We start from the raw sequence: 144,179 nt of genomic DNA on the forward strand, positions 1-144,179 counted from the left end.
AATATTTGGAGGATCGAGAACTTTTAAATCCCCAGTGTAGAGGTATGTGGTCCATGTTACTTAAAAACGAATATAACTTTTTATAATAACATAATGGATAGGATCAAACTTCACACTATTAAAAAAAGATATGTAGTGAAAAGTAAATCACCCTGCCACTTTCTCTCAATTCCCAAGCCAGGAGCTACCACTGTTACCATTTTCCTCCCCTTTAGCATTTTAGTTTCCTTTGTATATGCAAACGTATATACGTACATGCATACAAAATATACACCTATTTTTAAAGAGCTACAAATGGCACATATTTTGAATTGTATTTTTTAAAATAATTTCCCATGCTAGATCATAAGACAAGTCTCATTCTTTTTAATATGAGGCATATTGGGTACTTGTATCCTATTTTATTTTTCCATATTCTCTTTATACCTTTAGGTTGTTTCCACTAATCTTTATAAGAAGCATTTGTAATAAACATCATTTAGTATACATATATATATTTGTAGGATGGGTTCTTAGGAAATAAATTTTAGGTCAAACTGTATGATACATATTGCCTAAATGTCTTTTTAGAGGTTGCTCCAATTTACACTCCCATCAGGAGAGAAACATAGATACACATACCTATATTTACATACATGGCACTATTGATGTTTTAATTAGCCCCCAAAGGCTAAGGACCTAACTTGTGGATTTGAGCATTCATTTCTCTAGAACCTCACCCTAATTCTCCTCCTGAACTGGGGTCTACAGGCAATGGGTGGGCCTGGTTACATTTCCTACCACCCTTCCTTCAGATTTAAAGCTACTGCTAATTTAATCACAAAATGAATGAGGTGTTTTAAAACTATGGCATGCCCAGACATTGAGTGGAATCAGAAATAAGAGACTGTGGTCATCCTGAAAAGTTGGCTGAGGAACGTACATCTGGTTTCTCCTGCTAGATCTAGTGTCCTTTGGGCCCAGGCTCTGGTTTTTGCTTCATTTAAACATATTTGATACATAGAGGCCTGGGGTCTGGGAGGAAATTCCCAGGGTATGTTTTGCCTGAGCTCTGTGTACATCTTCCCTCTCCATGCCCTGTCTGTCAGGCCACTTTGCTTAATTATTAGTAGCATTTTGTTTCCTAGCAACGGTATGTAGGATGAGCACGGAGAATCTTGCTTTCATTTTCTGCATACTTCATAAGGGGGTAGTGGAGACCCAACTGCTATGACCGGACTTTCATATCTTCCTATCACTTATGGGTGATAGGACCTGGGTCAAATTCATTTTTCCTGTTTCAGACTCCTAATCTCAAAATCATTAGGTTTTTGCAACCTAATGAGATCACTCAATACAACCAGCACAGAATGACAAGGTACACAGAAAGCTTCTCCTTAATAACCACCAATTCCTGACCCCTGCAGGCCCAGCACTGTGATAAAATTTACAACAGTCCTGCAAGATCGGTGTCTTTGGACCTCTTTCCTCATTTATGAAATCAGTGGAGAGAGGCGAAGACATTACAGTCAATCACAAAACAGGTACATTCTGAGTCTTGATGCCAAGGTCTGTCTCTGAATTTAAGGCTCTTTACAGTTCCACGAGTGTTTCTCAAACCATATAGGGTCCCTAGGCATTTCCTGAGGTATCTTCAGATTCTTGATCTATTCCAACTTTTGCTTTTAATTTCAATTATATACACAAATTCAGTTACTTTTGCAGAGGTAATTTACAATGAAAAGATAATTTTGAAGGCTAAAATTTTGGGGACTTAATTCTCTTAGACTGGGGTTGAAAGAGACTTCTCTTCAACCTTCCATGAGAACATTTTACATTTAAAGAAACTACCCCTTTTTGGCATTCAAATTTGAGAAATCTCCTGTCTCCTCTTTCTCTCCTTCCCTCCATTATGAACCCCAACACCCCACGAGTAAATGTGTATTTCTTACTCTTAATAAATGTACCTGGATCAAGGGGTTGAAGTGACCATCCTTTAAAAATGTCATGTATCTTTGAATTCACAGGTCTGTTTTTCCCCGCAAGGTTCTTCACATCAGCTTTTTTATCTTCAGAGCCGGGTACTTTCATGCAGTAATCCAGGAAACCATTGGATCTCATGATCTCTGTATAACCCTTCTCACAGCCACAGACTCCACCCTACAGCATCCAAAATAGTTTTATGGTTACACGGTGATGACAAAGAACAAGGTAAAAGTTGGAATCACTTAATACCTGTGTGATGTGTGTTATGGCGATTGGGAGTTTTTCAGCAATAGAGTTGCCCAAGAGATGAAAAACTGAGCAGTTCCTTTTTGTGAATTCCAAAGTCAACTCTTAAATACATCATCAGACTTTTCTACAGGTTGACAATTCTCATGCCTTCCAGGTATTCTTTATCTTTTCTCTCTTACAGAGATTTTAAGTCATTTAATCAAATTATCCTACACTCTCCCCCCAGTCGTGATGCCAAGGTCTGTCTTTACAGTTCCACGAGTGTTTCTCAAACCATATAGGGTCCCTAGGCATTTCAAATTCCTGCCCGCTCACTCGAACCTACTGACCTTGATGCTGAGAAGTAAAGCAACAGGGATTATGTACCAGCGCCTTTGGGCTTTGTGCTCTTTGATGTTGGTTTCCGAGCCAGCTGCTGAATGTGGCTTACCACCTTCGACCATTGATCACTAACTAGTCTGAACTACCTCTCTGCTTGCAGGCTTGGTTCTGCCCTCAAGGAGGGCAGCCTAAGTGGAGAAAAAAAAAAAAAGACTTCACCAAAGGCACATGTCCCACATTCTTCCTTGGAGTACCCTGAGTGTCACACTACAACACATTTCTAGTTGGCATTGTGACAATGTGTTCTTCATGTTTCTCTGTGAATTCCTGGTCATTTTCATGTACGATAAACCTCTCCAAGGTGCTGGCTAGGGTGAGATATAACAAACAAGGATTTCCTTCTGTCTCTAGCAGTGAAACTGAAAATAATTGTTCTTCCGTCCTCCAGGAAACAAAGACAACAGAGAAGAATAGAATAGAACAAGTTAAGCATAAAATTATGAATCTGAAGGGCTTTGCTGTAGGGGTGCCTTACCTGAAAATATATGGAATTTTTGAAACAGACCCCAGTCTCACACAGCCACTCAAGTCTGTATGATTCATCAGGATCAATATATTTGGGTCATCGATTATTAACACATCAATTTTAAGGAGCAATAGATACTAAAACTAAGGGGGGCACCTCAATCTTCTACAAAAGGAAAAGGCCAGAAAAGTAGGGTAAAATTAATAATTGCCCATTGTTTAGTAAAAGGCAGCATTCCTATAATGACATCACAGTATTTCATTTCAAGATATTACAGGGTGTTCAATAGAGAGCTAATTAATTAAGATCACCTCCAGTCTAAGTGAAAAAGCTGTAACTGATCACATGTGCCAAAAGTTCAAGGCAAAAGGTATTTGTTTTATTAAAGAGGGTATCCAGACAGTTGGTGGAAAGCTACACCTTCTACTTTGCAAACCTGATTAGCCTCTGAAGTTGTTGCTGACCTCTTTTCTCCTCTGTAAGCTTAGGTACTAGCTTTTCTGCAGTATAGAATTAGCCCACCTTGAAGTGAAAGAACCATAAAATAGGACTGAGTGCTTGAATTATTTTTAACCAGATCATTTTTGGAAAGAGCACATAATAATAAGAAACGTGTTTCTTTAAGGAACATGACATAATTTTATATATGCACTGCTCATTATGAGTGCCACTGATTAGAATACATTGCACATTCTGCATTAATTCCAGAGCAGTGGTAAATGGGAGTCAAGGGAGAAGAACGGAAGAAAGAGTTCTGCTTTAAAAAAATGCGTGCACATACGTAATTTTTCCTCATCAGCAAATATTTAACTTATTTTAAATGAACTGAAAATTTACTCATACTAGCGTAATCAATTTACTAAAGAATTAGCAAATATGAACATTGATAAGATCTTTCCAAATAGTTTGGGTAGATGAAAGGCTAATAAAGAATAAATCAACTGAGGACGTTTATTGATAAGCAGAGCTAATATGAATTAGCTATCTGAAAGACAGATTTGGCTATAGCCTTAAGACGTGGCCCTATTAAAAAAAAAAAAAAAATCCTTACTAGCTGTGATTATTCCTGCAAATTCCTCTAGATGGTACCGTGAGCACACGAAACTGCTGCTGTGGTCTACTGGAAAACACCCAACAGCATATGCAGAAGACAGCAGGTAAAGGTCTAGAAGTCTCCAGCACTAGGACTCACCTGTGTACAGTAGGAGAAAGGTTTTCTGCAGGCTGGATTGCACTGCCGGATAGCAGCAGGACGTGCCTGAGGGGAGCAGCCTCCTACAAAAAAAACAAAACAAACAAAATAACACAAAAACCCACCATCATTTGTGGACTTTTCTGTGCTAAACATTAAAAAAGAATTGTTTTCCTCTCTTGCCACTGTGTAACAGTATTCTTTTTTATATGCATTTGCTGACACAGAGGCCAGCTGTATTTTGTTGATTAGCAAGAACTGTTCAAGATGGGAGGCTCTGCTAACAAGATGGTGGCAGTAGTTTTTATACCTACTCATTGGCAATGTCATTCTAGCATATGGCTCTGCTTGAGGGCCACATCTGTGTGCCGGGCCAGGAAAAGAATGGATGAAATTTCAACTGAAGTTCAGGAGCAGAAAATATATCTGCTCAAAGACTCATTCTATGTATATTTTTCTCCAGTGCCTGAATACCTCAACTAGGCAATAAGCCAGTTGGCAACAACCAATGCTAAAAGGATGCCATGGATAGATTTATGGACCACAGTAGCAAACTCCTTGGTAAAACTTTAAAATGTGTCTTAACCAGAATGCGTCTACACACACACACACACAGTCATATATGGAGCTTGACACATTTTTAAAAGCAAATGTATAAGCTCCAGGAGAGGTGGTCATACATCTGATACCATACTTGCTGCTATTAAATATTTTTGAGTAAATGGATGGAATAATGTCTATACTCTGCAGTAATTTACATAGTAGCCATGCCTTTCAGGATTCGGGGACTAGTCTAAGAACTTGATGTGTTTGAGGGCAGTATTTAAATTGTATTTATGTAATACTGGTTTCACTTATAGATTCCAGCTTTTGCCTTACTATATAATTGTCACCCAATTATAGTTTATGATTTGGTAGCTAGCAAAAAGCTTTGAGCCTAAGATGGTGTAGGGAACAGATTTTTGTTTTCCCTGTGAATGAAGCAGCTAAATTCCTAGTGTAACTAAAAGTATAAAAATCCCCACAGGGGAAAAACAACAACAAAAAACCCTAAAATCCAGAATTATACCTACGTGTGAAATGGATAATTTGGACATGGTGTTGTTGCTACCCATACTGCTGGGGGCGCTGTTTCCACTCTTTTAACCAGTGATCTCCCAAGAGCAGTGTCTGCGCCCCTGGGGACAGAATCTCTAGGGAATCGGCTAGAAATACTAGAATTTGTGTAGTTCATATAATATTTTGTTTAAATTTAAGAAAGAAGCTGTAATACTTAGCAGCTGGTCGTGCTAACCTGAGCTCATCAGTGGATGGCCCAGTACTGTAGACTGGTGCAACAAGTACACTGAGGAGACTTGGATAGTGTAACCCTCATTTGCCAACTCTCAGCATGCTGCAGAGGATGCTGCTTGTGTGTTCTTGGTCAAACAGATTTGCAACGTATTTAGTTTCAACAATAACTTACAGAACGGGCAAGCAGCTTAAAATAAATTACCTTATGGATAAACTACAGATTAAAGGGAATACTAAAATGCAAATATAGGCAAATAATACCAAGAAGGAGCTGACAATTCTTCAATTCCTACAGAAGAATAGAAATTCTCTCACTGATATGATAAGCTCTGTCAGCTGCAGTAGCAGTAAAAACAATGACAATTTTCTCTGAGAAGGCATTAAAAAACGTTAAAATTGAGATCATTTGTACAATCAGATTGTATCCACTGTCAAGCAATAATGACTAGCAAAATATCCAAAACCAAGCTTCCAGTGCATGATACAAATCTTTATAACTTACAGCAAAAGTTTTTTTTGTGCCATTAAGAAATATAGTTTATTAATCTTTACCCACCCTTTTATTTTCAACTTTTGTATGTGTTTTATAATATGATATGGTAGCATCATAGAATTAGAATGTTGAGGTGTCATCAAAAACTTTTTACTGAGAAGGTACAGGATTTAAAACGTTAGAGACTATTGTTTTAAACTCCCATGTGTCTTCTTCAGCCTTTGTCTCAGAACATGATATTTAAGGAAATTTTATTGTGTAAGTCATTGGGTGTATTATGGGTCTTCAGATAGAATGGTTTGCTTTCTAAGAAGCAAAGGTCTATTGCTCAGCCGTAAGAATGAAGTCTTGCCATTTGCAACAACATGCATGGGCCTGGAGGGTATTATGCTAAGTGAAATAAGCAAGACAGAAAAAGACAAATACCATATGATTTCACTCATACATAGAATCCAAAAAAAAAAAAAAACCTCAGAACAAACAACAACAAAAAAGAACGCACCAGACTTATAAATACAGAAGATAAACTGGTGGTTGCCAAAGGTGGGGGAGCGGGTGTGTTGGGTGAAATGAGTGAGGAGGATTAAAAGGTACAAATTTCTAGTTATAAGTCACAGGGAAGAAAAATGCAGCATTGGGAATATAGTCAATAATGCTGTAATACAGTTCTCTTGGTGGGCATCTTGTATATAATTATTGGATCACTCTGTTGTACACCTAAATCTAATTTATTGTTAAATGCCAAGTACACTTCGATTAAAAATTTAAAACAAAATAAGGTCTAATGACAATTTGCTATGAAGATCATCTAAGGCCACCTGCCCAGTCTTCTTGTGCTTATAATTTGTAAGCTAATTCTTCTCACAAACAGCAACACTCAGAGATCTTTTTGAAGTGCCCACACAAATCTTAGGCAGGAATACCTGTGACATTAATGCCATCTGAACGTTGGCACCATACAGTTCGTTCATTATTGTTCCAAAGACTTGCTTTCCATGTGTAGTGATAACATTTGCCTCCTGCAAGTAAATATGATAACAGCGGTTCTATTACACCTCACGTAAAAATAGAATAAGCATTGATCAATCAAGGCTGAGAACTGAAAAGTGCTCTTGGTACCTGCACAAGGGCGTGTTTCTAGAACCTGCTGAGGGCAGCTGTCTTGGTTCTCAAAAGACTGGACTATAAATGTCCTTGACCTAGATTGGCGGCCCATTGTCTCGAAGCTTCTTCCATTGACGCAGGTTAATTCACATGTGCTCCATTCTGACCATTCCGTTGAGTGGCAGTCTCCTGGATGATTGTGCAGGACAGAGCAAGGAAAATAACATGAAAACTGGCACTTGAAACGTTTACACGGACAGGGTTGGTTCACAGTGAGATTTGTGGTGATGGTACAGTGATATGGGTGGGTTGTACACACTATACATTCGACCTTGACCAATTTTCCACTTAGAATACTAAGAATGATAATTTATGGTTTAATCTAGTCTAGCAAGAAAGTATCAAAAACCAGATTGCCATTACTTCACTTCAAATCATGGTGGTCTTATCTAGCGGACACCATCTGTCTTCTAGTAATAATAAACTTTTCAAAACAGTAACTCAGTTTTCAAAGAGGCACATAATGTCACAAAATAGACATTCATAGAAACCATATAAAGGGGAAAAGTCTCTGAAGTGAAATATCTGAGTATAAAGAATGTTTAAACATACATAATTATGTGTGTATACATATACATATATACACACATGCATACGTATGTATGTGTTTACACATGTGGATTTATTCAGCCACCTTAAACTTAGGCCATACAAGCCAGGTTGGTTATTGGGATTAAAATCAACTCATACATTTTATGTAACTAATGACCTTCACAATTACAGAATGCTTTCATGAACCCACAGCCTTACTTGCTTCTACCACACCATCTTTCCGGGGTTCCTCAACTCAAGGATCCAGTCAGCATTTTTTGAGTGCTGGTCGGTGTGCTAGATACTGTCAGGTTAGGCATTATTAACACATTTCCTAGATAGAGCAGCCATCGGTCCAAGGCACTAAATTCTACGTCCCTGATAAAACACCAGTGATGTGACAAAATTCCAACTTCATTCTTAAATTTCCAAGTCCAGTGCTTTTTTGCCTCTTACCTACTTTGCCTCAACTGAAGCTGTGGGGATCTTCCAAAGTCATAACTTTATTAATTGTGGTTAATTCAAAACTTCAATTTCGATGAGAGCTTCTCCAGGAAAAAAAAATAGAAAATGAATTTGAAAAGCACCAGGGAAGTCCCTCCCAATCACTTAAAACCGCATACCTGGGCAAGGCACAGAACATGGCTGTTTCAGGATGCTGTCTTGAAAAGGCATTTCTCCACACAGGGCATCATCTACACTTATAGCCGAGTGAGAGATTGAACCATTGTGGACCACGCAGGACAGGCTGCGGATCTGGACTCCTTCCCCACAGTCTCCACCCTGTTAAAGGAAAGGATACTGTCAGAATTACCCAGACAATTAGCATATCCCAGTTTTTTGGCTCTTGCCACCTCCTGGCCAAGAAAATCAGCAGCTTCCTCCTCTTGGGAGTTTTCAAGTGTTGACAATAAAGCATACTGAGCAATTCTCCTAGAGCTGATAGAGAAGTTGAAGTAGAAATGCAAATTTATTCCGTGGAACTTATGTACTCAGAATATGACGATTCGTTTTGGAACTCAGGATTGACTGAAAAAGAACAAACAAGATGAAATTTGTCTAGGTGTATGTATTAAAATGGCCTAATCCATAATCACTCCCCAAGAGAGCATGTATAGCTACAGGGCATACATTTCTCTTTTACTTTGCTCGTTTTTCTTTGGTAGGGAATTCAGTCCTTTCTCATATGGATTAGGTTGGGGTTTCCAATAAAACACTAGTTTTCTCTCTTGCCACAAGAAGTTGTTTTTCCCAGCATGCCTTCTGTGTTGAATAATGTTTTCTTGAAGATACTTAATACAAATCCCACTCAGATTTTTCTGGGCAATTAGAAAAAAAATTGTGCAGTGTCTCACAGAAACAGAAACTTAGAACTGGAAAGCTCTTAGTGGTTATCTGACCTAACCATCTGCCTGATGAAAGGTTTCCTACTCTAACATTTTTGGCGGATACTCATGAGTATTTTCTCCTCAGTTTTTGTCAGGGGTTCATACTTCAAAAAGAAGTCCACTGGATATTTGGATAGCTTTAGATAGTAGCTCTGTTTTTCCATAAGTACCTTAGAAAACAGAGCTGAAGCTAAGGAAGTAAAATCCCAAGAGTGAGGGTAAAGAACTATAGCAGGAATGGAGGGGAAAGCAAATACGAGGTCGTGTGTTACCAAGCTGGCCTCAACTTTGCAAGGAAGCCCAGCTGGTTTCTTGGACACCCCTATCTTCCAGACAGGCCATGTGGTAACAGCATGCCTCAGGAGCATCCAAGACGGGGGAGGGAGGCAATCCCAGGCACTATTAACTCCCCTAAACTTGTGAGGTGTGTTACTCAGTTCCCACTAATGCCAGGAGTCAGTGGGAAGAGCTAGAGTTTTCATGACTACTGCTCATATGGTGGCCAAGGGGGAGAGAGAAAGAGCTAGAGCGAGCTCCCACCTCTGTACCTGTGCGGCGGCAGTCAGCGATGCCACGTGCTTTAATCCAGTAACTCATTATTCGGTGGCAGTCTGGTAACTGTGCCCCGCACTGGGAAACCAGGTTTCATGTTCTTTTTATGCCCTCCTCAGTTTTATGCTGCAGGAGCCAGAAACTGGCTCTCCAAGGCTTTGGAGCTGCTGTGGCCTTTGGAGAGGCAAGACCAAAGGAGGAGGAGGTGATTGACTAATGCAGTCAGGATAGCGGGCCAGGGCATGGAGCAGGTCTGGGGGCTGCTGGGCCTGCCGAGCCCCGACCAGGGCCAGGCACTGTGGCAGCAACTGCCAAGTGCCAAAGGCAGGTTGTGAACAGACTGCTGGACGCAAAGGCTGCTACGGAGTGGCTGCTGAGAAAAATTCTTTACATAACAAGGAAGTTAGGTTCAAAGACCTACTGGCAAGGAAGAAAAGGTGCGACTTAGAGGAGGTCCAAGTTGTAGCAACTTAAAGCTTGAAAATCTGAATAGGCACATAAATTGAGGCTATCATTTTTGCTTCTAGAGAGGTTTTAATAAGAATTATCATTTGTTTATCTAAGATGGCAATTCCCACACCTGACTTATCAATCCTTCATACCTGCTCTAAAATCATTTCTCTGGTGATTGTGAAACTGCCAAAGGAAATGCACCCTAATTTTGAACATAAGTGTAGTTTTAGGGAGATGAATAGAGGTTCTGATTTAATTCACAGTAGATTCATTTAGCTCTAGTAAATGTTTACTCTCTAAAGTCGAAAATAGTTGTAAGTTGAATTTCTTTCTTTTTTAGGGAAGGGGGTCTCTCTTAGAAGTCATTATTCTGGATGATGGGTCCATTGCAGAATTGTCTGAGGTGTATGTTTTGCTATAGAGTGCTTGGAGAGAAGAGTCTGAAGCCACGGCAGCAGGCATGAAATTTGCTGTCTGGAACCTCGGGTAACAGAAGATGCAGCTGATTAGAGTTTTCTTTGAAAATGACCAGAAACAAGTCTCCATCAGGGATTCCTTTCAAAACCAAGACAAATAATAATATGCTCCTAGTAGGTATCCAGAGTCAACTTTCCTTGACAACAGCAGCCAAAAATGAAGAGAAATCAGCATCCGAATGATAATCTCATTCAAAAGGCAAGCATTCACTCTCATTCATGAAGCTTTACACACTAGAGACTGAAAACAGACCCAGGCTTCTTTGAGCAAGACTGTCAATAAGTGAGGATTCTTTCACCGACTCTCCGCTATCCGTATCATTAATGGATGTTTCGTATGCTCTGAACTGGCATCTCCACCAGATGTGGAGAGGCAGATGGTGATAATAATCATCATAGTTTTAATCAAAATTATAATAGCAACTACAATTTATTGAGCTCTTAATTTATGTCAGGTACCATGGTAAGTACTGTATTAAAACTGTGTAATCCCTACCAAAAGTTCCCAGAAAAACTGGTACTATTGCTACTCTCCTGATAGAGATTAAACAAACAAACAAAAAAACAGACCTGGAGAACTTACAGCCTTGGCAAAATTTGCAGAGCTAGCTAGGAACTGACAGAACCTTGACCAAAATGAAGCCTGCTAGACTTAGAAGTCTGAGCTCCTAACACAGATTCATCAATATATGTGTGGATACATATGTTATCAACTGAGGACTCTGGAAAGAAAAAACACTAAAACAAGTGAAGCCTGACAATGAACCCTTCCTTGTGCTAATCTCTTTCCATGTAAGATTGTGGCCGAACTGGCACGTCCGCTGAGCCCTGTGTTAGCGCCTCTGGTGGTCTGATCCACTGGATGGCAGAGGGCCACTTGGACATTCCCACCACCCTCAGGGGATGAGTGCCCAACGTGTATTTGGCAGGCAAGGACAGCCAGGACAAGGAGAAGCAGGAGTGCAGCTGTGAGACAGGGGATCTTCCCTTGTGTGTAGAGGCCTACATGCATTTTGGTCAGTAATTCCAAACTCTGTTGACATATACATTGAAGAAAAAGCCACCTGCTAAAAAGATACTGGGTTATCTGTCTCACAAAGAGTTCACAGATAGGCTTCAAGAAAAGCAGAAATGCAGCTTGAACTCAGGCATTCATCATGCTTCCCTTTCTCTTTTGCCTCCTCTTTTTTCTGTGTCACCCTCTTTGTTTCTTCTTCTGAGCTACCTATCTACAAGGCAGGAAAATGTGGCAGGTAAGAGTCCTGAATACACTGTCTTTGAACAGCTTCAGTTCCATTCCAAATTCTTAGGGAAGAAGGCTGACTGGCCCTGTTTGGGTAAGGTGCTCACCCTGGAACAATTAACTGCAGATGTGTTTTTCAAGAGCTTTGCCTGGATTAAATGAACTGCAGAGTTTCCTCCTGGCTGGAGGTGCCAGTGAACAAGAAGAAGCTCATCTAGAAATCGGAAGCAGCTCTGAAATTTCTGGATGCACTTGCTGCTAGGGTCTCCGAGCCTGGGTATCTCCAATGGATGCCACGACCCCCAGCCCCCACTGGCAATTCTAAAGAAAATGTTCACAACCCACCACTCTTGCTCGCATGGTTCTGGCAAAAGCGCAGTATGTGACAGCAACATGAAACACTATATTTGGCATTTCCCTATAATGTTCCCATGGGACAAGTGGGCAGATTTGTGTGTTAAAAAAAAAAAGGCTCCTGACACCCGAGAAGATTAAAAAGGGAAGATATGAAAGAACAAGGAAGGTAGAGTAGTGGTTGTATGCCTGGCGAGACTTGGAGCTGGGGGTTTATCAGGCCCCCACCCTTCCCTCCCTCCCCGCTAACTTTTTTCTCCCTTCCCCTGCAATGGGTCCCTGAATTCTTTGAGTTTATTTTCTCTACTCTGTCAACAGTTATCACCGTGCTACGGAAGAACATTTCTTCCATTTCCTTACTGGGATTCCAAGCAGGATTTACAAATTGCTCAAGATTTAGGAAAGAAGATTTTCAACTAGTGGACAAAGTATTCATACTTAAAGCCATTAGGTTACTATTGAATTAATGAGCATGGTTATCTTATTTTCTGTATAAAGGAGACTGAACAAATGTACCACACATTTTTGTTCCTCTGGAACTTATTAAAATACATGGGCATTTAACTCTGCAAGATAGTAATGCTGCATGACAATGTCATCCTGACAAGAACACTAAACATCTCTATGAGAATACTCTGCAGATTTCTTAATGCATAATCACAATTATTGTTATCTAATTAAAATGTGCTTTGGAATATGAACTGAAGGATAAACTAGTAAAATAAGAAAATAAAAAAAGTCAATGTGCTTTTTCTTACACAAGAAACCACAGAGAAAATGCAGTAGAGGATCTTTGCTGATCCAGCAAAAGCTCTGGGTATGTGATATATGATGATGTTGCTAGGCATTTATATTTCATGTCAATAAAAAAGTAATCATTGAGGAAAATGTAGTAACCTTGGTTCGTGTAATAATGTTAAAATATAACTTTCCTACACTTTTGGTTTTCTGCCCATATGCAAGATTTTGGCTAAGCCTAAAAGTGCCTCTTTAAGAAATAGAGTCCACGGCAAGCTGTGCATTTCCATCGCATCAGGGTTTTGCCTAATTAAATAATACTTTGATATTTTCACCAAGCCAAGAACATAACCTTGTATTCCGGAGAATGCCTAAGAGAATGAAAGTCCCATGACCCTGTTAGAATCAGTGCCTAATGAATTGCTATTTTCCTAGCAACACCACTTGGCATGAGGTTAAGTCATTTGGTTGTAGTTTTTTTTTTTTTTTTTAAAGATTTTATTTATTTATTTGACAGAGACACAGCGAGATCAGGAATACAAGCAGGGGGAGCGGGAGAGGGAGAAGCAGGCTTCTCGCCGAGCAGGAAGCCCGATGCGGGGCTCGATCCCAGGACTCTGGGATCATGACCTGAGCCGAAGGCAGATGCTTAACAACTGAGCCACCCAGGCACCCCTGGTTGTAGTTTTGCGTGTGCTCTATTGCATAAAAATACATTGTGCCAGACCCCTGATGCTGTGAAATTTATTCCATCAGCACATAGGTTGACCAGACAAATGCTTTAGACATACTAAGAAGCATTTCCTTAAGTATTATCACGTGACCTACCTCCAATTTACATGAGGACCAGTTGCTGAGGACCCAGCTGTAACAGGGTGTCACTGGGCAGGTTTTCTGCTGGGTCAGCTCTGTGGGGCATGGTCGTCCTTCTCCTTGGGTTGGCATAATGATAAATCGAGTCCGGCTCATTCGACCTAAAATGATAAGGAAGGTGTTGGCTTTTTGTTTACAGGCTGGCTTAGTAAGGGAATTAAAAACCAGAATGTTGCTTTACATACATAAGTCTTCATTAAAATATGCTGAACTTTGTCACGTCTTGCTCTCAGCTTTTCTGCCATTTTAAGTTAGGTTTCTATGGGCATGCAGGTTATATAAGGTCTGCATAATGCTTAAGGTTTTGGAATTCTGTCTGCCTTCTACTTCTTTAGTCTTCCTAACTCCAAATTCTGTATTGTTGCCCAAATAGACTGATACTGTAAACATTGGGGGAATGCTAATTAAGTCAACAAATATTAAGCTCCAAGATGATCTAGGCATCTTGCCATGTGCTAGGGATACAGGGATGAAATTTCCAGATGCAGCTTCTGCCCTCACAGACCTTGTATTTTAGGCCAAAATTAAAAATATTCAAAATAGAGTTGCATCTTTCTTGTGAGGTTCTAAATTAGCAAGGAGGGTAAAAATTGTACAAAACCCAAATTACCCTAGAAAATTCCTTAGGAAGGTGCCACCACAAGGTCTCCAGACTCTCTTTCAATTAATTCAATATGGACAATGGTCCTACAGTTTAGGGCCAAATTCCTTTTTCACTGAACACAAGATGAAGTTGTTGGCTTGTGTGAAGGAACCCGGATGTTTGAAAAAAGCATGTTCAAATATTGGTATTCCAATTCATAAAAAAAAAAAAAAAGGCAGTTGGCTAATAGGAATAGCAAAGGAAAGAGCAGGGTTCCCATGTCATTTTATGCCCACTCATAGGCAGCAGGTCATAAACCTATTAAAGGGGAATAGTGGACAGAATTTTAATGTCTGTGTTTCTCTCTTGCTCTCTCCCCCACTCACTCCTGTCTTAATCTTTCTTTATTGATGAGATTCTATGTGCAAGTAGTTTCATTACTATTGTCTATGAATATGATGTCCTTCCATTGTTGTTATAAAGTTAACTATGTAATTGTATTTGTGATAAAAAAGAAAAAGAGGGTTCCATGAAAGCATGTTATGGGGACATAGGCCAGTCTGGGAGGCCATCAGAACATTTCTGTCAGCAGCTGACCTTTGAGCAGAAATCTGAAAAAGTCAGCCAGACAGGATATACAGAAAGTGAAGAAAGGGCATGCGAAGAAGTCCTGAGATGCAAAGGAGCAAGCCACATTTGAGGAACTGACAGGAGGGCAACGTGGCCCAAACAGAGCTACAGGAAGATTAGGTTGAGGTAGTGCTATGAAAGCTATTAAAGTACGGTCCTTTAGTTGATGTCAAAATTCTAGATTTATATGTTAAGAAAAATGGAAAGCTAGGGAGGACCTCGACACAGAATTCACTTGGAAGCCCTGGGTTGGAATAATTCTCAGATGCCCTCAAGTTCAGGGACAAGTAAGAGTGACTCACCTTTCAGTGGACTAGACCTCTTACTGGCTACCAGAAGATTATAGATTTTGTGGTAAACTAATTCCCTCTGAGAAAACCTTTGAGGAAAAAGTTTTTTGTTTTTTGTTTTTTAATTAGGCTCCAGGCCCAGTGTGAAACACAACATGGGGCTTGAACTTACCACCCTGTGATTGAGACCTGAGCCAATATCAAGAGTCGAAAACTTAACCGACTAAGCCACCCAGGAGCCCCTAGGAGGTTCCAATCACTGCAGTCTTCATCCTTGAGATTTAGGCTTCTGTCCCTAACATGGTGCTTCACATATATTAAACACTAACTGAATATCTGTTTAATTCATATTTTCATACATTGTCTACATGATATCTGGTATCTGAAAATGTGTGATGATAAAGCAATATAATTACTGAGCAGGTACCAAATACTAAGGTAATATTCTAAATACTTAAATGCCGAAGAATAACAACAACCCTAAAGGAAAATTCTTCACATACTATGGATAAGGAAAATGAGGGAGACTTTAACTCACTTGTCTATGGTCAAAAAAATTAGTAAGTTCCAAACAGGATTCAACCTCAGTTCTTCTCCAGAGGCTGCTGTGTTAGCCCTGAGTTGAGAGAGCAAGGATAGCTACTTACCACGTTCTTTTATGGGAAGGTAAAATTTGAGTCAAAAATGACACATGCTTGGTTAACAACATAATTGACCCATTCTTCTTGGGTGAGAGTTCCTATGAAGACCATGTGTTTTTGATGTTCTACCCAGCATCACTCAAATCATATCAGTTGGACATCATTCATATGAAATGTTGTCCCTGTTTGAATACATTTAGTTTAAGATTTTACATTAATTCTTGCTTAAATACTCATCAGTTTTATAATAATCTTTATGTTTATTCTCTTAACCTAAATAGCTATTACCCTAAATGTCATTATAATTGCATTTCATTATTTTTCATTATATTCATTATAACCAAATAATTTCAAGTTTGTTCTTGAATTGATGGCATGCAGGTGGCTATTACTTTAGAACTATTTTAGTTATTTCTATTAAAGTGACAGATACCTTTGGCTGGACATAGAGGTGGGGGGAACCTAATGTATTCAACAGGAAAAAAATGATGCTATTACTTTTTGAAATAATGAAAGTCTTAAAATCATTCATTGAAAGCACAGCCATATGATTTCTCTGCCTTTTGCTATCCTAACACAAAAATAAGGTTTTCAAACAATGACGATTACTACTGCCTTTTGCTATCCTAACACAAAAAATAAGGTTTTCAAACAATGCTGATCACTACCAAGAACACATATTTAAAACCAAGGAACTTATAATAATCCTACATTTTGAAGCATATTGCCATGTTTAAGTGGCTAATATTAAAGTTCAATGACAAAAATTTTGCTAATGAAGGCATGAGTATGTAAAAGGTTTCTGTGGGGGTACTTGATATCTTTTGAGTTTCTTTTTTAATTTTATTTATTTGTCAGAGAGAGAGAGAGAGAGCACAGGCAGGGGGAGTGGCAGGCAGAGGGAGATGCAGGCTGCCTGCTGAGCAGGGAGGCAGACCTCTATTTCAGGACCCCAAGATCATGACCTGAGCTGGTCAGCCACTTAACCGAGCCACCTAGGCACTCCTCTTTTTTCTAAGTCAGGGATAATTGGGCTGTATTAAATAATCAGAGAAAGCACCCCCCAAATTAAACACTCTTTCACAAATCCTGCAGTTGTAAATATTACATCTAGCTACATGGAATACAGATGGTATCAATAAGGAGGCCCACCATCTCCAATGGTAGTAGTCTAAAATTGCCTGGGATTCCAAACATAAGACAGGATGGAAAATCCAACCAAGCAATCTCTCTCAACACTGATTATTCTAAAAGGAATCCTTAAAATCGGGAGCCTAAAGAAATTGTTTTGGTGATAGTGAATTTTCATTTGGGGGGAAAGCAGTGGAAAATGTGGCCAAATTAAAGATATTTAAAGTTACAATGTGATATAGAACATAAGAGAAAGAGAATTTAAAAAAAATAGCTGATGTATGGTGAAAAGAAACCTGGACTTGGCATCAAAATTCTCTAGTTGGAAACAGTTCTCTCAATTTGACAGCTCGTAAATGATGTGACTACATGGAAGTATTTTAACTCCTCTGAACATGAATTTCCTCTTCTGTAAAATAAAGTAGAAAGTTCTTACTGAGAATAATTCATGCTGGGGAAAATGCCACGTAACAATCCATCTGTTGCAATGGGAATTAAATTATTTTTAATAAAGTCTAAATGGGACTTTTTCTGGAACTAAAAAGTATGCAAGTGAGTTTACTTGATCTAATATCAACTACCATGTAGATGATAGCTGCAACAATGTAATCATTAGGACAAATAATAAATTAGCTATTAATATTTCTTATGTAATTTTATGATTACCCTATAAAAGATCCATTGTTTCATGACTGGCTTTTGCAGTTTGATCATCAGAGTCTTTGGCCTTCGACTCACTTTTCATCAAGTTTCCCAAGAGCTCCCTTTAATCTTTGGTGTACAAATCGTTCCCTTTTGTATCCATTTGTTTTGGGTACATACTCTATTTGCAGCTAGAGACTGACCAGCAAATACTCTGATGAAATGACAGAACATGTGTCAGTGGAGAAAGCTTGTTGGTTGGGGGATGGTTTCATAAATGGTCATTTCATCAGTGAATATTTTGGTATTATAAAGGCTTTGGCTTCCTTCAGAACTCACAGTTATGCTGACTCAGGTGAAAAGTACTAAAATGATGAGGATTCCTTAGAGTCATCTCACATTGGTTATATAAATAAAAAAAATACCATATATAAACCACCTTAACAGTATATCTAAAATATAACAGGTGGTTGTTAAAACTTCTATTTTTCGCCATTTATTTTAACAACTGCTATTTCGTATCTATTTCTAGAACTGGCGTTGACTATTTCTATCGGTATTTTACTAGGCTTATGATATGAAATGCATACAACTATGAAATCCCTAATGATTCTGCCTTGTCCCAACCCACCAAACCTCTTACAGTACAGCTTGGATTCCTTCTGCCCTCAGAGTAAGAGTGAAGATTGCTACCATGCATATCCCGATGCTTCCAATCTGAAAATGGGGGCATTTTCTTGGACACTCTGTCTGGATTCCTCGTTTGGGTTTATCTTTTTCAGTAAAAGAGGACTAGGACTCTATTTGGAAACTGAATTCAATAGTAGCTATAGATAAGATGTTTAACAAGCAATACCAAAGAGATGTAAAAACAGAAATCGACTGTGTTCATCTACTCTCCAGGCTATAAAGGATAGAAAAGCACTCCCTTACAAAATATGTTTCCGATTTAATAAAGACCCGAATTATAGTAGGGTAGCTTTGCTAGCAATTCTCGGAGCCTTTTCCTCTCCTCCCTTGAGGAATATTGGGAACTCATTATGAGCAACAGTGATATTGGGTCTACTGTTACATTAGCAATAATTACTTGCAATGAAGAAAAAAGAACTGCATGGTAAGAATGCCAAAAAAACCCAACAACAGTGAGGTACATGAATGGTAACACAAACACACACCCCACACACACCCAAAGTGAGCCCTATATGGTACCTGCGTATAGATTTAAAGCATTTTGGACCAGATCACACTCCCATTGAAGTATTCAGACTTCACTCTGGGGCCCCACTGACAAAGGGGATGTGGAAAAGGTAAGCAGTAAAAAAACCTCACAAAGCAGTTTAAATTTTGTCAATTTATAAATTTATAAAAGGAAATGGAATCAATGCAGTGGTTCTCTGACCAGACTTTCAGATCCAAGGAGCCAGCCATCATATACCTTTATAGTGGCGCGTTTTAAACAATAGTTCTTCTGCGGCCCTGACATATGGTCATTGGCTTAAAAATTATGGTTTTGATAGCTCTGGACAGTTTGAATATGACCAAACAATGCAAAGTATATATATAGGGGAAAGTGGAAAAGGAAATACAAGAATAATGAGCAATAAAGAACATACCTATTTAACCTTAAATAGTTCATTAACTAAAATATCTGAGCAATTTAGATGAACATACCCATAAACCTCAATGCACTGCAGACATGTAACTATAACAACAGTAGTATAAAGAAGTCACTTTGAGCTTATAGCATGTCATTTGAATATTATGACTGGTTTGCTTTCTACCTAGGCATTATTTCTTTTGAATAGGAATTGAATTTTCAAGGCATATGCATAATGGTCTTCCAGAGCTGACATCTACAAGGGATTGGCCAACTTACACCAGAAAGGGTGGGGCTCAATGTCACTAACCTCAAGTTGATGGTAGTCCTTTCTGATGTGCACCCAACGACTAGGTTACTTAATACAGTGTTTCCACTTTTAAGTTTTTCCTCCTATGGATTTATTCTTTTTTTTTTTTTTTAAGATTTTTATTTATTTATTTGAGACAGAGAGAATGAGAGACAGAGAGCATGAGAGGGAGGAGGGTCAGAGGGAGAGGCAGACTCCCTGCCGAGCAGGGAGCCCGATGCGGGACTCGATCCTGGGACTCCAGGATCATGACCTGAGCCGAAGGCAGTCGCTTAACCAACTGAGCCACCCAGGCGCACATCCTATGGATTTATTCTTAAGCTTTTGGTGCCTGCTACTTAATATTAGTAACAAATACTAGCAGATGGCAAAATAAATGAAAAAGAAACCAGCGGATACCAACAAAAACCTCATTAATAGCTGGTCATGTCAATCTATTAATCAATTTTTATCACATGTGTCTCTGGTTAAGACAACTTATTGTATAATACCTTTTGTCATTATAAAAGTATTCCTTGTTATGGAGGGGAGAGACTAAATTACTTAAGTGAATACAACGTGCTATGATACAGAGGTGATATAGCAATATTCTTAGTTTTGCTTAGTTCTTTTCCCTTCCTTATCCTGCCTGCTTGGCTCTCCCTTCCCCCGAGAGCACCTGTTCTCCCTACTACCCTCAAATAAATCACTTCCACAAGAATCCCAATCTCAGACTCTGCTTAACACACATTTATTAATATTCTCACTTCGTAAACTGAAGCTCAGAGAAGTTAAAACATTTCTTTTGCAAAATCACACAACTAGCAAGATTGGAATAAAGATCTATCTTACTCTAAAAGCATGTGCTTCTCAAAGGTTTTCATCTGGTCCAAGTCAGGTATCCGATGCTATGCTGTAATTGTTAGTACACTTGGACAAGTCTGAAATGTGTACTTAGGTCTACCCTGTGCAACAAATGTGTTGCCTGTTTTCATATATTTCAAATTTTCCTTTGGTAAAATATAATTAAAATTATAGTACTAACATCATCTTCCACTCTGAAAGCTCTTTATTTGTTTTGGGGTACTTGTCAGTAAATTTCTGAAAGCAGTGGAAAGTTACATCGTCTAAAATGTTCAGTTAATTTCATGGGCTCTTTATACTGGAATCTCCTGTTTAATTCTCTTAACAAATATCACTTATAGGCACCAGGCTGGCTCAGTTGGTAGAACATGTGACCTTTGATTTCAGGGTTGTGAGTTTGAGCCCCATGTGTGTGTGGAGTTTACTTAAAAAAAAAAAAAAAAAAAAACTTAAAAAAATACTGACTAGATGTTTTATCCAAGTTTAAGTGTAAACATTGTTTTAAATATACACTCTGGTGGTCATGGATTTGGGATCAATGTTATTTTCTTTTTCTATTTTATTATGTTATGTTATCAATGTTATTTCCTAATGTAACAGAGTGGGGAAAACTTTTGGCTCTGATTGGCAACCTGAAGACTGATCTTTGGCCTGTGGTTGGCATTGTTAGAGATGGAAGATATGGTAACAGTTCTGCATTCAGAGCTACGGTCCAAGGGCTTCCCCTACAGAGGGATTCCTTGGCCTATCTGAAAATTGCTGCAGGCATCCAGATACCGGTCATCCGAGAGAACACTCAAGTTAGGCAAGATAAAGATTCCATGTGTCCATCAGAGTTACACCTTTCCTAGGTAATGTTGGCTCCCTGCAGCTACGTTCCAATTGATAGGCTAGATAATGCGTGACATGACTGATTAGGAAACAAGTATACATTTAGGAGGCTTAAAATTCCGGGGGACTTCTTAAAACCCTTACTACTCTTTGTGTTCCAATCTGAGATCCATTTCCTCTGCTTATTTTTAAATCTCTATAAATTATGAGAATTTTTATAAAGTGATACACAGGACCATGGACATAACATGAACATGTACAAGTACAGTGTCAGATGCAAAGGGGCAAAATAGAACAAATAGAGCTTTGGAGACACTTGAACATGGCTTTGAATCTTTCCTCCATAACTGACAAGCTACATGACCTTGAGCAGCTTACTTATCACCTCACTTGTAAAGTTATGCCTATGCCTATATTTTGTGGTATTGTAAAAAGTTACTAAAACACTTCGGGCTCCAATAATTGTGCCTTTGACCAAGAGATGTTAAAAAGTAATTATTCTAACATTTCATCAGCTTACAGATAAAAAGTAGTGCGAGTTCTGCAAAGACTAGTTCAAAGACCTACAACTTGCCATTGGAAAAGCCAGCTCGAAAACTCAGATCTCCTGGTTTCTTGTTCAGTCTTTTGTTTTCCCCATTCTACCATTCTATAATTTAGCTTCTTATTCTCTTGTCATAGGGACTAATTGCTTGATATAACAAATAAGTTTGAATTGTTTAACTATTGGACTGTGCCTAATCAAGGATACCACAGTGATCACATTTTATACAGACACTAAAACTGAAGGTTACCAGCTTACCTTTGCTTAAAAAGAAAAAAAAAAAAAAGCCAGAAAAATAAAAAAGTTGGGGTACTTTGGAGTTAATACAAAATTATTTTTGCATTATAGGCCAGAGTTGACAAAAATTATATGTCATCTGGGAAACACAGAATCGGGCTGGATTTCATAATGTAGGAAACATAAACTCATATACAGTGAATTAAAAAATACAAAATAGGAAAAAAATCAGTTTGGGATTAATAAAATTCTTAGAGTGTTATCAGTTAAATAATAATTATGAATAATTCATGATATGCTAAATTTAGGGAGTTCTACATTCCACTGAACTGATGAAAATTCAACAAAGAACATGACTAATCTAAATATTAAGCTCTTCTATTACAAGCTTTGATCTTTGAAATCTATCTAAAAAGATCCCTTAGTGGAAGCTTAGAATCAGTCTCCCTCTGACGTGAAATAAATTGGATTCAAACTGTTCTAACCTTGAAATCTTTAACACAATTAGAAAGTATATGCCAAGCATCAGGTGTACATTAAAGAGGCAATCCAGACACTTGGAAAATAAAGAAAGAGCTCATTTCAGAATCTCTCCCCAGATCAATGTAGTTCTGTGGATTTGATAGTGAAGTGTGGCTCGTGGGGGGAGCATCTGGGACATCTAGCACACCAGCATTTGCCTGACAGCCAGCGAATTCATAAACTGAGACAACTGTGTGAACTTTTTTGCCTTTGATAAAGAAGTCAGCGGAGAGCCACAGGTGCTGGAGTCAGACTCCCAGGCAACTTGCTTGCCCACTTTAATGTGACTAAATAAACTATCTCCTCTCATGGTTTCTGCCCCATTGCCATCAACAGTTGGAAAAATGAAAGTGGCTCATACAAAAGACAGCTGCTGGCACACTGTCTCAGAAGGGACAAGGTACAGATGCTTTTCGACGATAGCTTCCAACCCTTTCAACTCCAGAGTTTGGTCTCTTTTAAGAAACACATTCATCTGTGCCATACATTTTTGCTTTTGATGATCGCTGTTTGCTTATTGCTTTTAGGTTGTGCTGCATGAGGATTAAGGCATGATCTAAATACATAATTCTCTCATTTTGGAAACATTACTATCTGCCTGTGTGGGGGTGGTTGATGATCAGGGAAGAGTGGTGCTCTAAGACTGGGGCTGGAACTGGAGGAGTTTGGGGGCTGTGGGGTGTAATGTAATGTAACCACAAAGGCTCTCTCTGCAATATCCTGAGGGTGGGTGCTTAGAAATTCTAAGGCCATGTGTCCTGTTCTTCTTTGTACTGTTCAGTGTATTTGTTAAAATTGAAACTGGGGACAAATGTAATTAGAAAAATACTTATTTTTAGGTTTTTGTCTGTAGGACCTGACAGAGGCTTCAATATAACAGGTAGTCAAAAAATGCCTGTGAGGTTGAGTAAGAGCAGCCTTCTAAAGAAAACACCAGTTATAGGAGCGGTGGCACCTTGTCATTCAATGTTGACCTAAATATCACCTCGTCAGGGGCCTTTCTTCCCCCATCCCTCACTCCCTTGCAAAATACTTGTTCTCCTTATTCTCCATCACATGATCTGTTTTGGTTTCATCATGGACATCAGTTATTTTTGTGTTTATATCCTCATTTATTTGCTATCTGTCTTGTCATCACCATCCAGTTTTCCACCAGAACATTCATTGTATGATGTCGGGGGGCTCTGTTTGCCTGGGAGCCTTTCTGTCCCCTATGGTGTGGCCTCAGCTGTTAGGAGAATGCCTGACACTCAGAAAGCATCCAATGAATATTTGTAAAATATATGAATATACTTCTACAGTCCTGCCTTCAAGAACAGATGTCTAAATAGCATGGTCACCATATAATTTATTTTTCACATTGCCACTTTGGATAATGAAAGAAGACACTGTTAGGTGCCAGGATAATAGTTAATAAACTTTATAAATCTTTGTTGAATGAATAAAGGAACACGGAATACACACACATTTAGATCACTGGAGGGTCTGACAGATATCAGGATTGTGGAATATATTTTTAAAGGTATAATTACATATGACAATTCAGGAGATCAAGACATCTAAAGATCAAGAAGAGTCCCAAGAAGATATCCTAATAGACCCTTAGAAACTAGCTAGAGATGATTTATAACTAGTGCTATATTGAATGCCCATGAATACTATTTAGATGACTTTCAAGTCCTTTATGCAACTTGATTTCTCCAAGTACTTAACATTCCTTCCCCTGTACCACTGGTACCTGAGTTCACACAATGACTTCCTTAGGAAATCTTTGATTGTTTCTCTTTGTTTATTATTCTAAGGCTTAGAAAAGGTGAATTTAAGTTCACATTCTAATTACCTAGAATTCTCCAATAGTGGGATTCAGATTTGGAAAGGTTTTTCTTTTGTTTGTTTTTGTCTTTCTAATAAACACACAAGGGCTGCTTAGTCTACAGCACTAATAGAACTGCTTGAAAACTTAAATACTTGAATACTAAACTTAAAATTAAGGGTCTTATTTTTAAAGGCAGTGTATTAGCATAACATGGAGATCTGTCATGTTTCACTGACTTGGTACAGTGGCAGAATTAGGACTTCCAGGCAAAAATAATAATAAACAGATCTGTCTCCTTTGCATTGAACACATTCTTGGGTAAGGGGACCTAAGACATATGCATTTAGTTAGAGGGTGAGGAAAACATCCACTGGCAGGGTTTGGCTGCCTTTGGGCTTGTGATCCAGTATGCAGGCTCTTCCCCTATGATGCAGAACAACATGGGCAATGACAGATACTAACTGAAATTCCTCCAATGTGTCAGGTACTGTGCTCATGGGAACTGGGGGGATTTACCCATGAAGAACCCAAACAGGGTCTTTGGCCCCTTAGACATATAGACATTACAACTGATTCAATTCTTGCATAAGAAGAATAGTAGGAGGCAGTAGTGGGGTGATGGTAAGATGCTCCACATAAGGAAACAGCACACACTGAAGGATGTGACTGAAATACACTGTATTAGAGCAAAGAGAGCCAAGGTATCAGTGGAGGGTGATGGGCAGAGAGAGGCAGGCATGGGTGAGATCCCACAGGTCCTGTGGACCATGCTTACAGTTCGGGACTTCATCCTTTCTCTACTTTTCCATGCTACCCTTTACCACTGTAAAAGAGACACCTCCCAGAAACCCATGAGGACAAGACTGTAGTGTTTGTAGCTGTGGAATAACCAGGGTGAGTCACTGCTGGAGAGGAGCAACCAGCTGTTCTGAAAAAAGACATCGCTAATGTGAAAAACACTTTTCATTTGTATGAGTCTGTAGTGAACTCACCAACATACAATATTACCTCTTTGCTTGTTTATTGTCTATTGTCCCTCAACTACACAGCAACTCCACGAGAAGAGGGCAAGTGTCTCCCACCCACTGCTGCCCTCCAACACATTGAACTAGAACTGACACATGGGTAGTTGTTTAATGGATAAATGGCTCTTAAGTAAGAAGACAAGTGTTCAAATTTGCATTTTAAAAATACCCTTAGGCTGTGATTATGATGTATGGATTTTAAGTGGGGTAAAAGGATGAGAAATGAGATTGGGAGACAGAGTGCCTAAGTCTATAGAATAATCCTTGAAAGATCCTAGGGAGTTTCCAATGACCCTCTCTACTATTGGGAGCTAAGAAGATGGAGATGAAAATTAACATAAAATAAACACCCAGGATGTGTCAGTTACTGCACTAGGTGTTCATATACTTCATATTATTTAATTCTCAAACCAAAACACCTCCAGTGTGCCTGCATTCTATTTTATAGATAAAGCAGCTGAGAATCAGATTAAGTAATTTGCCTAAACAGCTGCAATTTGAACCTAGATTTACCCAACTTTAAAGTGGATGCTCAACTGGAAACTATATCATGCTGCCGATCAGAATATTTGAGGAACAGTCAGTCAATCATGGAAAACTTTTCATTTGGTTTCCTGAGGTTCTTTGAGAGCACAGGCTCTCAACTGTGCAGGAAATGGCATGTCATTATTGGACATTGTGACTCCCATATTTTCATTGTGAGTGATGCTCTTTGCAGAAGTAGTTTTCAATTTCCTTAGCCACATTTTCCTAATACAGATCCTGATTACTGTTCTCAGCTCTGTTACCAAAATCTGATAGCTGAGTTCACACATGAGCCCCTTTTCCATGATGCATCCTACCTCAGTTCCTTAGATAATGCCAACTGAGGCAGAGAATTATCTGCAACTCCAGCACACTCATTTGGGAGTAGCTTAGAAATGAACCTATGTCCTAGTGCCCGTGGTCCAGTCACTTCTAGAAACCTGTCCCAAATATTTTTGTTTGGCAATCAGATCCAGGTCTTGGTGTATCCTCCTCCCATTTTGATTCCATGACTCCTGCAACTTGCAATTCTTCCCTTCTCTTCTGCTTAGTGCCTAACCATACAACAAGATTTTTCCCTAGGGCCCTAATCCAAATATCTGACATCTACCTTGTGATAAAGTAGAACTCTTTATCAGAAACGCAGCCCTATCCTAGACCACAGGTCTGTGCTTTCCAATTATTTTCTTGTGTTCTTTTCCATGGACAGTGTCTTGGTCCCCACTTTAGTCTGGTGCTGAAGTGCTATCTATATATCCCTTTGCCTAGCTTCTGAGTATCAGTTGCCTTTCATTCCTTGCCACTGTATATCATTTGCCCACTGAAATCCTGGGAACTTGTGGTGATGGTTGCTATCTGTTCACTACAGATTTATACTCCTTTTCCTCCATAGTGAACACTATTGCTGAGAAGTGACTGACCATCTAGAAATTACATTTGCTGCCTGACCATCTTGCATTGAGCTGGGAACATGGGATGAAATTTTGTATAATATAGATGGGAAGGATGTATGTTACCTGCATAGAGCCAACGGGAAGGCACCCTCCAGAGAAAATTGGTTCTGTTAAAGTGGTAGATCCTCCATCAACCTGTGTTCTTGATTGACTTTTTAAAGTGCAAACAACCCCTCCTTTTATGTGAGTGAAAAATTAGTCTCTAGTCTGGGATATTAAGCCATTGTGATTTGGGGGTTTGTCTGACACAAGATTACTTATATAATACATACTTCTTCCAAAAACCATGGAGGCCAATATTTTGTTGAGCTTATGATTTTTTTTTTTTTTTTTTTTTAGAAGGGGGGTTGGCTGGAGGGAGAGGGAAAGAGAGAATCTTAAGCAGGCTCCACATCTCCAGCACAGAGCATTGAGATCATGACCTGAGCCGAACTCAAGATTTGGACGCTTAACTGACTGAGCCACCCAGGTACCCTGAGTTTATGACCTTTTGAAAAAATACTGTCTCACTGGGCTAGCAGTTCTTTTGGTGTCTGCCACTGTGGACAGGTCAGGTTTGCAACCTCTACCTCGACAGAAAGGACTGATACAAGGCAAGTTCTATCTCCCTTCCCCTCTGGGTCGGCCTCACATTGCCTCCACCAACTGGCCAACATGCCTTATGCCCGTTTGTCAAGTTATGGCATACAGAAAGGTATTTAAAAACCAAACTTGGGCGCCTGGGTGGCTCAGTTGGTTAAGCGACTGCCTTCGGCTCAAGTCATGATCCTGGAGTCCCTGGATCGAGTCCCACATCGGGCTCCCTGCTCGGTGGGGAGTCTGCTTCTCCCTCTGACCCTCCCCACTCTCATGTGATCTCTCTCATTCTCTCTCAAATAAATAAATAAAATCTTAAAAAAAAAAAAAAAGGAAAGAAATCCTATGTTCTTAAGCATCCTATGATATTTAAAAAAAACAAAAACAAAAACAAAAATAAAAACCAAACTGTTGGGGCACCTAGGTGGCTCAGTCAGTGAACCAACCGACTCTTGATCTCAGCTCGGATCTTGATCTCAGGGTTGTGAGGTTCAAGACGCACACTGGGCTCTGCACTGGGCATGGTGCCTACTTTAAAAAATTAAAATTAAAAAAAATTAATAAAAAAAATAAAAACCAAACTGTTTAGTGGGGAAAAACATAGGGAACCCAAATACCTCCATGGCCACAAGTCTTTGAACATTCTGTCCAAGCTGTCCACCCTGAGAGCTGACAGTTGACCACACATTCCACCAGGCAGTGAATGCTCATTCTCTGGGGCTTCTCCAAGTTATGCTGCAGATGAAAATAAAATATGATTTTATTGCAGAAATCCTATCACTGTCAAATCAAATCACTATCCTTTCATGGGAAAGACTTTATTCTATGATGATAATATTTCTACATCTTTGTATGCAAAAATATCTTTTCTTATAAAAATTGGTGGCAGTCCTAGAAAATGGTTGGCCTAACTTCACAGAATAGAAAGTTGTTGGCCCAAATTTCTTTTTTTTAAAGTCCTCAACTGTAGAATAGACCTGCAGTTAGGGTACTGGGAAAGCAGACAGTTATGTGAAACAGAAATCTGTCCTTGCTTAGAGTTAAATACAGGTACCTAGCACTTCTGGATGGGCCAATAGTACAAAGAGTTCAAAATTAACAGCTAGCCAGGCTAAAAAAATAAGAATAAAAACAGCATCAACCACCCAACTATGCTTATTAAAAAACACCTATTAGGTTGAAAACATAACCATATTCTAAATCATGAGAAAAATTGGTGATACGGTTTATTTTCCTCTTGTCCTCTCTTAAACCAGCATGGAGGCAAAAATCTATAGATTTTTCTAATGGCCAAACTAGAAGAGTTCTTTGTGAAAGAAATCATCTAAGAAACACAGAAAGAATAATGAAAAATCTTGCTACAGAAATCAGACTATTTGCTTATTTAGGAAAACTCTGACATTCAACACATGTTAAATGTTAGCAATGTCCACACCAAGCTAAAATGAATGATTATAGCATGATTATATGCTGCATAGGCAATAGAGAAATTACCACATAGGATCTTCAATCCATTTGAGATATATGGATACTCTAGATAGGTTAATAATTTGGGACTTCCTTAAACTAATATTCTTTAAATATTTGTTGAACATACGGTATTTGAAAAGCAGAGAAACTGATTTTTCTATTACTGAATAGTTTCCATCTTACTTTGTCTCAAAAGAAAAGATTTATTACATACACCAAATGTACGATTTTTAGTTTATTTAGAGTTGCTGTAGATTGGTGATTTATTTTTCCTAAAGCAGACAACTTCTGGAGAGACAGATTAAATGAAATGTTAAGATTAAGCACTGACACTGGGTGGACAGAACTCTGCCCTGTCTTGGCCAGTGTTAGAATTTCACCAAGGGGGATGTCCAATTTCAGATGGCTTTTTCTCAGGGTTATTGTCTCTGGCTGTCCTGTTGGTTTGGAATTATTTTTATAATTCTTAATAGGAGAATATTTAAGTCAGGATAGGTGAGAAAAATTTGGTTTTGATTTTAATTCCACTTGTGGACTCCATCGATGTCAGGAGAAATGGGACCAATTTTCATTTTGCCAATTTGTTTAGGAAGCTTCTATGGAAGCCTGAGTTAACTGATCCTGTATTTTCAATTTATTCCAAAGACTGTGTTGGTGATTCTTCCGGTGCAACAGCATGTGGTCATCCTTATTTCTATTAAACTGTCCCCACAGAGATTTTCACTCAGATGTTGGAAAGGAAATGCAACTTCTTTGGAACAGGCTTGACTACAGCTTTTGTCCAAGCTCTACATAGTTTATCACAGGAAAGAAAGGAACAATTGGAACTTGGCAGGGAGGCATTTTAACTTAGGTTGAGAAGAAAAATACAACTGTGCTATTTATCTAGCAATCATTTGCTAAGCAAATGAGCAGCATATTCTAATAGCAAGTGTCAGTGTTCATCTTATATGCAAGGCACAGTGTTCATATATGCAAATGAATTACCGGCCTAATACAGAGTCCTATCCAGATATTAAAGTCGCCTGATGTGAATAGTTTGTGGCAAGCAAGTACATCTACATAAGTTCTTGAAAGTAATACAAATAATTTTTTAATCAATCCATTTCCTCAGTGCAAAATGACCTTTCCCAGTCATTTTGACTACGTTCAAAGGAATGAGGTATAACTGTCCTGTACCAGTTACCTCTTACTCTAACTAAAGCTAATAAGTTTCAAGAAGCTTCAAGAAGGAATCAGTTTGACCTTTATATCAAGCATCAAGGGGCGCCTGGGTGGCTCAGTCGGTTAAGCGACTGCCTTCGGCTCAGGTCATGATCCTGGAGTCCCTGGATCGAGTCCCGCATCGGGCTCCCTGCTCGGCAGGGAGTCTGCTTCTCCCTCTGACCCTCCCCCCTCTCATGTGCTCTCTGTCTCTCTCATTCTCTCTCTCAAATAAATAAATAAAATCTTTAAAAAAAAAAATCTCATTGTATATCAAGCATCAAGGTTGTAGCCTAATATTAAGATTACAAATATTACTAATATTAGTAATTAATATTACTAATATTAAGAAACACAAAGCCTCGAGTGTCAGATACAAATATAGACAAATTACCTGCTCACACTGGTCCACACCAACCGGCTTGCCGTCACTGCGCACACAGCTCAGAAGGCGGGTCTTGATGCCTCGTCCGCAGGTGACATTTTCACTTAGCTGGCACGTGCTCCAATCTACAGGTACAGGATCACCACACCGAGTTTCAGAATTATGGTCATGTGAGCAAAATACAACAGACCTTTGATGATTTGCACTGGTGAGGAGGGGCAGTATATATACATAACCCTACAGTCATTTCCAGGTGACTTCAAAAAGCACCCTGCAATTCTTTTATTGCAAAACAAATAAGCAACCAAATAAAAGTGTGTCACCTTCCTACATTTGCTTTCTAAAAGTAAAAATCCAAACGGTTTGTTAGAGACCATGTCACTGTTGACTGAAGAGGAAGGGAAAGACACTCACCAGGATGGTAAAGGAAAACTAGTTTGGAATCCTGTTCGTGGGGGATAAGGAGACAAAAGGGACCCAGAAACAATGCTACTCTTTGATGTAACTTGAAAATATTTTCAAGGAATAAATCCGATTATCTAAACCATTTCATACATTCAGTACAGTGGAGCTAAGACAGGTGCCTCAGAAAGGAAAGAGAGGTACCTCAGAACTGTATGATTATTACAGAAAATCTATTTTTTTTTCAAATTATTCTCTCATGAGGGAAGGTTTTATAGATTTAGATAGCTGCATTACAAACTAGATAACTGGGAGTTTGAACGAATTACCCCATAATTAAACTGATTTTTTTTTTTTTAAGGTTTATTTATTTGTCAGAGAAAGAGAGAGAGCACACATGAAGGGTGAGTGGCAGGCAGAGGGAGAAGCAGGCTCCCTGCTGAGCAAGGAGCCCAGTGCAGGGCTTGATCCCAGGACCCTGGGATCAGGACCTGTGCCGAAGCAGATGCTTAACCAACTGAGCCACCCAGGCATCTCAATTAATCTGATTCTTAAAAAAAAACCCAAAAAACCAAAAAAACCTTACTTTTGGTGTAATTAGAAAGAATGCTCTTTGATGATAAACATTGAGAACCTCTTTAAAGACATTTTCAATGTTTGATAAGTGATCTATGAGTTTAACAGGAATAGTAAGCCCATATATAATAAAATCAGTATTTTATTTTTTATTTTATTTTATTTTAGAGAGAGAGAGGGAGAGAGAATGCACACTGGCGCAAGTGCTTGTGTGCAAACGGGGGAGGAGCAAAGGTAGAGGGAGAGAAGCAGTCTCCCTGCTGAGCCCAGAGCCCCACGCAGGGCTCCATCTCATGACCCCGAGATCACGACCTGAGTCGAAATCAAGAGCTGGTCGTTTAACCAAGTGAGCCACCCAGGCGCCCCATAAAATCAGTATTTTAAAGACATGATCTACCAGTATAACAAACTGTACTGCATTTCTGAAAAATTACTATAAAAATCAAGGATCTGAAGCACCTTTAACTAAAGAAAAAGGGCAAATACACTAGGTCATCTTTCACCAATAAAGACAATCAAATTGTCCCCCTAGAATTCACTATAAAGTTTTCTATGTGAGAAATCTCAGTCATGCCTATGTGACCTCAGTGGGGAACTGGTTTCAGAAGAGGCTACTGCTTTGCCTCTGCAGGCATGTTGATTGCTTGGTTGTCAGTACTGAATTCAATGCTGAGACTTAACATGGTTCCACATTTGGTGGCATTTTGTATATCTGCTCCTGCAGGTAATTACGGGTAGCAAATCAATGTAACTACACAGTCTGTGGTATTAGACACTGTGGTGCCCAGAAAAGTCCTGAGCAGTGGCTGAATAATGAGGTGGGTGGGATTCCCAGTGCCTCTAAAATATCCCTGTCCACTCAGGTCTACCATTTATCCTCATTAAGACCCATACAGCAAAGTACATCACAAGCTTGAATTTCTTGAAATAGTAAAGGCCATTAAAGAGCTAAATTCTATGACAGCATGACTACATTCCTCCCTAAATGGTAAATTATCCCCTGCTGCTTTTTTTTCTTCTTATTTTGGTTTATTATGGCTTAATTCAGCTCTATTCTGAAACTTTGCCAAGTCTTTTTAAGCATCTTGGAATTCAGAGATTCCAGGTGGCCTTGCTGAATCTACATGCCAAGAGTGGGCATTTCTTTTGTGAAGGGACTCTGGAAATGTCAAATCCTCAGCCTTTCATGCAATACACTCTCACATTCTACTGTCAGACCTTAATCCCAAGAATGAATGGAGACACACACACACACACACACACACACACACACACTCCCATTAGTGTTCCAGAGAAATGGCATGGCTGTGGATTTCAACTGTACCTGTTAGATTGTACTGGAACTGGAAGCAGTTTTCATTGAGGAGGCAAGGCCGCACCTGTGAGTCTTCAGCACATGTCCTTGAATTCAGTGAGGGTCTCAGCAGATGGCGGGTTCTTCTCTGCATTGAGTGGGGATCACATGACTGTGAAAATCAAAGAGCAGGCAGAGTTAGAATGGACCCAGAGTTAGTTGGCAAATTATATATGATTATCTGTGTAGGTGTAGGCACATGCATAACAGCTACAGGGAAGAGACAACTGAGGTGTTAAACATAGTATTTAGAAACTAAAACCATTTTGTGATTCACTATAAATTGTTTTTTGTTTTTCCCACCTGATAGCTCTTTCTTTTCCTATGTTATGGTGAAGGCTACATTTCTATCTTCCATGTAGAATTAGGCACATAGAAACTATTTTCATCAATTAAACACATTCTCTGCTCTCAAATATCCTGCCACATAGCAAGAGATAAATGCATTTTGAATGTTTAAAATGAATGAAAAAAGGAAGACAATGTCCCTGTGCCCTCAGATAGTCTAGCACAATAGAAATAACCACACAGAACATTTTTATTTTTATTTTTTTTTAAAGATTTTATTTATTTATTTGACAGAGAGAGACACAGCGAGAGGGGGAACACAAGAAGGGGGAGTGGGAGAGGGAGAAGCAGGCTTCCCGCGGAGCAGGGATCCCGATGCGGGACTTGATCCCAGGACCCTGGGATCACTCCCTGAGCCGAAGGCAGACGCTTAATGACTGAGCCACCCAGGCGCCCCCACACAGAACATTTTAATGAGAAAATCATTTTTAAAACCCCGGAACAGGTATATAAAGAGAATTAATAAAATCAATATTGCCAATATACCAGAACTTTCCTCTTATTTGGGAGGCCCTCTGATTCACAGGGGATGAGCCACTGCACGTCATACTGCCCTTTCAACAAATGTATAAATGTGAACTTCAAAGACCTCCTGTAAATATCACTTTGCCCAGGGGTCCTCTTATAGCCTCAATTCACATAATGCCCTTGAGCCAGGTAAACCTGTGTGCCACATTTCATCCAGACGCTCTACCCATGGTGAACCTTCAAGCTCCCCCTACTGGAATAATCTTTCAACTGTCCTAAATCCTACCCTCCCCCCCCCCCCCCCCCCCCCCCCCCTCCCAACCCTAATCAAGGCTTCATTGACCCTCTTTCTTTTTTTTTTTTTTTAAGTATTTTTTAAAAGATTTTATTTATTCATTTGAGACACAGAGATACAGAGAGAGAGAGAGCATGAGGAGGGGGAGAGGCAGAGGGAGAGGGAGAAGCACGTTCCCTGCTGTCAGGGAGCCCAACGTGGGGCTCGATCCCAGGACTCTGGGATCATGACCTGAGCCTAAGGCAGCCGCTTAACCATCTGGGCCACCCAGGCGCCCCAACCCTTCTTTCTTTTAATAAAGATACATTTTTCTCTTCCTTCCTGTGCAACTCTCTACTCATGCTCAGGAATTATTGTATAGGATTTGTTTCTGAACAGATATACATACCCATATACTTATACACTACACCTGTCCTTATAATATTGCCTTTCTTTATTACCCTGGCTCCTTCCTTTCTTTATAAACTCTTTGAGGGCATGATAGCATGCTTTCTACTTTCCACATCAGTCTCTAAAAATCTTGGTACGTATTTTACATGGTCACAACACCACAATTCCAGACCCCAAATCTAAAGAGGCACATAGATACTTAAACCACAGGAGAAATAAATTCCCTAAATTAAGGTCACCAAAATCATCATTTCTATATTGGGATGTTTTATTTATTTTTATGCCTTTTAGTTTTTCAGATATTGTAGCAAGAACACAATCTGTAAACTGAATCTTGGCTGTTAATCAAAATGATAATGTTGGATTGCACTGAAATATGCAGAAAAATGCCACAAAATTTTCTTCTAATTTTAAATGTTTGGAGTCACTGAAACACATTTTTTATCCATGTGACTTTATAGTTGGATAATCTGTCAATACTCATAAACTAATTTTATATTTTAATTGTATCAAATTGTCTCTAGATGATAAAGGGCCAATGAAACCAGGTAATTATACTTAATTATCTGCAAATGAATCCCATGCTAAATGCTTACCAATAATTTATTACTAATTCACCAATTAATTTGTTTGTTCTCATAAGAAGGAATAAGAACTTAAATGATTTGCCAATGAAAGAAAAATGAAGGTATCTAGGTAGATATCCCTGATTAGTGTTCTACTGATTTTCTACCTCATAAAAAAATCAATTGATGTTAGAACCAAGTGAATTAATGTTAGAATTTATATACCTGCTTAGTCTAAGCCATCAAATAAAGCAAAAAAGAAAACAACACATGCACACATCAAATTATTATGTCACCTTGAACAATTAACTTATATAGTAAATATATAGTACATACATAGTATATATATGTGTGTGTGTGTATATATATATATAGAACAATTTACTTATATTTTAGTCTATATCTTAGCTCCTCATCTAAACCTGAGAAAAGGTCATGGGTGTAATTTGATGAGATTTGGGAATTTCCTCCCTTAGACCTCAGTCTATCAGTTTCTAATTCTGCTGGATGTGGTTTTAAAATATTCAGTTGAGGGCGCCTGGGTAGTTGTCAGTTAAGCATCTGCCTTTGGCTCGGGTCATGATCCCAGGGTCCTGGGATCACGTCCTGCGTCAGGCTCCCTGCTCAGCGGGGAGTCTGCTTTTCCCTTTCCCCTCCACCCTGCTTGTGCTTGTGCTCTCTCTCTCTCTCAAATAAAATATTTAAGAAATATTCAGTTGAACATAATCCATCATTCATAATCATGTAGACCTCGGTAATTATTTTCTAGAAATGAATATATTGAAAACCAACACTGCAGCTAAGTCTCCTACTAACTCTCTATCCCATAGAAATAGACAGGGGAAAGTGTGGGTGACTGGAGTCAACAAACACAATCCAACCTAATCTTAGGCAATATTTTTATGTTCCACTTAAAAAAAAAAAAAATGCCCTAGCAACAGCTAACAAGTGATAGGTAGAGGTTAGTGTTTTCTCCTTATTTCTTTCTATTGGCTGTTTATAGGAAGTTCATAAAATAATGAATTGGTCACAAGGAAGAAGGGAGTGGAGCTAAATAAAAAAGAATGGTAAAGGATGCTAATGTCTGGATGATTTCTTTATTGGATCAAGACTCCTCAAATACAAACCTGGATCTCCTCTCCTCTAGAGTATTTATATAACAACATATTGTCAATTTCCTAAATGAAGTGAGAAAGTTATGTGTGGATAATTAACCCAAAGTCAACTTGGGACCAGTTTTATTGTAAAGATCAAGGTTATATAGCTAAAGTTTATTTGCTAGTGAAAGAGATGACCAATAAGAACCAGTTAGTCTTTGGTAAATAAGCCTCCTTTATGAGACTGGATTTTCTAACTTATTACCTTTGAAAACCAGCACTTATCTTAAAGTTCAGTCCTTCCTTATGACATTGTGCTTTCATACCTTTTGTTCTGTCTAGCAATAGGGCCTTTACCCTTGGACCTAACCTGAATATTTGTATTCAACTATCAAAATTAAATCAGATATCCCATCTGAGAACCTCCAATGACTCCCTTGCACCCATAAAAATGGAATATCATTTATTGCACATTTCCCATTGCACTTGTACATGTATCAATGTGTGTGCATTCTTTCCCGTGGGCTATTTGAAGAGAGTCCATGTCTTAATTTTCTTAGACACTGAGAAGCTTGTTCCATGTCTGGCATAAAGAATGTAAATAACAAATACTTGTTGTGTAGGATAATTTGGTTCTTCCTAGGCAATAAGACAATATTTGTAAGCTACCATTAGTAGACAAATGGTCAACCCTGGACTATGATCATATTGTCTAAAAGTAAGGATTCCCTATATGTCTGTATATCTGATAAAAAGAGAATGCAATCTTTTCTCTAATTCTCTTTCATTTTCTATAAATTCTAGATGACAATTCCCAAAATAATGGCATCTATCATTAACTTAATAAAACATATCAATAAATGAGTTTTGGTTTACCCAGATAAAGGATGAGAGTTAATTTAGATATTTTAAAGAAACCCAAATAAGAATGTGTAATTTGATATTTTTCTAACACTTAACTATTAACAAACACAATAAAACCTCACATAAACCCAGGTACTTGTGAACTTCAGTCACTCAGCATACTTTTTGTCTGGAAATGAGCATGATTCCAAGGCCTGGCCTTGTCAACTCCTACCAGATACAGAAAACGAACACTTTTGTTCTGTTACAGAATTTATCTGATCATTCTGAGATAGTCTCTCCTTCATTTCATTGATTAGTCCTATTGAAAGAAGCTCTGCTCTTTTTCTCCATATCTCTCATGAGGCAAATATGGATATATAATGCTATTGACTTTTCTTATTTGGAAAAATGGCATAAAAAGATTTGCAAAATACCATTGCAATGCTTTGTAAGGAAATTTTTAATAAAATTAAATCCTGATTCTCTTATCCCACATCCTTGCCAACACTTGTGTTTTTGACTTTAGCCATTCTGACAGGTGTGAAGTAATATTGTGTTGTGGTTTAGATTTGCATTTCCCTGATGACTAGTGATGCTGAGCTTCTTTTTATGTGTCTGTTGGCCATTTGTATGTCTTCTTTGGAAAAATGTCTATCTATGTCCTGTGTCCATTTTTTAATCGTATTATTTGTTGTTTTTTTTTTATGTGTGTGTGTGTGTGTGTTGAGTTGTCCTTTGTATATTTTGAATATTAACCCCTATCAGGTATATCATTCGCAAATATCTCCTCCCATTCAGTAGGTTCTCTTTTTATTTTACTGATGGTTTTAGTAAATGTGTAAAAGCTTTTTATTTTGGTGTAGTCCCAATAGTTCACTTTTGCTTTGTTTCTATGATGAGCACAGAGTAATGTGTAGAGTTGTTGAATCAGTATCTTGTACACTTGAAACTGATATAACACTCTATGTTTATACTGGAATTAAAATAAATATTTAAAAAAATGAAACCCTGATCCTCAAAGGTTGATAAGGGATGAACAGACCTCTATAGGAGAAAAATCTGGACCTGAAGAATGGTTACTCATGCCTCTTATGCTTAAAAATATTCTCAAGAATTCTAAGAAGATGGTTACAGAAGTGGAAAAAAAAGTTCTTTGGATATCACAATTCAGTAGGAAGAGCAAAGACAGAAGCATATGGATAATATGCTTAGTAAAATAAAGTGATGAGTTATCTCCATAAACAAACTATGAACGGGGGACCAATGACTGAAGGTGCAGCACCTGTGTGACATCTGTATCCAACAGGAGAAAGCAGAAAGTAAAAAAGAGGCATCTGACATACCCAAGAACACCAAAAATGGAAAATTAAATCTGAGCATAGGAGGTTTTGTATACTCTAAAAGCAGGTGACCATAAGGGCGTCCATGGAGAGGTTTTTGGTGTTGATGAAGTATGAGTTCAATGAATTCTTAACATTAACAAGACAAAAGTCCTTTCCAGGACAGTTTCCTGCACTGAAGAGAAATGGGTGGGAAGAATTTCCAAACTGAGCTAAACAGGGAAACTAGCAATGAAGGAAAAGGAAGGACCAGTAAATGAAGGAGGAAGGAAACAGGATCCAGTAAATCTCACAAAGTAAGCTGCTGTAGTTCTCAACACTAAAAACAAAACAAAAGAGGGAAAGAATGAACAAGCCCTGGACCATGAAAATGAAATTATAGGAAAAAACAATCTTCAACCACACCCCTTCCTAAAAGTTCACAAAATTTGATTTCACACACAAAAAAAACAGGGCACCTGGGTGGCTCAGTTGGTCAGGCAACCCACTCTTGAGTTCAGCTTAGGTCGTGACCTCAGGGTCAAGAGATTGAGCCCCACCTCCGGGGCTCTGCATTGGGTGTGGAGCCTGCTTAAGATTCTCCCTCTCCCTCTGCTCCTCCTCCTGTCTCCCTCTACCTCTCTCAAAAAAAAAATAAAAAAAGTTTTTAGAGCAAAGAAAAAATAAAAATCAAATTCCAAAACAACAGATTAAGAAAAAAAATAAAAAGGTCAAAATAGGATCCCCATAGATTAAAAAAAAAAAGTATAATAGAAAGACATGCATGAAAAACAGATGAAAACCACTATTTCAAAGTGAACAAATCAGGACTTAGAAAATAGCATAAGATATGAAAGAACATCATAAATAATAATTAGAAAAACACAGACTGGGGCGCCTGGGTGGCTCAGTCGTTAAGCATCTGCCTTCGGCTCAGGTCATGATTCCAGGTCCTGGGATCGAGCCCCGCGTCGGGCTCCCTGCTCAGCGGGAAGCCTGCTTCTCCCTCTCCCACTCCCCCTGCTTGTATTCCCTCTCTCGCTGTGTCTCTCTCTGTCAAATAAATAAATAAAATCTTTAAAAAAAAAAAAAAAAAAAGAAAAACACAGACTTTTAGTGATAGAACTCAGTAAATAGAAATAAAAGAAACATTTTCAGAAGTGAAGATAAAACTAGGAGAAATGCAAGAGCAAAAAATACAAATTGTTTTTGCTCAAGAAAAACAAAAAATGGAAAAAATGAAATAAAAAAACATTTAATGAGAGATAAAAGTGTTTGAGAAAAAACAAATAGAAAAGTCAAAACAGATGCCACATGCATATAAGATTTTATGAAAAAGAAAACCTAAACAAGAGAACAGACCTGAAAAAAGATTTTAAAAAACTTTCAAAAAAAAGTGAAGACTCAAAACTACTTATTGAAAGGGTACCTCAGAATCACTAATACTGAGACATATCCTAGTAAAAGAATGAAGCTTTAAAGAAAAAGAAGAAAAGATTCTGTGAGTATCTGGGAAAGAATACCAGATGATTTACCAAGGAAACAAAATCAGACTGGTCATCAGACTTTTGGACAGGAAACTTCATACCATAAAAAACTGCAGAGCTATTATAAAGATATACAAAGAAAACAAAGAAACAAATAAACATGATCCAAGGATTTTATGTCCAACAAAGCTGGCTTTCAATTAAAAGACCATGCATAAACTGTTGACAATATGCAAGAACTCAAGGAATGATGTTTCCAAGAGTCCTTTCTTAGGAATTTATTGGACACAGAGTTTTAGACATCCAAAAGGACTGGGGAGACATTAATGTAAAGACTTGTGGTGAGCTAAATTTACATGTAGAATTTATCTTTAAATTCAAATATAAAAAAAAAGTCTACGAAAAAAATACTGGCATTTTAAAGTACTCATGTTGGTGGTAGAAGTATTATTATTCTGAGGATGTTTTCTGTGTTACATGGAACAAAGCAAATGTATAATTATGTTATATTCTTTTTTTTTTTAATCTCCAGTGTCCTTAAAAAAGTGAATTCTTAGTATAGAAAAAAGGAGATATAGATTTAATGTAGAATTTAAACGAACTCCTATAGGGTCATCAGTATGAACCCCTCATGTTTTTCATTTTCAAAATAAATGAAGTGATAGCATATATTTCAAACCCTCTGTCTACTAAAGTGGCTTTGGGATACTTAGTGAGTTTAATGAGATTAATGAATGTAAGCATTTTGAATTCTTAGAGTTGTGGATTTTGCAAGTGCAGTGAACTCTTAATAATATATTTTGCACAGGTAAAGAATTGCATACAAAAAGGAATATTTACTATGGCATCATAGCAAACCTGATGAGAAATTAAATACCATAAATTAAAGTTATTGGTCAGTCAGAAGGGGCAGAGGTTGGATTCCTGGGCCCTACAGCGATGGGTTCTGTTTCTTCCCATACTTTATCCCAGATCTGAGGGGTCCAACAAGACATATAACCCTATGTATGGCAGAATAGTCTTATAGCTTCTGTTCGTCTTTTGAGGCATTAAAAGGATAACAACAGTGGAGACCGAAAACATATTCTGGATGCGGTCTTAAACCCTAAATAGAAATAGGTAACATTTTAGAGTATGAACACATGCCTAGTACTGTGGTGGACATTATGTGGGGATTATTACATAAAGTCCCTCAACCTCCTGTTGATCTAGATATACTTTTAATATCCTTGTTTTTACAGATGATGAAACTGAAGTTTGAAGAATGTAACAATTTGAATTCAAATTGAATTGGGGATGATCTGAATTGGGGAGGGCTAGTTTGTTCTTCAGTATCTTCAATTGTTCTACTTGAAAATTAGCGGTACTTGAGTATGTTGAGGTGGGGACAGTGGGAAAAACAATGCATCAGAGAGCTGTACTGTGACTGTGGTTATTGTGACTATTTATTTTAACCTGGGAAGCATTTAATCTGGACAATGGTAATTGTGGAGATGGAAAAGGAGAGAGAGAGAAAAGACACAAGAAACTATGGGGTATAAACTAACCGAAAAGCTAAAGGTTGAAGAATGGGAGAGTCAAGTTAGGGATAGGACATTGAATAAGCCTTGCTGCCTGCCTTCGAGGAGACCACAGTTCACAAAAGATGCTCAAAGCCTAGGGGCTGGTGCATTGTATTTAGAGAGTTAAGTGGAAAGAGGAGTGCCACATGTCTCAGTGTAATGAAACTGACAAGAGCAAGGGCAAAAGCTATCATATCATTAATATGAAATAATGTTCCTGGTAAAGCTTTGCTGGCCTATTGCTAGGAGGAAGTTAGGATCACACATAAATATTTGGAGATTTTTGCTCAGCTAAGATGTTTGAGTGAAGATTTTATAATAGTCAGCGACATCCCCACATAGTCCTTCTGGTTGGTATGTTATGACACTAAGGAGTAGTGTAGGTACAAATTTGTAATCCAATCAGATACCCTGGAACAAATGAACGATGTATGGCCTATCCAATCACCAGTTATGTATTACAAATGGTGTCACCTGTTTATATTTTTATGGAAGCTTGGGAATGAAGAAAGAAGAATAACCAAACACAGTCCAAAATAATGGCCTACATTCTTCAAAAAAGTCAATGTCATGAAAGAAAAAGACTGAAGAGACCAAAGGTATACAATCATTAAATGCAATATGGTCTGGATCCTGTAATCAAAGGACTGTAAATGTTAGAAAGGACATTACTGGGACCATTGAGAACTTGGGAATATGGTCCACAGATTAGCTGCAAGTATTGTTGATGATATATTTCCTGAATTTGTTAACTATGCTGTGATTATGTTAAAGAATATCCTGTACTTAGGAAATGCATACTGAATGGCCTATATATATATGTAAAAAATATATATGTGTGTATACACATACACATTCTCTAATATATCTATATCTATATATTATCTATATATATATATTAGGGAGAGAGAGAGAGAGAGATTGAGAGGCTCTGTCTCACAACCCTGAGATCATGACCTGAGCCGAAATCAAGAATCAGATGTTTAACTGACTAAGCCACCCAGGCAGCCCCTGAATGGTCAGTATTAAGGGATTAAAGGGCATGAGGCCTTCAACATCTGCAGGTGGCTCAGAAAAAAGAGTGTGTATACATACTCACACATATACCATTATTTTTTCATATATATGTGTGTGTGTGTGTGTGTGTCCATGTGGAGAGAGAAAGGTGTACATGTGTGTATGGGGCAGGGAGAGAAAGATAAAGTATATATGGCAAGCTCAAAAACTGATGGTGTGAATTTTCTATAAATTTGAAATTATTTTGAATTTTTTGTGTCAACAAGAGAATTGTAAGTGGCACTGGCACACCAATATTTAGGAGATGCTAATGAAAAAACAAATGAAGCATATAGTCATAACTAACCATATGCCACCTGGAGGATCCCTAGGTGACAACTGCTATTTGAATTGAGGGCACACAAACTCAATCTCAATGTCAATCTCTCTACCTGTCCTTTTTTTTTTCTCTCTCTCCTTTCCTTCTCTTATTTCCATGTGATGCTTACTTCTCTTTTTTCACTCTAAGCCCCATCCATCCAAGAACCAAATAAAAAATCAAACCAACATAAGCAGTGAACTGCAATGTGGTTCCTGCCGTGTGATGGGCCCCAGGATGCTGTCAGCAATGAGAACCTCAGGTTAGAGTGTCGTGTCTGCCAAGAGAATCAATTCTGTGATCTATGTTTTAATGTTTGTGTCCTCCCTCCATTCCCAGTCCCCACCATAAACCAAAGAAAAGGGGCTAAACACTGCACCTAGCATGTGTCTAGGATCTCACTCTCCATTTGTGCCTTTCCTCTCCCCCCAAAGATCCTTGGGCCCCTTTCCTCTCAGGAGAATCTGATAATTGGTTAGCCAAAACCACTTGATCGGCCAGAGGAAGAAGAGTGCTAATCAGTTCTATACATGGGGCTAACAACATAGAGGGTGCTGCATGGGAAGCTGATCTGGGCTCATTCTTTCCAGTCACCATTGCTCTAGGCTCTTGCTCACACCAAATCTTTTCTTTCCTCTTTTTTCCCTTCCTCCGTCATCTACTCTACTTTGCCTACCTAACCCTTATACATCTCAGAGGTTTCCATATGTATATTTCCATATGCCTGGAAAACTTCAGGAATCCTCCCAGCTGTTAGAAAATGTGCCAATATACACTGACATGACACCCTTTGCTTTTTCTCTTTTAATACTTGCTACTCTGTTGAAATTGATTAGAAATTTTCTGCATTCCTCATTCGACTGTAGGTTCCTTGAGGACAAGGGCTCTTCATCATTATATCCCAAGGTCTAACGTAGCATTCATCACATAGGAGGTACTTAATATTGGATCTAATACATAATATTTGCAATTTATTTCTGTACTTATGTGCTAAACACTGTGCTAAATGATTTACGTATATTAACCCTTACTATAACTTCCAAGTTGTGCATGATTATTTTAATTTTCCTGATTTATTCAGGTTAAATAACTTTCTCAAAGTGCCAATGCTAAAAAGAGAGATAGGAAGGAAAGAGAATACAAAGGTATTTAGGCTGTTTCTAAATCTCAAACTTATTTTCTGCAAATGTTTACTCAACACAGCTGTGTACCTAACATTTGACTTTCAACATGGAATTTGCCATCTAGAAAATAATACATGCAACCAAATTGAGAAGGTCCATTTTATCTGAGAGTCTTCTGAACCAGGGAAAAAACAAACAAACAAACAAAACACCTGGGGGGTGGGAATTTGGTCTCTATAAAATCTGCAATTAAAACTAATTAGAAGGTAAAAACACCCATACTATTTATATCTGCCCTTTCAGAATTACCATTTTTTTCTCTTATTACCATAATAAGTATACTATTTTAAAACTTCAAAAATCCTACAGATAAATATGAAGAACTAAGGAATACTAGTGAAATAGGATAAATCTAATCTAGCCAAACACATTATATCCTTTAAGAAAAATAGTTCACTTATTATTCATACTTTTTTAAAGATTTTTATTTATTTGAGAGAGCAAGAGAGAGAGTGAGAGAAAGAGAGAGAGAGAGCACAGAGGGAGAGGGAAAAGCAGACTCCCCGCTGAGCAGGGAGCCTGACAGGGCTCAATCCCAAGACCCTGAGATCATGACCTGAGCTGAAGGCAGCTGCTTAACTGACTGAGAACACCCAGGTGTCCCCACAGATACTTTTCAAGGAGATATGAATATTGTCACCAAAATGCAAAGGACATTAAGATTTGGAGAACATCACATAAATTTTAAAAATCTGAGGTGTGTACAAAAATCCCCAAGAGACTATCCGTTATAGCTGATCAGACATGCCATTTTATGGAGAGTTTCCCTGGCAATCGATGCTGTACTGCACCATAGGTGTAAATATATTTTCACATTCTTTTTCCATTTTACCAACCTGGGGGATTGAAATGATACAAAGAAGGATTTGTAGGGTAACCTTCACATACTGTAAACATATGTTTAAAATTCAAAGTGAAAACCTGGTCTATTCTACTTGGATATGAAACCTACATTTGGGAAGAAATCGAAATCATAAGTGAAATGGAATATAGATCAAAAACCTGAGTTCAAAACCATTAATACACAGTAGTTTGATACTAATGTTTTAATAGCCATCATAATAATGAAATATCATTGACAGTAAAGAAAGTTCTCACAGAGATCAAAGAGAGCAATTGAGTCATTTCAAAAAATTAAATTTTGTATTTCACTATTTTAAAAAGTTGAAATAGCTACTCTTCTCATAATTCTTAGAGAAAACTGCACTTACGTGCAGAAAGCTGTGAGCAATTGGAAATATTACAAGTAAATCTGGGCTCCAACTCTGTTTTAAAATTTTCAATATTACTAATTTTTGATGTACTTGTAATCCCAATAAAAATCATATTTGATATTCTAAAGAGTAATTATATCCTCACTTGATAGATTAGTAAATTGGGCTTCAGATAGTGTCAACAACCTGTCATAGTCACATTGTATAATATAAAGAACAGAAACCAGAATCTTGATATCCCCTTTTGTTATTTTCTTGGATATCAATAAGTGCTTCAAGTGGTATCTTTATATGCCTACTTTATAAATGTTTTACCAATATTAATTCAATAGCAAGAAGAATTATAATAGTAGCTAATTAGTCTTCATGCCCCATTCTACATTATATGGGTGGTTGAAATCTTCCAAGTGCACTATTTAATAAGCTGGATATTGCTATGTCAAAACTATCCTATATAGAAAGTTAGAGATTTTGAGAACCTATTTTAGCACATGGTGGTTACAAAAGGGGCATCGATAGAAGCTGCTTCCTTAACAAAGTAAAGCCATTGCTTCTGGAAATAGAAGTCATTTCTCCATGTCTGTTTCTTCACTCATAGATTTACCCTATATAATTCACAATGAAGACAATAAAATAAGTTTGAGAGTACTCTGAAGAACAAAAAGCATTTTACAAACATACAGGGCACTCGGTGAGGGGAGGGGTTCATGCTGGACTATGCTACAAGGCAGCAGTTGATTCAGCAAAGCATCATCTAAATGAAAACTAAGAGCCATCAAGCTCGAGCTCATCACCAATTACCCAAAGGTTAGAGCCACTCAATCAAGTGTCACCAGAAACAAACTGAAAATTGGCAGAGCACAAAATAGATGAGACTCTGAAATGTGAGTCAGTGAGCATGAGGAGGGCTAATGACTGCTGAAGCAGAGTCTTTGGGGCTGGTAGGTGCACAGGAGTGGCATAAACAGAACTCCCCATTGCAAGGTTTCTCTACTCCCTATTGACATAAACGCAGATGTACAAAGGATAATTTGGAGGTTATTCCAAGAAGTATAGTGTTCTCCTAGGTTAGAAGTCCAATGCAACAAGAAAGAGGCAAAAGAAAGCAACTTAGGTAAATGTCGGGGTAGGGGAGGGACAGGCTACTGTAAGTTTGGAAACTCAAACACAGTTCAGAGGGAAAATTTCAGAGCATTATATTCAATAGACATGACCAGTTTTCATAAGATAAGACTCACTTGCCAGAGTTATGGAGAAAGGTCAAGCTGAAAGAATACAGATGCTGGCTTTTTTTTTTTAATTTTTTATTGTTATGTTAATCCCCATACATTATATCATTAGTTTTAGATGTAGTGTTCCACGATTCATTGTTTGTGAATAACACCCAGTGCTCCATGCAGAATGTGCCCTCCTCAACACCCATCACCAGGCTAACCCATCCTCCCACCACCCTCCCCTCTCGAACCCTCAGTTTGTTTTTCAGAGTCCATCGTCTCTCATGGTTCATCTACCCCTCCGATTTCCCCCTTCATTCTTCCCCTCCTGCTATCTTCTTTTTTTTCTTTTTCTTTTTTTTTTATTCTTATGTTAATCCCCATACATTACATCATTAGTTTTAGATGAAGTGTTCCATGATTCATTGTTTGTGCATAACACCCAGTGCTCCATGCAGAATGTGCCCTCCTCAATACCCACCACCAGGCTAACCCATCCTCCCACCCCCTCCCCTCTAGAACCCTGTTTTTCAGAGTCCATCGTCTCTCATGGTTCGTCTACCCCTCCGATTTCCCCCGCTTCATTCTTCCCCTCCCGCTACCTCTTTCTTTTTTTTTTTTTTTAAGATTTTATTTATTTATTTGACAGAGAGAGAGATAGCGAGAGAGGGAACACAAACAGGGGGAGTGGGAGAGAGAGAAGCAGGCTTCCCGCTGAGCAGGGAGCCCGATGTGGGACTCGATCCCAGGACCCTGGGATCATGACCTGAGCTGAAGGCAGACGCTTAACGACTGAGCCACCCAGGCGCCCTTCTTTTTTTTTTTTTTCTTAACATATATTGCATTATTTGTTTCAGAGGTACAGATCTGAGATTCAACAGTCTTGCACAATTCACCGCGCTGATGCTGGCTTTTGAATTAGGCTCAATTTCAAATCTGGACCCTGCAACCTCAGATGTTATAAGTCTTCTAAACCTTTCACTTTCCTCACTAATAAATAGGGGCTAATCATGTTACTCTATAAGCATAAAATGATGTAATATATACAAAATGCCTAGCACAGAGAAACACTGGGTTGGTTTGTTTTTGCTTGTTTTGTTGTTTTGTTTTGAATTTGCTTTTACTTAGAAGAGTGATTCCAAGGATACACTGAAACCAATGGTCTATATCGTTTCCAAAGCTGAATGCCCATTTTGCTTCTGATGTATCCTAAGTTATAAAATTGACAGAGACAGGAGTAGACAAAAATGTGTCTGCTTGGTTCCTACACGATTGTTGGTATGTGTGTAAAAGTGGGGAGAAGCAGGAGGAGGAGGGGGGGAGGAGAGTGGAGAAGGAAGCTGGGAGAAAGCAGAGCACAAAGGAAGCCTAAAGGCATTGGAAAATGGTCACTCCCTGTGGCCTCAAGCCTGCAGAGAATTCCCGAGTCTTCCAGAAAGGAAGGCTTGGTAAGGAAAGGGCAAAAGAATACATGAGTAAAGACCCACCTATGAGGAACAAGAGTCACTCCATAGGTTTCTGGTTGGTTCTTCTTGTTATTCATTAAATTCTCTAGCTTCTATTAAAAGTAAAGCTTTATAAAAGCATTCAAAATGAGTACCTTTGAGGTAGATGTTTGTTGCTATCATATGAGAGGAGAGAGAAAAAAAAAAGAGAAAAATCTCTAAGGTTTTCTTTAGTGGGTTGCAAATCATTGAATTATGAGTTACACAGATATTTACAAGCTTGGCCTAGATAGAGTAATCTATAAATGCTGCTCAAGTGATTTATGGCACAACTGTTCTAACACATTACCAATAGCAGGAAATGTATTTAATTTATTCTCAGGGATACACATTTACATTATTCACAACAAGCCATTTATAGGGAAATGTGCAACCCCTAAAGTGAATGCATCTCTAGTGGGTTTTGAGCAGTCATAACTGTCTAATAAATGCTCATATCCTAACTTACTGTACAAGCCAATGTAAATGTTCACTAGCTATCCTGTAAACACTTTATTCTGTGAATTAGTGAATAGTTCTGGAACACATGGCAAAACATGTAGACTAACAAAGTAGTTTGGGTCCTGAATGATAAAGAACCTACTGTCCTTGCTGAAATTTTGCTAATGCATGAAAGAGAAACTCATCTTTTATTCCTGAACCCATATTCTAGATTTGTCAGATGTATCAGAGTGATATATTTCCAAGTTCTGAGGATCTCTTAGCATATCTGGCTACTGACCAGAGAATGTACCATCTGGCAGACTACTAGGTCATTGGTCTAATTTGCAATTTACCTGTATCAAGACAAAAATAATATTCTCAGCCTTTCTGGCTTCTGGCATCTATAAAAATAGGCATACATACAGGTTGGAGACTGAGGTAAAGAAGAAAAGGAAAAGAAGAAAGACGAGGGAGAGAGAAGATAGAAATAGAGATAAGAGGGAGTGAGGGATGTAGGAAGAGGGAGCCCCATGCTAAATCACCAGGGGTTTTCAAATGTTTTAGTATTTATTTTCTTTATCATTTATTTCCCATTTATCATTTATTTCTTATTTATTTCATCATTTTATCATTTATTTCATATGTTTTATCATTTATTTCCCAAGGTATAGTTATCTAAATAACAATGTTTTATATACATATATATACACATATATACCTCTAGATACATGGTGTTTATAATTCCAATAATTCAATCTCTTACCAGTCAACAGTGTAGCCCCAATTTAAAGTAATTAAGCTGGAACTGCCACAACCATGTAGGTCTAATTCAGAAAACTCCATGAACAGAATATTGCTCTTTTATAAATTTTCACAACTATAAAATAGAATTATGTATTTTTTTTTAAGATTTTATTTATTTATTTGACAGAGAGAGACATAGCGAGAGCAGGGGGAGTGGGAGAGGGAGTGGGAGGGGGAGAAGCAGGGGGAGTGGGAGAGGGAGAAGCAGGCTTCCCACGGAGCAGGGAGCCCGATGTGGGGCTCGATCCCAGGACCCTGGGATCATGACCTGAGCCAAAGGCAGACGCTTAATGACTGAGCCACCCAGGCGCCCTAGAATTATGTATTTGAAACATAACATTTCATTGACTTTGTGTCTTTTGTTCTTGATGATGCCTCAGTTTCTCTAATTGTATTCTTCTCTTGGCCATTGGTTGAGTCATTCCTTGTCATTAAGCAAATACTTAACTAGAAACCAACTCTTCCAAGGTCTAGATTCCTAGATAAGTTCTGTTTAGTGATAAGGTATGTACAGAAAACCACCGCCACCGCATTTTTAAAAACAGTTTCCCCCACTCTTTTGCACTGGACTTTCATGAATTAGTAAATGACTTTGACAGCTAGCTTGTATAGCTGATGAAAAAATGAAGGGGGGGAAATCCGAGGGGGAGACGAACCATGAGAGACTATGGACTCTGAGAAACAAACTGAGGGTTCTAGAGGGGAGGGGGGTGGGGGGATGGGTTAGCCTGGTGATGGGTATTAAAGAGGGTACAGACTGAATGGAGCACTGGGTGTTATACGCAAACAATCATGGAACACTACATCAAAAACTAATAAACAAACAAACACAAAGAAACTTGTTTCCAAACACTGAAAGACCATGCCTTGAGGTCTGATGGACTTTGGAGAGTTCCAAGGTCTAAGACTGTTTTAAAGTCAGGGAATCATAACTCAATTTTATAGGTGTTTGATAATACAGGCAGAATTCCATTATTCCAAATGCCATTATGACAAAGATTGTATACAACAATCTATTTCCATGTATCATGCAATGTCCATGGCAACAGTAATTTGTTGTAATTTGTTGAGCAGTCATAACTGTCTAATAAATTACAACGATGCACTATTGCAAAAAGTTGCCCAACAAAAATTTCAGCTTATTTCTTTCAAACTAAGGGTCATTATCAGTGAGAATAAAGAATGTATTATATTAACAGTCATTCCCATTGCAATTTCTCTGGAAAAGTAAAAGTCTAAGTAGGGAAGAGCAGAGAAAAGAGGGCAAAGAGCTTTCTTTATTAATGAAAATGAAAGAGCTAAATTGTACTTTAAAAATCTACCTCAAAGTTTTTCACAAACGCTTAATAGAAGAAAGAACTGAAAAAGTTTTTGTAACTGACTAGGATAATTACTAGCTATTGTGCTCTGGAAATAACTACTTAGCCTTGTGTCCTCATCTACAATAGAGACATGATCCTATCTATCCCAAAACTCTCATAATATGCTTGTAAGATCAGATATGTGCAGGTGTGGAATTACAATAATATTTCTTTTACTTTGGATTTCTTCAGCAGTCATCAACACATTCTGAAGAACCTAGTTTTATTGTCTTAAATATTTTCTCTGGTGACTGTGTGCACACGCATGTAGAATAATCAGAGGGAAAGTACATATAAATCATTGTGTCATAAATTTTACCTTGTTTTTACAGCTCCCACTATATCTAACTTTTCCAAAGTTGTGCTGAGATTTCCTCTTAAATTACCCCCTAATGCTGGCTACTTCCAACATACTAATGTTTCAAAACCACATAACACATTCCCTCATACCCATGGATTTTGAACCCTAGGCTACCAGAAATACTAGTTTCAAAATATTCTTTTTTTGTGAAATACCACAGAGTAGCTTACTATTTATGAAACTAGTGAATATTAAATATTATACCCTTCTATTCTTTTGTTTCTATGGCAATGCACATTCTCTAGCATCTCTGAAATTTATACTAATCATCTTGTTTTATTAACTTAGTTCAAACCTTTAAAAATAATGTAAAATATATAGTAACAGAGAAGTAAATGTACTGACCTATCTACTGTTACTGGACCATAGAAAATGCTACATATTACTACCAATTTTGAAAAGAGAGAAAGAAGGAGGAAGAAGAATAATAGAAGAGGAGGTCAGGGAAGAGAAGGGGAAGGAGAAAGGGAGGGAGAGGAGAAGAGCCAGGAGAGAGAGAAGGAAGAAGGAAATAAACTATACATCTTAGGGACTCATAGGACAACTCTCACATGAACTCAGTTTGTATGCACTTTGATGAATCTGATTGAAGTCAGTTCATTTTATTTCAATGTAAGATAAATAAAAATTGAGATACAGCTAGCAGTGTCTGATACTTGATCAGAGTATGTTTAACTAATATATAAGATTTTGGTTTCAGAAGCTCTATTTGCTTGTATGAGCAACCAGATAATGTTTGAACACACAGCTAAATGAAGTATAATTAAAGGAATATCTATAATGGAAGTTTTTAGGAAGTATGCAGTTATCAAAATGCATACTAATTCTATATGCTGCGAATTCAAAAGTAATTCATTAATTCACCATTTAAACTTTCGTTCTCGGTTCCCATTTAACTGAATCCCTTGAGTTTTTTAACAGCTACACTGTACTCTAGGTAAGACAGCTTCAGCCCTGTCTTTAGAGGATGCTATATCAACCAGTATGTACTCATGCTTTTTGCCTGTGTTTAGGGACTTTGTATGTGTTCATCAGGCCTGCAAGATATATGACTTCTACCAGGAGTCTTTCTCACCCTCTTGGGATTACAGTAGTCTCATCCTCTTATGATTCCACATTAAGATTTAAAGGCTGACATATATCTGACTATTTTGTATTATTCTCTCCTTTTGCCATTCATATAACTTTTTTTTCTCTTCACTGAGATTCTTTTAAAGATTAGAACAGTGTAATATAGATCTGCAAAAGCACCAGCAATGTATAGCTCCCTAGAGCTTACACTCAATACTTAAAAATATTAAGTAGGCATCTAATATAAACTTCACTTAAAGGAGTTTGTAATAAACGACATTGTTGTAAAAAGCTGTATGTGACTGATAAGTCATTCATGATGGATCTATATGTATATCTGTATCTATCTTCATTGACATGCATAGAAATGTGTGTATGTGGGCGCCTGGGTGGCTCAGATGGTTAAGCGTCTGCCTTCGGCTCAGGTCATGATCTCAGGGTCCTGGGATCGAGTCCCGCATCGGGCTCCCTGCTCCTTGGGAGCCTGCTTCTCCCTCTGCCTTTCTCTCTCGCTCTGTCTCTCATGAATAAAAAAAAAAAAAAAAATCTTAAAAAAAAAGAAAAAAAGAAATGTGTGTATGTGTATACATATATAAACACACAGACACACACACAAATATATTTTTTAAAGTCAGAATCCTCCTAAAGGTTGATCAGCAAAAAGGGATATTAACCTATATATAAAAGACAATTCATTCTGTTTTAAAGTGAAAGTTGAGTACCTCCAAACCAAACCAACACAGTAACTCATTAAATTGCTCTGGATTAATATCTGAATACATTTTAAGTTAAACAAATTGATTTGAAATTATACAAATAAGACAACAAAAGTATTAGGAATCAAGAAACGTTTTTTCTATATTATACCATTCTCACCCCTTTGAGAAAGTGTTTATCTCCTGGTTGTTAGGATGTGTCTGCTTTAGGGATGCTAAGTTGGCCAGATTGCTATAAATATGATGGAAAGCATGCCAAGACTTATGAAACCCACCATACCAATCTTCTTATACTACTTCTTATGAAAAATAAATAGAAAGGAGAAACTGGATAGACTGACAAAAGGGGCAGGTGTGGCATTTTTATATCTTCTTATAATTATATAATTTTGGAATAAAGTATAGAAAATGGAACAAAGAGGAGTACAGGATTTTGGAGGCCATGATACAGTGATGAAATATCATAAGTAAAGGGGAGTCATGAAGTCTGGAAAAAGTTCTTTTTTTTTTTTCCCCCTAAAGAAAGAGGCTTGTTTTTTTTTTTTTTTTAAGATTTATTTATTTGAGAGAGAGAGAGAGAGAGAGAGTGGGAGCATGAGTGGGGGGGAGGGGCAGAAGGAGAGAATCTTCAAGTGGACTCTGCACTGAGCACAGAGCCCAATATGGGGCTCAATACCAGGACCCATGAGATCACAACCTGAGCTGAAATCAAGAGTCAGAGGCTCAACCGAGCCACCCAGGTGCCCCTCTACAGAAAGAGTTTTTAGCAGTACTGAATTTAGCATAGTAATTTCATATAAATTTAATATTTAAAAATTAATGAGTATCTGTACATTAGCAGTCCTCCCTGAGCAGGGAGGCTGACAGTGGGGAAAGGAGAGCCCAAGTTTACAGAATGCTTTCCCATTGTTACAGAATGCTTCTCAGAAGGCCAATTTAGGTTTTGCCTCATGAGAATCATGGTGGGGAATCAGCAGACTACACCACTGTGGATTATCTAGAGATGGAGAAGAGGGCAGGGCTCAGAACAATAAGCACATCGATCTTGGCAACTTATGTTTCTGCTGGCAATGGTGTCAAGGCAGAAATGCCAGCCAGTGGCTCTGCCTATACATATTGCTGAGCTGGTGGTCCCCTCTAGCCAGGGAGCTTTGTGAGTAGTTCTTTCTTTCTTTCTTTTTTTTTTTTTTTTTTATTTATTTGAGAGAGAGAATGAGATAGAGAGAGCATGAGAGGGGGGAGGGTCAGAGGGAGAAGCAGACTCCCCGCTGAGCAGGGAGCCCGATGTGGGACTCAATCCCAGGACCCTGGGATCATGACCTGAGCTGAAGGCAGTCGCTTAACCAACTGAGCCACCCAGGCGCCCGTGAGTAGTTCTTTCTGGTTGTGTCCCCAGCCAATGGCTTATTCTGGACATGGAGCCCATTTTATGGTCCTGCCTGGATAATAAAGCAAGTCAGCAGTCCTGCCAACTGATGAGCATAGCCTCTAGCCCCACCTATTCAGGAAGCCTTGCTAGAGACCTTGATTAGCCATGAGGCTCATCCAATGGTTAGCCTGGTAAGAGACCAAGCTATCAGCCATGCACAATGGTTGAGAAGGGCCTCCAGTCCTGCCTGAGCAGGGGTGCTGACAGTGACCATAGACAGCCTCAGAGCCCAGCCTACAGTAGCGCCTCACTGTGGAGCTCAGCATACAGCCTCATCTGGCAAAAGAATACATACTACAGTCCAGTCTGATTGCTGAGCACAGCTATGCTCTCATTTAGGGAAGGAGCCCAGCTAGCAATGCTGCCCAGTTGTGGAGTCCAACAAATAGCACTGCCTTGTCATGGAACATAGTCTATGACCCTATACAACCAGAGGAGATTGCAGAACTCAGGTAGTGGCTCCACCTAATGGAGCTCAACCATCAGGTGTGCTTCATCAGTGAGCCCAGTGAGTGGTTCCACTTGAATGTGGAGCCCAGCAGCACTCCCCCAACTCCAGAGCATGGGCAACAGCCCCACACAACTAAAGACCACAACAGCAAGTGTCACCTTCCACAGACATTACCAGCTAACCCATTCAGAACAATAAACTGAGCAGAAAGGAAAAGGTCTGTTGCTGCTGAAGAGAAACTATAAAGGCTGGATAAGAAGGCAGCTTCCTCAATTGTAGTTACCAATTCAAGGATACAAAGATCATAAAGAATAATCAGATAAACCTGAGACCACCAAAGGAAACTAACAAAGATCCAATAACTAATTCTAAAGAAATGAAGATCAATGAACAGTCTACAAAGAATTCAGAATAATCATCTTAAGAAGTTCAGTGAATGCAGGGTGCCTGGGTGGCTCAGTCGGTTAAGCATCTACCTTCAGCTCAGGTTGCAATCTCAGGGTCCTGGGATCGAGCCACACATCAGGGTCCTAGGATCGAGCCACACATCAGCCTCCTGCTCAGCAGAGAATCTGCTTCTCCCTCTCTCTGACCCTCCTCCCCACTTGTTCTCTCCCTCTCTCTCTCCCTCAAAAAAAAAAAAAAAAAAAGAGTTCAATGAATGCACAAACAACTAAACAAATTTTGGCAAACAATGAACAAAATGAGAAATTTAATAAAGGACGAGAAACCACCACCACACACACACACACACACACACACACCACACCACACAAAAATCCTAAAGCTGAAGAATACAGTGACTGAACTGAAAAATTCAATAGTTTCAACAGGAGACTTGACAAAACAGACAGAAGAATCAGTGAACTTGAAGACAAATCACTTGAAATTAACCAATCAGAGGAACAAAAAGAAGTAAGAAGAGTGAAGAAAGCCTATGGTCCTTATCGGGCAATACCAAAAGATTCAATATATGTATTATGGGAATCCCAGAAAAAGAGGGAGAGAAAGGGACAGAAAGTCTATTTTTAAAATAATGGGTGAAAACATCCCAAATTTGAGGGGGAAAAAACCAAGAACACACTGAGATAATAACTACATCTGAATAAGTAACTCTGAAAGTGACCCAAAGACTGGCAGAACAGACCTTCCACAATTAAAAATAGAGAGGACACATTAGAAAGGGTAGGAGGGGCAGAGATGTGCTTGAGGACCAAACCCCCTTGAGACTAACCACAAATAGGAGGGACACCGCAAGCCCAGAAAAGGGAGCGGATCACCCCCACACTAGGAAGGGACTTCTGCCACAAGAGCCTCCTGCTCTTGGGAGAAGGAGAGATAACCCCACACACCAGTGCATCTGCAGTTCCAGCAACCAAGCCTTTTAGTTGACTGTGCAGGTAGAAAGCCCTGGCATTGGATGCACGTGCAACTGAGGCAGAGAGACTGACTGCAGACACCTAGTCTGACTGCTGGCCCTGCCCACCAATAAAAGCCTCAGTGGGCCTTGCAGAGAGGCTAACTGCAGATAGCTAACCTGATTGCTGCCTCTCTCCACCTATGAGCCCACCTGAGCCAGAGACAAGCTCCTCAATAGCTCGGGAACAAAACAGCCCAGCATGCTCACAGCAGGCATCGTGTCATTGCAGCTAACTGGGCTGAAAACAGAAGTAGGGCACACACCACCCACATAAGATACACCCTTGAAGTACCTGGTCCTAGTGGCTAGGGGGCATTGCACTACAGGGCACCACAGTATCTCTTAGAGACAAGGACACTACTTTTAAGACAAGGAGACATAGCTGACCTCCCTAACACATAAAAACAAACACAGAGAGACAAAGTGAGGAGAAAGAAGATTTACCAAATGAAAAAATAGGACAAAATCACAGCAAAAAAAGCTAAGTGAAACAGATTAACATTATGTCTGATGAATAATTTAAAGTAATGGTCATAAAGATAGTCAGTGAACTTGAGAACAAAGTGGATGAATTGAGTGAGAGCTTCAAAAGCAACAAAATAGAAAATATAAACCAAAAGCAGTAAGAGATGAATTCAGTAACTGAACAAAAATCAGACTAGAGGGAATAAACAGCGGATTATGGGAGGCAGAAGGATAAATCAATCTGGAAGACAGGGTAATGGAAAGCAACCAAGGACAACAGCAAAAAGAAAAGAGAATAATAAAAAACTGAGACTAACTCAAGGGAACACAGTGACATTATCAAGTGTAATAACATCCACATTATAGGGATCCGGGGGTGGGGGGGCAGAATTATTTGAAGAAATAATAGCTAAAAAACCCTAATCTGGAGCAGGAAACAGACATCCAGTCCAGGAAATACAGAGACCTCCTAACAAGATGAACCCAAGAAAATCTACACCAAGACAGATAATAAAGTGGCAAAAATTAATGATAAAGAGAATTTTAAAGGTATCAAGAGAAAAGAAAATAGTTACACACACAGGAAAATTCCTAAGTCTATATGTTGACTTTTCAGTTGAAACTTTGTAGGCCAGAAGGGAGTGGTAGGATATTTAAAGTGCTGAAAGGAAACAAGAACAACTGAAATTAAGAATACTCTCTCTAGCAAGGTAACATTCAGAATAGAAGGAGAGATAAAGACTTTCCCAAACAAACAAAAAATTAAAGGTGTTCATCACTACTAAGCCAGTCTTACAAGAAATGCTAAAGGGAATTCTTTGAGTGAAAAGGCCATAACTAAAAGTAAGAAAATTATGAAAAAAAATTCACAGGTAAAAACAGACATATAAGAAAGGTAGTATCACTTATAAAGACAGTATAGAGGTTAAAACACAAAAGTAATAAAATCGATTTTATCTATAAAAATCAGGCAAGAGATACACAAAATAGAAAGATACATAATACAACATCATATACATAAGATGTGAAGAGAGTAAATTTAATGCTTTCAAATGTTTTTGAACTTAAGCAACCAGAAGTTAATATAGACTGCTACACACATAAAATGTTGTATATGAAACTAATGGTAACCACAGATCAAAAACCTGTAACAGATATACAAAAAATAAATACAAAGGAATCTAAGCATAACACTAAAGAAAACCATCAAACCACAAGGGAATAGAGCAAGAGAAGAAAGAAACAGGGAAGAACTACAGAAACAACTGGAAATAAATTAATAAAATGGTATAAGTATATACCTAGTATTCATTATTTTAGAGGTAAATGGACTAAATGTTCTAATCAAAGCACAGGATGACTGAATGGATGAAAAACTGGAGACTCTTCTATAGTGTCCTACAAGAGATTCACTTCAGATGTAAAGACATGTGCAGACTGAAAGTGAAGGGCTAGAAAAAATATACCATGCAAATGTAAGAAAAAAAAAAAAAAGCTGGGGTAACAGTTCTTAGACAAAATAAACTTTAATAAAAACAAAGACTGAAGCAAGAAAATATAATAATTGTAAATATCTATGTGCCCAACATAGGATCATGAAAATACATAAAGCAAATATTAACAGACATAAAGTAGGGGACTAATAGTAGGGGACCTTAACACCTTACTTAAATCAATAAATAGCTCATCCAGACAGAAAATCAACAAGGATACAGTGGCTTTGAATTACACTGGATAGCCTAACAGATATATACAGAATATTACATCCCAAAACATCAGAAAACTCATTCTTTTCTTTTTTTTTTTTTTTTTTTTTAAGATTTATTTATTTAGTTGAGAGAGAGAGAGTGCATATGAGCTAGAGGAGGGACAGAGGAAGAGAGAATCCTCAAGCAGACTTCCCATTGAGCACAGAGCTTAATGCAGAGCTTGATCCCAGAGCCCTGAGATCATGACCTGAGCCAAAATCAAGTGTCAGCTGCTTAACCAGCTGAGTCACTTAGACAACTCAAAATACACATTGTTTTCAAGTGCCCTTGGAACATTCTCCAAGAAAGATCACATGTTAGGCTACAAAACAAGTCTCAGTAAATTTAAGAAGATTGAAATCATATTAAGCATTTTTTCTGATCACAGTGGTATGAAAATAGAAATCAATTCAAAAAAAAAAATCTGGAAAGGACACAAATACATGGAGGCTAAACAATATGCTACAAAGCAATAAATGGGTCAACCAAGAAATCAAAGAGGAAATCAAAAAATGTATGGAGACAAATGAAAATGAAAACACAATGGTCCAAAATCTTTGGTATGCAATAAAAGCTGTTCTTAGAGGAAATTTATAGCAATACAGACCTACCTCAAGAAAGAAGAGAAATCTCAAACAAACAACCTAACACACACCTGAAAAATCTATAAAAGAACAAAAGCCAAACCTAGCAGAAGGAAAAATTAAAGTGGAAATTAAATAAAGCCTAAAAAAAGGGAAAGATCAGTGAAACCAAAAGCTGATTCTTTAAGAAGATCAATAGAATTGATAAAACTTTATCCAGACTCATAAAGAAAAGAGAGGACCCAAATAAATAAAATCAGAAATGAAGGAGAAATAACAACTGACACCACAGAAATGCAAAGGATTACAAGAGAATATTAATTATATGCTAACAAATTGGAAAACCTAGGGAAAATGGGTCAATTCCTAAAAACAGAATATTTGAAAAACTAATTACTAGTAATGGAATTGAATCAATTAAAAAAACAAAACAAAACTCCCAACAAACAATAGCCCAGGACCTGATGGCTTTCCAGGTGAATTCTACCAAACATTTAAGAAGAGTTAACACCTATTTTTAAACTACTCTAAAAAATAGAAAAGGAAGGAAAACTTTCAAATTCATTCTATCAGGCCAGTATCACCCTAATGCTAAAATCAAATACATTACAAAAAAAGAAAACCACAGGCCAATATCTCTGATAAACATAGATGCAAAAATCCTCAACAAAATCCTCAACACACTGAGTTCAATAATATGCTGAAGACATCATTTATCAAAGTCAAGTAAGATTCATTCCACAGATGCAAGGAATGTTCAATATTCACATGTCAATCAATATGATACATCATATTAACAAGGGAAAAAATGAAAACCATAGGATCATCTCAATAGAGAAAAAAACATTGACAAAATATAACATCCATTCATGATAAAACTCTTAACAAAGTGGGTTTAGAGGGAACATATCTCAACATAATAAAGGCCAAATAGGAAATTGCACAGCTTAACATCATACTCAATAGTGAAATAGTGAGAGCTTTTTCTCTAAGAGTAGGAATAAGACAAGGGTGTCCATTCTCACCACTTCTATTTAACACAGTACTGGAAGTCCTAGTTGCAGGAAACAAACAAGGAAAAGAAATAAAAGGCATCCAAATTGGTAAGGAAGAAATTAAACTATCATTATTTGCAGAATAAATAATGCTATACATAGGAAACCCTTAAGACTCCAAACAACTATTAGAAGTAATAAATCAATTCACTAAAGTTGCAGGATACACAATTTATAAACTAAACTCAGTTGTGAAATTTCAAAAATTTCAAAAAATCCCATTTACAATTACATCAAAAAGAATAAAATATGTATAAATTTAACCAAGGAGGTGAAAGACCCATACTCTGAAAAATATAAAACACTTTTGAAAGAGAATGAAAATAACACACAAACCAATGGAAAGATATTCCATGCTCACAGATTGAAAGAATATTGCTAATATGTCCCTACTACCAAAAGCAATTCACAGATTCAATGTAATTTCTATCAAAACACCAATAGCATTTTTTCAAGGAACTACAATTTGTAGGGAACCACAAAAGACCCTAAATAGCCAAAGCAATCTTGAGAAAGAAGTACAAAGCTATATGGAAGAAATTCAAGTGTCCATTGAAAGATGAATAGATTAAAAAATGTGGTATATATGTATAATGGAGTATTAGCCATAAAAAATGTGATCTTGTCTTTTGTGACAACATGAATGGACATAGAGTGTGTTATTATAAATGAAGTAAGTCAGACAGAATAAGACAAATACCACATGATTTCACTTATATGTGGAATCTAAAATAACAAAACAAATGGGAAAAAAACAAGCCAAAAAACAGATTTTTAAATAAAGGGAACAAACTGGTGGTTTCCAGAAGGGAGGTAGGGGAAGGAATGGGTAAAATAGATGAAGGAGATTAAGAGGTACAAACTCCCAGTTATAAAATAAAGAAGTCAGAGATGAGAAGTTCAACATTGAGAGTATAGTCAATAATACTGTAATACTGTTGTATGGGACAGATGGTTACTATATTTATTATTGTGAGCACAGATAATGTGTAGAATTTAATTAATTTGTTGTTTACCTGAAATTAACAGAATGTAATATAATTATACTTCAGTAAAAAGAAAAAAACAAAAGAAATAAAAGTGGGTACACAACATTTGAAAATCTATGGAATTTGGGATGCCTGGGTGGCTCAGATGGTTAAGCATCTGCCTTCAGCTCAGGTCATGATCCCAGGGTCCTGGGATCGAGCCCGACATCGGGCTCTGTGCTCAGCAGGGAGCCTGCTTCTCCCTCTCCCTCTGCTTGCCTGTCTGCCTACTTGTGATCTCTCTCTCTCTCTGTCAAATAAATAAATAAAATCTTTAAAAAAAAAAAAAAAGAAAGAAAATCTATGGGATTCAACAGAAGCATATCTGAGACTTAATTTTTTAGCTATAAAAGTCTTCATTAAGAAAAATAAAGATCTCAAATAAATGATCCAACATTACACCTCAAGGAACTACATAAAGAATAGACTAAGCAAAAATTAGAAGAAACAGTAATTATTATAGCAGAAATAAATGAACTAGTTTATGAAAATAGAAAATATCAACAAAATAAGGCTCTATTATTTGAAAAGATAAAAAAATGTATAAACCTTTAGCTACATTCTCCAAGGAAAAAAGAGAACTAAAAGAAATGAAATAATAATTAAGAGAATACACTTGATCTTTGAACAATGTGGGGATTAGAGGCACCGACCCCTCATGCTGTCAAAAATCCATCTACAACTTTTAACTCCCCCCAAACTTAACTATTAATGGCCTACTGTTTACCGGAAGAATTACTGGTGACATAAACAGTCAGTTAACACATTTTTCTTATATGTATTATTTACTGTATTCTTATAATAAAGTAGAGAAAGAAAATATTAAGAAAATCATAAGGAAAATATATTTACAGTATTCTATTTATTTTTTAAAAATCACATATAAGTGTACCCACACAGTCCAAACCTGTGTTTTTCAAGGGTAAACTGTACATTACAACTGATATGACAAAGGATCATAAATGACTACTATGAACAAGTACAGACCAACAAATTGGACAACTTGAAGAAATGAATAAATTCCCAGAAACATATTATCTACCAAGACTGAATCATTAATAGAAAATTTGAACAAAACAATAGTGAGTAAGGAGATGTGGTCAATAATCAGAAACTTGTCAACCCAGAAAACACCAAAACCAGATTGTTTCAGTGGCAATTCCTACCAAACATTTAATGAAGAATTAACCCCAATCCTTCTCAAACTCTTTCAAAAAAAAGAAGATGATGGAATACTTCCAAACTCATTGTACAAGCCATCATTACTCTGATACTAAAACACAGCACAACAAAAGAAACAGTCAACAAAATAAAAGGCAAACTATGGAGTGGAAAAAAAATATTTTTATGCATACATCAGATAAGGAGTTTCCACCCAGAATATATAATGAACTCACAACCAATAGCAAAAACAAAATAATCCAATTTAAAAATTGGCAAAAGACCTAAAGAGACATTTTTTTTCAAAGAAGAAACATAAATGACCAACAGATACATAAAAAGATGCTCAACATCTCAAATCATCAGGGGAATTTAAATCAAAACCACAATGAGATATTTCACACCTGTTAGAATGGCTATCATTAAAAGGAAAAGAGATTACAAGTATTAGCGAGGATGAGGAGAAAACCATGTGTAGTGTTGGTGGGATTATAAATTGGTACAGACATAATACAAAATGGTAGAAGTACATCAGAAAAATAAAAATAGTACTACCATAACATTCCAAAACATGGAAATAGCTTATGTGCCAGTTCGCAGAAAAATGGATAAGGAAAATGTGGTACATATACAATGGAATATTATTCAGCCAAAAAAAAAAAAAAAAAGAGAATCCTGCTGTCTGTGACATGGATGAACCTCAAGGACATTAAGCTAAGTGAAGTAAGTCAGACAGAGAAAGACAAATACTGTATGATCTCACCTATATGTAGAGTCTAAAAATGTCAAATTCATTAAAACAGAGTAGAATAGTGGTGCCGTGGGCTGGGGGTGGGGAAAATGGAGAAAAACTGGTCAAAGGTACAAACATTCAATTATAAGAAAATACATTTTCAGTGTCTAATGTATAGCATGACAGCTATAGTTAACGATACTATACTGTATTCTTGAAACTTGCTAAGAGAGAAGAAGAGTTAATAGCTATTCTTCTCAAGCTATTCCAAAAAAAAAAAAAAAAAAGATAAACTTCCAAGTTCATTCTATGAGGTCAGCATTATCCTGATACCAAAACCAGATGAAGACTCCACTAAAAAAGAACTATAGGCCAATATCCCTGATGAACATAGATGCAAACATTCTCAATAAAATACTAGCAAACTGAATTCAACAATACATTAAAAAAAGCATTCACCACAATCAAGTGGGATTTATTCCAGGGTAGTTCAGTATTTGCAAATAAATCAACATGATACACCACATCAATAAGAGAGGATAAGAACGATATGATCATTTCAATAGATGAAAAAAAAAGGATCTGACAAAGTAGAACATCCATTCATGATAGGGACCCACTACAAAGTATGTTTAGAGAGTACATACCTCAAAATATTAAAGGTCATCTATGAAAAACCCACAACTAATATTTTCCTCAATGAAAAAAAAAGTGAGAACTTTTCCTCTACATACAGTCAGGAACAAGACAGGGATGTCCATTCTTACCACTGTTATTTAACATAGTACTGGAAGTCCTAGCCACAGCAATCAGATAACAAAAAGAAATAAAAGGCATCCAAATGAGCAAGGGAGAAGTAAAACCTTCACTATTTGCAGATGACATGATACTATGTATAGAAAACCCTAAAGACTCCACCAAAAACTGCTAGGACTGATAAATGAATTCAGTAAAGTTGCAGGATACAAAATCAATGTACAGAAATCTGTTGCATTTCTACCCAGCCAAAATAAAACTGCAGAAAGAGAAATTAAGGAATCAATCCCATTTACAAGTCCCAGAAATAATAAGATATCTAGGAATAAACCTAACCAAAGAGGTGAAAGACCTGTATTCTGAAAACTATAAAACACTGGTGAAAGTGAAGATGACACAGAGATTTGGGAAAACATTCCATGCTCATGGATTGAAAGAACAAATATTGTTAAAATGTCTATACTACCCAAAGCAATCTACACGTTTAATGCAATCCTTATCAAAATACCAACAGTATTTTTCACAGAGCTAGAACAAAGAATCCTAAAATGTGTATGGACCCAAAGAAGACCCCAAATAGCCAAAGCAACCATTAAAAAGAAAAGCTGGAGGCACCACAATTCCAGACTTCAAGTTATATTACAAATCTGTAGTAATCAAATGAGTATTGCACTGGCACAAAAACAGACACACAGATCAACAGAACAGAAAACCCAGAAATGACCCTACAACTATATGGTCAATTAATCTTCAAAAAAGCAGGAATAACCAATGGGAAAAAAAAGACAAATGGTATTGGGAAAACTGGACAGTAAGATACAAAAGAATGAAACAAGATCACTTTCTTATACCATACACAAAAATAAAATCAAAGTGGATTAAAGAACTAAATATGAGACTTGAAACCATTAAAATCCTAGAGAACACAGGCAGTAACCTCTTTGACACCAGATGTAGAAACTTCTTTCTAGATATATCTCCTGAGGCAAGGGAAATAAAAACAAAAATAAATGATTGGGACTACATCAAAATAAAAAACTTCTGCACAGCAAAGGAAATAAAACTAAAAGGCAACCTTCAAAATGGGAGAAGATATTTGCAAATGACAATCTGATAAAGGGTTAGTATCCAAATATGTAAAGAACTTATGAAACTCAACACTCAAAAAATGAGTAATCTAATTAAAAAATGGGCTGAAGACATGAATAGACATTTTTCCAAAGATGACATATGGATGGTCAACAGACACATGAAAAGATGCTCAACATCACTCATCATCAGGGAAATGCCAATCAAACCATAATGAGATATCACCTCATACATGTCAGAATGGTTAAAATCAACAACACAGGAAACAACAGGTGATGATGAGAGTGTAGAGAAAGGGGGACCCTCTTGTACTGCCGGTGGGAATGCAAACTGGTGCAGCCACTCTGGAAAACAGTATGGAGATTCCTCAAAAAGTTAAAAATAGAACTACCCTATGATCCAGCAGTTACACTACTAGGTATTTACCCAAAGAATACATAAATACTAATTCAAAGGGGTACATGTATCTTGATGTTTACAGCAGCATTATCTACTGTTGTAGCCAAAATAAGGAAAAAGACCATGCGTCCATTAATTGACAAATGGATAAAAAGATGTATACACATACACACACACAGATACACACACACACACAGGAATAATAAATCTTCCAGAGAAAGACAAATACCATATGATTTCACTTATATGTGGAATTTAGGAAACCAAACAAGCAAAGGGAAAAAAAGGAGAGAGGGAGGCAAACCAAGAAACAGACTCTTAACTATAGAGGAAAAAACTGATGGTTACCAGAGGGGAGATGGGTGGGGGGGATGGGTGAAATAGTTGATGGGGATTGAGGAGTGCACTTGTGATGAGCACAGGGCACTGTATGAAAGTGTTGAATCACTATATTGTAACCTGAAGCTAATATTACACTGTATGTTAACTAATGGAATTTAAATAAAAACTTAAAAAATATAAATGTTCTCACCACAAAATCAGAAACAAAAAAAGATAACTATGTGAGGTGATGGATGTGTTAACCCCCCTATTGTGGGAATCATTTCACAACATGTATATATATCAAACTATCACACTGTACATCTTTAAACTTAAACAATGATATTTGTCTGTCTTTTCCCAATAAATCTTGGAGGAGAAAAGAAAAAATAAAGACAAGAAAACTATGCCCCCAAGGTAAAAGTAAATCAGTGCCTTTAAAAAACAAATAGGTAATTGACGTGAACAGGCATTTTACAAATAAAATCTTTAAGTGGCCCACTATCCCATGAAAAGTTACTCAACAGTATTAGTCATCAGAGAGATGCAAGTTGAAATCACAATGAGATATTACTACAAACCCAATGGAAAAGCTAAAATTTAAAAAGGAAAAAAAAAACTTGAAAACTTTTAATGTGGATGAAGATGTGTTAGACTTGGTATACTTGTGCATTGCTGGAAGTAGTGTAAAATGGTTCTCTAACTTTGAAAATTATCTGAATTTTTTTTTTTAAAGATTTGAGTGAGAAAAAGACTGCAGGTGTGAGTGGGAGAAGGGGCAAAGGGAGAGAATATCCAAGCAGACTGCCGATGAGTGTGGAACGTAATGTAGGGCTAGATCCCACAAGCTATGAGATCAGGATCTGAGGTGGAACCAAGATTCTGATGCTTAACTGACAGCCCCCCAGGCACCACTGAATATTTCTAATCTAAATATACACCTATCTTATGACCTGGTTATTCCACTCCTAAATATGTGCTCAAGAGAAATAAGTTCAGGGGTACATGGGTGGCTCAGTCAGTTAAGAGTCTGCCTTCCACTCAGGTCATGGTCTCAGGGTCCTGAGATCAAGCCCTGTGCATCGGGCTTCCTGCTCAGCGGGGAGCCTGCTTCTCCCTCTCCCTCGGTCTGCAGCTCCCCCTGCTTTTGCTCTATCAAATAAATAAATAAAATCTTTAAAAAAAAAAGAGAGAAATAAGTTCATATATCCAACAAATGACTCACAGAATGTTCACAGTAGCTATACTTACAATAGCCCTAAACTAGAAATGACCCAAATGTCCATTAACAAGAGAATGCATAAATAAATGATGCTATATTCCTACAATAAAATACTATTTAGTACTAAAAAAGAGCAAGGTATTGACCTGTTCAACACTCATAAATCTCAAACATATTGTATTAAGCAAAACAAGCTAGACAAAAGAATATACACTGTGTGATTCCATTTATATAATGTATAAGACATAAAGTTAATAAGATCAGATACAAAAGGGCACATATTGTAATATTCCAATTCCATGAAGTTAAGGCAAGCAAAACCAATAAATGTGATAAAAATAATAATAATAGTGGTAATTTGATGTATGCAATTGTGCATACAAAGCGAAAAGTGGCACCAAGGTAGGTGCCTATACGGTGCTAGGACTGGCCTACATTTTGATCTGTTTGGTGGTTAATCAGATGTATAAAAAGTAGAACTGTATTAAGTTGTACTCTTAAGATCTGTGCATTTTAATGTGTGAACTTTATACCTCATCAGACGACTATTAAAAATTCCTAAAATTATAAAGGGAAAATGCACATATAATACCCTAAATCATACTACACTTGATAATAGAGAAATGCAGCATGGATAAAGATACATCCAGTAATAGATGGAAATGAGAGGGACTGTAGGAATAACAGTTATGGATGTATTAAATGTATTAGAATGTATTAACGCATTTGAGCTTGAAATTTTGTCATAATTAACTCGAGGTATCATTCCAACTTGCTTGAGGTGATATTTATGATAAAGTATAGCAATTAAAGAAAGCAAAAAGAGTAATAGAAGAAAAAATTAGCATTTTCTATATGGAAATCTACAAATCATAAATGATTATATAAGATATAGAAGCTGATAAAAATCATCATTTAACTCCATAATTGCAGATTTTATTGACAAAGATAGTAAGTTTTTTTTAAAGATTTTATTTATTCATTTGAGAGAGCGAGAGAGAGTGCAAGAGAGAGAGAGCGAGCATGAGCAGGAGGGAGAGAGGGGGAGAGAGAATCTCAAACAGACTCTTTGCTGAGTGCAGAGCCTGACATGAGGCTTGATCCCAGGATCCTGAGATGACGATCTGAGCTGAAACCAAGAGTTGGATGCTCAAACCAACTGTACCACCCAGGCGCCCCCAAAGATAGGAATTTAAGGGAAGAAATAAAACAAGCTAGATATCTTTGACACACAGTGTTCTTAATTAGTATTTTGTTCATAAGTTTATAACAGATAAAAATATATTTAAGGTTTTTTATAAAAATGAAAGAAAGTAGTAATATTAAAATACTGAAATGCTTAAAAAATGCAAGGCACAGTCCATAAAGCCAAAGAAAACAACAGAAATCGCAAGGATACATTTTTTTTAAAAGCATAAAACACAACAGATGCTAGTTATAAAAATTAAAATTTAAACACTTCTATGAAAAGCCAAAAAAATTAATGTATACTTGTAATAAAAATCTTCTTTAAAAGAAAATATAGAAAAAATACTGAGTGAAGATAACACATATAAGAAGAAAGCAGAAAAATCTATGTCAGATGAAATAAACAAGGCAAAATTCTGATGAAACAAAGATCAATTTAAAATATTGAAGCAAACATTTATGAAACTTATTGTGCTAAATTACATGGTATTGAACTATAAAAATAAAACCCAATTATAAAGGAGAATTTGACAGAAATACACGTACTCTAGCAGACCACTGTCAGTCTATAACTTTCCAAGTTGGCTAATGACAAGCATGTATACAAGAATATTAAAAAATATAGAGCTGAATTTTCCCATATATACATATGCATCCTAAGAAAGGCAGTAACTCATTTTTTTCAACCATAGTGCAACAGTAACAAATATTGATCCTATACCAGTCTCCTAAACAACCCTCAATACATTTTTAAGGCAAATTGGAAATAAATATTAAATAATTAGGAAAGCCACTGAAACTTAAAAACTTAAATATACTTTGAAAAAACAACTATTTAGGACACAAGGACATTTGTATTTTGATGGCCTTTTTAGTCAACAGTGAAAATGAGAATACTTCATACCAAATTTAAGGTCAGAGCCAAGTCCTTACTTAGTATTCTAGCTACTCTTGTGCTGTCCATATTCTATTACAGATAAGTCCTATAATATCCTTTAAATTAATATTATTGAATGTTTCATTATTGCAAAAGACGGTAAATACATCAAAAAGTGATTTATTCTAGTTGGGAAAATACATACCTTAAAACTCAGAGGTAACAGATTGATAAATACAACAACCAAAAATAACAAAATAGAGAATAAAATAAAAAGACCAACATTGATCATGAAATGAAACCTTGAAAATGATTATCACTAAAATAAATAAACTTCTGGCAAATCTAACCAAAATAAATGAAGAGAAAAAATATTAAACAGAAAAATTGAGAGACAAAAACAGATGCAGGAAATCTCCAACCGAGGGGAATTTTTAAATGTAGGGGGAAAAGAAAAGTGTGTTCCCACACTTAACTCAAGTGATAATAGAAATCCAGAATAAACTGATAAGCCTGGGAAATCGAGGACATAACTAAGGGTGTACTATCAAAAGGCTATGTCCAAACAGTTTTACGGACAAATTCTATCAGTCATTAAGCATCACATACTTTCTCAGATTTGTAAACGGTTTCAAAGCAGAGAAAAGTTTTAAGGCATGCGAAGTTTATTTAATAGCACTGAGATAACTCTGGCAGCAAAAGCTTACCATAGTGGAGCACCTGAGTGCCTCAGTTGGTTAAGCATCTGTCTTTGGCTCAGGTCATGTTCTCCTCCCCAAGGGGAATTTTTAAAAGTAGGGGAAAAACAAAAGTATGTTCCCACACTTAACTCAAGGGATAATAGAAATCCATAGTCTCTGGGTCCTGGGATCAGGCCCCCATCGGGCTCGAAGCCCTGCTGAGCAGAGAGTCTGCTTCTTCCTCTCCCCCTGCCCCTTCACCCGACTTGTGCTCTGTCTCTGTATCAAATAAATAAATAAAATCTTAAAAAAAAAAAACTGACAATAGTAATACAAAAAAAGGAAATTTTAAGTCAATCTGAATTGTACAAATATGATGGAAAAGAACTAGAGTGTTCAATTATATAATATAGATGCGAATATATGCTTATAAAAAGAAACTCAGTGCTATAATAAAAAATGTAATAGACTGTGAAAGATAGGATTATTTTTTCTGGGACAGCAAAGAGAGTTCACATAAAGAACTTACAAAATATCACGAATTCAGCAACTTATACACATGCACAGAGTAACTGTAATGTACGTCAAGTATTTAATCAAGAAAATCTAAAATCCACAACTGATAATATTTCATACATGTAGAGAAATAAATATGTTACTATCATAGATGGGTATACTAGGCAAGTTGGTCATGGTGCCTGTTATGCCCAAATTACCATTACAGTTGGCCTCATCCTGCCCACAGTTCTAGCTCAGAAAACAATCATCTAACTGGCTCATGTCAGGATCAGGCTCTGTATGCACCACATTGCTGTGTCTTGACAAAAACTGCCTTTCTTTTCTTTTTTAAGACTGAGCCACCCAGTTACCCTGACCAAAACTGTTTCTCCCAGTATTAGCTATAGTAAGCAGCTCAGCCACCCAGTTACCCTGACCAAAACCGTTTAATCAAGAATCACTATAATTTCTGTCTTTTTAAAAAAAATGTAAGTGGCAGTTTGATGGTCTTGGCCTTAGTTTTTGGTCCTGGTCTTTTGTTCCTTGAATCCAAAAGAAAAATATTATAAATTATTTATCTCTATATAGTAGTTATAATAACTGTAAAATAATGTTGCTGTGAGCTCAGGAATATGACAAGGATACCCAATAACCAGTAGTGTCATTGATAATGGTTGTTGTGAGCTCTGCCCAACTAAATATGGCCTAATAAGAACAATTATACACACTCAGAATAAGGACACATTCATTATTTGAGAGAATATAGTTATATCTCTTAAAATATCAAGAAAACAGACCAAAAATATAAAAGAGCAAGTACAGAAGTCTAGTGAAATGAATAGAAATATGAAAAAAAGAAAAGAAAACCCAATGCTTTGGGCTCCATGCCAGCAATAACATTTAAAGTGGTGCTATTTAAAATAGTAATGCCTAAGTATAAACTTAACATAAAATGCCTACACAAAGAAGGCCACAAAATTTCAGAGATACATAAAAGAAGGGCTGAATTAAAAAAAAAAGTACACAAATTGTTAAGATTTTACAAAGCTAAAAGTTAGACACCAACATTTTATTTATATAATTCTCTATAGTTTTCTATATACCTAAAATATTTCACGATTAAAAAAGAGAGAGAGCCCAATCAAGATGGTGGAGTAGAAGGAGGCTCACCTCCCCACATGGACACACCTAAGCTGCAACTATATAGGGAGCAACTCTGAGTGTGACCTCAACACTAGCAGAAAAGCTCTTACATAGCTAAAGGTGCAAAGGAAAAGTCACATCCAGAAAGTAGGAGGGGAGATGAGGTCTGGTTGGGACCCATAACCCTAGCACTGTGACCCACAAGCACAAATGGTATCACAGGCACAGATGTCCTCCCTGAGGACGGTCTCAAGCCCCATATCAGGCTCCCCTCATCCCCCCACCCCCACTCTGCGGACCTGCATGAGGAAAACTAGCCACCATAACATCTGGCTTTGAAAATCAGGAGGGCTTCACTCTAGGAGTGCCAGACGGCTACAGATACTCTGCCGTAAAGGGTCCATGCACACCCCCTCCTCTGAGACTCAGCACAAAGGCAGCATTTGAAAAGTGCCTGGGCCACTTATGGAAGCAAGCTAAATGTTCATCAATAGATAAATAGAAAAAAAAGATATAGTATATAATGGAGTATTACTCAGCCATTTAAAAAATTAGATACTGCCATTGGTGACAACATGGATAGATGTAGTGGGTATTAGGCTAAGTCAGAGAAGACAAATACCATATGCTTTCACTTATATGTGGAATCTAAAAACTAAAACCAATGAACAAACAAAACCGAAACAAACTCATAAATACAGAAAACAAATGTGGTTGCCAGAGGGGAGAGGGGTGGGCAATGAGTCGAACAGGTGAAGAGGATTAAGAGGTACAGTATGTAAGATGTAAAGAACAGCATAGGGAATTGTAGTCAATAATATTGTCATAATTATATGTTATATGTCACCAATGTATGGTTACAGATGGTAACTGTACCTATCATGGTGAGCTTTTCATAATGCATATAAATGTAACACAACTATGTTGTACATCTAAAACTAATATTGTTTGTCAACTATATTTCAATAAAAAACAGAAGATATACCATATTTTTATTTTTAACTGGGTAGACGGAGTTAAAATCTTCTCAAATTATTTCGGATTTAATAGAAATTTAATAAATATCCAAGCTTCTTTTCCTTCAAAGTTTAACAAAAATGCTAGAAGTTTTATTAGGAATAATAAGGTATATAAACAGCTAAAAAAAAAATAAGTGACAGGAATGTACCTGCTCCAACACTGAAAACACATATTAATATATATATATATGTAAATATATATATATTTAAGCTATATGAACTAAAACAGACAACACAAGACTCAAACACCAATATATGGACGAGAATAGAAATGTCAAAATGCCAGAAATACACACACACATACATTTATATACAGTGATAAATATGTAGTATGTGATAAAAAGAAAAGGAGATAATTACAGATATTAAATGAATTCAAAGAGAAAGCTGTGTGTACTTTAAACTGATTTTCAAAAAATCTAGCAAAATATGCCATACACATGCATAATGTGAAAGACTAAATTTGGCTCAAGAAGTATATGTTAACTAACTAGAATTTAAATAAAAATTTGAAAAAAAAAAAGGATTTCAAAGGTACATAACGGTATAAGAAATTGGAAGGATTTTCAAAAACATACTATTGGACAATATTCTGGTTCAAAATGTGTTTAAAATTTTAAAGAACTAATTCCTGTATTTTAAAAAATTGGTTCAAAGAAAAATGTGGAAACATTTCATATGTATTTTTCCAAGTAAGCATATTAAATACAATATGTTAAGCTGGGAAGAATGAGAGAGATAACTAACCTGAATCAATTAAAATAATGATAAACTACAGCCAAATAGAGTTTAAGAATAAATGTTCATTTGAGAGTTAGAAGCTTTTTTAAAATTAGTATTTATAAAGGACAAACTCTAAAAATTGTATCAATAATACTAAAATGCATTTGATAAAACCAGTCATTTCTGAAAACGTATTTATGTATAAACAGATATAGTTACACATAGGTTAAAAGAAATTGAGAGAAAATTCTTAAATGTGAGAAAAAATGGCTCAAACACGTTACAATTAAAACCATAAGACTAAATGACTTTTTGATTTTTAGCATTACTTAGAAAGTTCTTGCTAACAAAATGTCTAGAAAAATAATATAAATATCAAAAAAAGATAAAAATAATTATTGGCAGATTTTATGATTGTATATAGGTTATATGATTATATGATGAGGAAAATCTAAGAATGTAAACTAATAAAAAAAGCCATCAGTAGAATAAGAAAAATTAGAAAACATGGTAGATACAAGATGCTCCTCACACCCAAGTTTAATTAGACCCTAGAACTCACCAGCAGAAATGCATAACCAGCAGAAATGCACATGGGGAAATAAAACATAAATAGCAATGAAAATTTTGGTTGGATATGACCCAAAAACTGAAAAAAAAAAAACAAAAAACAAAAAAACCACAAAACCTCATGAACAAATAAAAACATACCTAGAATATAAAATACAGTCAGTGGAGGAATATTCTTTTGGAATTTAAGAGAAAAGCCTTTCTCATACCATATACAAAACTAAATGCCGGATGAATTAGATATCCTTATGTATTAAGCATAAAAATATTAGCAATATTTTAAAAATAATAAATCTGTTAAGTTTTTAAGCAAGAAATAACTTAGTTTCATGGAAACTAAATACTTTTTTATGTCAAGAGATACCATAAATTGTATTAAGATTCAATTGATAGAGATTTGGGTTAAAGATCAAAGACTATACACAACTCCTTCTGGAAATGCTATTAATATGATATTCAAGGGATTAAAATGAAAGTAAAGAAATTTGTTTTTAAAGGTGCACAAATGATTACGGTGATGATGTTAATGTGAGGGTGCAAAGGCAAAAAATTAAGAAACTGGAAAGCTGATGTGGTAATTGCCTTAGCTGACCTGAGAGTACTGAATCCCAAACCAACAACAGGTAAAAGGGAAATGAATTTGTTCTGGAGAGCCTCAACAGACTAGGAATTTGACCAGCAAGTAATCTGGAAAAGGAGGTGAAATTAGGGCTCAAAACTAGAGTACTCTTTGAAAGTCTGACCTTGTAGCTTCTGCCCACTTAGCATAGCCAGATGCTTGCCTTTCTTAACTCTAGTTAAAGACTAGACCTTTATTATTTAAAAAGAGGTAAAACACACCATATGTTAACTAACTAGAATTTAAATAAAAATTTGAAAAAAAAAAAAAAAGCTTGGAGACAGACAAAATTAACCATTTTAAGTCATCTTCTTGCTAACAAATTGCAACAGAGATAACATGAGCTTATTTAACCTTCAGTAATCCTTGGTAGAATAAAAGTTTCATATTTAATGCTGATTAAAAATTAAATAAAAATAAAACTTAAAAGTAAAACAATTCTCTGCACCAGGGACACAAGACACAATTGAGCATAAAGCTAACATTTCAAAAATAAAGGGATGAGGTGAAAGGCTGCCTTTATAATAAACAATTAGACCTCTAGCCTTTTCTCCTACTTTGTTCTCACAGTATTGTCAACAGGATTATATGATCCAGATAACATTATCTGAGGACTACAGCCATCCCTAGCTTTAAAATAATTTCAGCTATTGCTTCCTTAAATATTTTTCTATCCACTCCCTACTCTCCTTCAAGGGCTCCAATTAAGTTACATTAAATCACTTGTTCATGTTCCTCAGATCACTTCATCTCTACTCTTTTTCCTTCAGTCTTTTTTTTTTTCTTTGTTTAGTGTAATTTTTATTACTATGTCTTAAAGTTCACTTATCATTTCTTCTGCAAAGTCTAATATGTTATTACTCCCATTTGGTACATTTTTAATTTCAGACATTATATTTTAGATCTCTAAAAGTTACATGTGGTTCTTTTCAGTATCTTCTATTTCATTCCTCATGTTTATTTTTGCCTTTAAATTCTAGCACATACTTAAAATATTTACTGTTGCTGTTTTAAGTTCCTTATCTTCAAATTCTATAATCTCTGCGATTTCTGGTTCTGCTTATAGTGACTAGTTCTCCTCTAGCTTATGGATCACAGTTTGTTGCCTTCTCATACGTATTGTAACTGGGTATAAGATACATGCAGAGAAATGCAAGTATCATAGGAACTCAGCTCAATGACTTTTCAAAATGTGAAAACATTTGTATAAGCAGACCAGAGCTCAAGAAACAAATATTACCAGTTCTACCACCTAAGCCCCTATTATGCCAATCTAATCCATATAAACCCAATGATATTCCATCATTGCTAGAAGTAAAAGTTTTCTGCCCTAATTCTCTTTGAACCAGTCTTATAGTCATGCTGGTTTAATTATTAAGAAGTTAATTAATTTGACACTTTGTATGAGTCATGTTTTTAATTTTCTATAATCAGAGTCCTACAAGGTTATATTTTGCTGTCACTGTGATTAGTCATTATCTCCTAGAAAGATATACAGAAGTATTTATGGATGAAATGATATGACATGTAGGATATAAAGTCATCTACTGGAGAAGGGTTAAGTGGAGGAGAAAAATTATTGTACGTAGATAATTATTGAAGCTGTGTGATCACTGCTGATGCTGGATAATTAACTTATGGGATTCATTATACTATTTTTTGAGAATTTCTTTTAAAAAAATCTCTATTTTTAAGTAGAGATAAAGATAAGTAGAGTAGAGGCAGATAGGAAGAGAGACAGAGACGGAGATACGAAGAGCAATGGAACACTTATTTTGTATTCCAGATTGGTGATAGTGAGATTCAAAGAAATCACACTGTATAAGAAAGAATAACAATCAAATTAAATTTAAAAAGCTGGAGCAGCCCAAAGACTCCTTTATAGGATTATGCATGAAATGAGGCCCCTTTCTGCAGGGCCTAATGTAATTCTGGAAGTAAGACTGGTTCTAGGTTATATTAAATCTCATTGTACACTGGGGTAAAATACTCCACAAATCTCTGAGTAATCAATTATTGGCTTCTGAGAAAGAGCCAACATCAATTTAACAAAAACAACCAGAGTTTGTAGTCCAGAATATAGAAAATTATCATCATTCTCCTCCTCTGGCTTTCAGTTGTGAGTCAAAGAAAAGCACTAGGCAGCTTGAGGGTCGTGACCATTAGACATGGCCCCAGAGACCAATACAGGTTGTCACCTGCATGTTATGGACTGAGGAGAGACTGATAAAGTGCTTGGCGGTGAATAATACTAGTAGTATACATCCGGGTACATTGTTTCCCTGGAACCATAACTCTTAGAGTGCTGTTTCAGTGCTAAAGTCCTAAAAATGCTGAGTCACCAGTAATAAAATGTCATTGTTGACAGCCTTTACCAAAAATAACATTGGAGCACCATGATAAAAATAAGGTTTTTCTTTTTTTCTTTTTCCTCTTTTTTAAGAGGATTTTTTTTATAATTTTTTTAAATGTTTTATTTATTTATTCATGAAAGTCAGAGAGAGAGAGAGAGAGAGAGAGAGAGAGGCAGAGGCAGAGGGGGAAGCAGGCTCCCCGCCTAGCAGGGAGCCCGATGCAGGACTCGATCCCAGAACCCTGGGATCATGACCTGAGCCAAAGGCAGACGCTTAACCATCTGAGCCACCCAGGCGCCCCTTTTTTAAGAGGAATTTTAAGAGGATTTTATTTATTTTTTTTAGAGAGAGAGCATGAGCAGGGGGAGGGGCAGAAGGAGAGGGACAAGCGAACTCCCCACTGAGCAGGGAGCCTGACGTGGGGCTCTATCCTAGGACCCTGAGATCATGACCTGAGCTGAAGTCAGACGCATAACCGAATGAACCAGCCAGGAGCCCTTAAAATAAGGTTTTTCTTAACCCTCAAATGCTTAGTTCTGGAGGACTTAGAAAATTTGTCTGCAGGGGCGCCTGGGTGGCTCAGTCGTTGAGCATCTGCCTTCGGCTCAGGTCCTGATCCCGGAGTCCTGGGATCGAGCCCCGCGTTGGGCTCCCTGCTCGGCGGGAAGCCTGCTTCTCCCTCTCCCACTCCCCGTTTGTGTTCCCTCTCTCGCTATCTCTCTGTCAAATAAATAAATAAAAATCTTTAAAAAAAAAAAAAAAGAAAGAAAATTTGTCTACATTTCTCTTTCCCTTTTCAAGAAGTTTCTTCACCTGGAAGAGTAATGGTAGTGTAGATCTGTCAGTGTATACCTGTATTGGCTTTCACTGATGTATCCCACACACAAAGAGAGAAAAAAGTATAGAAATAAGGTCTTTTGGAAGCACAATATTAAGACTATGAAAGAATACAGTTTCAATTGCACTTAAGCCCTATATAGTTTCTTTGCAAAGTCTTCCTTTGTGATGCTTCTTCAGAGGTTGTCCTGGTAATAAGGCAAAGATTTAGAATCACTGTTTGATCATGAGGTTGCATGCAGACTACAGTTAAATGAGTCTCCAGTTCCTACAGTGTAAGAGGATGCCTGGCTATAGCTCTAACCAGCTTTTGGTGTTCAGCTGGAAGTGAATCAATTAAAGTTCAAGTAGGTTTGCCAAACTTAGGTCATCTTTCTGGAGAGGGTTTGCAAAAGCTTTGCATACTTTCTGTAAAGTATACATCAGTTTGGAAATTCACCTCCAGGACCCTCTTTGCTTTCTCCTATCAACATTATTGTTTAAGAAATTCCTTTGTTGAGCTTCCAAGGAGAGTCAGAAATAGAAAATCTGTATTACTCAATGGCAAATTTCTGTAAGGATTGGCAGCATACATGAAGAGAACTAATATATTCTTTTAGATATGTCAAGGGCTGAGCAGTTTCTGAATTTAGAAATTTATAAACCTCTCGAAGAATAGATGATTCTATGAATAATACTCATCAGCATAATATGAAGAATAAGGATTAAAATGGGAAATAAGATTAGATAGACAAAAGATAAATACTTGGTAATAAACAATTAACTATTATATAAATGTACTTGTCATGTGTATGTACACATACACATGTGTATTTATATATACCTTTAAAGAGTGAACACTATTGCAAAGGTTTTTAAATGTATAATTCCATAAACTTCCTTTCCCATTAAAGCATTCCACAGAAGTGAGCATATTGGAGTAAAAAAATAATGAGGGGTGTGTGTGTGTGTGTGTGCGCGCGTGCACACGCACACATTGTGGGAACATGAAAAAACAAGAACATAAAAATAAGTGAAACACATAGTTTTCCATTTTCTTCAAATTCTGCCTTTAAATGTGTTTGTTTTGCTTCATCCATTTATAGTCTCCAGTTCTTGCCAATACAGTTAAAATGATCCCAACTCAATTTTTAATGGCTTTGTCTTGTTTGCTCTTTGGTATGGTTTGCAATTGGCAGTCACTTTAAGGTCAGGGACCCATTCATTTGAAGTTATCTTTCTGATGCCTTATTTTTTGGGACTGCTATCAAATTAGGCATAAGTCATTTTTCAGCAAAGGAGGTGACATTTTATTTCTGTAATATCCTATAGTAACCCATTTTGTGCGAAAGAAGGGATATTTCCTGCATAACTTAGAAAATATAGAGCAACTTGTCTTAGGTTTCCCAACCACACTGTAAACAAGGCAAGGGGAGCTTTGATCTGCTTCTTTTTCCTTTTTTTTTAAACAAACCTGTATTAGGTAATACTCTGTGCTGTTCACTTTATACGCATTATCTCTAATTTCTAAATAATCTGGAAAAACAATGATCATTGTTCTTATTTTCCTGATGAGGAACCTGTAACTCAGAGGTTTAAGTAACTTGTCCACAGTCCCACAGCAGCAAGGGTTCCTGGGCATTAGATCACATGCTTTTTTGTGGCTCCTCTTCTTTTCCCCCCTTGGCAAACTATTCAAATGAAGTAGATTATGGAATTTAGAAGTATCTTCCTTCACAAATAAAATAGCCAAAGTAAACCAGAAAAGGAGACAAGAGATTTTACCAGTTAGCATATTCTCTAGGACAGGTAGCACGGATTCTGCTTCTTCTGTAGTGGTTAGGGGTTATGTACGGATTACATGGGCTTAAGTAGTCACTGTGCTTTTTACTAGCTCTTTAAAAGCAGCACATTACTAACCTGAGACTCATTTTACTCATCTATACATTGGGGGATAATAGTATCTATTTTGTAGTGGCATTTTGCAGATTAAGTAGGAAAATAAATATAAAGTATTAACCACATTGTCTGGCACATGGAAAGCATCTGCAAATAAGCTAAGTAACCAGTTAATACTAATGTTTACTCAATATTCAACAAAAAGTTGTGATTCAAGTGAGGCTGAGAAAAAACATGGCTTGAATGTAATGGCCGACAGCCTTATGACTCAAAGTTGTTCCCAGAATAGCAGAATCAGCATTACCTGGCAATTTTCTAAATGCCAACTCATGGGCCCCACCCAGATGTGCTGAATCAGAATCTCTGAGACGGGACAGAGCTGCTGTGTGTTAACACACTTTCTAGATGCTTCTTATGTCTGCTACTGTGAGAGTCACTGACTCGGAGGTTAGGAAGTATACTTAATCATTTTACATATTGTCTACCACTTTATTAGTAAACGTTGTATGAAGTGATAAACACTGCTACTCAGTTATTGAATTCTTTGCTATCCATACACAGTATGCACTTCTAAAGATGCTGAGGGCTACGATTCCTTGGTAGCAGTGATGGTCTGTCATATATGTTTGGCCTCAAAGTCTAGGATACCTACTGGGAATTCAAGACAATAGTTTTACTTGATTAATTGGTTTTGCTAAGTTTCTTTTAATTAACTGGCAAATCTACTTACTTTACTATGTTTAAAATACATTAAGTTTATTTCACATTAAATATAGATTTTTATAGCTAAATCAAAATATAAATTTCAGAATACTTTATAGATATATAAGAGAAACATATTTTAGTCTCAGAAATATCCTGAGATTGTTTTTTGGTCGGGGAGTAGGGTGGACATTGTTTGTTTGGTTATGTGTTTGACTCTGAAGAAGTGCCATGGGAAGAAAAAGATGAAAGAGAAACATAGTGAATTGGTCCTATTGACACATGTCACACTGCAGACTATCAAAGGAGAATTTGGTAAAATAATGGCCAATATTTAGATCCATGAATCAGAACATGCTACAGAGAACAATTACACAATAATTGTTTTATTCTGCTCCGAAAATGTACATTGAAGTGCTAATTAAACTTCAGGCACAAAGACCCAGATTGCTAACTTCGCTATAATCATGATCATTGTCAAGTACTGCTTAAGCACCTATGATGTTGGGGCATTATGCTAAGATGTTGCAATTTATTAAAATTATGTAACATATTTAAGAGATGGGGAAAATAATCAGGTATGAGCCCTGATTACTATTTTTTTTTTCCATTTTAAAGTCCTTATTTACACTTGAGAGCATCATGGCATATGAGAAAGAGCTAGGCCATTGTGGTCGAATAGACCTGAGACTGGATAAATGTCTATCATCATAGCACAGTGTTAGAAAATTCCAGCACAGTGCTTATTACATAAGATGTGCTCAATGAAAGTTATTACTGTCGTCATAGCTATGATGATGATGATGATGATAATGTAACTTAGCAGGTGCATAAGCAGTTGACAGAACAACCCTCTCACTTCACGCTGACAAGTAACTGCCTATGTCATCTTCCAGACATATGAAAGGAGGCTGAAATGTTTTTTCTATCTCCAATTTCTAAATGCTCCAAAAATAGTTTAATTATGTTTGGAAAAGTAAACCTTGAAGGAAATTGCCTCTTAGAAACCCAAAGAAATAAACACAGAATGCCAGGCCATTATAACATTGTATAAAATGCTCCTGTAACAGACATTTTAGCTCAGTGGCCAGAATCCTTGACTTAAAAGGGCAACATTTTCATTGTAAAGTTCTTACAGCTTAATGGAGTTTATTATGAGCAAATTAACAAAAAAAAAAAGCAAAGTGAGTAAGATCATGACCTCTACATTTAATTTAACTTACTCAGAATGCTAATTCTGCAAGTTGATTAATAATGTATGCTGCCACATTTTCTAAAGTGTGGTCATAGAATAATCATACAGACCAGTAACTTGCTTTATTCTTAAAATAAATGCTGCATCTTAAAGAAGGGAAAGTATGGGTCTAAATCCACTTTAATTCATCCAAGGTAAGGAAGCCAAGGACGTAAGAGCAAAGGCTTTGGCTTCATCAGATAGTATAAAGTTTAGCCCAGCTGCATCACTTATTCAGTGCAAGCTACTTAGCTTTCCTGAGAATCAGCTTCTCCATCTGTACAATGGGACTGATAATAGTATGTACTTAATAGGATTGTTATGGGTACTAAAGAGAAAAATTTTACATGTGCCTTGCACACAGTAAGTGCTCAATAAATGTTAACTTTTCTTATATTTAGTTACACACAAAATAAGCAGAACCAACATTCCATGCCCACAAATCAGCCTTAATTAATACCTCTTCATCTTAATATTGTGTTGTCCTAGCCCCCCAAAAAACAACAAAGAAAAAATAACAACAAAGGGAAATCTCTTTCAGGAATAGAATTATGGAAATGTCAAAGATAAGGTTGCAAAAATTAATGATGAATCAATAATTCAAAACTCCAAATACAGAGTATTAACTGATCTCAAAAATATCTTCCATTTCTATACAAAGATTTTACACAATCTTCCCACAAATTGTATCACCACTGAATTCAGAGTAAACCTAAGTCTCCCTTCCTAATGTTTGAAGCCATATAACATAATCCTTATCCTCATTTTCTTTTTTAGCTCTTTAAGCCAAAATAAAAGTCTAAACTATCAGAGTTTAGCTTCTGAGAATATTAAGTGGAACCATTCTATTTGAGGAATATTTATTTTTCCATAGTCATGTTATGTTTCCTTTTTTTTTTTAAAGAAAAAAAATAAAGGCAAATGCTTTAGATTTTTTAAAAGGGTTTTTTGGGGTTTTTTTGGTCAGCTTTGGAAGAAGAACATGACAAAAGAACACCTCATCTTTGGGGAAAACAGCAAAAGGCAAAAACAGATCATCACGCACAGAAGCTAAATTACACAGTAGAGTTGAGCTACTAAGATATAATTGATTCTGCCAGGATAAAAATGGAACAGAACCAAGATTATAATGAGAATCATTTTGGTACTCAAGAAGACCCCTTTAACAATGGGTGTGCATTCGAATCCCAGTATGATCATTATAGGCTCATTTTCCTTGTCCGTGTTCCCATGATAAAGGCCTTAAGAGAAACACTGCCATTTTAAATTGCTCAGTCTCGCTTGCTAAATTTTTTTTCCTTCCTTCTTGGGTAAAATTATGTTCTTGTGTTACTAGAAGAATGTTTTGGAGAGCAAGTACTGTGAATATATAGTAGCCAACAGTGAAGGCAGCGCTGGAGGATTAGGGTATTGACAAGGGAGGAGAAATTACCTGTGGGCATGTGTGCCAAGGCCCCCACTCGGACATGACACATTCACTGGGACACAGAAGAGAGCACGACTGGGTCTCTGGGGGAATTTCATCCTGGCTGCACAGGCTGTTATCCACGGCTCCCCCTTCACTATCAGCAGTATTCACACATCTGCAAGGCAAGAACAAGGATAAAACAGTGGAGACTTAAAAAGAGTGGAGAGTAAATGTAAAGTAGTTATGCTATACCATAGTTACCCCTCGAAGATAATTAAACATAAAATAGACCAGCAGAGAAATCAAGGGGAAAAAAGTTCCTTCTTCAGCCTGTTGACCTTTACTGAGTGATAACCCTTCAGTTAGCAGAGCAGGAGAGAAAAATGGGAAGACTGAGGTCCACTGCCATTCTGAAAGAACTCTCCATCTCGAGAGCCCTACTCTATTTTTACTCGGGTCCAGCACAGAGTGGATTTTCTTTTTACTGTAACAAATCTTGAAGGCTCTTCTTCTCTGAATGAGTTCATCACTTTGTAATAGCGAGAGCCTTCCTAGTTCCTGTGACTCTCTGAGACCTTTCCTACACTTCTATGTCACATCAACCAAACTTTCCTAATCTCTGTCCAACACATTTAAGGTCATAGCCAAGTAATGTGAAACATAATTAAACATGTTTTTCTCTCAGGTATTTTCTGCATTTCAGTAAGGAATTTTGGTATCATAAGCCAAAGGGTAATATGTAAGCATTTTCATGTGGCATTTGAACACACAGTATACAGATGCTTGGCCTAATCTGTATCGGGCTTTGAGATAAGTGCTGGCCAAGGCAAGATAAATAATCATGCTATTGATTCAATCAAATCAAAACCAAAGTGTTATACCATTATATATCCACCAGAATGGCTTCAATAAAAAATACGGAAAATATCAAGGGTTGGCAAGAACAGGCAACAACTGTAACTCTTCTTACTCTGCTGGCTGGAGCATAATATTCTTTGGAAAACTAGTTGGCAGTATCTACTAAAGGGCAACATATACATATCATATGACCCAACAATTCTATGTCTATATACATACACAAAAGAAATGTGCACCAAAAAAGAAAAAAAAAAAAAAAAACTGACAGAAAATATTCATATTAGCACTACTCATAATCATCCAAACTATAAATAGTCCAACTGTTCAACAACAAGGTCAATAGATAAATATATTGTGGTAAATGATGGGAATGCATGAACTACTATTACATGATGGAACGTGGGTGAAGCTCAAAAATTGAATGCTGCACAAAAGAAGCTAGACACCAAAGAATATGCTGTATGATTTCATTCACAGAAATAAATAGGCAATATCATCTATGCTGTCAGAAGTCAGAGTAGTGGTTACCTTTGGGGGAATGGTTACTTACTACTAGGGGCTTAAGGTAGTCCTGGTAATATTTTGTTTCTTGGCCTCTGAGCTGGTTACACAGTCGTGCCCCTGTTGTGAAAATTCATTCAACTATACCCTGAGTGGGCATTTCTCTGTATTTATATTAAATCTCAATTAGAATTTTATGTTTGAATTATTTTTTAAAAAATATTTAAGAAAGACTAGCTACATGCAAACCTCTTTTGCTAGGCATGGGAAACACACTTAGTATTTATTAATAATAATTCATTTAGTAAATATTTTTGAGGACTGTGTACCAGGCCCTTGCCTGGTTGCTGGGGTACAGACTAAAAAAAAAAAAAAAGAGAGAGAGAGAGAGAGATAAGATCCCTATTGTTGTAACACTTTTCTTCAAGTGATAATAATCAAAGTGAAGGTGAAAATGATGACAGCGAGATAAGTGGTGCCATTTGCTGATCTGATCACTTGGGACACAATGCCACAGCCAAGGAGTAAGCATTTTAAGACCGATACGATGGAGAGCTTTTGGTGCCCCCCAAATCATGCTAGGCTAGAATGAGTTATCCTATACATTAGGAGTTTCTTTTATACATATAATTTTTTTTTAATTCAGGAAAATTGCAAAGTGGTCTATTACCTTGTACAATAGAAAGTAAGCTTTATGAGGTGCCAAGTAATGAAAAACTGTACATTGTATAAACAAGGTTAACACCGGAAGGTAGAAGAGGTAAGGCATGTCTTCTAATACAGGGAGGCCTGGTATAGAGCCATCTATGGACTTTAATTTCTTTTGTGGTAATAGTCAATAGTGGAAGGAGGGACCACAAAAAAGCTTGTGTGTCTTGTTACAGACAAACTTAAAAGCTGGAAATTGCTTTCCTTCTTGCCTGCATACTCTCTGCTGATGTTCTTTTATTATTTCACCGAGAAAGAAGAGATAAGACTTCTGGTCAGTGGTGTCCAGTTGAATGTACACATTAGTCTTTGTTCACTCCTAATATGCCACAAAAACGATCGTAAAGGAATTTGTTACCAAAAAACCCACAAAAAACCCACAAACAAAGAAAACTCAAAAACCCAAGATGGGAGGAAAGGCATTACCCTACAAGGACAAAGAACATGGGAAAGGACAAAGAAAACAAATGGAAAACAGATGAACTAGAGGTAACTCACTTACCATACCAAGAAAGCTGAAATACTAAGACTTCAAGGAAAAACAAAGAAAGTAGCTCCATTTACACCACAGAAAACATAAAAAATTCAGGAGCTTGGGGCACCAAGTACCTCTGGAAATGTGGATGAAGGTGAGGCTGAAAAACTGGAAGATTTACTGAAAGTATGTTTAAGAAGTACCTGGGCCCTCAGACCTCCCACAATCCACAGGGCTAGGTGATGGCCCCTCCCCACCCCCCTGCAGGTAACTGAAGGTTTATTATCTGGAATGGGCCACAAAAAGAGACAGTCTCTGGGCTAGAGAACACATGGCTCACTTAAGGATGAGAATATCATATTGAAAACAAGGGTTTAAGTACAAGTTAATACACTGGAAGAATTATCACAAACCTAGTGGTTTAAAAAATGAAAATTACTATCTTACAATTCTGTAGTATAGAAATCCAACATGGATCTCACTAAGCTAACATCAATGCTTTGGTAGAGCTGGATTCCTTTCTGGAGGCTCTAGAGGAGAGACCACTTCCTTAGCTCTTTCCAGATTCCAAGGGCTACCCACATTACCTGGGCATGGCCCCTTTCTCCTCCATCTTCAAAACCAACAGCCTTGCATCTCTCTGTGCCTTGCATCTGTGGTCACATTTTCCTCTTTCTCTCCCATTTCCCCTTCACATTTAAGAACCCTTGTGAATAAGTTGTCCCTGTGGAGACAATCCATGAATATCTTCCTGGCTCAACATCCTAACCTAATCACATCTGCAAAGTCCTTTTTGCTATAGAAGGTAACAGATTCACAGATTTCAGGGATTAGAATGTGGACATCTCTGGGGGGCCACAATTCTGTTTACCACATCAGCCAAAACACTGGCCACTAGGATTATCGATTTCACGCGTAATTTATGAAAAGACTTTTCTGGGGGTTCTGACAAGCCCAAGAGTAAAGACTTAAAAAGACTGAATTGAAGATGTTCCCAAATGAAAATGCCCCTGGAATTACATATCCTGCATTATCAATTTCCATCTCATATCTTCAGTCGTCACCTCATTCCTACTCAAAACTCAGGGCAAAACTGTTTTGAAGCGTATTTGCTATTCCTGCAGCCTTCCCGCCCCCCATCCCCAACTTCCTTCATGACTATCTCTTGAATTTCATTTAATCACACTTTTATTACCATTTCAGAGAAACCTCTTATCTGGATCATTAACAGACTTCCTATTGCCAAACTCAATGGTCAATTGTCATCTTAGTAAATTTCTGAGACCCATTTGAAACAACTGATTGCTCTCTTTTTCTTGAAAAACCCTCTTGCTTTCCCATTTTCTTGGTTTTCCTCATTCTCCAACAGCTCTTTCTCAGTCTCATTTGTAGAGCTTTCTCTATCTATGAATACCGGAGTTCCCCAGGGCTCAATTTCTTGTCTTTTCTTATCAATATATATCAAATGTATAAGCTGTTGATGCCCAAATTTATACCACTGTCTCTTTCTGAACTCTAGTCTGTATTGTCACAGTTGGAAGGCAAATTTAATGTGTTCACAAGCTAGCTTTTGATTTTTCTCTCTCAAACTTGCTTCTAATATTCCTCATCTCAACAAATGGCACCATCATTCCTATGATTGTTAGGCACTAAAACCTAGCAGTCATCTTTGATGCTTTCTTTCTTCCACATTCTACAATCACTTTATAAATAAATCCTGCGGTCTGTACCTTCCAAATACAGTGCAAATGTGACCTTCTCACCACCTTCATTATTACCAAGCCCAGCCCAACCATCAGTGTCTCCCACCAGGAATTCTGGAATGTCTTTGAAACCTTCATCCCTGTTTCTATTTATATACCCCCCAAAACACCTTCTCTGCATCCAACAAGTCCTTTCAAATGTAAATAAGACTATGTCATTTCCTCTGTCTCAAACATTTCATGGCTTCCATTTGCAGTTAGAAAAAAATCCTTTTACTTTGTTTTAGAAGATTGTATGATTTGAGTACTGGCACCAGCCATATGGGACACCTTGCTATTCATCTTGTTATAACAAGCCAAGATGATTACTACTTTGGAAACTCTTTCTCCCTGGGATTGCTTTCTTTAGATCTTTATATTCATCCAGGTCTCTCATTTTATTCAGATGTCTGCTTGGATATTTTGCTGGCCAACCTCTCCAAAAGAGTATCCCCCATCACTCCAACCGAATTTTATTTTCTTCTTGGCATTTCCCAGCAAAGACATTCCATTATATTTATGTGTTTATCTTTTTCTCTGCCACTGTAAGTTATTTGAGGATAGAAATTTTGTTTTTTCTTTTATCCCCACTGCCTAGACTGCCTGATACATAGAATATTTTTTGAATTAATAAATTACTGCAATCCAAGATGAACCATGAAGATGTCCCCCAGTTTGGAAGTTTCAAGAAAGAGAAGGATAAGCTATTTTATTCATTATAACAGTGTCTTATTAAGGTCAATAATGGTTTGGAATGCAAGATACCCAGAAAATCTGCTTCACATATTTAAATGTGATCATACACATAAAGCACACAACAAAATCTGCCACAACAAAATATCACAGACTAGTTTCCTTAAACAATAGGAAATTATTTTCTCACAGTTCTTGAGGCTCCAAGTCTGAGATCAAGGTACTGGAAGGGTTGGTTTCTGCTGAGACCTCTCTCCTTGGCTTGTAGATGGCTGATGAACTGTATCTTTATTTTTTTATTTTTCATTTAAATTCAATTAGCCAACATATAGTACATCATTAGTTTCACATGTAATGTTCAATAATTCATCAGTTGTGTATAACACCCAGTGCTCATCACATCACACGCCCTCCTTAAAGCCCATCACCCAATTACCCATCCACCTTCCCTCCAGCAACCCTCAGTTTGTTTCCTCTGGTTAAGAGTCTCATGGGTTTTCTCCTTCTCTAATGACTTGCCATTCAGTTTTCCCTCCCTTCCCCTATGGTCCTCCACACTGTTTCTTATATTCCACATGAGTGAAACCATATGGTAATTGTCTTTCTCTGATTGACTTATTTTGCTCAGCATAATACACTCCAGTTTTATCCACGTTGATGTAAATAGTAACTATTCATCCTTTCTGACGGCTGAGTAATATTCCATCATATATATATATTATATATATACATATATCACACCTTCTTTAGCCATTCATCTGTCGATGGACATCTCAGCTCTTTCCACAGTTTGGCTATTGTGGTCATGGCTGCTATAAACATTGGGGTGCATGTGCCCCTTTGGATCACTACATTTGTATCTTTGGGGTAAATACCTAGTAGTAAAATTGCTGGGTCATAGGGTAGCTCTATTTTTAACTTCTTGAGGAACCTCCATACTGTTTTCCAGAGTGGCTGTACCAGCTTGCATTCCCACCCACAGTTTAAGAGGGTTCCCCTTTCTCGGCATCCTTACCAACATTTGTTGTTTCCTGACTTGTTAATTTTAGCTATTCTGACTAGAGTGGGGTGGTATTTCATTGTGGTTTTGATTTGTATTTCCCTGATGCCGAATGACATGGAACATTTCTTCATGTGTCTGTTGGCCATTTGTAGGTCTTCTTTGGAGAAATGTCTGTTCATGTCTTCTGCCCATTTCTTGACTAGATTATTTCTTTTTTGGCTGTTGAGTTCAGTAAGTTCTTTATGAACTCTCAGATACCAGCCCTCTATCTGATATGTCATTTGCAAATATCTTCTCCCATTCTGTAGGTTGCCTTTTGGTTTTGCTGACTGTTTCCTTTGCTGTGCAGAAGCTTTTTATCTTGATGAAGTCCCAAAAGTTCTTGTTTCCTCTTGTTCCCTTGCCTTTAGAGACACGTCTAGCAAGAAGTTGCTGCCGCCGAGGTCGAAGAGGTTGCTGCCTGTGTTCTCCTCTAGGATTTTGATGGATTCCTGTCTCACATTTAGGTCTTTCATCTGTTTCGAGTTTATCTTTGTGTATGGTGTAAGAAAATTGTCCAGTTTCATTCTTCTGCATGTGGCTGTCCAGTTTTCCCAGCACCGTTTATTGAAGAGACTGTCCTTTTTCCATTGGACATTCTTTCCTGCTTTGTCGAAGATTATTTGACCATAGAGTTGAGGGCCCATTTCTGGGTTCTCTATTCTGTTCCATTGATCTATGTGTCTCTTTTTGTGCCAGTACCATACTGTCTTGATGATTACACTCCCTGTGTCTTTACAAGCTCTTCCCTGTGTGTGTGTGTGTGTGTGTGTGTCCTAATCTCCTCTTTTTATAAGGACATGAATCAGATTGGATTAGGGCCCATCCCAAAGACCTCATTAACATTAATTACCTCTTTAAAGAGCCTATCTTCAAATATAGCCTTGTTTTGAGGTACTGAAGTTTAGGACTATAATACATAGATTTTTGGGGAATGCAATTCACCTCATAACAGAGTGGTATTCAGTAGCTGTGGTATTTGTATTATATCAAGCTCTGTAAGTTTGAGCTGAGAAGTATTGCTTAAAGACCTTCTTAAGTATGTTTTTCCTCCATCAGCCTGCCATAATTCTGTCGGTAGCAATTTATTCTCTTAAAGCCTTCCTTTCTCTCCTGAGATTTTGCTTTAGTACTGCTAAGAGGCCTGGCTGGGATGCGAGTGGGAGGTATCACAGCTCATCTGCTTGTTACTTAATAAGCTAGGTTGATCAGTCATTTCTCAAAACCATGAGAACAAGACAGTGGAGACATAGATTTTGAAGAGAAAAAAGTCTGTGACAGCATGAACACACTAGTCCCCAGAGGAAAGGGGAACTAACAAAATGAAAGAAAGACAATTCGTCTATTAGCCATTTGCTTGGCTTGATGACCGTTTCACCAATAGCTACTTCTTCCAACACGGCTACCAGTGATTTTGCAACACTGGGATTAAGTCTCAGAAATGGTGGGTATATACTGAATTACTGAATAAAGTAAGTTCACTGATAATGAATAACAATCAACATATATAAGTAGAGTCTGCCTTAGCAACTGACTTCAATCTCACAGTTAACTCAACAAGGAGTTATAGGATTTGAGAACTGTCTGTCCATTTGAAATGGAGCTTCCTAAATCTCACAAAATGATACTCTCTGCTCATGCAATCGAATAGTTGACTATATTTTCTTCTTGATTTTACATACTAATCATTGTTTATCATTAATATTTTAGTTTTCGCTTGTTCAGTCTAACATTTATTACCATATCCTCAGTTGGTAAAGAAATTCATTCTTTCCAAATCATTCTTAAATAGGCCATTTTGACAAACTCAGACCAAGTGTTTCCTTTGCTTATACTGCTGTATTTACAAAACAAAAACTTTAAACAAGATCCCTCCGTAAATAACCCAGAATTCACTAAATTCTTTCAGAGGTGTGCTCTTTTTATATTAAAATTCATCACTATAGTTCATAAGTATTCTCAGACTGTAGTTTCCAAGACCAATAGTGAGGGTTTAAGTTGACCTTTTCAATGTACTGACATTCAAAACTAAATGAAGGGGGGGAAATCGGAGGGGTAGACAAACCATGAGAGACTATGGACTCTGAGAAACAGGCTGAGGGTTCTAGAGGGGAGGGGGTGGGGGGATGGGTTAGCCTGGTGATGGGTATTAAAGAGGGCACGTTCTGCATGGAGCACTGGGTGTTATGCACAAACAATGAATCATGGAACACTACATCAAAAACTAATGATGTAATTAATGTATGGTGATTAACATAATAAAATAAAAAATAAAAAAAGGATAATGTCTATCAACTACACTACCCATAGACCAAAAAAGAGACATGGTATCACAGCCAAAATCTCCCGATTTGTTAACAGTTATGGCTGTGGATCAGTGAAGGGATGCTAGCCTGCTCCATGCAGTTAGCTTTCCCACTGAAGTCATTTGCAGGGAACGGTAGGGATTGTGACTACACTGCAGAGGAAATCCCACTGTACACATGGCAGTTAAGGCACATATACTTCTATACAAACTTAATGATGAGCAAAAGCCAGAGTATGTAGTATGAAAATTAGAGTGCACTTGGATAAACACTGTTTTTTAATAAAAAGGTATACGTTCCTCTGCCCCATTTCCCAAATGTCTCCATTTCCACACACCTGATTTTCCTAGATTGCATTCCTTCTCCGCAGCGCAGAGACCTCAGCTCATTGTGGATTTTGCATGGAGACCAGTGTTCTACAATCCAGGAATACTGATTGCATTCACTGTAGCATGGGACTGCCTCATGCACCTGTCAAGAACAGGAAAGGAAAAAAAAAATTATGTGGAACTCTACAAGTTATATAAAAAGAGCCTATCTTTTAGTAATGCCTGTTGAACATAACCCAAGAACTATACTCTGGCTAAAACAGCCAAATTACACTCCCAAAAAGCAAGATGTATTTGGCTTCTCTGAAATTACTGACTTGCCTAAAGAAACATACAGGGGAAATCAACTAAGACATAAACAAAGGACAGTCATTTCCTACCACTGAGAATAGGAATTCCATTACCATTTCATTTCCCGAAAGACCTCACACAGCATCTATTAGATGGTCCAGCTCTCAATTATATGGCATACTGTATTTTCAGATGTACTTTAAGATGTCAATTGAAACAAATATATATAAGGAAAATTTACTCTTGAATATAAGAGGTCCTTAGAATGCATAAGAAAAGTGGTATTTGCACAGGAAATTTCTTTTTATGCCCCCAAATGATCAATGCTAACAGGCAATCATTTAGCCTCCTGGGTATTGTGGCTTTATATGAGTTCAGCTATTTGTAGGATGTTTTCAGAGCATAGCTATAACACAGACACACACACACACACACACACACACGACAAACACTACTAGACTGTTAGAGGCTGGGCATGACTGATTACTGACTGTGAATATTTACAATTTTATGGTAAAAACAATGATTACAGTAAATGAATTCTTAGGTTACTTCCTATGCACTTGTTTGTGATGATTTTTTTCCCTGAAACTGTATCCCATTGGGTAGTCAATTGAGTTTGCCTGCCTTTTTAAGACAGAATTTAAAATGCATTACTCAATATAGAGCACAGCACTCTCAGTAAGAAGATGTTTCATTGCATGATAGGTTACTCTAGATCACAAAGATGGCTCTAGTTTAGCATGCTGATGAAGACGGAGTCAACCTATAACCAAAATAGTTAATTAATGCTTTTCCTTTTAAGTAAGAACTTGAGCTTGAGTTCTTTTCTCCGCCTTTCTAATTCCACAAAATTGTAAATGATGACGAGGCAGCGCTATCCAAACAGAACCATTACTTGCAAGTTTCCACTAAATGAGAGGGAAAGCACTATGTAATGGGATAATCAGAAAACAAGATTGGAGCACTGTCAGCATGTTAGATGGAAATCAAATGAGAAAAGGTTATTTGTGAGACTACATCTTAGGAATCACAAATAATGTCAGAAACTATTTTTAACTGTGGGGTTCTGGCTCTCTCATGTAGAGCACACAAGGAAAAGGAAAACCACAAAGTGAAAAATATGTGAAGGCAAAATGAAAGGAGATGGGAAAATAAAAGTGGAAGTAGGTGTAGGAAAGTAAGGAATTAAGTAATAAAAGCAGCACATTTCATGCTGTGAATGCTGCCAAGAATGAAACGAAAGGTTTGGAAGCAGAACCTACGTTAGAATAAGGAGGTAATAAATAACTTGTAAGGGAGAAAAGCCTGCCCAACTCCTGGCATGGTAGAGGTAAGAGAAAAATCTATCAAAATGAAAGACAGGACCCCAATGGAACAGACACCTGGAAAGTGAGCTGATGACAGCTGAGGGTTTAGCCAACTCCACTCTACCACAAAAATGAAGACTGCACTGAATTTGTGGGCTTGTTCTGTAAACTTTTCAATATGTAACAATTTAAATAAAGCTCTTTCTTTGGCTTTCATATGAGATACATGGAAGTCTGCCAAAGCACTTTGTACAAACCAGGGGTAGATGGAAATATTAATTAACAAAGTATTTTCCCATACCTCATGCATGAATTTGAGAGCAAATGGATGGAATATCCTGAGAGGGACTTATTTTTCTAAAGTTATCAATACTAAGCAGAGTTTACATTTCTACCCTACCTCCTACATAAAGCCCAAAGACAACTAGAAAAATGAAAACCTGTGTAGTTGCACGTTGCTCTGATATAAACATTTGAATGTCTGGTTGTATATTTGATTTACTATTTTTACTCTTTATGCTTTGCAATCTACAGCTAAGCAGAGTAGCTAACCTCAATGAAAAGCTGTTGGAAGATAGGGAGCGTATCTTTGCAGGAAGATGCTGACCCACCCTTTTAACTAATGAGTAAAAAAAATAGTACCTCTTAAAAAAGATTCACATGGATTTACTTGATTTTTCCCCCATATGTGTATGCTATTTTAATATTGCTCATACTGTCACTTCTAGCTGATAAATCCCTATCCTTCCTTCAAAGCCCAAGTAAACCCCATCACTTCCACAAGGCTTTTCCTATGACCCCTAGTTGACATGTTTTTGGTACTCAGTGACAGTCTCAGTTTTAAGAGACTTGTTGCCAGATTATAACATCATGTACAGGGGCTGGGACAGTGCTGGTGGTTAGAACCTCATTGTGTTTTGCTGGAGGAGCAGACAAATTTAATAAAGTCATCACCTGACTCTTTTTCTAAGTGTTTCCTATTTTTCACACTACTTTAGCTCTTTTTCTCATCTTGGTCTTAATGTCTCCTTTTCACTTTATATAATAAGTCTACTTCTCACTTTAAATAAAAGTGAGAAAGTAAGCTCAGAGAAACACAATTTGTACTTTTCACACCTAAGGATGCTTCTAGTCCTAACCAAAGTCAGACCTGGACAAGAAGCGTTTGTGTAGGTGACTACTCAAAAAACTCTTGAGTCTTAGGCAGGCAGAAACAAAGTTTCCATGTCTGTATTTCACAAGACATGGGGGACTGAGTGGGTTCAATAAGTACTGGGTGAATTGAAAGGGGCCCAGGTTGCTAAATGACTCTCACACAATTCTCTAGAGAACATAGGCCCACTAAATAGAACATGTAAGGGGTATTTTACAAAGCCCAAAGGACAGTAGGAAGGAGCAAAAAATAAAAACCTTTTCTTTCCATTATGGGGCTGGGGTGAAGAATAGCAATCACTATGTCATCAAAAGGTGCTGCTTGATGATTTTGTTATGGGAAAGAAAGGCTGTTCCTTAAGAATTGTGAGAACTGTCTCCTTAGAGTCCTTGTCCATTAGGCATGGAATCTTATCTAGAGGATTGAAAACAACCACAAGAGGCAAAAAGTGCAGCAGGCATTCAAGAATAAAAACTAACTACCCAGCTGGCCAATTTCTTCTCCTTTCAGTCCTTTATGTTCTGGCTATATCATATTGCTATACAGTTGGTGCTTATTACAGTTTTTTAATGGAAGTTGTTAAAGCATGGACTTTATCAAGGAATCGTATGGAAATTCTGAAGGAGAGAAATGAGCCACGGGAAAGTTAAATGAAAATCATTCCTAAATGGCACAAATTGGGAAGAAAATAACAGGGTTTAATAGGGCCATAGATGCTAAAAATGCCACTGAAAAATCTAAATCCTCAGAGAGGCAACATTTCATTCTCCTAGTAATGAGTTCTATTTATTACTTCTTCAGTGGGGAATTGTGTTTTTATAATTTTGCTAGTTCCAGAGTCATAAACTCATTCATTGAGTCAGTCTTTTAATATTTATTAAATAAGTCTCTGCTCGTTGTAATTGATCATTTTAATTAAGTACTATTTTCTGATACTCATCTCCAACTATAGATGGACTTCCCTGGCATAAACTTGCAAGCAGGGTCTCTCTGGAGCTCAGCAGATGTCATTACTGCATATCAGAGTCCTAGGGTTCAAGGGCTCAAATAAAGCAAACGAACAGTAACCACAATAAACACAAAAGTGAAGAAAGGAACTCATGAATTCCAATTTTCTACAGTCAAAACCCTTTGCTCCAGTGAAGCTGCCAGTCAACACCCGTACAGAAATCTTCAGGCTGGAGACTTCCATACCGGACACTGTGGTTACTTAGTAGAACTTGACAATTAGTTCAAAAGCCCATCTAGGGCCAGAAATTCCTGCAAATCTGAGCCAGGGTCTGTACCATTGGCCTGTGAGAGGAAATAGTCTTCTTGGAGTGGTGAGATCAATAAAGCACTATGGGTTCCATTCTCCCCCAAATGTTGTGAGCTTTTAATATAAGATGTACAAATTTCCCTCAGGTCTAGGACCCTCATCTCTTAATTCAAAGAGCTTTCCCCCCAGCCCTTCACTAGTTGTCTGTCTCCTCTTTTTCCTCCTCCAGGGTTCATGCTTTCCCTTCAGAAGGGTCCTCTATACTATATCCTCCCTCAACCAAATTTTGCCCTTTTTCTCATTCAGTCAGCAACTAAGTTATGCACTCCTCCATTATGAATGTCTGAATGACTGGAAAGTATCACATTTAGGCAAGTAAACTTTTGCTTCCATTTGTGTTAATCATGCATTTATACCTGTCTGTACTTAATATAATACATGTGGTGCTAAAGTTCAGTCCTCATGCAACTGCACCTACATGCTTTACAATGTGCCCATCACTGGCCCCCGGTTATCAATGACACCATATAATGCTGTGTAGAACTTTATAGCTTGTATAAGACACTTTATGTCTCTGGTCTTAATCATCAGGATCATTTGAGTTACACAAGGTTAGCAGAATCCCTATTTCTAGGTAAAAATAAATAAAATTTGAAGATGCCCAGTTAGTCATTCATAGCAGATGAATGACTAGGCTCGTGCTCAAACTGAGATGAATTTAGAATCCCACTCTGCTGATGCAAACAGTGCGTGGGTTTCATCTCTTTAGCTTGTTTGGGCACATTCCATGCTCTGAGAATATCTTTTCAATGAGTAAGATAATGCTAATATTTATAAATTCCTAAAAAGGGAAAACCAAAAACAGAATTTTCAAATATGTCTATACAGTAGATGATGCCTATTGCTATATATTTATATATATATATATATATATAAAACTGCACAAGCCATTCATCCCAAGGCTTCAGGTATGGAGTCTCTTTTCATAATTTCAAAAAACCAAGAAGTATCTCAGAAAACCAACTTCCATTTTAAACATGGAAGAGCAGGCCTGAGTCTTTTAGATGGTTGCAATTCTTTGTGTGAATGGGGGGTTAAAAAAAAATCCACAACTGTTTTTAAATTGGTATCGGTGGGAAAACTATCACGCCTATCATTTGTACAGTGTGTTGCTCAAGAGGGCAGCATTTGGAGTCAGGCTTTCTGAGAATCTGGAAAAAAGCGATCCATACTTGCGAGGTAGGCAACTGTCATTTCCAGCTTCAATGTTCAAGTCTAAGGCCCTGGCTGTCTTCCTCTTCCAAGACATTTTCTCACACTAGCTTCTCTGGCTACACAGCAGTTGAAAAGATTTCCTGAGCATGCCCTGAGCTTATCACCATGCCCGGTTTGTGAGGTTCACCAGTGGTTTTATATATGCATTGTATGTTTTCTTTTCAGTTTTCACCCTAAAAAAATCTCAAAACAAACCTCACAATGCTGAATGAATCTTATTTGCAAAACTTGTAGACAAATTATTGAGCTTTCAAGCCAATGGGAAGTTGATTAGCAAAGTAATGGAGGTGGCCACATTCCTCATCTTCTAAGAGCAGCAGTTTCTGTGTCAGACGTACAGACTATGTTAACTGTAGCGTTGTATCAAGGGGCCTGTAAATGCATTCCTCATACCAAACCTTGTCTGTAGTCTCAATGAATAATACAATCTCAGACATATTGTCACCACTGCTCATCAAATGAATGTAGTAGGCAATGCTGTGATTAATGAAGTTTTAACTTGAAAGTGCTTCTGAATTGGAAATCTCTCATTAGAAAGTTTCTCAATCCGGGCTGGCTAAGAGTGCAAGATCCTTGTAACAAAAACACAGAGAACTACTGCCCTTACATGCAAAAAAATAATAAATAAAAATGGACTAACAATGAGGCTATCTATGCCTTAAAGTCACATTATTGTTTCTATTTTGACAGAAGATATGTTGTACAGAGTAGCCTTTTTTCTAAACGGAATATAGAATAATATTTCTTATACAGAAGGTCTAAACTCTGGATTTTTTTTTCCCTTTCCTTTTTTAATGGTCTAAAGCACTCAACCCCTTACCTCCAGTCTGAATACCACTGACGATCTTTTAAGCACAGTGTCATCAGAATCAAGATGAATATCCTCTCACAGCTAAGCTACCTCTGTCATTCACGCAGTCCTCTGTTCCAACAGTGGGGGTGGAGGTGGAGATTAGTATGGGTACAGAGACTAAGTAGGGCCCCAAGTTATGCATATACTTCCACCCCTTCCCCATGTTTCCTGCCTCCTTCAAGGATATTACACATAGCCTGAACTTTACAGAGGGTATTTAATATTGGGGAACCACCAAGTCCTCATGTAAAAGACCATGGTTACAGTTCAGTTATCTGTGCTAATGGAGTTTAAATTATTTGTAATGGCAAACAAATAACAATGCATTATTTCTTTTTTTAATCCTTCATACTCTATTTCCCTGGTAGCAGATTTACATTTCTTATTGTGCATGATTTAAGTGACTATGAAACCACAGTCTTAAAGTGAACTGCATGGTAATGGACAATCAACAAAAGTGATGATTGTGGAGATCCTATACAGTGCACGATATTCTACAGTAAAGCACTAACACACACACACACACACACACACACACACACACGGGCACTGATTGGACTCCCTTTGTGCCTGATATGTGGTACGGAATTGAGGGAACATATTGACATAGACAAGTCGGGGCAAGTTGAACTATAAGGCCCACACACTGTACCTCAGCACTATGTAAACAACCATAAAAGGTAGAATGAGAGGCGGAAACTCACTCCAGAGTTGGATTGACTTTTCCAACACCCTGGGAGTTTCCACCCACGGCCATGCTGTTGTGATAAGAAATCAGATGGCATTTTGTAGATTGCTCATAGCATGCCAGGGACTACTGTCATGGTGGTCCTTTGGATTTTCATAGCACGGATTGCAGTTATCAGTCACACTGAAGTGGGGGGGAAAAAACCAACAACCACATGCCAATATCATGGATACTTCCAGAAAACTCTCCAGGTGTTGAACTAATAGCTCTTCAGAAAAGAGGTTATGAATGAACCTTGGGGACATTATGTGAAATAAGCTAATTACAGAAGGATGAATACTACATGAGTCCACTTATATGAGGTATCTCAAATAGTCAAACTCATTGAAGCAAAGAATAGAATGGTGGTTGTCAGGGGCTGTGGGAGAGGGAAATGGGGAGATGCTAAATAATGGATATAAAATTTCAGTTATGCAAGATGAATAAATTTTAGAGTTCTGTGTACAACACTGTGCTTATGGATAACAAATACTGTATTATACACAAACATTTGTTAAGAGGGTGGATCTCATGTTAAGTATTTTTACCACAATAAAAATTTATTAAAAATTTTAAGAAGAGGTATGTGTCTCAAAGGGTTAGGTTGCGCCATGGAAACCTGACTAGAGAAAAAAAAACCTGTCTGTCCTTACTATATATGAGATATTGTCTAGGAGTCTGGTGCAAAGATAAGATGGATAGATAGATGGATGGATGGAGAGAAAGAGAAAGTGAGTGAGTTTATCACTTATTTGGGTCACAGAATACGACCACAAGAAATCAGGGGAGGAAAGAAAGCTTTCATTCTCTGTAGACAAGAGTCTGAAATGGAAACTCCTGCCTTCTGGCAGGTCACAAAAGTTTTACAAGTTAGAGGCATAAAGCAGAGATGAACAGATCTCAGTTCTTAGAAACAGACGTTCTAAGGGTATCTAGATCAGAAAGGTATATGGTATTGTTTAGGGTTTTCAAGAAAAGGAGGAGAAGGAGTTTGGCCTGAGGCTTGCAACTATTTAAGTGTCAAACAGAAGTGAAAACTTGGGGGAAAGTCTTTAGTTTCCTTGTGGGCCTTTGCTGGGACAGAATCTTGTACAGTTAGCTCCCACTTATTCTCAGTAGTTGAGACCATCATGCTATCCCTATACTCTAGAATTCATGCAACTGTTTCTTCACTCACTAAATGCAAAAACCCTATGAAAACATGCCTAGGAAATCAATATAATTTGGATGATAAAAATGTAATTGTGTAAAGAAGCAGTTTAATCTAAGTTACACACCAATTAGGCAGAGAAATCCTATGTTTGTGTGGCCAGACTCTCATATACAAATGCACAAAGAAGAATAGCCCTAGTTAGGATAATCTAATAGGAACTACTTTGGATGAGAGATTTGCTAATCAGGCAAACGAACCAAAATGTAAATATAATTCTCATAAGCTGTACACAAGGGCCCCAGTACATATGAGATGAAGCCTGGAGACTGTGGCTAGCTGGGGTAAGTAAATGGGAATATGAGATTAGACAGAATTTTATTTGTAGACAACGGGAGCCAGTAAAATTTCTGAGATTTGTATCAAGAGATATATTCCAAATAAAGTGTGGGGAACATTAGTCACCTCAAACGGGAGGGAGATGAAAATGCAGGAGAACTCTGAGCAAGGCAGAAATGGCAGCAGTCCCAGTAGGAGGCTACAGTTTGGGAATAATGATCTTCGTAACTGCTATTTCCACAAAGCTACCAACAGGATGAGGAAGAAGAGACACCAGGATTTGGAAGTGAAGATGAAAGAGACAACCCAAATATCAGTGCTACTTTTTGAAATCATTTAATATTAGTGTATTCTAGAACATAGGGACACATGAAAGCTTCCTCTTTTTCACCAAGAGAACTGTGAAGAAAAAGACATCAGTTTCCCAAGAGCCCTAAATTCCAGGGAGTATTGCTAATGAGCAGAATGGCAGAAACTCTTGGGTATTTGCCCAAAAAACTTTTCATGACATATTTACCAACTTATTTTGTCTTAAGTTCGCTTAGTCAGAATAAATCTGATGCCATGTATGACCTGAAAAGCAATCTGGTCTTTGGAAGGTTTGCTCAGAACTTACCAATACTCAGAGTAGGCAAGCACAAACTGGCTTCCAGCATCATGGCCAAAAGGAAAGCCTCATAACTGTTGCACATGTAATGAGAGCTCGAGGTCCATCAGGCTATAGTCTTTTAATCATTATCACAAATAAACCTTACCTTCATTAACTCTGAGTTCTCATATAGCACTATTTCAAAGTCAATCAGGAAGTCAAAGAGAAAAAGAGCCATCAAAATTTTAAATAAAAAGAAATAAAACGATGGTCATTTTCCTGTTTAGTAAAACCAATTTAAAAAGAAGGAACAACATAAGAATTGCTGACTGCAAACTCCATTCCTAATTTGGCTAATTTCTAAATGATCCTATCATAACAGGCAGGAGGAGAGGAGAGGAGGAGATCACTAGCTTTTCATCCAACAAAAAACAAATACAATGATTAATTCCTTATAGGTTGGAGCCAGAGAGGAAAATAATTACAAAATGTCCCTAAAGAGACTTTTTGCACAAAGAGGTTACGTGTTATACACACATACAGAATGATCTTTTTTTTCTGTACATAAATGTGTAAAGCAGCAGTTCTCAGACTGCAGTGTGCTCGAACAGTTTTCCCTGTTAAAATACAAGGCCAGACACAGCACAAATGGCTTTGTAAAATATGAATTCTTAGTGTGAGTCCTCCCATAACAAACCCAATGTGTCGGGGACAGAGTTAAAGTGAAACACAGAGCCACACGTGATGCTTTATAACCCAGGATAGCACAGCCTGACCTTTGCAGAACTGAGAGGCAAGATTGATTGGATAATGGAATCCCTGCCATTCACTGACATGGTGATAAATTGGGATCCTGGCTCCGATTTCCACCCCAGTTTCATCAGTCAGAGACTCTTATTAGGGACTAATAGGAAACTGCTGCTTTATGGAATAGAGTATTTTGTTGCAAATATTCTTCTTCTGAGACAGACAGTGAGAAAGAGACAGGGACGGAGGCAGACCTTTCTGGTTCTTCACGAAATAAAAACAGAAGACTGCTGCAGGAAAATGATCATTTAAGGCAGACCTTACCTGGCCTCCGTTTTAGTAAACTTTCTTTTGACCAAAGGGAAGATAGCTGATGGTAATTCAGGAGTCATGTGTGACAAGAACAAGTATTACTATATACAACAAAAATAATGGACCTATTCCTAGGTACTTGCCAAACACAGGTTATTCGGAAAACCTGACAGTGAAGGTCTTAAAATGTGCTACAGAATGATCAGTTAACCCATTTACATAAAGCGGACGTGTTTCTACAAAGTTGGCCCAGATAAACGGTTATAACATAAATACACCTGTGTATGTGCAACCAACAGCAGCCTTTCTGGGATCTGTACTTAAGGATTCCAGAAATCATATTTTGTGCAAATACCCTCCCTGCCCCACCAAAATAAATAATAGGGTATCAAGTTATTTTGTATCCCTGGTTTATACTTTGTGCTTAATAGATGTATATTGGTGTAAGTATGAATGAGTGCAGAAATATTTCTCTGATCATATTTCCTGGAGAGCAGACACCTAGATCAAACCATGAAGCTAAAAGTTTTGCCCTCTTTATATTTAATTTTCAGGAATTTTAATATTATGCACTAATAATTGAAATCTAATTGCTTATAGTTATACTCAGGTCCCAAGATTTGGAAGTAGATATCCAAATGAATTCAGAGCCTTATATGTTTTTAGATTTATATGATTTCAAAATTCATTTCTAAATTTCTGATCTCTGAATGTAGATGTTAGTAATTGGACAGTATTACCCCATTTTCCCATTCCAATTACGGATGTCTTGAATTAAGAAACATACAAGCTTCTAAAAGGATTGACTCTGGTGCTCGCTTCGGCAGCACACATACTAAAAGGATTGACTTTGTCTTCCTTTAAAAGCAGGTAATATTCACCATCCTTGGCTAAAGGCAGACTCTGCTGGTGTGAGGGAGCCAGGCTCATAGTGACTATGGGATCTCTCAGAAGATGGAGGTGATACCTCGGCACATCTCTTGCATTGCACATAGCACCTGGCATGTGCAGGGCCCTTGACATAAATTCCTGTTGAACTAAACTATAGGAAGCCTAGGATTTATGGTTCTAGATCTGAGCTGGCATCTCACTTGTGGAATGGGGTCTTGTTAAAATATTCTTTCTTTGCAGGAATCACCCAGCTTTGGATTGATAAATGGCATTAGTAGAGCAAGTTAGGAGATGGGCAGCATTAAGTACTTTACTCGTATTGGATTCTGGTTCTCCATTATTGGATTTTTTGGTGGGATCCTAGTAAGTTAATAATGGGGTCCTCTTTGGGGGTGGCTCCATTTCACTCATGAAGTGATCCTTTATACTGTGTGAAAAATCATCTGTGTTCTTGTGGAGCAGAGAAGGAAGCTGTGAGAAAGGGGCTTTGTATCAGGTTCTGCCATTGATTTCCTGGCAGCTCACTTAAGGGACTCTCAGGGTCTAGCCTTTTCATCTTCTGACTGTAATACTTACTTTCAAGAGAAGAACAATAATGATATATGAGCTTTAGAGAGTTTGATAGTTCACTGTAATAAGTAATATCTGTTTCGAGGAAGATGAGCATTGAAACATGGAACTGAAGGAATTTTGAAGCTGAAAGTAAGCTATATGATCATCTCGTCCAACTGCACCACTTCCTTCATCAAAAACACACCTGTAGGGCGCCTGGGTGGCTCAGTTGATTAAGCGACTGCCTTCGGCTCAGGTCATGATCCTGGAGTCCCGGGATCGAGTCCCACATCAGGCTCCCTGCTCGGCGGGGAGTCTGCTTCTCCCTCTCCCCCTCCCCCTGCTTGTGTTCCCTCTCTCGCTATGTCTCTCTCTGTCAAATAAATAAATAAAATCTTAAAAAAAACAACAACAACAAAACACACCTGTATTTCCAAGTAGATTAACCTAATAAACTGTGAATCGTTTCTAACACTGCAAGCTCAAAACCTGGGAGAGAAAGAGACAAATGTCTTCAAGTTTATGCTTTCTCATCTTCTACAGCACCTAGTACATTGCTGAGGAAAAGAGATGTACGATCAGTGACAGCTAAGCCAGCAAAAGAACTTCAGTCATTCCAAAAATAGCACTACTATTTCTGATAAAGATACAAGGGGTATTTACAATTCTATAGTCACATCAATTTTTGACATTTGAGCATGAAATGATTCCTCCTAAAAAGGTAAAATCTTTTTATAGCTGAGACATATAAAGTGCCCTACGTTGCAAGACTTAATTAAAAACTATTGACAATTTAGTGATCACTTACAAGGTAGAGTATAAGACATTGATGAGGAACAGAAGGAAGACAGAATGAATATAACGTGAACTGTTCTTCTTTAAAGATACGTGTTATCAGATAACAGCAGTTATAGATTATTTAACAGCTGGAACTAGATGTGTTGAACTTACTCATTCACTCCTGCATTAATTCATTGATATTACTGATGTTCTACTATGTAAGACTGGCCCAGAACCTCCTTCGACATTGGATAAACAAAGATGACACAAATCCTTTCTTTTGTGTGTTGGTAAACTATGGCCCATGGGTCAAATATGGCCTGCCCCCCCCTTTTTTTTTAAATGAGATATAATCTACATATACTAAAATTCTCTCTTTTAAAGTATACAATTCAGTGTTTTAAAATGCATATGTAAAGTTGTGCAATCATCATTACTACTTCTGGTTCCATAATATTTTCATCACCCTGAAAAGCTACCTTATACCCACATTAGCAGTCATTATCCATTCTTTCCTTCCCTGTGCCCCTGGCAACCGACCATCAATCTACTTTTTTTTTTTTTTTTTTTTTTTGTCTATTCTGGACACTTCATATAAATGAAATCATATAATATGTGGCCTTTTGTGTCTGATTACTTTCACTTAGCATAATATTTTCAAGGTCCATCCATGTTGTAGCATGAATAAGTACATTATTATTGTTTATGGCTGAGTAACATTCAACTGTATCGATAAACCAAGTTTGTTTATCCATTTTTGGACAGTTGATGGACATGTGGGTTGTTTTCATCTTTTGGGTATGAATAATCATGCTATGAACATTTGTGTACAAGTGTTTGCATTGGAGGTTTTCAATTCTCTTGGCCATCCGCCTCGGAGTAGAGTGGCTGGGTCATGTGGAAACTGTTTATGCTTACCCGTTAACTGCCAAAGGGTTTTCCAAAGTGCTGCATTTACATTTACATTTACATTTCCACTAGGAATGTACAAGGGTTATGCTTACTCTACATTCAACACTTATTGTTTTGTCTTTATTTTGATTATAGACATCTTAGTGGCTGTGAAGTGATACCTCATTGTGGTTTTGATTTATATTTCCTTAATGACTAATGATGTTTAGCATCTGAGCATCTTTTCATGTGCTTATTGGCCATTTGCATATGTTATTTGGAGAAATGTCTACTAAGGATCTGTACCCATGGATTAATTAGTCTTCTTAGTGTTGAGTTGTAAGATTTCTTTATATTTCTTGGATATTAAATCCTCATCAGATAGATGATTTGCAAATATATTGTCTCATTCTGTGGTTGTCTTTGCAGTTTTTTGATGATGTACCTAGAATTACAAAAGCTGTTGGCTTTGATGAAATCCAGTTTACCACTTCTTCCCTGTCATAGCTTGAGCTTCAGGTATCCACTGTCTAATCCAAGATTACAAAGGTCACGAAGATTTACACTGATGTTTTCTTTTAAGAGTGTAATAGTTTTAGCCCTTACATTTTGGTCTTTGGCCCATTTTTAATTAATTTTTCTGTGTATGAAATATACTTTTATTTGCATAGCTAATTTTTTTGTTGAAAAATTAGACATTTAAAATGATACAAAGTGGCAACTCTGGAGACCAGCTTCTTCCCTCTCTCTCCAGTATTTGTTGTTGTTGTTGCTATTTGTTGTTGTTTATTTATCGACTTTTTTGAACTAATTCTGTGAAGTCTGTATTTGTTATGCCTAATGATGTCTCTGTCTAATGATCTGACACAGATTCCCTCTAATGCCTGGCACCAAAAAATCTCCAGTCTTTGCCGAGTGCCTGTGTGTGTGTTGGGGCACACATTTAACAATTCAGCCAGGTAATTTACAATTCTTGGTGTTCATTTTCTGCTTGCACAGAGCCTGAAGGTTAGCCCAAGGTGAGAGAGTCTTGTTTAGGGCTTTCCTAAGTATGTGCACAGCTATCTGCAGGTCCATGGCCTTTTAACTCCCAGCAATATGTTAGAGTTTTTCCAAACTCCTATGGACATCTTATTCCCTAGTTTTTCCTTTTAAGCTTTTGTTATTCTATTGTTTGCCCCAACTGTTAGCTACTGTCTCAGGTAGCTACAAGTTAAACAATTACCTCTGATTGTTTTGGAGTAATGTCCCCAACTTCTTCCCACTGGGTCAGTTCTGAGTCAGGTCAAACAAAGCCAGCCTTGTGAGTGGGTTCTTCCAGGGAGTCACCAGACAGTTAAATAATGACAATTCTTTAAAAATAGTACTCTGAAGGACCTTCAACCCTGTTCAACCCTCTGCAGTGGCTGCCAGAATACTTATTATTAAATTTTTTGTACTATGATTGTGGGTAGCTTCTTTCAAGAACACTATGGAGCTGGAGTTGTGAGCATTGATGTAAGACAATTTAAAACGTAGTAAGTCTTTCTGTTCTGAGATTCAGCCATTTTTCTTGAATAAATGTTTCCCAGATTGCTACAGCTTTTGATTAATTTACAGAGTCCTGAGAAACGTTACTTGGACAATTTTTGCCAGTTTTCTTTTTGCTTTTATGCAGGAAAGGATTTGGGGAGAACCTTTCTCTACTATTTTCACTGACATTGCCTATTTCTTTAAATTTTACTAAGTCACAAACATGTTCATTCGTGTATATCTTATCTATGAATGCTTTTGTGCTACTATGGTAGGGCTAAGGCGTTGGGACCGAGATCCTAATGCCTGCAAAGTTATATTTGCTTACCCTTTCTCTACATCTCAGTCCATTCTACAATATATTCTCTACGTTATACTCTATATTAAACTTCTAATCTTTTAGTTTTTATATAATAATTTTATGAACAAGTTTTGGGGGAAATTTTCAAATGAGTGTCTTTTTTGGTGTAAAGTTAAATAAAAATAAAATACACTAATCAATAAGATAAGAGTTGGTTATTCAGAAAGAAGTATGTCATGAACTAGGAGAAGGATGTACACTATCTTCAACCTACAAAAAGGAAATGACTTTGCATCAACAAAATGAAACATCTGGGGTCAGTGAGCTTGAAAACAATACCCCAAGCTGCATGTACCATGTTAGCAAAAAGTCATCATTTTTGCTCAGAGAAAAAGGTTTCTATAGGATTCTAAGAACACATCTTGACAGGTCATTTTAACAATCTGAGAGTTAAATATGAGAATGTAAAATGAATCCTTAATTTTAGCAAACGCATCCTCTTCATAAACTGTATATGCCCAGAGCATAAAATGGGAGACAACTCTAAGAATATCATGCCATAATTTTATATACCATATGACCAGGAAAAAACCAACGTGACCATGTAGATGATGCTTAGACGTAACAGCAGGTAGCACATCGTAAAATTCTTTGAATTTGAAATTCTGCTTTCTAACCCCAATTAACAGAAGGTTGAGTAGGTCTGGAGTTGTACATTCTCTACCCTCCCTAGTGTACAGGATCCAAGTTACCTAGCCATTTTACTTTTCATTGACAGTCCCTGTAAAACTTTGCACAGGAAAAGAAATCTGGATTCTCCTGTGACTGACAAGCTCACTTTAGGTGTACTTAGCTCCTGGTCCCTAATGCATCATAAATATCACTCTAGTCTACTATACAGGTAGCCTCTGAAAACTTCACTGATGTTTTTATTATATGACCAACAATATTTCAAACAAAATTGGGGTGGACAGAAATAGCATGTGGATTTATTAAAACTATAAAGGAACTTGAGATTTATATGAGATATTTATGTAAACTTGAAAAAAGGTTAATTCCTTTAAAAAACAAAAAGAGATTGAAAGAGAGAAAACTATTGATATGCTGAATGCTATTTGCTAAAAATCTGGTGAGCTAAAATCAGCATCTCAGTAGGAAGCTATGTATGGAATTCTCAATGTTAAGAATGGAGATAGATCATGCACAATGCCATCCAATTCACTCTGAAAGTACAGAGCAGATTTAATATCAGAAACCTTTCCAGAGGGGCGCCTGGGTGGCTCAGTTGGTTAAGCAACTGCCTTCGGCTCAGGTCATGATCCTGGAGTCCCTGGATCGAGTCCCACATTGGCCTCCCTGCTCGGCGGGAAGCCTGCTTCTCCCTCTGATCCTCCCCCCCTCTCATGTACTCTCTCTCATTCTCGCTCTCTCAAATAAATAAATAAATCTTTAAAAAAAAAAAAAAAGAAACCTTTCCAGAGCCTGATATATTCTGCTGATTCTAAAATCTTAGAGCATCATTTTCTTCATTTCATAAAATAAGCCAGGCATAACAAATTTAAGCAGATATAAATCAATTTTCTGGGTTTCTGAACTAGTCATTTTGCTGATGTAAAGGATTACATTTAAGAGCAACATACAGGCAACTGACTCTCCTCTGGGAAGTTTTTTTTTCTTCCATGTGTGAATAATGTTTTGATCGGGATTTACAAAGAGAAAAAAAGCTGATTTGTGAAGGAAAACATCAAAGCTTCTTTTCACTAAATGAAAACAGTAAAGATCAAAACAGATTGCAACACCAACCTGAGCCTTTGTAGAAGTCCATGTTGGCAGTGCATGACAAGCAAAAGGGAAAGAAAATTATATATGTATTAGTTGAGCTGCTATTATAATGCAAAATTGAAAAAAAATAGAAGAAATCCTTTTCCCGGATTATTTAAAATTAATGGCTTACATTTCAGCTAGAATTTGAATGTTTCCCTCCCAATTTTCAAGCAAAATGCCTCCACTTAGTAAATATGAAACATGATTGTGTAGGATAAAGAACGCATGGATCTGAGAAAGTTGAACAGATTTTCCCCAGCTGTCGTCTGGCTATGAGACCTGAGTCCTAAGACCAAGGCTTAAGGAAATACACTAAACCTCTGAAGCTTAACTCAAACTCCCTTAGTATCCCAGTTACAGCTCATCAATCATGGCAGAAAAATATTTTTGAAAGATATAGCACATATAGACCAGACTCTTAGAATGTGGTTTCCTGACACTTGTTCCTACTGCTCACTCTTTCCCCACTGTGTATCTTTACTCCTTAATCTTACCATAATTTTAATTTTGAACTTAAGTAGCTATTTAATTACTGTCATTTCTACAACTAGACTGTAAAACTGTATGGTCCCTAAGAGCAGGGCCACTATCTTTTTTTGGTTGTTGTTCATCATTGTATTCTCAGTGCTTATCCAGTGCCTGGCATTGAGTAGATATTTCAAAAATATTTGTAGAAAGATGAATGAATGTAGTCCCAAGGCAATGTAAATTACAAATCTTATGATATATCTGAAAAATTATAACCTAACCTAAAATCAATTTTCAATTTGAATTCAAGTTTTACTCTTATGTAATAGATCAGAAATCGTAACTTACACAATAACAGTTGCAAAGAAACGAAGCTGGGTAGGTCAATTAAACATCCATATACCTGGTATCTTGCAAATTCTAGTCACATTTGAAACAGTCCATCATCATTACAATCTATAAATAATGGTTGTTTACAACCAAAAGTCACTTTACAAACTTAGCAGGTGGCTAGACTTATTATCACTATTCCAAAAGCACTATTAAGATGGATTTGCTGGTTATAAATTATATAGGTTAGTCAAAAGAAGAATATCTTTGGCTTTAGATAGAAGTATAAAAACATTACACGCAGTTAATGATAAGAAACTTAGGAAAATTCCCGATATTAGAGAAATGTCTGTTTTGTGATAATGACTAGATGTAATTAACTCAGAGTTAAGTGAACAATGAACAATGTTCACACAATTATTGTATTGCACATTACTATCACATCTATGGAAGTGGTTCGTTTGCTTCAATAGTTAATAGTAAGTATTTTAATATTTAAATTAATATCACTACCAAATCTTGATGATTGCTGCTCTTGGATTGGAATTTAGATTGATGAACAGAGAGACTTGGGTGTATTGCATGTTTTACTCCTGTGGTTGTGTCAACACCTTGAGTTTTTTGACCTGTCCAGAACTTAGAGTTATAGTAGGGTTCTACGAATACAGCTCCGTAGCTCAAGGGTTGCTAAAACTACTCAACTGCAGTTAATTGCACTTTCCTGGAAAATATGTATAAATAGGTGGAAATAACAAATGCATTATTAACATCAAGGGCCAAAAATTCTCAATGAATAATAATGGGTAATTTCTTTAATACAGTTGGTTAAATTTCTAAAGGGCAACAAACAACAGTAATCAAAATAACCTCTGTTATTCCTCAGGATAGCTACTGAAGTTTTCCAAAGCATTAATAACTGTATCAGATCTGGGAATGTGACTGTACTTGATAATCAACTCAGTTATTTTCTAGAAATTACATATATTACCTTTTCTTTTCCTGTCTTTTAAAAAAATCTTGGTACCATAATGATTTAATCTGTGGTTAAAATATATAATTTTTAGATAAGATTAAGCCTCTCAGTGCTCAAAATTCTTTGAGATATTTCAACCACTCTTCCTCTATGTGCAGTCTTATGTTTTTTGTTTTTTCCTTAGCTTTAGACAAACTGCTTTTGGCTCTTTCTACTTTAAAATACTACTATTGGGTAAACTGTAATGTGTCTAAACAGAAACTGCCTACCTTTCCCTCTGGACCAAATCTATTTTCACACATCTAAAAACTACTCTGTTTTTAAAGCTCTCCCTCTAAATTTCCCAAAATCTGTGCGTCCACACTCCCCTGAATTCCCCTGAATTCCTGAGGCTCAAACAGAAATTCCCACAGATTGGGCCAGAATGAATATAATATATTATATATATAGATAGATAGATATAGATATAGATATATAGATATATTCTGTGTTCGTAGATAGAGTCTGAGTCTCATAGCACATACATCAGACAAGTTCAAACCAATTCCCCTGACTCCTCAAAACACTGCAGGAGCTCCCATTGCACTGAAAACCGTACCTATAGCCGTAAGTGACTCCAACTTGCCTATTTCTCTAAAATTCTCTCCAAGTCTCTCCCTGTAGCTCATTCCACTCCAGCCACACAGCCCTTCGTGCTGTTCCTCAGACAAGAAAGTGAAAGCCTGCTTCTGAGTCTGCGTCCCTCCCAGCCTCCTCTCCTCCCAGGCTCATCCTTTCTTTAGGCTGCCACAGCTTCCCTTTGCACATCATTCTTGACTATGCTCTCATGTCGCTATCTCAAAGAAATCTTCCCTGATTGTTCTATCCCTCTGCTCTTGTTTATTTTCTTCACACTACCCATCATTACCTGCAAGTATTTATTTATATGCTTACTTATTTACAATCTATTTCCTTCACTAGAATATAAGTTTCATTAGAGCAGAGCTTTCGGCTGTTTTGTTCTTAGCTGTATTCTAAAGCCTATGGCAATAGGAGGTACTACATAATTATTTATTTCACAAATAATTACCTCTTTCTACATTAGGCACCTGGTATAATGTCTTAAGCATGGACTGAGAGGGTGGGGAACTAAACAATAAGAAAATTTTGTAAAAAGATACTTTGTAGATATGTGTGTCAATGTGGTCAGTAAACTTAAATAGGGATAGGTGTTTGAATTCTACTTTCATGCAATCTGATTTATTCATTACCTTAAATTACGTATCAATGACAGTTAATATACACGGTAATTAAGAGAGCTTTCTAGGAGACAGGGACATCTTTCCTTTTTATTTGCATGTGTGTTCCAGCACACACCCCCTCTGCATTTCCACAAATAATGAATTTTCAGCCAGTTGTATTAATATGAATGGAGAAAAATTGTAAAGACATGTAAATAATGAATACTGATGGAAATGTGAATTTGAAATATGAACCATAAGTAAAAATGAACTGATCCGTTATCAAATTTTACATATTAAGTATTTTCCACAGTGTTACCTGTATTTACTTTTTATAGACCCAAGCACCATAAAATTAAGTAAAATGCTAAATAATATCTGAAATCTACCTCAGAAAAAAACTAGAGAAGAACAGGGATTTTAATGAATTGATAGTTAAGGAGGATTTCAATAGATAAAACCAAATTTCAATTCTAGGAGGATATACGAATTGAATGTTTTTTTTTTTTTCTTCTGAAATATTAAAATTAAACTAAGGTATGCCATAATAGTCATTCTCACTATTTTAATATGGAATCACATGAAAGGATATGCTATTATATGGCTTTTACATTAAAGTTATCTGTTGTGATCATAAGCAAAGTGTTTTTTCACTTAATGGAGAACCTCACATAGAGATGCTAGGGACATATTTATTACAGATCTACGTGTATGTTTCTGCACACCTGAAAAATGTGGGGGAAAAGAAAACTCCTATTTGTTATGTATATTTTTAATATGAGGTGCACAAAATTTCCCCATAAGTCATGTATTTTGTATTTAGTACATGGGGGTACAAATGAATTAGGTATTATACACATTTTACAATTAAAGAAAGAAAAACATTGCGACACAGATGTAACTCAAACATGCTTCCTCTTCCCTTTTTTTTTTTTCTTCCTCTTTCTTAGGGCACCTGTATTTTGATGTCTCCTCAAAGACCAAATTAAAAAAAAAATGCATTCTCTAGGAATCTCATCAATGGTATTTTTCAAAGAGTACAACTTCTAGGTGGTCATAAAATGCTATTCTATGATCACAATGACATAAAAAGGATTGCTATGCACAATTTAATAGCCACCTCCGACTTCTAATAGATGAATGCTGTTAGAACCCTGGTTATCACTGATCCTCTGAAATCCTCCAAAAATAGGTAAGAAGGCAGAAAAATAAATGACTTTTATTGGATGGTACAGAAACCAGAAACTAAAAATGGAAGAATAAACTTGGATCAAAGGAAAAGGGGAAATTGAAGGATTAGGAAAATAATCAGTGTTTCCAACTCCATGGAAAATCAGAGCCGGGACAAAACAAAGTCCTCTGCTGACACTATTAACTGTGCACAGATGCCTGTATGTGTGCATGTGTGTGCACGCAGGTGCCCGTGTGGGCAGGCGTGCATGAGTAGTGTAACTTAGAAATTTTAAAGATATTTGAATAAACAAGAAGGATATTAGAAAGAGAATGCTCTTAAGATTGGAGTTGCCAAATCAAGTGCTCAGTCCAAGTTTTCATTGTGCTTCCGTCTAATAAGAGAATCAATCAGGCAGTCAAACAGACAACATTATCAGAGGCAAACTGCTGGTTGTGAGAGTCCTTTAATCAGATGCAACTCGTGGAAATCTCAGTAACCTCAAAGCCCAGTGGCAGCCCAGGCTAAGAGAGTGCATGCTATGACTACATTAAGACAAATATAATCATCTATCTGGGGAATCGTTACTTTCTTCTTTTGCAGAGAGTTATTTACATAACATTTACAATACACTGCTTTTTTTAAAGATTTTATTTATTTATTTGTCAGAGAGAGAGAGTGAGAGAGAGAGCACAAGCAGGGAAGCAGCAGGCAGAGGGAAAGGGGGAAGCAGGCTCTGCGCTGAGCAAGGAGCCCAGTGTGGGGCTCGATCCCAGGACCCCGGGATCATGACCTGAGCCGAAGGCAGACGCTTAACCGACTGAGCCACCCAGGCGTCCCTACAATACACTGCTTTGCACAGCACTGGACTAGGTCACTAAACAAAGCCATTTGGAATGGAAGATCCAAAATAAAGAAGCCAAAACCATGAAGCAATAACAACTAACTAGTGCTCCAACTGCTTTGCTTAACTTTTTGCTGCATAACAGAACTGCAAGAACCTTTTTTTTCTTAAGTAGGTGTGCTGAGATGGAGTGATAAAACTAAGTCAGATTAAGGTAAATCTGAAAGTCATAAAATGACATGAGAAAAAGTTGTTTTTCATGCGAAGATACAGAGGAGAGATAGACTTAACTAGTGTAGGAATAACAGGTTTTACTCTGCATTCTACTTATTTCTATGGGACAAATTTATGGACAGTCATGTTATGAAGAATTGCAACCTTCCTAATACTAGAGGAATGAGTTAGGAATAATGCATTCTGACGAAATTAACAATAAGGAGTCATTTACACTCAAAATAAATATATTTTGTCTTCTCCATCTAGTATTTCTAGGCTATACTGTTAAGAAATACTTCTTATGTATGCCTGTATCATTATATATTTATATACAAATAATATTACATATCATTTGTAATACATAAGACATAGATATGTATATGTATGCACAGAAACACAAATATACAGATATATAGGTATGTGTATTTATATAGATATATATATAGATATATACCTATGGTACATATCTATATCATACATCTATATATCTATTTTATCTGAGCATACAATATATGGTCAAATACCTGCCCCATTTTCCTGAACCACATATTTTAAGATGTTTTAACTCAATTTTTTAAAAAGATTTTATTATTTGTCAGAGAGAGCGAGCACAAGCAGGGTGAGCAGCAGGCAGAGGGAGAAGCAGGCTCCCTGTTGAGTAAGGAGCCCGATGCGCTACTCAATCCAAAGACCCTGGGATCATGACCTGAGCCGAAGGCAGACGCCTAACTGAGCCACCCAGGCGTCCTGTTTCAACTCAATTTTTAATATCAAAACCATGGCTTATCCACTATTTTGATTCATTGGCATCAGACCTGTTTGTCCTAATGAAAGACAATTGATGCATATAGTCACTAACCAGCTAGTTTATGGACTCGTTTTCATAAATAAGTTACAAAATTTCTAAATTACCCATTATTAAGAAACTATAAAAATGAAAAACCCTACAGCTAAAAGCAGAGTCAGAATAAGAAAGAGAAAGGAGAAAGCCAACCATACTCAGTATCTTGAGACAAATTCTGGGAGATACAAACAACATATTTTGTCTCTATTCCATAACCATGTAGTTTAATCGTTATGGGAAATAATTTAATTTCTTGCACTCCCTAATAAGGAAATCTTACCTTAGAGATGTTCACTCTTCCCCAAGGGCTGTGATCTCATCAGATTAAATCTAAATTAAATGTGTTTTATAGGAATTTATTAAGTTATAAAACACATAGAAATAGAATAATCTAGAATAATCTTTTCCCCTCAATCTAAAAGTTTTGCCTTTTCTATAATTACATTATCTCTAGTTTCTTCAGTGATTAGTAATACCAAAAGTCTAAGAATTTCCCTTTTAGAAGCTAAGTCAGTAATGACTTCATTTTTTTTAGAAAAACATCCTTTGCTGGCATTTGAAATGCAGAGAAACTGGCATAATACATTTGACCAAGATAGTTCTAATGATACCCCAAGATGCAGATTCAAAATGGTCCTGAAGTAATTGCAAGTCTTGCTCATTCATTCACCAAACATTTCCTGAATGCTTACAGTGTTCTCAATATTACGCTAAGCAATTGACTTGGTAAATCAGAGCTACTATCCTCACTTCCTTAAGATTCAACTCCAAAAATACAATTAAAATGAGCTCTTCCTTTCAAGTACACTTCGCTCTGTCAAATACACTCTTTCTGTTTATTTTAGAAGAGTTTAATCATCTCTATTTGGCTATGAGCCCTGGACTTGGGCTCATTTACCTGCCCAGAAAGCACTACTTGATATTCTGTGAGAATACCACAATTCACCCAAAGTCTCCATGTCACTCCAGGAAGACACTTTACCTACTAAGTATTTACGATAAGGCTGAATTACGCATAAGTCACTCGGTAGTGGTATAAAGCAAACGAGCATTAAGGGGAAATAGTCACATAGGCTCCATTGTCTTAAGTCCATCTTTAGCCCTTGCAATTAACTGCAGGTGTACGAAATTAATGCAGATATAATTGCACCTGAAATTAGCTGACTGCAGGTGTAACTGGTCAGTTGTACCCTCCTAAGGGAGTCCTTGGTTAATTACCTCAATTATTAGGTAATTATAGGTATAATTATATGAATTTCCATGTAATTTTATTGCTTAAAAAAACCCTAGTGCAGAAAGTAAGATATTAACATAAGTTGTCTTAAAATTTTCATTAGGTGAGAGTGTTTTGGGGTTTCAATGCTGAAGAACTGAATTTCACATCAACAGTTCTTAGCCTGGGTGCCTGCCCCTGTACTCAGTCATTGTTTACCTGAATCATACCGACATAGTGGTGCAGCAAGGACATCTGAGTCAGTATATTTTCTTGGGTTCAGTATCAAGTCTAAATACCATCATTAAGTGTAGAAAACATCACGCTCTGTAAGACTGCTTTCCTGACCATCAGAGCCCAAGCAATGCAAATACTATATAATTAAGTGCTGTTTTCAGAGGAAATTAGGGTATGTAACTCACCCTGCTGCTGCAGGACAGAACGCCTATATTTCCCCAGTAAAAAGAACTTGCTCACTGCGATTTTGTTCTATTTTCTGGATATGCAAATAATGCATTTAACAAGAAGATTCGGGCTATAAAAATGCTTTGTACTACTAGAAAATCTATCCTAGATACTGCATGTGTTTGGCTATTTGAGAACTGATGAATCTGGCTGGTTATATATTAGAGTTCATGGATCCGTGGTGCCTGTGTGCTAATTCCAGCCACTAAGGTCTTGCCATATTCCTTGTGGGACCAAGCCCTGTTACTTATTGTGATTACGGTCATAGGTCCTACCCTTATTCTCATATGCTTGAGTCTATTTTGTGCCCTACAGAACCCTGTTTACTCTTCCCAGGCCTCCAGGAGTCCCGTCCTGCATCCTGACCCCTAAGATTAGGGCTGTAATAACAATTACCAGGACTCCCCTTAATGCTGCCCCTTTGCACCTCCCAACTGGGTCTGCAGCAGTATGGCTCATCTTCCTACCTTGGTAATTAAAAGAACCTTGTGCTAAAACAGCACAATTACCCAAGTGAGGCCAATGATCAGTCTGACTTGAAGCTCTGTCTTGTCATTGTATCACCTGGCAAACCCAGGAAGCATCAATCATGTTGCAGTTTAGTCTCGTTTCTGTTGTGCTCGTGCAACACCATTTGCAGGGGCTACAGTCTGAATAGTGCACCTTGTCACAGAGAAACATGGTGAGGCCTGGTCGGTCATTTAGCCATGTCCAGCAATATCCCCATGGGAATCTCATAAATGGTTTAACAGATCAGATTGCAGCAACTTTGTGGCCAAAGAAAAAGCTGTAAATCCGTTAAATGTTCAATTTTTAAAAAAGTTCAGTAGTCAAAGTTATTTGTGAGACATTGCATTCACTATATATAATATACATATAAATAAAAATGTACATATAATATACATATAAAAAAAGGTTTACATTTGTTAAAAACCATGTTTTTCAAACCTATTTCAACATGAAACTCTTTGGGGAAGAGAATATCCAATACTCATCTTTGTAACATCCCTGGAACATGCTCTGGAAAACACTGCTCAAAAGTTGCATTTGTAAACATGACCATCTCGTTTTGGATCCCCAGAGCTTCTTTACCTATTATTTAGTCAATAATTGACTACTGCAAAGGGTGGAAGAGATAGGCACATCGCTATAGCTTATTGCAAGAGCAACAGGATGAGGGTTTTTCTTACAGCTCTGCACAGCGGTTATTATCGTCTAATTCTCTCAGGTGTACTACAGAACATGCTGTACCACTAACAGTAACTTTTTCAATTAACAGTCAGTATTTAGAGCAGTGAAAAAATTTTAAAGGCTTCTTTCCACTTAATTGTTCCCATACACTACTTAAAAGGCACTTTCTTTCCCTTTTAAGGTTAATGAATCATCATCTACTTGTCACTCAAATTTCAAATGCAGGGCAGGACAGTCCTCCAAGCGCTGCCCTGTAGGTTAGATGGCCACACTCCAAACCTGCGTGTGTGGCAATTCTTGTCTCTCCTCTCAACCACAGCCAGAAAACTAAGTGCAATAGCTCCAGGAGAGTTTAATTCTTCTGATTTAAAACTCATGTCCTCGAAAAGTTTGTGTGTTCTATCTGAATTTCTGAAGTTTGCTATGGTTTCTCCAAGCACAGGTGAACTGTGATATCCTTTACTTGTATTTTTTAGAGGATTCTAAATTCCTTAAAATATCCAGATTTGGGGGACATTCTATACAACACTTGCTGGTCTTTAGTGCTTACTTATTCTTCTCCTTCAAGGCTCAACTCTTAGTCATCTTCGTGAGGCCTCCCTAAGCACAATGGAATGATTCAGGTTTTATCCTTCAGACAATCATTATCCCCTGAGCACACTCAAGCCTTATGTTGTTAAATAAATTTTAGGTAAAAGAGCTAACTTCTTGTTTGCATCAAAAACCCCCACTTTGCCTGTAGGTCATTGTATTTCTAATGCATGTCGCAATGAATCATTCATTCTTCCTTTCACTCATTCATTTATTAAACAAACATCTACAGAGGACCTCATTAAATAATATCTAGATTGCTGATATTCGAGCGGAAGAAGTGAGGGAGGGGAAGCAGGTGACCATCACATAAAAATGAATACTTCCTAAAAGTGAAAAGTGTCTTCTTAGAAAGGAAAGGGACTATTTCTGTGGAAGTGGGAGAATCCAAGAAGATTTTTTTAACCTCTATCATTAGTGATAAGTAGGAATTCACTAAAAAAAATGAAAAGAAAGATTTTTCATGGGAAAATAATTACAGCGTACAACCTGTATAAAAATTTAATGACTACAGGTAATTATATGCTCAGGGAATGCCAAGAACTTTGGGAGTGGCTGGAATGTAGAGGGTGGAGGAAGAACTAAATGGTAGAAAGGTTAAGTCTGGAAAGTGCTAGTCTGTCAAGTGCTTCCTGTGTCATCCCAATTAATGTGGTCTTACCCTATGGACCAGCTGATCTTGAACTCTAATGTGTACTTCAGAAGCTCCTAAGGATTCTGTGGAAGGAGGTCTACAGTGAAGTGCAGGAATATGCATTTGTAGCAACTCTAGTGATTCTGATACACGTTATCCTCAAAGTTTTGAGAAATGCCATCTGTAGGTAATGGGAAACCTAAGGGGGTTATTAAGTAGGCTGTGTCGGGGCTGGATTCAACTGGGGAATTTAATTCTCTGCTGCTAGGAAGCTTTGCACTAGATCAGGCAAGGGGGGGTCAATTTTAATAATGACAGTTATAAACAGATTTATTTATTTATTTGCTCCTATTCTTGCCTAAGATTATACCTGAATCATTTGTAAGTAAAGGCACTGAAGTATCTTTTGTTTGATTTATAATATTCTAGCATGTATCACTCTTATTACACAGAATATTATCCCACTTAAGCCTCATAAAAACCCAATGGGGTATTTATTACTATCTCTGACAGTTGAGGACACAAGGGCTCAGAGAGTTGAAATGAGACAGTGTTACACAATTCATCCATGATTGGAACTGGAGGGTGTTATGCTAAGTGAAATAAGTCAGACTGAGAAAGACAAATACCTTACGATTTCACTTATATGTGCAATCTAAAAACAAACAAAAAGCAGAATCAGACCTATAAATACAGAGAACAAACTGGCAGTTGCCAGAGGGAAGGGGGTGAGGGGAGTGGGCAAAATGGGTGAAGGGTAGTGAGAGATGCAGGTTTCAGGTTATGGAATAAGTCATAGGGATGAAAGGTACAGCACAGGGAATATAGTCAATGATATTGTTCTGCCATTGTATGGTGACAGATGGCAGCTACATTTGTGGTGAACACTGGGTAACATGTAAACTTGCTGAATCACTGTGTTGTACACTTGAAACTAATGTAACATTGTATGCAAACTATACTCAAAAAATTTTAAAAAGATAAAATCTAGGTCTATGATTCCTTTTCCTACACTATGCTGCCTTGCCAAATGACTGCAAAGTCATGTCCAGAGTATGCAATGAAATACAATAGTCATTCAATTTTGTGCTTAACAAAGTTGGACATAAATTTACATTACTGGAGGTTAAAAATATAGATACCAAAATTTCTTGTATTGGGATTATTCCTATTGCAAATGGCAACAAACCAAGGACAAATGGTTTAAAGAAAATGAGAATTTATTAATTCTTATGGCTCAAAAGTCCATGGTAAACTCCAGGTATCACTTGATTTAGGGAACCAGAAATGACTCTAGAAACCAGTTTCTCCTTCCCCATCTCCTGATGGCTTTCTCTTTGTTACCTCCATGTGCAGTTCCACTGGTCCTGGCAAGATGCCTTCCTCCAGAACACTAGCCTCATATTCTCCAAAGTTCAAGTATAATGGAAAAGAGCACATTTCTGCCCCCAGCAATCTGTCAAAGAATGCTGAAATTCTTATTGGGTCACATGTTCATCCTTGAGTCAACTGCTATATTCCAGGGCTACTCAATCATCTGACTCTCCAGGTGGGAGCCTATTATTTACTTTTGGACTCAACTTAGACTCAACACCACAGACTATGAGTTGAGGGGGGAAGGTTCCTCAAAATAAAATCAGATTAATGGTATCAAAAAAAGGGTCTTCAACTTGGGGCAGTAACATTAGCAAATATCCACCACCTTCAGCTAAAGAAAGAAGATAACTAACTGACTGTGGCTTTATATTATTATCACAGATCAATTAAACTCACTGAAGAATTAGAGAATATTTTTCTAAACTTCCTAATTATTTTAGGATAACACACTGTCAAAATAAATGGAATTTTACTTTAACAAGAAATGTTTTGAGATGGTTTCTACACACACACACACACACACACACAGATTTCTGCAAGATTATTTGGCTAAGAATTGAATCCATTCAAATAAGATTATTCTGTAAACAAGTGAATCCTGTCATTTTGTTTTCAAAATAACGCTGCTCCATTCAAGTCAAGCACTTAAAAAAAAAGCCTTGAAATTTTTGTGCACATGTAGTCACACTCATTCTTCAAAGCACAAGGATTCTTTTAATCCGTTAATCAATACTTCATTCCAGCAATTCATATCTTTTTACTCCCTTTCGAAAATCATTCATCTCTCTAAAGAAAGTGGAAGAATTTACTGATCCGTCTCTCTGGTGGTTTGTTTCAGGTTGGAGAAGTGGTATAAAATTCCTGAGAGTTTTCCTCTTTGGTGATATTTTTTCTTTTTTTTTTCTGAGTATGTGTTAGTTTTCAACCTGCTAATCCTTCAAACCACAGTTGAAGTCTCTAAGACGCCTCTTCTCTGTGCTCTGATAGCCCCTTATTCAAAGCATTTATCACAGTGTGACACAATTATTAAGTATTAATAAAATTAATTACACAAATTAAAAATAGTTAAACTAAAAAAAAAAAAATCAGTTCCTTCCTACATAAACCAAAAGCTCAGTAAGGTCATAGCCTTGCATTTTCAGCCTCTAGCATACTGTCTTGCAAATAATAATCGCTGGTTGAATGAACATATTATGAACAGTCATGTGGTAACTAAATATTTTATTTTTTCAAAAAGTTCATTCTGTTCTATCCTCCTAGATGAAAGTTTAGGAAGGGAACGTACTCAGTAGCCAGGTATTTTATTCCCACAAGGTGGAGGCTGGTAGGGGACATGGTTCAATCCCCCTCTCTCCAGGCAGTACATGTACTGGAACTGGGGAGAAGAGGGAAAAATGAGGCAGAGAACACAGACCAAATGACTGCTGGGTTGGAAGGAGCTGGCTAGGCACAAATATCTGGACCTGAAGAGCCAGAGCTGGGAAACAAGATCCAGACATCCGAGAAGAGGTGCTTATAGACTAAGGAAGAGCAAAGCTGGCTGGCGCACCAACTGTGACAGAGGCTGGATGAAGCTGGCTTTGCTGTGACTCCAAAATAGGGATGTATGACTACATTAAGAGCTAGGAACAGAGGGAGTAATTTGGGCACACAGACACTTACCCAGCCCCCTCTGACTCATTCAATACTTATAAATGTGTGAACTCACGGGCGGCTCTTTGCTCTCCAGCTTTTCTTCTCATTAGTTGCTACATTTTCTGGCTGCAATATTTCCATTTGTAAGCATGGCACATTATGAAATACTGGCATTAATGATATTTAAACAAATTAAATTGCACTAGTATGGTTGCCCAACATGGTCCACATGGGTCAACACAACAAATTACAAATGCGAAACACTACTTAAGCTGCATAATGACAGCATATTTTAAAATTTATCCCTGAGTGGCAGTTACGAGTTTCAAGAGGAGAGAGAAGAATTGTACTTGGTGGGAAATAAGTAACTACTTCTGGGAAAAGGTTTGCCTAATGAAATACACACCCCCAAGACATGCTGATAGGCTGCCTGCCTACGTCAGGACGCATTAGTTGCGTCCAAGGAGGTGGAAGCTTCAGTCTCAGCTATCACCTGGGGCAGTGGTTCTCTTTTGTGATGTTAAGAGTTAGAATAAACTGGGATGTCTGGAGTCAGGGAGAGAGAGTGCTAGAAATTATACATGATGTGGGTCTTCTAGTTTCTCCTTAGCAGTTCATGTTAAGTATATTGCTCATGCGAACATAACATTCTTGAGGTGTCCCACTACTCTGGGTACTTTGAACTTCCTAACCAAACAACAAATATGTATTTCATACTAAGTACCGAGGATGTGCAAAGCAAATGGGGAAAATAAAACTCAAACAACAAAAAAGACAAACCAACAGCAATCCCACAGAGCACGCAGCATGAAGTCTGCAACCCCAGTTGTTGGCACACATGAAAAAGACAGTGAGCAGCAAAACACCAAACAATGCCGTCTAGAACTCCAATGCATACATGTCCTAGAGCAGTGATAACAAAGTATTTAACAATCTGTATGGCTGTGTGACATAATATAAAATATATATTTGGTCTCTGCCCCCGGTTCCTGACACAGAGCTACTAAATCCCGTAAGTTTCCTAGATAAGAGGAGCATCTTTTGTTCTAATGAGGTAACTACTGATTGGCTACTAGAGAGCCATGATCAGAAGCTAGTACCTTTTGGCCCCAACCTCTGACCTCCAGGAAAGGGAAAGGGGCCGAAGATTAAGTCAATCACCAATGACCAATGATTTAATCAACCGTGCCTATGTGATGGAACCTCCACAAACCCTGAACCATAGGGTTTGGAGAGCTTCTGGGTTGGTGAACACATCCACGTGCGCAGGTTCTCACATGCTAACTCCACGGGAACAAAACTCCTGTGTATAGGACCCATCAGGCCCTTACCTTATCTCACTCTTTATCTGTATCCTTTATAGTAATATCCTCTGTAGTAAATCAGTAAATGCTAATAAATGGTTTCCTGAATTTTGTGAGCTGTTTTAGCAAATTATCAGATCTGAGGGGGACTCGACTTTATAGCCAAGTCAGACAGAAGTGCGGGTACCCTGGGGACTCAATACTTATGACTGGCACCTGAAGTAAGAATCTTATAGGGTTGAGCCCTTAAATCTATGGGATTTGACACTAATTCTCAGTAGTGTCAGAATTGAATTAAATTCTACAACATCCAGTTGGTGTCCAGAGAGTGGGAAAATTGGTTGGTGTGGGGGAAGCACCCACACACATTTGGTGCCAGAAGCGCTGTGGATAAACTAACAGTTTTCCTTTAGGCTACTATACACCAATCAGAAAAGTCACCAAACAATCAGAGGGAGGACAGGTTGGTGAGCTGGACAGGTACATATCCATGGAATGTCAGTCTGAAGAGGATGGGCTCCCCCCAAGCAGGACTGACCTAAGATTGGGAGCTGACCTCAGATCACTGCACATCAATTTCCTGACTTGATAAACATTTGTTTTCTGCATACTCAAAACTTACAAAAAAGAATCTACACTCTTTGAGATTTGGGACTGTTTCTTACCTAATATTTAGTACAGGGCAGCTGATTTTAGAACACGGGCTTGACAAATGTGAACAAGAATGCAGCAGGCTCCTATTAACATCGTAGAGGTTTCTGTTCTGGACTGTGTAGGAAAGCGATGAGGCACCTTGTACTCCAAAATAGCTTGGACCCCAAAAATAGCAGTGAGCAGGAAAGAAAGAAAAATGAACAGTGAGCTCCAACAAGCATGGTTCCCATGCTCTGCCAGCCAAGCAGTGATTTCTAGTGGCCCATGGCAGTGATGGCGAGGAGGGACTACATGAGGGACTTCTTTATGAGTTGGAAAATGTCTCTTAGGCTAACTGCAAAGCCTCCCCAAGCTGGGCTGGGATTTTCCAGTGGCTTACTGAATATCCTATTAGTATCTTAAGGCATTCCTTTAAAATGAGCTTTGGATGCCAAATGTTTTGACATTTTGACAGGCTACAAAAACTCAAAGCAGTAGGACTTTGTGTTGTTGCTGTTGTTTGGGTTTCAATGCAGTAAACACACATGTGGTTTCACTCAGTAGACTGTAAATAGAATTGGATGAAATCCAGAAATTGATTAGTCGAATATTTTAATGGGGAAAAAAAAATCCATAAGCAACTACCTTGACACAAAATTAAACCCCTCCAATGTATTTTTTAAATAAGAAGCGTGTGTTGAGAACTTACTTGTCCAGAATATGGTACAGCAGTGTTTTTCAATCATGGCTTCACATTTACGATCCTATAATAATCCTTTAAAAAAATGGTGTTGCCTGAGTGCCACCACTGAGCTTACAGAGAGTGTGCCCTAGAGATCTGTAAGTAGAAGTTGCAAGAACTAGGTCAGAGGCTGACTAAAACAGCATAATGGATTAACCATGACTGGCTTAGACTCATCTTTATGAACTCAGTGTGCTTGGATATATAACCGACTGCACACATTTGGGTTCTATGAGCATGAAAAAAGGACTGGAAGGGAGAATAGCTATGGGGCAGGCAACCAACTGTGTCTTCCATGTACTCCAAGTATCTCAAATTGTTCTTAGGAATTTTCAGAGTGAGATGGGAAACTTACCAGAGCATAGTTAGAAAATGAAAGTATTTATCTTATCAATTTGGCTAGTACCCTTCCTATTTTGTGGGAGTACAATCCACAAAAGTAACTGGCAATGGCTCAGAAAAATGTGGGACTGGATTCAATAATTCTTAAGCTTCTTTCTACCTTTAAAAGCTCATGATTCAAGACACTTCAGGAAACTCTAAATGTGAGAAGAAACAGAGCCTTCTGGCCCAGAAAATGATAGTATTATGGAGACATATCGGGACACACAGAAAATACTTGAAGAGAGTATCAACTAAAATTGATGTGACAGTAAGTGAACTTTGAATTAGTGATAGAATGGGCTATTAATAAAATAACAACTGCAACCTGTAATCACATGAGTGAATATATGCATAGTCCATTTCCATGTGTGTGAATCTAAAATAATATATATACCACCACATTGGTCTAAGGAAAGTTTATCACTCCTTGCAGCAATTTTAGGTTGTGGCATTTATGATGTCAAACATTAATCCTCCAGAATATTCATTCAAAGTACACATTTCTGTTTAGTAGCCACTACGAGGAACACCCTCCACCATGTGTTAGGGATATTTAAAGATGAATTAGATGCAATCCTTGCCATCAGCCAGATAAACAACTAGTTTGTATGCAATCACCCAGCGCAAATGGTAGTAATTAGCAGACTCTTAAATGCAGAAATGATCTATTTGGAGCAAGTATATACTGTGTCATAACATATAATTCTGAGTGCTCTGTTCTGCTCTGCTGAGAGACTTCTAATCACATTCTCCTTTGTTATCATTCATGTAGCAGGTAGGTTTGCTACAAAACTTTGCTCTTATGAAGCTGGGTTTATAACAATGTCAATGAAGTAATACAAAGCAGTGGAAAGCTTGCAGGAAAGGAGTTGCAACTAAGGTTTCCTAGCGCTACTGGAATGTTAAATTGCCCCATCCTTATTCTTCCCTCTACATTAAAAAAAAAAAAAAAAGCCTCTCAGAATCACTTTCTTTCCCTCACCAGCAATTCATTCAACAAACATCTATCAGGCACTTCCTATGCAGCAAGAAATATGCTAAACACAGAGAAGAAAAGGAAGTTTGCAAGGCAGCCCCAATTCTGAGGAATTTCGGGGTTGTTATCATTCTATTTTTGAGATGAACCGATTGCGACACATTGCCTGACTTACTCATGTTACAAAAGAAACAAGTATAAAACTAGGAATTAAGATTGGGTGTCTTATACCTGAATGCTGCTTATGCAGGGTATCCCTGGGGGTTACTGTACCAAGAAGGGTCAAAGTGCAGGGCCACCCAGGATGTGTGGGACTGTGCTTCATGACAACTGGGGAGGGAGTGGTGCACTGAGTGTCCTGTGCTTGAACATAGCACAGAACACGAAGTGACATAAGTCCACAGCTCGGGGACACATGCTAGCAGAGCCCGGCCCCGCTATGTGGACATCTACAACTGACAGGCCCTCTGATGCTCCACTGGGTGACACAGTGACCATCTGCTAGGAGCACTCCTGCTCTGTGGGGAGCCAGCAGATGCCAGCAGCCCCCGCACTCTCCCTGATCTTCAACAACAGCCCTGCCAGCTGGCTTCCCCACCTCCTCCAACCATGCTCTGATCACAGAAAACAAACAGGGACACTAGCAGCTCTGTTCCTGTATCAGTGCAGCTCTGCCAGTGAGAGATGAATTAATGGCCAAAGGAACAGGTCCAAAATGGAGGGAAAGAGGCTTGGGATGAGGATGGTTGTGCCTTCGTCTGGGCTGCTTTTCCTTAGACAAGCCTGTGATGCGCTTTGCATGGCCTGCTATAAATGATTTATTGTGTAATCTCCCTACTCATTAGAGTACAAGCCTCTCGGTGACAGTGATGGTCTCACTGACCTCAGTCGTCACAACTCTTTCTTGGTACAGTGGCTGGCACACAGTGAGCACTCAACAAATATGTTTTGCTATTTTAAGAATGATGCTGGGGTCATGAATGGGGATGGAATATGCATTAAATGAGGACTGTGAAAGTTACATAAGGTGGAGTCCTGAGATCCCGGGAACATGTCCTTCTCATCTAGAAATTCCTACAAATTACACATCATCCCATAGGCGATGCCCAAATGGCTGAGTCAGCCTCTACAGCATGTTTGGCCCATGCCAGTTATGCTGAAACAGCAACCCAACCCCAGCCCCACTCCTGCTCAAATGATTAGAAATGGGGGCGGGGAGCTGCTAATATTTTACTTCTCTCTGACCACAGACTTCACCACACATTACTTTCAAACAATTTGGAGATGTGTTAAAAGTCTTTAAGGGCTAATGATTTTTAAGCACTAATCATGATTCATCCAGCATATTAAATTATCAAATGTAATTCTGTAGAAATTTCATAACCCTCTAGCATTATGAAAGCAATAATATATAACTGCAATTTAATATGAAGCATTGCCATGCTTATTGGTTTTCTAGTACATATACTATGCCACAAAGATGCTAAGGATGAAAGTCTCTTGTACCAAAAGAATAGCATATGAATGCCCTGGTTAAAAGGAAATCAAGCGATAGATGACCTTACTATTCTTACAGGTACTCCTACTGCCACAGTACCTACTGAGGAGTCTTCAGACTTAAAATACACCTAGGATTTATAGGCATCTTTGTTTTACACATTTAATGCATTTAATGGAGAGTTGAGAATTAGTTTTAATTCTGGATTCAGCTTCCCTTACACAAACCGTATAACTAGTTCACTTACACCTCATTTGTTCCTCTGTTAAATAGGGGTACTTCAACACACTAATGATGATGATGATTATATAGATAGAGCACTTCTCCTAGTGTCTGGCATATGCTTTGCATTCAATAACAATTAGATTCTATTAGTTATAGAAGATGCCGTCATCATCATCATCATCATCTTTGATGAAGCAGAGCCATAATGTTGGATGAGACTTTAAGAGAATTAACTAATCCACATTCTCCTTTTTTCTTTAGAGAAGAGAAGCCACACTCTACTAACTAATGTGTTATCAAAGTCACCCAACAAATCAGGGAGAAAAATGAAAATAAGAATGCATCCTAATTCCAAGCCTAGAGCTTTTTCACCAACTATTAAACAATATACACCATTTTTAGGTTATTAAGGGTATCAGACAATATCAGAAACAGGGAATCTTTACCTCCTAGCATCTCCCCTGCAAAGTCCTACGACAAGGCTCCTATTCCCATAGATGAGCTCTCTGTCTATATCTGTTCAGCTGCCTTTTAATATTAGACAGGAAAGGACAATAGGTAGGGAAAAGTTGTGATACTCTTGCTGACATTCATTCGTTCTGAGATATGGCCTCTTTTAAAAGTTCCAGTGACCAAGTAAAGTTGCCATTCTTATGTTTTAAGTATTCACGAACTTTTAAGAAGAATTTGAAGGAAACTCTAAGGTCTACATGTATAAAAAATAGGACCACCAACACTCCTACCTTATGCCAGATGCTTTATTTTTGTTTCTTTTTGATGTGTTAGACATTTACCTATTAAGGTTCAGCCCTATACTTTTACTTCTCTATTCACCTTCAAACTGCTAGGGCTAGTAGCCTGCAATCTACAATTTGTAGGCTTCCTTGCCAGCAAGTTTCTGTTACATTCTGTCACTCATGCCAAAATGGAAATCACTAAAAAGTTGGACATTCAGCTTCTGGCTGATCCTCCTGCTGTGGTGGTGGCTCCAGTCACCCAAGTTCTACTAATTAAACATTTTAAAAGCAGCAGCTAGGAGTTCCATCAAATGGAGTAAAAACAGCTCCTGCTCGTGGTCACCCTCATGATTACAGTAGCATTGAAGGTAACTGTTCTAATAATCTTAGTGGCAAGAATGCGCTTATGGACATCAGCCCAAAGACAGTGACATCTCCCTGACATCTGAGCAGTCTTCTTTTTCTTCTCCTAAACTTCTAATACTTTCTTAAAATATGTTTTTATTTAAAAAAATATATTTATTTATTTTACAGAGAAAGAGAGAGATAGAGAATGCAAGCACACAAGCAGGGGGACAGGCAGAGGGAGAGGGAAAAGGAGAAAATCTCAAGCAGACTCCCTGCTGAGTGCAGAGCCCCACACAGGGCTCAATCTCATGACCCTGAGATCATGACCTGAGCTGAAGTCAAGAGTCAGACACTTAATGGACTGAGCCACCCAAGTGCCCCTCTTTAATACTTTTGTAAGCTTTCCTATTAAAAAAAAAAAATCATTCTCTGGCTTAACTACCTAGTTTGGTGTGGATTTCCTGAGTGGAAAATGACTGATAAATACACTAAATTTTTACAATAACTCTTCAAGCCAGTATTGTTACCTCCACTTAGCAGACGAAAAAAATAATTCATAGAAAATTAAGTGATGTGCCCAGGGTGACTTGGTCAACAAAATAATTAGAATGGGAAGTATAGTTCTATTGAGCTCAAATACCCTATTTTCAATGTTAAGAACTACCTATTTAGGGGCGCCTGGGTGACTCAGTCGTTAAGCGTCTGCCTTCGGCTCAGGTCATGATCCCAGGGTCCTGGGATCGAGCCCCGCGTCAGGCTCCCTGCTCCACGGGAAGCCTGCTTCTCCCTCTCCCACTCCCCCTGATTGTGTTCCCTCTCTCGCTGTGTCTCTCTGTCAAATAAACAAAATCTTTAAAAAATTTATTAAAAAAAAGAACTACCTATTTAAGCAATGTATGAAAATTTTAAGTGTATTTTATTCTAATTTTGATATAATACATAATAAATTTGTAAAACTTGGAAAAATACAGGGACTAAGCATTGTTTTCTGAGTTTCCAGGTAAACTGAGCAGAGCTCTGATAATTCCTTATGGCCTTTAACTGATGTGACATACAATACAGCATATATCACATATGCGGTCATATATACCAGCAGTAAGGGAGGGTGCCAGGTCAATTTTGAATCATTCATCAATTCTCAGTTGATGTTCAGTGGGAAAATACTATCAGTAATGAAAAGAGACAGTCACAGAAATGGTAGGAAAAAGAAAAAAAATATACTGAGGCACAGAGAGAGAGAGAGAAACTGAATTACTACATTGAGACATACAAAAATTGTATTTTACAATGGTAAATGGAATGTTATAGTCATTCTCTGTGTCTGACACAATTTAGGTCTCCTGTCGGAGCCTCTGGATATCACCTGTCTCCCACTACTCCAGCTTTGGTCAGAGAGACCCCCCCCTTCTATTGCTGCCACAGCCGCAAACTCTGTTCCTTGCCCGGATGACCTCGATTAAGTACGTGTCCGGTTTTAGAATAGCCCTAACCCTGCTTCCTCTAGTTTTGCCTCAGAATCTGTTTTCCATAGTACCCTGAGTAAAACAGAAGGCAAGAAAAATCACTCTTAAGGACAAATTTACCTATTTGAGTTAAATTAGGTTAGTTAAATTTATACAAGATTTTTGTTAAATTTAATACGTGACTCTATAGAAGCTATTGAAGGCTTGAAATTTATCAAAGACAATGCATTTATGCCTATTTGCAATATTTGGATCATAGTTTTTTCTAATATAAATTATTAGATTTTATCTTTTCTGCTCTATTGACCAAGCCTAATTTTTTATGTGAAGCTGAATCCTACACTCTTCATTTCCTCTACCTCCAATTAAAACATCAATGCTAGGGAGAGGTCATCAATTTTTCAACAGTTACTTTATTATGCCCTTTCAGATATGTGTTGCAGCAAAACTTCATATCTCCCCAAAATTCTCGACTTCAAATAATTCATGCAGAATCCCAACATAACCTGCTGCTTATTATTATTTGACCGGCTGACTGTATTAAGTTTGGGTTATGAATTAGAGAAACAAACAGCATTGTTAAAAATATGATAAACAAGCCCTGATTGCTTAAAGAACCTTGAGCTCTTCAATGTGGGAAAGTTTGAGGAAGACACTGGGAAATATCAGAGAGCTATACAATATACCCTTCTGAGGTTTTCAGCGGTATTGCTTAAATACTCCATGTTGTTTTTGTTTTGTTTTTTAAATATAATTCAGCCAGTGTCAGAAGGTGAGTAAGAGACCTTGAGAAGCTTTGACATTATTCTAGGTTTCTCAAATGCTATGAGAGAAGAGACTCTATATGCTAGTGATTATTCCAGAATGCCTGCATTTATTAATTTTAAGATTTTATTTATTTGACTGAAAGAGAGTGAGCACAAGCAGGAGGAATGACAGGCAGAGGGAGAAGCAGGCTCCCTGCTCAGCAGGGAGCCCGATGTGGGCTGGATCCCGGCACCCTGGGATCATGACCTGAGTGGAAGGTAGACACTTAACCTGAGCCACCCAGGCGCCCCCAGGATGCCTGAATTTAAATCCTGGCACTGACATTTAGTAGCTAGAAGATCTTAGGCAAGACATTTATTCTGTTCGTGCTTAGTTTACTCATCTAAAATGAAATCAATAATACTGCCTCACAGGAGTGCTGTGAAGATAAAATATATGATTACACAGAAAGAATTAAGAATTTTGCCTGCATTAAGTTAATCTTTACATACATGAAATCTTTTATCGTAGACTTTTCAAGATTCTTTAAAAGTCTGTTTAAAAGACTTTTAAATGAAAAACATTCATTTAAAGGAAAAAAAAAAAGCCTTACATACATACAGATTCCATGACTGATTTCAAATGACTTAAGAAAGCATTTAAAATAAAATGAATTTTACTTCTAATAATGTCTTAATTGAGGAACATGGCTGGTTGTACTCTGCAGAAAATAAGTATTAAATTGGTCAAAATTATTAAAAATAATCATTTCAGGACATTGAAAAATAAAGGTAGACAATGAATTGCAATGGTTTATTTGTGCAACACTGCTAATTTATCCATAAGAGCAGAGATTTTGTGGCCATATTGCTGGACACATTCCCATTACCTCTGTTCAGTGGCACAGTACTGTAGCTCTACCAACTGGTGTTTACAGACTCTGTTCAGGGCAGGTGGCAAAGCAACCAGAAATTTAAGTGAGGAGCTTTGCAAGTGGGAAAGATGTAGAAAGGCTGAAAAAATCCTGGTTTACTCTTAGATTACACACCAGGATCCAGGTGAAAAATGAAAGTCTGGGGAGTAGTGTGGATTTGCCATGCTTTTAAGTCCATCTGTCAACCAACAAGCAGCTCAGGGAGGGTAGAAGATGGAAACGTTACTGGAATCGGCTGTATGAACATAACCTCTGTATAGATCACTGACTGACCATGAAACTCTGCAAGAGAATGAGGCTTTTCACACTGAGCAGACACATCAGAGACTGTACACTATAGGGAAATCAGATTTTGCAGTTTAAGTCCAGAGAATTTAACTGACTGTTAAAACAGCACAACAGCCCTCAGAATAAAAGGATGCCTGCATCGAAGTAACTACAACATATCATGTACATTGTCCACTTTCTCACAGAAGAAATTATTTGACATGCAAAGAAAGAAGTTATCAATGCACAGGGAAAAAACAGTCCATAGAGGGCGCCTGGATGGCTCAGTCGTTAAGCGTCTGCCTTCGGCTCAGGTCATGATCCCAGAGTCCTGGGATCGAGTCCCATATCGGGCTCCCTGCTCCGCGGGAAGCCTGCTTCTCCCTGTCCCGCTCCCCCTGCTTGTGTTCCTGCTCTTGCTATATCTCTCTCTGTCAAAAAAAATAAATAAAATCTAAAAAAAAACAAAAACAAAACAAAAAAAAACCAGTCCATAGAAATTGACCTGGAGTGGATTTGAGGAAGACTTCAAAGTAGCTATCCTACGTCTGCTTAAACTTAAGGAAAATATATACAAAGAATTAGAGAAAGATATGCTCAAAGAATTAAAAACATATGGAAATATGGAAATGAGCAAATAAATAAATGTGAGAACAGATCAATATCCAAATCAAAGACGAGACAAATGTTTAAGGGAAATGAACAGAGCCTCAGAAATCTGCAATACAATATCCAGCACTCCAACACTCTTTTAATCGAAGCTCCAGAAGAAGAGAGAGGGAAAGGCTAAGAAAAAATATTTTAACAAATAGAAATCTTGAAAGTAGTAAAAGAAAAATGACAAATCACATACAAAGGGAAAACTATATGATTAATGGTAGAATTCTCTTCAGAAACAGTGGAACCCAGAGCATTGGAATGCCATTCAAAATGCTAACAGAAAAAGAAAAAAAAAAAGGTTAAATAATTCGACATCCAGCAAAATCATTCTTCAAAAATGAAGGTGAAATAATGACTTTTCCAAAATAAAGAAAACCAGAAAAAATTTGTTGCTAGGAGAACTGTGCTATAAAACGTACTAAAAGAAGTCCTTTAGGCTGAAGAAAAAATAACACAAAATGATAACTTAGTTGCAGTGGAAGAAATTAAGAGCACCAGAAATGGTAAATATGGGGCAAATCACACACACACACACACACACACTTCTTTTTTTCTTAACATAATAAATTCTGCTTTACACAATTTTGAGTCTTAAAGAGGTTACTTCTCAGGGTTTATGAGGCCTAAGATATCATATACTTGACAACAGTGCAAAACGGATGGGCGAGATGAAGCTACACTTGGGCAAAGTTTCTCTATTTTATCCGAAGCCAGTGTTAGATTATAATAAATTAAAGATGATGTTATAATCCCTAGAGCAATAACTTTATGAAGAGAAAAGGAATACATCTAAAAAGTCAATAGAGAGGGTAAAATGGCTATTATAATTCAGAAAAGAAAGAAAAGAGTAATAAAAAAAGAACTAGAAAACAAGTAGCTAAATACTGTATCTAAATCCAACCATATCAATTATATTAAATGTTAACTTACTAAACACAACAGTAGAGATTTTCAAACTGGATAAAAAAGAAACCCCAACTATATAATGTGTACAGGAAACACATTTTAAAATTAAAAAATGTAAATAGGTTGAACATAAAAGGATGGAAAAAGTTAAACCAACAAAATAAATAGGAGTTGGAATTGCTTTACTAATTCCGGACAAAACAGACTTCAAGAAAAGAAATATTACTAGAGAAAGGAACTTTATATTTAATGATAAAAAGAATAATAAATAGTAAGCCTGTAACAGTCACAAAGTAAAAGCAGCTAACCACAGGACTAATGGCAAAGGAACATGAGGGACATCTGGGGGATAAGAGAAGTGTTCTAAAACTTGATTTTGGAAGTAGCTAAAACTCATTTCACTGTAAATTTAGAATGGTTGAATTTTATTGTTAATAAAGCTATACATACATAAATACATAAAAGAGGAAAGAAAACAAAAACAAAAACAAAAAAAGACAGGAAGACGACCTTAGACTCCATAGGGCTGTCCCAGGGTTTGCAGGCCTCTGGGGAACTATTTTTATTTATTATTTATTTATTTATTTATTTATTTATTTTAAAGATTTTATTTATTTATTTGACAGAGAGAGACATAGCGAGGGAGGGAACACAAGCAGGGGGTGAAGGAGGGGAGAAGCAGGCTTCCCCGCGGAGCAGGGAGCCCGATGTGGGGCTCGATCCCAGGACCCTGGGATCACGACCTGAGCCGAAGGCAGACGCTTAACGACTGAGCCACCCAGGCACCCCTGGGCAACTATTTTTAGTAATGTCCCTGTCTATAGAAGCAATTTGAGTGCTTCAAAATCAATGTGAGTACTCTTCTGGAAGCCTGATCTCATATGATCCTGGGAAGAAACAGTGCTGTGGTTACTGAGAATGATTCACTTGGCAGGTTGCCTCTCAGGAATGAGGACCTGCCACGGTGCCCAAAACAGTGGTGGTCCATGGGACTTTCTTAGTTAACCTTAAAATAGATCTTCCTGCAGTAGAAAACAAGATGCACCCTGGATAGGTCTAAGTCTGGCTCAGGACGCCTCCTAGATGGCACTGCTGATCTTTGATGATTTTAGTAGGCACAGGATATTTTCTATCAGGGAGGGAATTCCAAAACTCAAAATCCTTTGAGAGGGGAAAGGAGTACCATGCCCAGGACCAGGGGTAGTACTGAGACTACACGTATACATATAAATTCAATTTAATGAATTCAGTTTAAAAATGAGTTCTTCAAACAAGTGAAATCTAAACTCAGTTCAACTTGTCCATTTTCAAACAACACTTTAGGGTATCTTACTACTATTCAACAAATATAGTGATTATTGGGGTGCCTGGGTGGCTCAGTCAGTTGAGCGTCTGCCTTCGGCTCAGGTCATGATCCCAGGATCCTGGGATCGAGCCCCGCATCAGATTCCCTGCTTGGCGGGAAGCCTGCTTCTCCCTCTCCCACTCCCCCTGCTTGTGCTCCCTCTCTCTCTGTGTCTCTCTCTGTCAAATAAATAAATAAAATCTTTAAAAAAATATATATAGTGATTATTGTATGCTAGTTACTATTTTAATTGTTTAGTAAATACTAACCTATTTCATGATTAAAACAACCTTGTGAGGTAGCTGCTATGATCTTTCTCCCATTTTTATTTTTTTAAAGACTTATTTTTAGAGAGAGCATGAGTGAGCAAGCAAGTGTGAATAGGGGCACAGGAAGAAAGAGAATCCTGAAGCAGACTCCCTGCTGAGTGCAGAGCCAGATGCAGGGCTCCATCCCAGGACCCTGAGATCATGAGCTGAGCTGAAATCAAGAGTCGGCCACTTAACCAGGTAAGCCACCCAGGCACACACCCCACCCCATTTTCCCATTTTAAAAATGAGACAACTGATATGCAAGAAAGTTAAGTCACCTGCCCAAGTTTACACAACCATTCAGTAGTAACAGAATTTAATCCAGGGAGCCTGGCTCCACAATACCTATTCTTAGTCACTATGCTATGTTAATTAAAGCCTATGTCTATAGAAAATTTATTGATGGGGGTAATGCTTTTAGCCTAAACCATCTTTCCAGAAAATTTATTTTACCTAACATAAATTAAACAAAAAGGAGGGGGTGCAGGAAAAAAAAAAAAAAAAGGAAGGAAGGAAAGCAGAGAGGGAGGGAAGAAAATGATTTGAATGTAGCAAGAACTCAAGATTTGCAATTAAGTTCCTATTTGAAGAGAAATGATAACTTTTCAATGAACTTTATTCTCATTTATTACCTATTTCAGGCTCTCACTAAAGTCACAGGGCAGAAGTGGGGATCTAGGATTTCATGGGGTTGAAAGCCATCTGCCTCAGTGGCAGAGCTAGGTAGTCACAGAACAGTTCACGCTGAGCCCCGCTGACTCCAACAAGCCCCATTCAGAATTTTCAAATCACCAAACTCCAAAGTCACAGGATTTGTCACTGATGGGGAAAAACAGTAGACTTTCTGGTATGATTTATAATCTGGAAATCCCAAACCCATAATGCATGATTGCCATTTGACCTCCCCCAGGGTTGGCAATTTTTAGACTTTGTGTTGAGGTGGCTCTATTTTCAGTGGTTAAAAAGAAGCCTAAAGGTAGGATTGTTACTCTCTGGCATGGAAGTGAAACCCATGTGTAATTTCCCTCCTGTTGCTAGCTGACATTATAAGATGGTTGACGAACAGGCCAGATTTTGGATGAAGAAGAATACTCTATTCCTGGAGGGATTATCTATTTTCCTTTCAAGGATATAATTATGTACCATGCTGACCTCCCAAATATCTTCAAGTACCTCAAGTCTTCCAGCTGAGCTTTTATTGTTATACTGAAGTAAACACTACTCTTTTCAGAAAACACCAATTATGTGATTATTTCTTGCAAGCCTCTGGAGATGAGTGTGTCTGCTGAGTTTAAGGCTGTCAATTCACTTTTCTTTCCCTTTGCTGCACAGGACTCCTTTCTGACTCCGAGATTTTTACTGTTAGCTGCCTCCTGGGCCCAGGAGACAGGCAGTCTTGCAGTAGCTTCCAGGACATTCCCACACAACAAAGGCTTCAAGTCTATTACCACAGAATCAAATTTTGATCATGAGGTCATCAGAAAACTTGAAAGAACACTGTACAAGAGAAATGAGAGATGCCCACTCTCTGAAGCGTTTTGTGTGGTAAATGCTAATGGATAAGCTGTTTGTGGGTTTTTCCTGAACCTCCCTTCTGAGTATTTAAGACTTTCCACATCCCCTTTGCTCTCTACAAAGCAATGTTTGAGAGTCAGAAGTATGGAAAGTCAAAGGCAGGCAGATTCATTCTCCTTAGAGAAATAAAAGGCTGGTTGGTATTAGTGTAAGAATAAGGATTTGAATAAGTTTTGGCGGTGCCTGGGTGGCTCAGTCATTAAGCGTCTACCTTCAGCTCAGGTCATGATCCCAGGGTCCTGGGATCAAGCCCCGCATCAGGCTTCCTGCTCTGCGGGAAGCCTGCTTCTCCCTCTCCCACTCCCCCTGCTTGTGTTCCCTCTCTTGCTGTGTCTCTGTCAAATAAATAAAACCTTAAAAAAAGGATTTGAATAAGTTTTTATCCAGCAAAATTGGAGAAATTAAGAGGAAATAAGAAAATGCCTATTCTTACTAGAAAATGGTTTTCTCACAGGCATAACCAACCTCTAGAGCAAACCGCCCTCAGATGTAACCAGTAATGCTTATGATAAAGAGACATCTAAGTGCTTTTTGTGCTTATAAGTCACTTCTGAAACAAAGCCACTGACTGTATTAACCATGGTTCTAATTGCTGTTAAGTTTGATACTTTAACATCTACTATATATCTCCTAATAATACGTCTGAGTCACTTTGCCATGGTCTCTTGCCTCCCTTAACTAACCCAACCACTCCACAGGGGGATCCTCTTCCCAGAGCTGTGCTTTTCAAATACAAACCGGGCAATCCAGAGCCCACACCCCAAAGGACTCCTTTATGAGGCTCTCACACTCCCAGCTGCTATATATCTGCCCTGATCGCCCCTGGACCTGGTACCAAACTAGAGACAGTCCCTATGCCCCAGAGCCCACTGAAATGATTCAAACTAGCCAATCCTAGACCTGCTTAGCCAGACTCCTTCCTGTGAAAAGCACAATAAAGGCTCTTGCCACAGTAGTTAGTCCCCCACTCCCCCACAGCCTCACACCAACCCTGGTGCTCTCCAGTGTGGCCCTGTGTGGTGTGCTCCCTCCTCTGAGGATTGGTGAGTAACTAACTACCTTTTCGATGACAGTTATCTCCTGATCTATTTGCCTTACTATACTTCCAATTTTCTATTAATACACAATATTTGAAAATCTAGTATTTATCATCATGCAAGGTTACAACTCTGTGTACATTATCCCAGATTGCTGGTCACAGATGACTGGTCCAGGGATGATCACGTGACACAGAGCAACCATCTAAAGAGTGGACAATGGCCTATGAGTTGGTCTGGGACACAAGTCCTTTAGAACTGGGCTTCTTTGATTACAAGTGGAGGAGCAATGGAATCACAAATACAGATTGATCAATAATTGGGTGCGCTCTCCACCCCTGCAATCCAATGTGTGGTGCTTGGACCAGGGGCAAAAGCAGCTCCTGGGAGCACATCAGAGCTGCAGAATCTCAGGTCCTCTGGAAGACATACTGAATCATAATCTGCATTTTAACAAAAATCCCTAAATGGCCTGTAGGCTCATTGAAAAGGACCACTGCTGGTGGTCATGAGCATAATCTCTCAGTACCACAAACTGCTGAACTCTGAAATCCTTCAGTGTGTTTGTGCTGAGGCCAGGATTCCCAGCAGCTGCTCCTAGCCTGTAACTGATTACAGCAAGAATATTACGCAGGCACATTCTCGGGAAACTGAGGACTCCCCCCACAGAATAAACTTGACTCAAGGACTCTGATGACGTTGCTCAATGTCCCTTAAATTCTAAGATGTTTACACCAACCTTCCCTCCCTCTCTCCTTCACTCAGAGTCAGACCTGCACTGGGTCCAAGGACTCTACCAATACTATTGTGTTTTCTCCCATAGGCATGACCCCAATAAACCTATACCATTTCAAGTGGCAGATTTACAGACCTACAAAACTGACACAAAGAAACTGCCTGAGTTGCAATTGCATGGATATAGATATTTATCTTTCCTCGCCTGAGGCAGTCTCAGATATCCCTTCCTGAAATTACGATCCAAGACTATTATCAGACAAATGTTGGACCCCAGGTGAGTACATAGAAAAGATTAAAAAAAAAAAAAAAGGCACTTTTCCAAATCTGTGGTGGGGATCCAAATTTTGTTTGACTCAACCGTATTTGTATTGTATCAACAATTATTTTAAGTAAAGATCGTACTAAGTCTCCTTATTGAAAGGACAGGTGTTGGAATTGTTGCTGTTATTTTGAGCAAGTTCATAAAGAAAAATAGTCAGCCTACATGGATTAGATGGGAGGGAAATAATCCAACACCAACCCTGGAAGCTGATATCTCAGCAGAACAGTAGGAGTTGAGGAAGAAGAGGTAGGCCTTAAATTAGAAGTAATAATGACTATTATCATCTAAAAAAATACACACAAAACATTTTTTTGATTACAGTGTATCCCATGTATTAATATATATATTTTGCATGTATTTCTGCAGTACTCTAAGAATGTTATAAATTTATCACCCTGAAAAGAAACATTACAAGCCATGACCCAGGGAGTTAGAGATCCTGCACAGGACTGAGACTGACCAGAAATGGTCTTCAAAGTAAACACAGTTTGAAGATAAGGTATGTTCAATATCATAAAGGGGACAATCACTGACTGGGTGAATCCTCTACGGGATCTGATTTCTCTTTTCTATACTCTAAGTGGGTATTATCCCCATAAATAGGGGAGGGAACCAGGGTTCACAGAGGTTATGTATCTTGAATGAAAACTATGCATTAGGAAAGTAGTAATCTGGAAGTTGAAAGCTTGTCTGTTTTGTATCAAGCCCAGTGCTATTTTTAGTGCTCTCCAGCTGCATTCCTTAATATTCTTCTCCTGAGAAAGGCATAAACATGAGATTATATAACTGCAGTATCTTCATATACAGAAATGTAGAATTTTCAAAACACTGTCACATGTCTCTGTCCCCCAACACATAGCATGCTTATTAGTACTGCATATGGTGACAAGCTTAAGATGGGGAATACTGCTTCAACTACAGTGGTAGTTTAGACAAGTGCATACATTTGCCATAATTCACTGAACTGTACAGTACACTTAGGAATGCATTTTATTATATATGAATTAAACCCCAATGAAGTTGATTTGATGAGTTAAAAAAAAGCGTCCCAGGGTTGTAACAATGGTAGGCTTGCAAATTATATGTTCCCTTTGGATGCATGATACTCTGCAAATAGCAATGATAGAATGAAAGTTTTGCTTAAAAATATCCATTTTTCCCTCCTGCTTCTTTGGAAATTTTCTTACTGTGTATAAGCTATTATATATGTAATATACAATAATGACTATCGTTCTCTAAAAATTACACAGGACAAGGATTTTTTTCCAATTACATTATAGTCTACGAACATACACACTTTGCATGATTTTCTGCAACACCCTAAGAATATAAATTCATCAGCATGAAAATAAACATCACAAACCATGACCCATAGAGTCAGAGATATCATAGAAGGTTGAGATTGACTAGAAGTGGTCTTCTAAGTAGTGCAATTTGAGGACAAGTTGTATCAGCACTGGATTAATCAAAGTGGGGACTATTCCAAGGTGTAAAAATCCCAATTCATTTAAATTTACCCAGCTAATATTTATTGCAGCAATGATGAAAATTTTAGTTCCCCAGAGTCAGCTAGTTTTACACATTTTAGTCTTTTTTTAAAAAAAAATGTATTTATTCATTTGTCAGAGAGAGGGAGAGAGAGCACAAGCAGGGGGAGCGGCAGGCAGAGGGGGGAAGCAGGCCCCCTGCTGAGCAAGGAGCCTGATGCAGGACTCTATCCCAGGACCCCGGGATCATGACCTGAGCTGAAGGCAGACACTTAACCGACTGAGCCACCCAGGCGCCTCTACTACATTTTAGTCTTTTTTTTTTTTTTTTTTTTTTAGATCTTATGTATTTGTTAGAGCACAAGCAGGGGAAGAGGCAGGCAGAGGGAGAAGCAGGCTCCCCACTGAGCAGAGAGCCTGATACGGGACTTGATCCCAGGACCCCAGGATCATGACCTGAGCCGAAGGCAGATGCTCAACCGACTGAGCCACCAGGCATCCCCCACATTTTAGTCTTAATCCACAAGTAAGGTAGTTGATTTGGAAGCATTTATTTAGGGCCAAGAGTTGAGTTTAGCAAGGAGCTAGATTGTATTCATTTTGCCCTCGTGGTTTCATTAACAGAATCAACGCATTCCCTTTCAAATGTCCGAGTTGCTTCTTCTCTTCCTCCGTCTCTCAAAATATATGTGGACATGGTACACACATACACATGTATGTACATATGTATCTGTCTACCTATATTTAAGGATGTTGTATAGTGATCTCTGGATCTGACTTACTAAGAGACCTGCTAAAGTGCAAAATCATTATGATGAAAGAGTGTTACTGTTGAAAGAATAATAAACACAAGGATCCTAGCCTTAATGCATATAACCTGATTTCATCATCATGGGTTTTATTATGTAACATATTTTCAGATTATGCTAAAACGTTTCACCATGCATCATTTATTGGTTTATGAGTTTCTTGCATTTAGGCTTAGGATAAGCACTGAGAGCCGACAAATCAACACTTTTAGCTTGTGCATTGATCATCAGTTCCCATTTAATCCTTTCCTGTTTAAATTACTCAATTCATTAGCCAGACCACAGTCGCAAAAGCACTTCCCAGCTGCATTCAGGAAAAGTTCAACATTCTTCCTTGAGGGAAAGCCCCGCTTAGATTTCTGTAACTACCCTCACATTTAGGCCCTGAATTTAACTTACTTCTGCTCTTCTGTGGCTTTAGAGATGTTAATTTCCTCGTTAACCCACAATTAGAGGAGTAAATCATGGGCAATTTTCTTAAAGAAATACTGAATTAAATGCAAATTCCTTGAGTGATTCCTATAAGTACAGTCATATTAGTAATGCATCCATGACTCTTTTGTCTTGTGGGAAGGGGGTGTGCTAAATTTTATTCTACTTTAAGGCAAGTTTCTCATCTCTGAAGCCATCTAAGGAGGTATCAATTAATATAAGTAAAATGAAAGGATGGAGGAATGGATTCATTTTCATTATATGTCAGGATAAAATCCAATCAAAAACTTTTTAGGAATGATCTATTTTCACCTCTTTAATAAAATACCTTTACCAAATTTATTGTTTTCTTTTAGAAGATGGATGTAGAACACCTTGAGGTAATACTGAAATAATTCTGATATTAAGAGTGAATTCATTCCGCATTCTATACTGACTGGGCTTTCACGTTATTGTAGACACTTTGTGAGAAGAGGCACACCATATTCCCTTAAGAGAGATCATTCCCCCTCTTCTCTGTTATATTCTGGCTCCTCTTTTCAGTCTATGAATACTCTTCAATGTTTATTAAAGAGACATGTTTCTATAGTGTGCACATATCATTTTGTTTAATCCTCAATGGAAGCCCCCATGAATACACATTAGTATGCCTATTTTACAGATTTAAGAAGTAGCTTCAGGGAGTCTAAGTGATACTCAGGGTTGCACTGGTAGTAGGTGATAGACCTGGAAAGGAAACATAAGTGAGCCTGACTTTAAACAGGCTTTTCTAATTTGCCTCATTCGCTTTGTTGTTGTGTTAACTCTCTAGGCCCTGGAAACTCTAAACAAACCGGCACCTATCAAACCAAAAGGAGTACTGGGCCATCAGCCTGCATACGCACATCTATATACATTTGGTATTGAGCCAACAAGACATATCTCTGAATTACTCACATAATCGCTTTAATTTGTATTTTTGATAGATCTAAACATAGAGTCAAAACTTATTCTTAGCTTATGTTAGGTTGTCATATTATCCTTCTTATACACCCAGATAGGTTTTGTTACTCAATATTCAAATTCTTTTTTCTGAGATTTCATAATGGGTACTTTAATTAGGTCACAATTTCACTAATGAGTGATGGTTTTCAAGGCAAGAGGAGTCTTCACTTGGAACTGAGGATTTTTGTCTGAACTCCATGCTTACATAGTGGGGATCTTGAAATCCATCTGCTTTTGTTATTTCCCCCCTACATTATCAGGGATTGATACCACTATACTCTTTTACTATCTTATTTTTCTTCATAAGCTGCATTCCTTTTGATTTAGAATATTTTAACCTCATCTCCCCCCCACCCCAGGATTTACAATATCCTTCTCATTGATTGCTGTTCATATTGTATTGCCTGATCTCTCGCAATGTGTTCCTTCTCCAAGAATTTGGTAGTCTTCAAGTGGGAGGGGGCGGAGAGGAGTGGGGAATGGTTATACCTACATGGTATTTCTCAATCAGTCCCCTCCTGCTCCACTTCATATCCCCCATTGTTGATATACTCTGTTCATGAAGCCACTTGAAGGATTTTCGATATTGTGGATAGCTCATGGAGCCCTTGGAGAACATTATTACCTATTGATGGGTAATGGTGAGAATGCAAGCTATTCAATACTTATCAGATGTAAATAACATGGGAATCATATGAAAACCCTTCCTAGTTCATAGATCGGTATTCTTTGACATAAAACGTTGAAAGAGCATAAGCAGAAAATGAGAGGGCTCCTCCACTGCAAATTTGGGAGTGACTATAAATTTGGAGGAATGAGTTACGAGAAGATAATGAAATGTTGGAATGAGGAAATTACTTTGTTGTTACTTATGCAAACATCAATTAGAATGTGTTTGTTTCAACCAAGCTGAAAATATCAGTATCCTTTTTTTCTGCAAGTGCTGAGATATATTTAAGATTTCTCAAAATAATGCAGGTTGGACAAGTTCCTGCAATCTCTATATTAGCTTATGTTTACAATGAACAATTGAGACTAAAAGAAGAATTGGTCTTAGATTAGATTGGAATAGAACTGGGGCACCTGGGTGGCTCAGTCATTAAGCATCTGCCTTCGGCTCAGGTCATGATCCCAGGGTCCTGGGATCAAGCCCCGCATCGGGCTCCTTGCTCCGCAGGAAGCCTGCTTCTCCCTCTCCCACTCCCCCTGCTTGTGTTCCCTCTTTCACTGTGTCTATCAAATAAATCAAATCTTAAAAAAAAAAAAAAGATCGGGATAGAAAGAAGAAGCAAATGTTCTGTGGACCTCATTATATTCCATGCATATAATAAATCCTATTACACTGATCATTGAGATTCTTTTAGTCTTGTCTTATCACCAGACCTCTCATTTGTGTGTCTCCTAAAAGAGGTTCCCAGACTACTCCAAGTTTTCTATTAGTCTGGAACAAGTGTCCACAGATGTTTGTGAGCCAGGGTTTTTTGTTTTTTTTTTTTTTTATGTTCAGTTAGCCAGTGTATAGTACATCATTAGTTTTTGATGTAGTCTTCACCGATTCATTAGTTGCGTATAACACCCAGTGCTCATCACTACACGTGCCCTCAATACCCATCACCTGGCTATCCTGTCCCCCACCCCCCTCCCCTCTGAAATCCTCAGTTTGTTTCCTGGAGTCCATAGTCTCTCATGGATTGTCTCCCTCTCTGATTCCCCACCCCCACCTTCAGTTTTCCCTCCCTTCCCCTATGGTCTTCCATGCTATTCCTTATGTTCCACATATAAGTGAAACCATATGCTAATTATCTTTCTCTGCTTGACTTATTTGACTTAGCATAATTCCCTCCAGTTCCATCCATGTCGATGAGAAAGGTGGGTATTCATCCTTTCTGATGGCTGAGTAATATTCCATTGTAGATATGTACCATAGCTTCTTTATTATCTGTTGAAGGGCATCTCGGTGAGCCAGGGTCTTAATCACAATCTTATATAAGGAGCTCCAGAACTCCCTTGTCCATATTCTATACCCGTGAAACCACCTGCACAAGCTCAGTACTGTCCCTGCTAGAGGTCATGGTGACAATGCCTATATCCATCTCAAGTGTGAAATTTGTGCTGAGTCTCTAGATGTCAGAACATCATAGGATTCTTGGGAGAAATTGGGAGTATATCCCTTACCCCATCAGGGTGCAGCGTACTCTAACTTAGATCCTGAGATTTTTTTGCTTTCTCCTAGAGTTTCACAAAGGCTGCCATAATGATCATTTCTTCAGGATATTATGCTCACCCCTCTCTCCACAACTAGTCCAAGTGGCCAATTCCTACCCTTTCCTCTTTCTCCTCTTTAACTCTGACTAAATGATCTTTATAGAAGACTACAAAATAGCCAACAAATAAAAGCCTACCCCCCCCACCTTTCACTTCTCTCTTCAGCAATAAAATATTCCCATCAAATAGATCCAAGAAAGAAGCACTGGCAAGTAAACTTGTAAACCCTGAACCTTAGTTTGGGATTGGTGGGGCATCTTTTTTTTGGTTATTCAACCTGAGAAGATATATAGGACCACCTGGTGTGAGGTTTTCATTTAAGGATGGGAGACTGAGGCCTAATCAGCATGCTCAAAGTCTCTAGGCCACTTAGCC

General features: G+C 37.6%; 1 protein-coding gene across 1 annotated transcript; it reads right to left on the bottom strand.

Moving 5' to 3' along the window:
- Positions 1–8,343: 8,343 nt before the first annotated feature.
- On the bottom strand, positions 8,344–82,549 carry LOC118011683 (thrombospondin type-1 domain-containing protein 7B-like). The gene is made up of 6 exons (XM_035006540.1): positions 82,119–82,549; positions 32,868–33,009; positions 30,575–30,690; positions 28,125–28,242; positions 13,767–13,912; positions 8,344–8,517 (listed from the first exon to the last, which is right to left on the bottom strand). Exons 1-6 carry the CDS (start codon positions 82,152–82,154, stop codon positions 8,344–8,346), a joined length of 732 nt encoding a protein of 243 aa, XP_034862431.1. The 5' UTR covers positions 82,155–82,549.
- Positions 82,550–144,179: the final 61,630 nt, after the last annotated feature.

This window comes from Mirounga leonina, unplaced genomic scaffold (assembly GCF_011800145.1).
Source record: "Mirounga leonina isolate KUSES-001 unplaced genomic scaffold, KU_Mleo_1.0 Mir_151, whole genome shotgun sequence".
In the NCBI taxonomy this organism is placed as follows: Eukaryota; Metazoa; Chordata; class Mammalia; order Carnivora; family Phocidae; genus Mirounga; species Mirounga leonina.

What these genes read in the sequence shown, in the direction of transcription:
- LOC118011683 (XM_035006540.1), bottom strand. Translation starts at nt 82,154, where the DNA reads ATGTCCGAGTGGGGGCCTTGGCACACATGCCCACAG. An exon ending in AAAGACTTGTGGCCATGGAG is followed by an intron (nt 13,913 to 28,124) that starts GTATTTGGGTTC and finishes TTATCATTTTAG; the next exon opens with GTCGAATGAGCCGGACTCGA. An exon ending in GGTCCTCATGTAAATTGGAG is followed by an intron (nt 8,518 to 13,766) that starts GTAGGTCACGTG and finishes TTCCTTTAACAG; the next exon opens with GGTGGAGACTGTGGGGAAGG.